The sequence below is a fragment of the Amborella trichopoda genome, chromosome 11 (assembly GCF_054954075.1).
Source record: "Amborella trichopoda isolate Santa Cruz 75 chromosome 11, AtrichopodaSantaCruz75HAP2 v2.0, whole genome shotgun sequence".
Lineage (NCBI taxonomy): Eukaryota > Viridiplantae > Streptophyta > Magnoliopsida > Amborellales > Amborellaceae > Amborella > Amborella trichopoda.
This window is the reverse complement of record NC_142346.1, coordinates 40,899,045-41,030,768: the sequence shown is the minus strand read 5'-3', so window position 1 is coordinate 41,030,768 and position 131,724 is coordinate 40,899,045. Positions and strand designations below refer to the sequence as shown.

General features: G+C 34.9%; 6 protein-coding genes across 17 annotated transcripts; 5 read left to right on the top strand and 1 right to left on the bottom strand.

The window, feature by feature from the left end:
• The first annotated feature begins 32,246 nt into the window (after positions 1-32,246).
• LOC18432227 (carboxyvinyl-carboxyphosphonate phosphorylmutase, chloroplastic) lies at positions 32,247-45,387 on the top strand. Of its 3 annotated transcripts, none has more exons than XM_088852330.1 (7): positions 32,247-32,595; positions 33,416-33,489; positions 38,255-38,337; positions 38,521-38,545; positions 38,745-38,764; positions 39,260-39,415; positions 44,728-45,387. In XM_088852330.1, the coding sequence occupies exons 1-7, from the start codon at positions 32,342-32,344 to the stop codon at positions 44,782-44,784; spliced, it is 669 nt and encodes a 222-aa protein (XP_088708456.1). In that variant the 5' UTR covers positions 32,247-32,341; the 3' UTR covers positions 44,785-45,387. The 3 variants fall into 3 exon arrangements, with proteins under 3 accessions (XP_088708456.1, XP_020521660.1, XP_006842388.1); XM_006842325.4 differs by having other exon boundaries at positions 32,250-32,595; positions 44,724-45,387; XM_020666001.2 differs by lacking the exons at positions 38,255-38,337; positions 38,521-38,545; positions 38,745-38,764; positions 39,260-39,415; positions 44,728-45,387 and adding an exon at positions 36,482-37,593.
• A 5,115-nt stretch (positions 45,388-50,502) lies between these two features.
• LOC18432224 (putative methionine--tRNA ligase) lies at positions 50,503-67,898 on the top strand. 8 transcript variants are annotated; one of them, XM_088852327.1, is made up of 15 exons: positions 50,505-51,164; positions 51,388-51,532; positions 54,450-54,603; positions 54,736-54,891; positions 55,056-55,286; positions 55,454-55,597; positions 56,870-56,960; positions 57,207-57,313; positions 57,464-57,578; positions 61,126-61,244; positions 61,783-61,848; positions 62,136-62,264; positions 62,352-62,492; positions 62,607-62,727; positions 67,420-67,898. In XM_088852327.1, exons 1-15 carry the CDS (start codon positions 51,059-51,061, stop codon positions 67,434-67,436), a joined length of 1,842 nt encoding a protein of 613 aa, XP_088708453.1. In that variant the 5' UTR covers positions 50,505-51,058; the 3' UTR covers positions 67,437-67,898. The 8 variants fall into 8 exon arrangements, 5 of the variants coding, with proteins under 5 accessions (XP_088708453.1, XP_088708452.1, XP_088708451.1 ...); XM_088852326.1 differs by having other exon boundaries at positions 66,111-67,898; XM_088852325.1 differs by having other exon boundaries at positions 66,075-67,898.
• A 6,987-nt stretch (positions 67,899-74,885) lies between these two features.
• Positions 74,886-93,840, top strand: LOC18432220 (methionine-tRNA ligase, putative / methionyl-tRNA synthetase, putative / MetRS). The gene is made up of 17 exons (XM_006842328.4): positions 74,886-75,227; positions 75,463-75,607; positions 78,010-78,163; positions 78,284-78,439; positions 78,626-78,856; positions 79,016-79,159; positions 81,255-81,345; positions 81,567-81,673; positions 81,838-81,952; positions 88,135-88,253; positions 88,379-88,444; positions 88,660-88,788; positions 89,214-89,354; positions 89,509-89,629; positions 92,573-92,805; positions 92,895-92,996; positions 93,250-93,840. The coding sequence occupies exons 1-17, from the start codon at positions 75,107-75,109 to the stop codon at positions 93,478-93,480; spliced, it is 2,406 nt and encodes an 801-aa protein (XP_006842391.1). The 5' UTR covers positions 74,886-75,106; the 3' UTR covers positions 93,481-93,840.
• A 3,319-nt stretch (positions 93,841-97,159) lies between these two features.
• On the top strand, positions 97,160-100,552 carry PSAN (photosystem I reaction center subunit PSI-N, chloroplast, putative / PSI-N, putative (PSAN)). The gene is made up of 3 exons (XM_006842329.4): positions 97,160-97,530; positions 98,417-98,542; positions 100,276-100,552. The coding sequence occupies exons 1-3, from the start codon at positions 97,213-97,215 to the stop codon at positions 100,363-100,365; spliced, it is 534 nt and encodes a 177-aa protein (XP_006842392.2). The 5' UTR covers positions 97,160-97,212; the 3' UTR covers positions 100,366-100,552.
• LOC18432218 (Pectin lyase-like superfamily protein) lies at positions 100,365-105,676 on the bottom strand. Of its 3 annotated transcripts, XM_006842330.4 has the most exons (5): positions 104,793-105,676; positions 104,483-104,603; positions 102,753-102,927; positions 102,355-102,425; positions 100,365-101,844 (listed from the first exon to the last, which is right to left on the bottom strand). In XM_006842330.4, exons 1-5 carry the CDS (start codon positions 105,252-105,254, stop codon positions 101,195-101,197), a joined length of 1,479 nt encoding a protein of 492 aa, XP_006842393.1. In that variant the 5' UTR covers positions 105,255-105,676; the 3' UTR covers positions 100,365-101,194. The 3 variants fall into 3 exon arrangements, with proteins under 3 accessions (XP_006842393.1, XP_088708450.1, XP_088708449.1); XM_088852324.1 differs by lacking the exon at positions 104,483-104,603 and having other exon boundaries at positions 104,793-105,480; XM_088852323.1 differs by lacking the exons at positions 102,355-102,425; positions 102,753-102,927.
• A 20,359-nt stretch (positions 105,677-126,035) lies between these two features.
• Positions 126,036-127,728, top strand: LOC18432222 (uncharacterized). The gene has a single exon (XM_006842331.4). The coding sequence runs from the start codon at positions 126,192-126,194 to the stop codon at positions 127,182-127,184; it is 993 nt and encodes a 330-aa protein (XP_006842394.1). The 5' UTR covers positions 126,036-126,191; the 3' UTR covers positions 127,185-127,728.
• The last annotated feature ends 3,996 nt before the right edge of the window (positions 127,729-131,724 follow it).

Here is a 131,724-nt window from a genome sequence, read left to right as displayed (position 1 = left end):
GAGATCTAAGATTAAATTATCTTCTTGGGTAAACATATGAAGATTATGTGAGGCTATAGGACAAGTGCAAGTGGATTCTTCCATTTGATGAGATGATTCTGTATCAGTAGAAGAATCAGATGACTCTGTCCATATTAGATCGTCATCTTGGATATTTCCTATAAGTGATTCAGTAGAATCTGAGGAGGTTGTATCATAACTGATTATATTATATAATTTTGATTTGATTGATTCATCTAGGTGTAATGATTCTATTTTCTTTTTTAATTTGCATTGGTGTTTGTAATGGCCAACTTTTCCACATTTGTAACATACTAGAAGTTTCTTTTTATGTTTAGTATTGGGAGAAAACTTTTTTATAAATTTTTGTGTAGATTTTTTATATTTGTTATGTAGTTTATTTGATCTATATTTTTCTTTCTTGTATTTTTTCTTTTTCTTATATAACTTTTCAGGTTTAGTATTTTTTCTATCTAAATGATAACCAAATTGTTCACAAAAATCACCAAGTTCTTTTCGCTTGGTAATTTGTTGTTTATCAAGTTGTCTTTTGAGTTTAAGATCAGTACATAAAGCTAATCCTTCAGCACATATTTCTGCTGATAATTCCCCAAGTGTATATGCAGAATATATGATTACACCATTATGTTTCTTTCTTAGTCTATCTTTGACTTTTTCTGCAAATAGGTATGGTAGACCAGCAATAATTTTTTCTTTCCAGTGGTCTAACTGACAATCTTTTCTTATAAGTAATCTTGAGAAAAAGATATCCTTATACCATTTATATTGAGATAAAGTAGGACAGCGAAGATTGGACAGCATATCTTCTGATCTTGCTGCTAATAGGGCTGTACTTCCTACGAAATGTAGCGTAATAGTATATATTAAGGTGTTTACTGCATCACTTTCAGTATAAATTATTTCTTGATTTTGTTCATTTCTGGCGGTCCATTGTCTTGTATTGGTCAGGATTCTGTTTTTGGTTTCATCATCAACATAGAAATCCCACCAGCCTCTTAACCAGCCAGTGAATCCATTTACTATTGCTTTGGCAACTTTATGGTCTGGATTGCCTGCCATTTTGTTTGCTGAAGCAAATATTGTCTTATGTCTCATGACATCTAATATTTTTAGTTCTGATAAACCATCTATTGTCCAGTTAACTATTGATCTTCCTAAATATGAAACAGCCTATTGTATGGCATCCTCTTCGAGTTGTACATCAACAGGTGTAGGTCTCTTATAGTATGGTAAAGTTGTGATTGCTATCCATGTTTTACCATATGGTTTAAATCAGTGGGTGAAGTATCCATAAAAGCAGATTCTTGGTTTTGAATGGTATCTTCTATAACTGGTTCCTCTTCTTGGAGCATCATAGTCTCGTGCTCTGGAATCTTTATTTTTCCTCTATCTAAAGATTCTGGGATAATAGGTAAAGGTACAGAAATACTGGGTATTGGTAAAGGAATACTAAGTTTGGGAGAGGGGATTCCTTTTATGTCTAATTGGGCTAATTTAGATATTAACTGGTCCATTAATGTTTTATTATCTTCTCCTATATGAAATTTAGTTTTATTAAGTTCTGGAGGAGGTTTAAACAAAATTGCTTTATGAATAGAAGGAGTAGTTTGGGGAGTAATTAATCTTTCTATACGTTCTGCTTGTTTTGCTAAAGGTTGCATATATAAATTGATATAATTGTTTTGTTATACTATGTGAGGTATTAGTTCTTGCTTTTTACCTATTTCTTTCGGTTGAACTTTATATGGTATTGCAATAATATCATATAAGGATTGTGGTGGTTCTCCTTTGCTTAAAGGAGTTATTGCACCCTTTAGTATTATACTTTTCTCAGGAGGGTGTGTACTAGCAGTAGTAGTACCATCCGTACTGATGTATGTTTTTTCTTCTATTGTTTGAATAATATTGAATTGAGGAATGTTAATCTTATATTGAGTACATATTTCTTGTAACCATATAAAAAATCCTTTTGTTTTTCTTTCCTTTTTTAAGAATTTATTATATTTTTTATGGAATAATTCTACTAACCTAGGTTGGAATGTTTTAAGATACCATTCCCTAATACTTTGATTTTCTGGGGCAAGATAGCCTTTTTGTATATAGGCAATATCTATTTTTCTCTTTTTTCTTGCTAATTTAGCAGCTAAATATTCTTCCATATATTCATCAATATTTATATCATCTTCTACTTGTAATGTAAGTATTTGGAATTCTGCTATATCAGGTTCAGACGTAGATGTATACGTGGGAATGACTACGTGATCAGCTGTTTATTTGACTCTTTGTAATTGGAAGTCGGAAGATGTTGTAGGTATTGATGGAGAAGGGAGTATGATAACATCAGGAGTGGTATGACAAGATTTTCTAGCAGGTACTAATGGTTTTTTATTTCTTTTTCGATTAATATCTATATCATCCTGTACCATAGGCTGTTGAAATTTTATTTCAATATTTCCATCCTGGTGTTCTATTATTTGATTGGGAATATTATGCATAGGGACATCTCTTGGCTAATTTGCATTTTGTAATGCCCATGATTGAGGTAGAATAATGTCGGACCAAATAATGGTTTTAGGTATAATCGTATTTGATTTTTCTATATTAGTTTGGAATAATATGGTTTGATCCTTCTTATCGGTTTGCATAATATTAGGACAAAGAGTATTCATTATAGTAAATTCTATATACTATTGCTAAATTTTGAGAACCTTGCGCCATATTAAATCCATGAGTTTTCAAATTTATAGTTAGTATATCTAATATATTTGGATATGTTAATGAAACAGAAAAATTTGGAAAACAGTTAAAATATATGGGTCCACTATATAGACTGGATTCAACCATGCCTAGGAGTGAGTCTGAAAACTTATTGTGTCTTGTATCTCTTAAGCATACAAGCACTAAGGTGTTTAACCCTAAACGGGTTAATGGTTTAATGGCTATTTCTTAGGCATACAAGCACTAAGGTGTTTAACCCTAAACGGGTTAATGGTTTAATGGCTATTTGTATTAATCCAATGTGTAAATATTTATAATTATTTTCTTTATGTTTTTCAATAATTTTTCTTGATAATAGTTGAAAGTCTTCTTGGTTTTGAGTGACTGATAGACTTCCCTCTACTGTTTTTATAGCATAACCTAATTTGAATTTGAATGTTCCTTTTTTGTAAATATCTTTTATAGGTACCTTAGGAATATTCTAATTTTGTATATGATGTTCAATATCATTTATGATGATCTCTTCCTTATTTTTAACTCTTAAGGTTTGAGATTGAGTTGTTGTATTACCTTTAAAATTTCTAATTAAATTTGACATCTGTAGGTTGCGGATAATGACAATCTGGACGATCAAGGGTCCAGCGTGTTCCCTTAAGCGGCTCTTCCTGGCCTTGGCGGGTACTTTGCCTAGACTTTTCCTTTCGTCTCTTGCCTTAACTCTCGGACCAACTTTTTTAGATGTAAATTTAGTTAGGTTTCTACAGTAATACTGTAACTTTTAACTCTTAACTGTTCACTGTTTTTACTGTTTGGCTCTAATATCAAAACGACCGGGATCTACAGTGAATTTTCAGTGAAACTTTTGATATTGTTTGAAGTAAGTATGTGAATAGTAAGCTATTATACTTTACTATTTCTTGTAAGATTTTATAATAATTGAGACAGAATAGGATTATGCAAATAAAAGGTATGACTGATATATCGATTACTAACCATTGTGTGTGGTTGTGATTGCCTATTTTGATACTAAATACTATTTTGAATTACATTGGATAACATCACACGTTTATAAAAATTCTTGTATAAACTTCAATTTGTACAGATACATTGGATAGAAAACTGTAAGAGAACTTATACAAACTGTATAACTATAAGAGAACTTATACAAACTGTAAAAGTAACAAACTGTAAAAACAAACTAAATGTAAAACAATTTTACTGTGTACATATGCAATAACTGGAAAAGAGTTTCCAGTGTTGAGGGCAATATGAAGGGAGAGAGTAAAGATTACGAGCACACATGCTAGGAATATTTAGAAGGAGGAAAAGATAGAACCTGAAATTCAAGGTAAATTTTGTGACCTGCTATTCATGAGCTATGAGGTCAGGATAGCTGTTGTATTGGATGGAGCAGGTGAAAGACAGAAGAAAAACTTTTGAGAGAAGAGCTGTGAAGAATTTAGATGATAAGAGAAGTTCAGAAGAGAACGTCTGAGAAGGAGCTCCTGAGCGAACTGCCTTCTTTGAAGAAGGGGAAGGCCTTATATAGGCAAGAGGAGATTTCTTCCTAACGAAGGAAGCAAGAGAGGATAAGGTCAGGACAAAAGGTGAAAAGAAGACGAGACTTAAAGTAAGATGTTATCGGAGGAAGAAAACAAAAACCAAAAAGAAAAGCAAAAAGTTGTTTGTCTTTGTCGGCGGAAGTGGACAAAAGAGCATCGGGTAATAATAAGTCTTTTGGCATCACATGTTGCTACAGTGTCGGCAACTTTGTCGTTTCATGTCGGTGGGCACAGTAATAGCAACTTTGAATAGTATTGGTTTGTCGTTTATGTCGGTGAATAGCATCTTGGAACAGTAGTCATTTGTCGTATATTGGTGAGTCTTGTCGGTCATAATTTTGGCAGCAACTGGTCATGGTCTTTGGTTGCATTCATCTGGATCATCTTCTTCTTCTTCGGGGTCCGTTTCTTCTAGAGAAAAGTATTTATTGTTATGAGCTGGTGATGACTGTACGGTCTCATCTGATGAGACCGGCTTTCTTCTTGCTTCTGCAAAGATTTCCTTCATTTGTTGTTCAAGAGTTTCTTTGGAGGCGTTAAGGTTGCTTTGTAGCATATTTCTCAAATATGTAGGGAAGTCAAAGGAAGTATTGGCAGTATTATGTCCACTCGGATTGGGATTATATATAGGTTTTTGTGGAGGTATACGTTTGGGAACTATGGTTGTGGGGTCCATATTAAAGATATCCCACCCTTTTACTGTGATGGTTTTTTCAAGACGTGGGATATAGGTATGGTCGGCTGTATTATTGACAGAGATTGAGTATTCCCATTTCATAATCCATGGGAGTTGGTATAGTGCAACAAAGTACAGGTGATTGTCTGTATTATTATCACTATTATTGAATATAACAAATTGTTCCTGCACTTTTTGGAAAGCAGGAGGTAAAACTGCAGTAGTTGATCCTCAAACTAAAAACCAATTTTTAAACCAATTGGGGAACCGTTCGAAAATGGGTAATCGAAATTGAATATACCAGCTATGAGTGTTATTTGGATTTTGGTAATAAAACATTTTATGCCAGGCTTCTATGTACTCGGCATACTTGTACTATTTGTACGAAAAATCAAGATTATGTAATTTTTTGCCCTGGGCAGGATTGCAACCCCACTCCTCATAAGAAAGCAATTTCTTGATCTGTATTTTTTAATATGCAATTATTCTGGTATTTTGCTGGTAGTAATGGACAACAGAGATGGACCCTGTTTCCATAAGAATGGCTTCATAATACTCACGAGTTTTGACTCCATTGATTGGATTCAAATGGTTTATAAGTTATAATGGAGCAAGTTCGATAGGATCCATACTAGTATGGTGGTCATCTATTGTAATATCCAAGAGATATGCTCTTTCAATAAAGGAAGAACGAGGAACATTAGGTCTTTGGGTTGACCTTGATTGAGCTGGACTATAGGCTGGAGTAGATGTATTAGTGTCTGGATATGTGATTTGGTGAATCGGTGAAATAGAAGGTGAAAGGGTTGCCAAATGCGGGTTATCACCTTCAAATGGTATTATTGTCAAAGGGCGTTTCTCATTGCGAGAGGAATTGCTACGGGAGCCCATGAGATTAGGTGGATTGGACAAAGTATTATTTTGATTAGCTGCAAAGAGCTGTAGTGCAAGTGATAATGGTGTGTTTTCGTTGGCGTCAGTGTTGCCCCCCTGTAAAAATTCACGGGTAAAAAAATCAGGAAGAGAATTAGAAGACCAGGGAAGGTGTTCAATAGTAAAATCAAAGGCAGAAAGGATAGCCTGCCAGCGAGCAAATATTTGTTTGGCAACAAGGTTTTCAACATCTTTTTACAGAATGTCTTTGGCGGCTTTACAATCAGTTCGAATAAGAAACTGTTGATTGAGAATATCACTTTGAAATTTGGTAACGCAATGAACAATTGCAAGTAATTCCTTTTTTACCATAGAATAGTTTTGTTGGGGGTGATTCCAAGCTTTAGAGGTATACCTGAGTAGTTGTTCTTGACCATCTATTCGTTGTTTGAGGATGCCCCCTAATTCCAACTCGTAGGCGTCACATTCAATTATTTTGAAAACAGTAGGATGAGGAAGAGAAAGGCAAACAAGAGTTTTGACTTTCTGTTTGATTATTTTGACTGCATTGGTATGTATATTCGTCCAAAGTGGAAGATTCTTTTTTAATCTATCATGTAAAGGTTTAGCATCTATAGCAAGATTGAGATAAAAATCACTAACATAATTTAGGCATCCTAAGAACCTTTGAAGTTCTTTTTTATCGAGGATTTGATCAGGAAATTTATCAGCAAATTGTATGGATCTATTTATGGGAATAATAGTGCCATGGTGAATATTATGTCCTAAGAATCTAATAGTTGTTTTGAATAAAGTAATCTTTCTTGCAGATACAACTAAGCCAGCATTCTGGACTGCATGAATAAAAATGTTATTATGTTTAATATGTTCATCTATGGATTCGAAAAAGATCAAGACATCATCAATATACACTATCATGAATTGATAAAAAGCATTGAAAACATCATTCATTATTTTCTAAAATTCTGATGGAGCATTTTTTAAGACAAATGGCATTACATTCCATTCATATTGCCCTCAACACTGGAAACACTTTTCCAGTTATTGCATATGTACACCGTAAGTTTGTTTTACAGTTAGTTTGTTTTTACAGTTTGTATAAGTTCTCTTACAGTTTTCTTTCCAATGTATCTGTACAAATTGAAGTTTACATAAGAGTTTTTATAAACAGGTGATGTTATCCAATGATATTCAAAATAGTATTTAGTATCAAAATAGGCAATCACAACCATACACAGTGGTTAGTAATAGATATATCAGTCATACCTTTCATTTGCATAATCCTATTCTGTCTCAGTTATTATAACATCTTACAAGAAATAGTACTTTGGGGATCAACTACTGCAATTTTACCTCCTGCTTTCCAAAAAGTGCAAGAACAATTTATTATATTCAATAATAGTGATAATAATACAGACAATCACCTGTATTTTGTTGCACTATACCAACTCCCATGGATTATGAAATGGGAATACTTAATCTCTGTCATTAATACAGCCGACCATACCTATATCCCATGTCTTGAAAAAACCATCTCAGTAAAATGGTGGGATATCTTCAATATGGACCCCACAACCATAGTTCCCAAACATATACCTCCACAAAAACCTATATATAATCCCGATCCGAGTGGACATAATACTGCCAATACTTCCTTTGACTTCTCTACATATTAGAGAAATATGCTACAAACCAACCCTAATGCCTCCAAAGAAACTTTTGAACAACAAATGAAGGAAATCTTTGCAGAAGCAGGAAGAAAGCCGATCTCATCAGATAAGACCGTACAGTCATCACCAACTCATAACAATAAATACTTTGCCCTGGAAGAAACAGACACCGAAAAAGAAGAAGATGATCCAGATGAATGCAGCCAAAGACCATGACCAATTGCTGGCAAAATTATGGCCGACAAGACTCACCAATATACGACAAATGACTACTGTTTCAAGATGCCATCCACCGACATAAACGACAAACCAATACTATTCAAAGATGCTATTACTGTGCCCACCGACATGAAACGACAAAGTTGCTGACACCGTAGCAACATGTGATGCCAAAAAACTTACTATTACCCGATGCTCTTTTGTCCACTTCCGCCGACAAAGACAAACAACTTTTTGCTTTTCTTTTTGGTTTTTGTTTTCTTCCTCCGACAGCATCTTACTTTACGTCTCGTCTTCTTTTCACCTTTTGTCCTGACCATATCCTCTCTTGCTTCCTTCGTCAGGAAGAAATCTCCTCTCGCCTATATAAGGCCTTCCCCTTCTTCAAAGAAGGCAGGTCGCTCAGGAGCTCCTTCTCAGAAGTTCTCTTCTCTTTTGATCTCTCTCTCTGAACTTCTCTTCTCATCTAAATTCTTCACAGCTCTTCTCTCAGAAGTTACTCTTTCTCTCAGAAGTAACTCTTCTGTCTTTCACCTGCTCCATCCAATGCAACAGCTATCATGACCTCATAGCTCATGAATACCAAGTCACAAAATTTACCTTGAGTTCCAGGTTCTATATTTTCCTCCTTCTAAATATTTCTAGCATGTGTGATTGTAATCTTCACTCTCTCCCTTCATATTACCCTCAACACTGGAAACTCTTTTCCAGTTATTGCATATGTACACAGTAAGTTTCTTTTACAGTTAGTTTGTTTTTACAGTTTGTTTTTACAGTTTGTTACTTTTACAGTTTGTATAAGTTCTCTTACAGTTATACAGTTTGTGTAAGTTCTCTTACAGTTTTCTTTCCAATGTATCTGTACAAATTGAAGTTTATATAAGAGTTTTTATAAACGTGTGATGTTATTCAATGTAATTCAAAATAGTATTTAGTATCAAAATAGGCAATCACAACCACACACAATGGTTAGTAATCGATATATCAGTCATACCTTTTATTTGCATAATCCTATTCTATCTCAATTATTATAAAATCTTATAAGAAATAGTAAAGTATAATAGCTTACTATTCACATACTTACTTTAAACAATATCAAAAGTTTCACTGAAAATTCACTATAGATCCCGGTCGTTTTGGTATCAGAGCCAAACAGTAAAAGCAGTGAACAGTTAAGAGTTAAAAGTTACAGTATTACTGTAGAAACCTAACTAAATTTACATCTAAGAATGTTGGTCCGAGAGTTAAGGCAAGAGACGAAAGGAAAAGTCTAAGCAAAGTACCCACCAAGGCCAGGAAGAGCCGCTTAGGGGAACATGCTGGACCCTTGATCGTCCAGATTAACATTATCCGCAACCTACAGATGGCAAATTTAATTAGGAATCTTAAAGGTAATACAGCAACTCAATCTCAAACCTTAAGAGTTGAAAATAAGGAAGAGATCATCATAAATGATATTGAACATCATATACAAACTTGGAATATTCCTAAGATATCGATAAAAGATATTTACCAAAAAGGAACATTGAAATTCAAATTAGGTTATGCTATAAAAACAGTAGAGGAAAGTCTATCAGTCACTCAAAACCAAGAAGACTTTCAACTATTATCAGGAAAAATTATTGAAAAACATAAAGAAAATAATTATAAATATTTACACATACTATATGTTGTGACTAGATGATTGAAATCAATTTCATCTGTATTTGAATTTTGATGAGATAAATTTTGTAATTCTAATATTTTAATTCTATTTTTTAATTGATGAACCTCTCTTTTAACTTCATTGATTTCATGTTTCAGTTCTGAAATAGACGGATCTTCTTGTTTAGTGAGAGAAAAGGTGGTACAATTCTATTACTAACCACTGTGTATGATTGTGATTGCCTATTTTGATACTAAATACTATTTTGAATTGCATTGAATAACATCACACGTTTATAAAAACTCTTATATAAACTCCAATTTGTACAGATACATTGGAAAGAAAACTGTAAGAGAACTTACACAAACTGTATACAAACTATAAAAGTAACAAACTGTAAAAACAAACAAACTGTAAAACAAACTTACTGTGTACATATGCAATAACTGGAAAAGAGTTTCCAGTGTTGAGGGCAATATGAAGGGAGAGAGTGAAGATTACAATCACACATGCTAGGAATATTTAGAAGGAGGAAAAGATAGAACCTGGAATTCAAGGTAAATTTTGTGACCTACTATTCATGAGCTATGAGGTCAGGATAGCTGTTGTATTGGATGGATCAGGTGAAAGACAGAAGAGGAACTTCTGAGAGAAGAGCTGTGAAGAATTTAGATGAGAAGAGAAGTTCAGAGAGAGAGAGAGAGAGATCAGAAGAGAACGTTTGAGAAGGAGCTCTTGAGCGACCTGTCTTCTTTGAAGAAGGGGAAGGCCTTATATAGGCGAGAGGAGATTTCTTCCTGACGAAGGAAGCAAGAGAGGATAAGGCCAGGACAAAAGGTGAAAAGAAGATGAGACTTAAAGTAAGATGCTGTCGGAGGAAGAAAACAAAAACCAAAAAGAAAAGCAAAAAGTTGTTTGTCTTTGTCGGCGGAAGTGGACAAAAGTGCAACAGGTAATAGTAAGTCTTTTGGCATCACATGTTGCTACAGTGTCGGCAACTTTGTCGTTTCATGTCGGTGAGCACAGTAATAACATCTTTGAATAGTATTGGTTTGTCGTTTATGTCAGTGGATGGCATCTTGAAACAGTAGTCATTTGTCGTATATTGGTGAGTCTTGTCGGTCATAATTTTGGCAGCAACTGGTCATGGTCTTTAGCTGCATTCATCTGGATCATCTTCTTCTTCTTCGGGGTCCGTTTCTTCCAGGGGAAAGTATTTATTGTTATGAGCTGGTGATGACTGTACTGTCTCATCTGATGAGACCAGCTTTCTTCCTGCTTCTGCAAAGATTTCCTTCATTTGGTTTTCAAGAGTTTCTTTGGAGGCATTAGGGTTGGTTTGTAGCATATTTCTCAAATAAGTATGGAAGTCAAAGGAAGTATTGACAGTATTATGTCCACTCGGATTAGGATTATATATAGGTTTTTGTGAAGGTATACGTTTGGGAACTATGGTTGTGGGGTCTATATTGAAGATATCCCACCATTTTACTGAGATGGGTTTTTTCAAGACGTGGGATATAGATATGGTCGGCTGTATTATTGACAGAGATTGAGTTTTCCCATTTCATAATCCATGGGAGTTGGTATAATGCAACAAAGTACAGGTGATTGTCTGTATTATTATCACTATTATTGAATATAACAAATTGTTCCTGCACTTTTTGAAAAGCAGGAGGTAAAATTGCAGTAGTTGATCCCCAAACTAAAAACCAATTTTTAAACCAATTGGGGAACCGTTCGAAAAGGGGTAATCGAAATTGAATATATCAGCTATGAGTGTTATTTGAACTTTGGTAATAAAACATTTTATGCCAGGCTTCTATGTACTCTGCATACTTGTAATATTTGTACGAAAAATCAGGATTATGTAATTTTTTGCCCTTGGTAGAATTGCAACCCCACTCCTCATAAGAAAGCAATTTCTTGATCTGTATTTTTTAATATGCAATTATTCTGGTATTTTGCAGGTAGTAATGGACAATAGAGATGGACCTTGTTTCCATAAGAATGGCATCATAATACTCATGAGTTTTGACTCCAATCTTAGATCTCATAGAAAAAATTACAGATCTAGAAGAAAAAAGATCTGTGATTACCAAATTTATTAATTTAGCTAAAACAAAAGGAAAAGCACCTCCTATTAGTAAAACACCTGATGAATATGATTTTGCCTCTATTATGAAAAGAGTTAGTGAACAATATCTCACTAAACAAAAAGAACCGTCTATTTCAGAACCGAAACATGAAACCAATGAAGTTAAAAGAGAGGTTCATCAACTAAAAAATAGAATTAAAATATTAGAACTACAAAATTTATCTCATCGTAGCAATTCCTCTCGCAATGAGAAACGCCCTTTGACAATAATACCATTTGAAGGTGACAACCCGCCTTTGGCGACCCTTTCACCTTCCATTTTACTTATTCACCAAATCACATATCCAAACACTATTACATCCACTCCAGCCTACACTCCAGCTCAAGCAAGGTCAACCCAAAGACCTAATGTTCCTCGTTCTTCCTTTATTGAAAGAGCATATCTCATAGATATTACAATAGATGACCACCATACTAGTATGATTCCTATCAAACTTGCTCCATTATATCTTATAAACCATTTGAATCCAACCAATGGAGTCAAAACTCATGAGTATTATAAAGCCATTCTTATGGAAACAGGGTCCATCTCTGTTGTCCATTACTACTAGCAAAATACCAGAATAATTACATATTCAAAAATACAGATCAAGAAATTGCTTTTTTATGAGGAGTGGGGTTGCAATCCTGCACAGGGCAAAAAATTACATAATCCTGATTTTTCGTCCAAATATTACAAGTATGCCGAGTACATAGAAGCCTGGCATAAAATGTTTTATTACCAAAATACAAATAACACTCATAGCTGGTATATTCAATTTCGATTACCCATTTTCGAACGGTTCCCCAATTGGTTTAAAAATTGCTTCTTAGTTTGGGGATCAACTACTGCAATTTTACCTTCTGCTTTCCAAAAAGTGTAGGAACAATTTGTTATATTCAACAATAGTGATAATAAGACAGACAATCACCTGTACTTTGTTGCTCTATACCAACTCCCATGGCTTATGAAATGGGAATACTCAATCTCTGTCAATAATGCAGCCGATCATACCTATATCCCACGTCTTGGAAAAACCATCTCAGTAAAATGGTGGGATATCTTCAATATGGACCCCACAACCATAGTTCCCAAATGTATACCTCCACAAAAACCTATATATAATCCCAATCCGAGTGGACATAATACTGCTAATACTTCCTTTGACTTCCCTGCATATTTGAGAAATATGCTACAAACCAACCCTAATGCCTTCAAAGAAACTCTTGAACAACAAATGAAGGGAATCTTTGCAGAAGCAAGAAGAAAGTCGGTCTCATCAGATGAGACCGTACAGTCCTCACCAGCTCATAACAATAAATACTTTCCCCTGGAAGAAACGGACCCCGAAGAAGAAGAAGATGATCCAGATGAATGCAGCCAAAGACCATGACCAGTTGCTGCCAAAATTATGACCGACAAGACTCACCAATATACGACAAATGACTACTGTTTCAAGATGCCATCCACCGACATAATCGACAAACCAATGCTATTCAAAGATGCTATTACTGTGCCCACCAACTTGAAACCACAAAGTTGCCGACACGGTAAAACATGTGATGCCAAAAGACTTACTATTACCCGATGCTCTTTTGTTCAATTCCGCCGACAAAGACAAACAACTTTTTGCTTTTCTTTTTGGTTTTTGTTTTCTTCCTCCGTCAGCATCTTCTTTAAGTCTCGTCTTCTTTTCACCTTTTGTCCCGACCTTATCCTCTCTTGCTTCCTTCGTCAGGAAGAAATCTCCTCTCGCCTATATAAGGCCTTCCCCTTCTTCAAAGAACGCAGGTCGCTCAGGAGCTCCTTCTCAGACGTTCTATTCTGATCTCTCTCTTTCTCTCTCTGAACTTCTCTTCTCATCTAAATTCTTCACAGCTCTTCTCTTAGAAGTTACTCTTCTGTCTTTCACCTGCTCCATCCAATACAATAGCTATCCTGACCTCATAGCTCATGAATACCAGGTCACAAAATTTGCCTTGAATTCTAGGTTCTATCTTTTCCTCCTTCTAAATATTCTTAGCATGTGTGATTGTAATCTTCACTCTCTCCCTTCATATTATCCTCAACACTAGAAACTCTTTTCCAGTTATTGCATATGTACACAGTAAGTTTGTTTTACAGTTAGTTTGTTTTTACAGTTTGTTACTTTTACAGTTTGTCTACAGTTTGTATAAGGTTTCTTACAATTTTCTTTCCAATGTATCTGTACAAATTGAAGTTTATATAAGAGTTTTTATAAACGTGTGATGTTATCCAATACAATTCAAAAAAGTATTTAGTATCAAAATAGGCAATCACAACCATACACAGTGGTTAGTAATAGATATATCAGTCATACCTTTCATTTGCATAATCCTATTCTGTCTCAATTATTATAAAATCTTACAAGAAATAGTAAAGTATAATAGCTTACTATTCACATACTTACTTTAAACAATATCAAAAGATTCACTGAAAATTCACTGTAGATCCCGACCGTTTTGGTATCAGAGCCAAACAGTAAAAACAGTGAACAGTTAAGAGTTAAAAGTTACAGTATTACTGTAAAAACCTAACTAAATTTACATCTAAGAAAGTTGGTCCGAGGGTTAAGGCAAGAGACGAAAGGAAAAGTCTAGGTAAAGTACCCGCCAAGGCTAGGAAGAGCCGCTTAGGAGAACACGTTGGACCCTTGATCATCCAGATTGCCATTATCCGCAACCTACAGATGGCAAATTTAATTAGGAATCTTAAAGGTAATACAGCAACTCAAAATCAAACCTTAAGAGTTAAAAATAATGAAGAGATAATCATAAATAATATTGAACATCATATACAAAATTCGAATATTCCTAAGGTACCGATAAAAGATATGTACCAAAAAAGAACATTCAAATTCAAATTAGGTTATGCTATAAAAACAGTAGAGGAAAGTCTATCAGTCACTCAAAACCCAGAAGACTTTCAACTATTATCAAGAAAAATTATTGAAAAACATAAAGAAAATAATTATAATTATTTACACATTGGATTAATACAAATAGCCATTAAACCATTAACCCGTTTAGGGTTGAAACACTTGGAAAATTATCAGCAGAAATATGTGCTGAAGGATTAGCTTGATGTACTGATCTTAAACTCAAAAGACAACTTGATAAATAACAAATTACCAAGCGAAAAGAACTTGGTGATTTTTGTGAACAATTTGGTTATCATTTAGATAGAAAAAATGCTAAACCTGAAAAGTTATATAAGAAAAAGAAAAAATATAAGAAAGAAAAATATATATCAGATAAACTACTTAACAAATTTAAAAAATCTAAACAAAAATTTATAAAAAAGTTTTCTCCCAATACTAAACATAAAATGAAACTTCCAGTATGTTACAAATGTAGAAAAGTTGGCCATTACAAACTCCAATGCAAATTAAAAAAGAAAATAGAATCATTACACCTAGATGAATCAATCAAATCAAAATTATATAATATAATCAATTATGATACAACCTCCTCAGATTCTACTGAATCACTTATAGGAAATATCCAAGATGACGATCTAATATGGACAGAGCCATCTGATTCTTCTACTGATACAGAATCATCTCATCAAATGGAAGAATCCACTTGCACTTGTCCTATACCCTCACATAACACCAATACAAGACAATGGACAGCCAGAAATGAACAAAATCAAGAAATAATTTATACTGAAAGTGATGCAGTAAATACTTTAATATATACTATTACGCTACATTTCGTAGGAAGTACAGCCCTATTAGCAGCAAGATCAGAAGATTTGTTGTCTAATCTTCGCTGTCCTACTTTATCCCATTAAACAACAAATTACCAAGCGAAAAGAATTTGGTGATTTTTGTGAGCAATTTGGTTATCATTTAGATAGAAAAAGTATTAAACCTGAAAAGTTATATAAGAAAATGAAAAAATACAAGAAAGAAAAATATAGATCAGATAAACTACATAACAAATATAAAAAATCTAAACAAAAATTTATAAAAAAGTTTTCTCCCAATACTAAACATAAAAAGAAACTTCCAGTATGTTACAAATGTGGAAAAGTTGGCTATTACAAACACCAATGCAAATTAAAAAAGAAAATAGAATCATTACACCTAGATGAATCAATCAAATCAAAATTATATAATATAATCCATTATGATACAACCTCCTCAGATTCTACTGAATCACTTATAGAAAATATCCAAGATGACGATCTAATATGGACAGAGTCATCTGATTCTTCTACTGATACAGAATCATTTCATCAAATGGAAGAATCCAATTGCACTTGTCCTATACCCTCACATAATTTTCATATGCTTACCCAATAACATAATTTAATCTTAGATCTCATAGAAAAAATTAAAGATCCAGAAGAAAAAAGATCTGTGATTACCAAATTTATTAATTTAGCTAAAACAAAAGCAAAAACACCTCCTATTAGTAAAACACCTGATGAATATAATTTTGCCTCTATTATGAAAAGAGTTAGTGAACAACATCTCACTAAACAAAAAGAACCGTTTATTTCAGAACTGAAACATGAAATCAATGAAGTTAAAAGATAGGTTCATCAATTAAAAAATAGAATTAAAATATTAAAATTACAAAATTTATCTCATCAAAATTCAGATACAGATGAAATTGATTTCAATCATCTAGTCACAACATATAGTCATAATCTACCAGAAGATAAACCAAAAACCTCAGAAACTAAACCATTTCTAGTCACAGAACAAACTTTTCTGTGACTCTGATAGACAAAATTATGATTAAAAAATGGTTTGTTCAAGTCACTATTATTGTCGCTGAAGATTATCGATTTCAAACATCAGCTTTAATAGATTCAGGTGCTGATCATAATTGCATCAATGAAGGATTAGTACCAGCAAAATATTTTGACAAAACAACTCAAATCCTAAATATTGCAGATGGCAGTAGACTCTTTATAAATTATAAACTATTTAATGCTTCTGTTTGTAATAATCGTCAATGTATCAACACACCATTCATCATGTTCAAAAGACTAAGCCAATCTGTTATTCTTGGAGTCCCATTTCTTACATTACTATATCCTCATATGAACATATGAGCCCAACGGCCCAGATTGAATATGGGCCGATCTGACGATCACATATGTCCGATAATATTTGAATTTTTTTTTTTTTACAAATTCAAATCACTTAAAATTTTAGGTGTGTATTCTTCTCATTAAAGCGCACCTAATAAAAATATAAAACAAGTTATTCGTAAAAATGAAATGATCAAAATACCCCCTAAAGCTTTTCAGGGGTATTTTGGTCAATTTATTTCATGTAAAATAATATTTTGATATTTTTTAAAGATCATCTATTTTTTATGAATACAAATCTAAAATTTCAAGTGATTTGGATTTGTATAAAAAAAAACTAAAATTTAAACACGGCCGAACATCTGTGATCGTCAGATCGGCTCAGATTCAATCTGAGATGTTGGGCTCATATATTCAATATGAACTAATGGGCTAATCCCATCTTTTCTATATATATATATATATAGGAAAAGTCTTCCCAACACTTATAAGTGAATAATGAACAGTGATTTCGCCTACCATCATCACCGTCCAAAGTTCATCGCACGGTTACGATTGTTTGGTAGTATGTCATTTTTCATTTTATTTTTATAAATCAGAATGATCTAAAATTTGGGGCGTGTGTACTTCTTAGTGAGGCACATCTAATAAAAATATAAAAAAATAATTCGTAAAAATAAATTGATCAAAATACCCCTGAAACATTTTGGAGGTATTTTGGTCAATTTATTTCATGTAAAATATGTTTTTGATATTTTTCATAGATTATCCTATTTTTTATGAACATACACTATAAATTTCAGATTATTTCGATTTGTAAAAAAAAATGAAAAAACACTACCAGACAATCGTGACCGTGCGATGAACTTTGGACGGTGATAATAGTAGGTGAAATCACTGTTCATTTTCGCCTATAGGCGTTTTGTTGTATCTTTCATACACACACACACACATACACATGCGCACGCACACACATACACACACACACATACACACGCGTGCGCGCACACACACACACACACATATATATATATATTGGTTTTGCCCAGTCTGGGTATGTAGGTATGGTCAGTTGTATTATTTACAGAGATGGTATATTCCCATTTCATAATCCATGGCAGTTGATATAAGGTCACAAAGTAAAGGTGATTGTCAATATCATTATTGCTATTATTGAATTTCACACATTGTTCCTGCACTTTTTGGAAAGCAGGAGGTAAAATTGAAGTGGTTGATCCCCAAACTAAAAACCAATTTTTAAACCAGTTGGGGAATCGTTCGAAAACAGGTAATCGAAACTGGATATACCAGCTATGAGTATTGTTTGGATTTTGGTAATAAAATATTTTATGCCAAGCCTCTATGTATTCGGCATATTTGTAATATTTGTATGAAAAATTGGGGTTGTGTAATTTCTTTCCTTGAGCGGGATTGCATCCCCACTCATCATAAGAAAATAGTTTCTTAATTTGGACTTTGGAGTAAGCAATGACTCGGGTATTCTGTTGGTAGTAATGGACAACAGATATAGATCCTGTTTCCATGAGAATTGCTTCATAATATTCTCTGGTTTTGACTCCATTGGTTGGGTTTAAATGATTTATCAAATATAATGGAGCAAGCTTGATGGGGTCTGTATTTATGTGATGGTCATCAATGGTGATGTCCATAAGGTAGGCTCGTTCAATGTATATATATATGTGTGTGTGTGTGTGTGTGTGTGTGTGTGTGTGTGTGTATATATATATATATATATATATATATATATATATATATATATATATATATATATATATAGAATTACGAATGCACCTCAAAAATCCATCGGAAAAAGGTAGTTTTAATGTTGAAAAACCCTTTGATCGATCATCGAGATGTATGACCATGAAAAATAAAAAGATTTTAAATCTCAAAAATAGTGCATTTTACAACATATTATCTACACCATCCATTTTCAAGATTTTCATATACTTATGGATCTACTTGATTTTAACCATTTTTTAAATTTAAAATTTTATAATTAGATATAAAAATAGATTTTGAGATAATCTTAAAAGCATTTTATCGTGATAAAAACATTATACCGTGATAAAATTTGAAGGTGCACCGTACCTCTACAGCTACGGATGCATCCGTATGCTAACTACACCATATATATATATATATATATATATATATATATATATAGAGAGAGAGAGCGAGCAATGACTTCTTGCAATAGTTGTATAGTAATATAATGCAACAACATTAAAAAACCATGTTAGGCCCATTTGTTTGATTTAAATGTTAAATTATACACTCTTTTCATTCTAATGAACAGAGCGAGAGAGGGAGAGCAGTGATTTCATGCAACAGTTGTATAGTAATATAATGCAACAACTTTAAAAAACCATGTTAGGCCCATTTGTTTGATTCAAATGTTAAATTATACACTCTTTTCATTTTAATGAAGAGAGAGAGAGAGAGGGAGAGAGGGAGAGCAGTGATTTCATGCAACAGTTGTATAGTAATATAATGCAACAACCTTAAAAAAGCATGTTAGTCCCATTGGTTTGATTCAAATGTTAAATTATACACTCTTTTCATTCTAATGAACAATAACAAAAAAGAAAAATTTTAAAACGCAACCTAGAAAATATGTTTTTAACCCAACTGATATTGGCCATCCATTTTGGAAAATATGCTTAGATCTGGGCCTTAGAATGACTTTTTTCTTTCCAAACTTTTTAGATTATTTTATTATCATTAGATTAGCAATATTAAAAATAAATAAATGATTTTGAATTCATAGAGACTTAGATCTTGAAATTCATCAAATTGACGGTCTAGATTCATTGTTGGATGGGACTCATTTGACCATGTATAGGGTATATTAGTTTTTTTCTTTGTTTTAGATTGATTATTGAGATATAGAGAGTATGTGTGCAAAATTTTGGGTCATACAAATACCACAAACCTCGTTTTCTAGAAGTGTGGCTGCGTTATACCATGATACAATTTTGCATGAAATCATTGCTCATATATATATATATATATATGGAAAACACTACAAAACCCCTATAGGTAAAGTTCCACAGTACTTCATCTACGACTTTATCATCATTCAAAGTTTATCACACGGTCACAGATGTCTGATAGTATTTGAATTTAATATTTTTTTTACAAATCATAATAATCTGAATGTTTGTAGGTGTGTGCGCTTGATGCACATGAATAAAATATAAAACAAATAATTTGAATGATAAAAATTATGAAAATACCACTATAAAGTTTCAAGGGTAATTTTGTCACTTTATTTTATGTCTATTATTTTTTTAATATTTTATTTTGGTGAGAGTTGGTCATATGTGCGTAAGCTCTAAAATTTAGATAAATCTGATTGTAAAATAATTATAAAAATTCAAATACTACTGGACAACTGTGACCATGTGATGAACTTTAGACGGTGATGAGGTGTAAGTGAAGTACTGTAGAACTTCACCTGGCCTTTTGTAGATGCTTCTTATCTATATATATATATATATATATATATATATATATATATATATATATATATATATATATATATATATATATATATATATATATATATATATATATATATATATATATATATATATATATATATGTCATATTCAAAACTGGAACATACCAAAGGTCCCAATAACAGACGTATGTAAAAGAGGAAATTTTAATCTAAAAATTGGATATGCCATCAAAACGATAGAACAAAGTCTGCCTGTTCATAATGAACAAGAAAATCTTCAGCTCTGATACCAAAAGTGCATCCAAGATCTAATATTGTTTGAAATTCTTAAATTCTAATTTTTATCTTAATATCATAGAGAACATGGTGCTACAATCTAATATTGATCTAAGAAGAGAAGTGTAATATAAAAAGGTAAATAGAATAATAATGAATGAAACAACAGAGATATCTAATAATATCCAAGTGGTATAATTATTATTTAATACTTTAACACTAACTATTATTTTAAACTGCATAATATAAACAATCTTTATTGATACAAATTCTCGTAAAGTACAGAGACAGATACAAGTTACAAACTAAATATAGACGGTGTATAACTTACAAATTACAAAGGCAGAAACTTGAAAAAGTGTTGCCATTCGTCCGGACAGAACGATGGTAACTTATTTATATTACAGTCACACATTGCAAATAGAAAATAAAGACTAAGGGAAAGATCTTACTTGAGAACGGCTTGCCTGGAAAGTTTGCAGAGATCGGGTAGATAGGATATAGAGCACTGAAGCTTTAAAGAGAGAGAGCAGGCAAAGCTTGAGATCGGGTAGATAGGGCAAAGGCTCTGAAGTTTCTCAGAAGAGAGAAAGAGAGAGAGAGAAGGAGCAAGCAGAGCTTTGCAGAGTGGAGCAAGAGAGAGAGGTGAAAATTCCTGATGCCTCAAATGAAGGAGAAGAGAGGTATTTATAGGCAGGAGTGAGCAATTAAAGAAGTCAAGCTGTAAAGTGAGGAGAAGACATAAAGTTTAAAAGGAATCTTATCGGTGGTCGTGATGAGCTGCCATCGCACTGGCAGAGGTGAGCTGGCAAGGTGGATGGGACTTAAAAGGGATAGAAAGGAATCTTTAAAGTCAGATGTGACCTAAAGATAAAGGATGACACTACTAAAGAAAAAGCAAAAAGTAACTTTGGTACATGACATGACTTAAATAAAAAGTAAAAATATCTTTTGTACATGACATGACTAAAAGTAAAATATCTTGTGTCGGCCATATTGTACAAAGAGCATCTTGCTTTAGTGACTTATGTTGCTTCTGTTGTACTGCAGATGCTAGCTGTCGACCACTTTATTTCTTTTGTCTTTTTGTAGAGTTTTCTGGATACCTGTACAGGTGGCTTCTTCTAGATGGATAAACAGCTAGCTGATGCTGTACAGGTTGCTGGGCTGAGCCGGGCTATTCTGGTCTTTGGCTGAATTCATCATCAGGCTCAGATGGAGAAGAGGTAGCTTCAAAAGTTTCTTCCTGTATGATCTTTAACAGTTAATTTTCCAGTTCATCTTTAGTTGCTCTAGGGTTTTGTTTTCGCATTTGTCTTATATATTCGGCGAAAGTATTTGGGTCAAATTTAGGACTATTCTGGTAATCATGAGTAGCAGAAGGTATTCGTTTGGGTTTTATCATATTTGGGTCCATGCTAAAAACATCCCACCATCGAATCGATATTCTTTTTCCCAAACGGGGTATATATTCAAAATTATTATGAGTATTCTCATTTATCCCATATTCCCATATCCAGGGTATCTGGTATATAGCCATAAAATAAAGATGATAGTCAATGTCATCATCAACTCCATTGTATTCAGCAAATGCTGTTTGAGCCGTTTTTAATGGATCTGACAATATCTGAGTTCTTGATCCCGAGATTAGAAACCAGTAACGGAACCAACTAGCGAATCTCTCAAAAACAGGCATTTTTATCTGGATAAACCATGTATGAGAATTATTTAGGTTTTGATATGCAAACACTTTATGCCATGCATCTATATATTCAGTATATATGATTTATATTGAAATTCAGGGGCTTGAAGTTTCCGGCCTTAAGATGGGCTGCATCCCCAATCGTCATAGGATAATAATTTTCTTATCTGTATTTTCGAATATCCAATTATTTTTGTATTGGGATTGAAGAAATGAACTATTGAAATAGATTATGTTTCTAAAAGGACAGCTTCGTACCATTCTCTGGTCTTATTGCCGTTTGAAGGATTGAGGTGGTTTTGTAAATATAGAGGGGCTAATTTATTTGAGTCTACTGGCTTAGAATCAACAATTGAAGGAATAAAAGTAAAATTTGAGTTTATTGACAAACCCAAAATAAAAGAAATAAATAATATAAAGCAAAATATACAAAATAAAGATAAGTTTTTATATCAGCTCAAAATTAGATATTAAGATAAAAATTAGAATTTAAGAATTTCAAACGATTTTAGATCTTGGATGCACTTTTGGTATCAAAGCCATAAGAAATTCTTAAAAAATTTTACTGCTAGACTATTTTTAGCTGATTATAGTATTTATGAGATAAGATTATAATAAAATTAGCTATTTATACGGTAGTCCGAGAGTTAAGACTCAATGTCGCCCAGTCATTAAAGACCATTTAAGCCAAAGAAGAGCCGTTCAGGTCGTTCAAGACGTAAGAGATTGACTAGAGTCATTATCGGTACCGATAAATGGAGAATTTTATTAAAACCTTATTTAATTAAACACTATCATCCTCTAAAAATACTCTAAGGGTAAAAAATAAAGAAGAAGTAGTTATTGAAAATGTTGAACAACATATTCAAAACTGGAACATACCAAAGGTCCCAATAACAGACGTATATAAAAGAGGAAATTTTAATCTAAAAATTGGATATGCCATCAAAACGGTAGAACAAAGTCTGCTTGTTCAAAATGAACAAGAAAATCTTCAGCTCTTAACAAATAAAATTATACAATCTCATAAAAACAAAGAATATCAGTATCTTCACATAGGATTAATTCAAGTAGCTGTCAAGCCTTTGACTAGACTAGGATTAAATACTTCAATTCTACTATGTCTACGAGACGAAAGACATAATAATTTCTCAGATTTACTCTTAGGAATAATTGAATCTAGTTTATGTAATAGACCAATTTATTTTAATTACTTTCCAAATTATGCTACATCATTAAATGATACTAATTTACTTAACATATGAACATATGAGCCCAACGGCCCATATTGAATCTGGGCCGATCTGACGATCACATATGTCTGTTAATGTTTGAATTTTATTTATTTTTTTATAAATCCAAATCATTTGAAATTTTAGGTATGTTTTCTTATCATTAATGCACACCTTATTAAAATATAAAAACATTTATTTGTAAAAACAATGACCAAAATACCCCCAAAGCTTTTCAAGGGTATTTTGGTCAATTTATTTCATGTAAAATATTTTTTTGATATTTTTTAAAGAGTCAATTACTTTTATGAACACACATTTAAAATTTCAAATAATTTGAATTTGTAAAACAAAAAATTAAAATTCAAACACTAGCAGACATCCGCGATTGTCAGATCGGCTTATAATCAATATGGGACGTTAGACTCATATGTTTATATGAGCAAGTGGGCTAATCCTATCTTTTCCTATATATATATATATATATATATATATATATATATATATATATATATATATAACATAAAAAAACAATTTCCACAAAGATTCTAAACACCACTGAGTTTTCCCTCTAGTGCAACATCCTATTAAAGCTCAAATAATGAAAGGATCCAAGTATATGGCATTGCCTCATATTAACAACATGAAATTTCACATATACTACAATATGACTTTTACACTATTATTAGGAAAAAAATCGAAAAGAGCCCGATAAGCCACATTTCCAATGATAACTATATCATCATTGTCTAAGATTTGGAACCCCCCGCAAGACCATTGTATAACACAATTTTTAGATTGATTGTTTGGAGAGATCTGTACAAAAGACACAATTTATGGATGGCCTCATTCCTACCCGTGCAAATTAAATATAGTTAATGGAAAGTTACGAATTAGCGTTAGAAAAGGAATCGCTCCAAACCCATCACTAGTCAGCATGGGTCAAATTTTGTTCCTAGATTATCATCACCATCCAAATCTTATCATAATATTTGGGGTAGGCTATATGCATCATGTTCCTCTATTCTTCTCTATCAATTATTTTGTTTCTCTGATACTACTTAAATGTACCATTCCAAAACTACCCTCAAAGTTTTCAAGAATAAAGAAAATGAGGCTACTTAGGGGCTTCTTGACAAGAATAAATTTATTTTTTGAAAATTTTAGGGCACGTTTGTTTCATGTGAAAATAATTTTCAGTTTTCACATGAAAGAATTCCCTCATATAGTTAGGTGTGGATATGAAAATTCTATTTGGTGTGATAGAATTCCCAGTCCCAGTGCATCTTTTCACACTAATTAACAATTAATTGGTGTAAAAAGATTCTCACACCTAACCACATGAGAGAATTTTTCACATGAAAATATTTTTATGTGAACCAAACATGCACTCATTTATTAGCTAATAGCTTACTTTCAAAAATCAATATTCATTTATAAGATTTCTTCTAATAGCTAATAAATAGTTTATGGATATATAATTTAATTCCCCATGAATCCTCAATTAGGAGTGTTAAATGGGATGGCTTGACCTGGTGCTCGGTTAAGTCAACTCAAACCAAGTATGGGTCTAAATGAGCCCCAATGGGTCAAGACTGAGTCTAAGGGTTCATAATCTAATTTACTCAAGGCCCATCCTTGGAACCTTTGGCATTGGGTCCAGGTTAGGTTCAAATAACCAGTAAGTTCCTGGGTCCATCAACCGAACCTGGTAGGTCTGGTCCAAGTCCGACGAATCTCCTCATCCCTATCCAAACCAAAACATACTTGGATTGCATAAAATGAGCATCAAACCCAACTCTGTTTAATTGATCATTCCATACTGATAAAGTGAATTCTTGGTTGATATATATTGCATTTCATATGTACTAATCAACCCCAAGGTTGTGGTTTATATAAGGCGTCAATCTTAACCAATCAAAGTATGGTCTACCTATGAGCCTTGTCAAAAGATATAGTTCTGGTGTTGAAAACCCCTATGATAGCCCTAAAATCTATTTTCAATCCTAATTATAAAAATAAAGCTCCAAAAATAGTGTTGGTCGAGTAAATTTATATGCATTTGAAAATTTTGAAAATAAATTGTCTAAATAATGTCTTACAAGATGCACACTCTTTAGGACTTAAAAACCTACATATTTTAATATTCATATATCTTGAGGTCGAGATGATTACTTTGAGGGTTATCTAATGTCACATCAACCTTCTACGATGAAATTTTGAGTTGTGTTTTTTTTGTAGTACAACGTCGACATCTTATATAAACCTTTTTCCTTATACAACATATTTGCATATTTGTATTGTCGCGATATTTATAGTCTATATCAACTAAATAAACAAGGTTCCTTAATAACTTTATAAGCCCTGTTTACTACTCAAGGTGGCGCCATACATTGATACATTAATCGACCATTATTACAGGTCCCTTATTACTAGAAATCATAATTGAAGAAAAGCTACAAAAAAAAAAAACTTGGGAAAAATTCTCTAAAATCATAATCCCAAATAACCCTTGTGGTCCATGAGAAGCCTAGATACTCCGTCCAAGTAAAAAAGAAAAAAAATGTTTAAACCCCCTACATTTTTTTTATTGCTCAAATTATAAAATTTATCTTTTTTTATTTTTCTAGCGGTCCCTTCATCGAAACATGGGAAAAACTCACTATTTCTTTCACTCCCTTTTTTGCTTTGAACCTCTTCCTATATTCCTAGATTTTAGAGAGAGATATCAACTTTGTAGTTTGAGGAAATATCCCCATATGTCTTATTTTTAGGTTTCATTTCTTGATAAACTCAAAGTTTTAAAATATATATTCTAACCCCCTGACCACTTTAAATCTATTTTTTAACCTAAACAAATGTGAGAAGACATGCTATTTCTAAACCCAATCATTTCTTTTTCTTCACCTATATACTCCAAACTTCTCTCTTTCATGTGTCTCTCCTCCCGTGTTTCTCCAAACACTTCTATCTCTCTTCCTGGTAACGTCTCACCTCCATAAAGCCCGTCTCTCTTTCTAAAAATTTGGGAGGATGGCTTTTAGAGAAGGTATGTCTTTTTAGATTTGTTTGGCTTAAAAAAATAACTTTAAATTAGGTCAAGGGGTTAGAAGAAATAAAATGTACAAATTTTACGTCACAAGATATCTATTAAAACTTTAGGTCTTTTGTGAAATGAAACCTAAAAATAAGATGTAAGGAGATATTTTCCCCTTTTTTTCTTTGATTTAAAAACATAATTAGGCATTAGATCTCCTAACCAGTTATTTTTGTAAGTGGGTTGGTTATTGGATCTTTCACTCAAACTGGTCTTTTCAAATGCGAGTTGGGTACAAACCTTGAATGTCCGAACCCAACCCGCAGTTAAAAATGTATGGCAAGTAGATTCCAACATCTCTTGTCTGAATCAATCTTTCACTAGAAAAATAACCTCGGTTTAGACATTAGATGTCTGAACTGGGGGCAATTTATAAATTAGAAAAACATGAAAAAGTGACACTAGAGCTTCAAATAAAAAATATACTGGAGTTTTTCTAAATATTAAAATTATACTAGGATTCTTCCGCAAATTTTCCCCTAATCAATTCTTCCCATCTAATCAAATAATACAATTAGTTCGAGAGGAACATCTTTTCCTAGTAAAATGTCGATAGTTAATGAGAAACTTAGTAAGAATAAAAAAACAAACCCAATAAGATAAAAATATTAGCAAAATCTTCAATCATTTAGTTATTTTTTTCCCGGAAGATTGGGAAAGTCCATAAGTCAACAATCCAGTTTTACCGAGAACTTGCATGCTTTCAAATAGCAGTGGCATGGGGCAGATGGTCATGCCAGGAAGAGCCTGGGTCTAGGCAATTAATTTGGCCCGAGGGTCAGCCCAGGCTTGGCCACCTCGTCTTGAGGGCTGCGCTAGGCCTGGACCAAGGGTTGGCTTGGCTCAGCTCAACTAAATTTTTTTTATTATTTTTTTTATTTTTTAAGTTGTATTAAACGTAACCCGACATAGATTTTTCTTAATTATTTCTTCATTTCCAAAGAAATCCAATCATCTTTGAAAATACTTTCTTTATATTTTTTCAAATCACTTAAGAACCAAAAATCGAATCATCTTTGAAAATACTCATTTGATAATTTTAAAGTGGATCCCAAAATGAAGCTAACAAAACATCTTGAGTAGCTCTTTTGCTCGAAGCACTTGCGCTCAAATCTCACACAATCCAAACTAGGGGTGGCAATGGACCAGGTCAGATCTGGGACCTTACAGGTAGACCCGACCTCGGGTCTGGGTACCGATGGTTTGAATCTAGGTCTAAAATTTGGACCCGTACACTATTCGGGTTTGGATCCGGGTTCAGCTGAAACCGACCGGTACCCGACCTTTAGAGATAAAATACTTTACTTTAAGCCCTATTTGTTTGGGTGTATTAAGTATCATATACAATAAGAACTTATAGTCATCTTTAGCTATTAAATACAAATAAGACGGTTGGGAATCTAATGGCGGGTGATTGTGACCGTGCTGCCAATAATATGGATATATGATAGTAAAACATAGAGTTAAAAATAATCTCATAGTCATAGAGTGGCAATGGACCCAACTAGACTTGGGACCCAATGGGTAGGGTATGGGTCCAATTTTGGGACCCGACAGGTCTAATATATGTCCAAAACCTTGACTATTTAGGTTCGGGTCTAGCCTCACCCGACCCGTTGCCACCCCTACTCCAAACTAGTGTTTGCAAAATTAGTTGAGTAGTTTCTACTCAACTGAGTTACTCGGGCTTGGGCCCTTGTTTAGCCTGAGTTGTCTCGAGTTTGGTGTCCAACTCAAGGATATTAAAGACATTAAAAAAAAATTATAAAAAAAGGGAATGTATTTGGGATATATTATTTTATGTTTTCTATCACGTTGCCAAAGATTGGAAAGTATTTTGGATGCAGATACTTATTTTTACAGTTTTCCCATCCTTTATGGATTATTTCAAAAAAATACCCCAAGTCAAAAGTTGATTTTTTAGAATCTATTTTTTATGAAATTTTTAATATCATTTTGAAATGTTTTGCTTAATTTTACTTTCAATATATATTTTTTATTTTTTGGATTTTTTATTTTTGTTGACCTTTTTTTGCTGCTACAGTACTTGACACTAATTAAGCCGAGTTACTCACAATCAGCCCGATTAATCAGCTCCGGTCGAGACCGATTACTCGATCAGAGTCGCACTTTCTAACACTGCTCCAAACCCATTCTAGTGCAGTGAAGCGCCTTACCAAACCATCTCCAAATAATATGGTATATATTAGATGATTAGCTTATAATTTATGCCAAAAGATATAATGCCCTCGCATTTAAAACCTTTTTTTATATTTCTTTTAACCTCTTTTTTTTTCTTTCTATACCATTCAACACTAATTATGTTGAGTTACTCGGACTCAGCCCGCGTAAACGGCTCAGGCCAAACGGATTACTCGATCCGAGTCGCACTTTCTAGCACTGCTCCAAACCCATCCTAGTACAGTGTAGTGCCTTCTCAAACCCATCTCTAAATAATATGGTATATATTTATACTGCCTTCGCATTTACTCCCTCTCGTAAAACGTAACTTAGGTTTATCTTTTGGACCCCAAGTTTTGTGGATATAATCCTTTGAACCGAGGGACCAACCCAAAAAGAAACATTCAAATCCCATCTTTGGAGGGCATGATATCATCTATGAACCGAGGGACCAACCCAAAAAGATATGAGCTTGAAAAAAATATCATCTTAAAATTGAACAGGGCCTCTAATCTTTGGAGGGCATGATCCTTTTTTTTTTTTTTTGTGTAGTTCAGTGATAAGAATTGACTTTGAGATGTAGTATTGGGCATGAAGAACTCAAACTTTATTTTTCCTTTTTTGAAAATATCTTGTGATTCTTAGATAGATCTCAAAATTTCATGTCAAAAAAATCATCCCAAATAGCTCTTTTGCCTCCTAAGGGAGCATACCATACACCCTCTTCATTTATTAGGGAAAATAAAGGGAATAGTTTATATAAGGTGTCAATCTTATTATACACAAGTAAAGCACACCTCTAAAACTCAATAAAAAAGGTTATTCACATGCCGAAAAACCTTCCAATTGATCAGTTCGGCCTCAAGATATATGGATGTTGAAAAAAAGGATTTTGAGTCCTATAAATATGGCATCGTGCAATGTATTATTTGAACCGTTTATTTTCAAGTTTTATGAGATTTATAGATCTGCTCAATCTACACTATTTTTTTAAGCCTTAAATTTCAATAATTAAATATGAAGACATATTTTTAGGCTATCACAAGAATTTTTTACATTAAAATAACATCTTTGGACACCATTTAGAAGTGCGCTTTAATTTTGATTGTTTAAGGCCACAAACCGCATCCGAAAATAAATTTGACCCTATGGCACTATCCCATCTTTAATAACACCCATCTTTCATAGTAGCGAAAAGTTTATATAAGGTTGCAACTTTAAAATGTAGAATTAAAGATGCACCTCAAAAATCCAGCGGAAATGGTTGTTTTAATGTTGAAAACCCCTCCAATTGATCATCTTGATGTATGAAATTTCATATGTTTATTGATCTACTTGATTTTAACCAATTTTAAAATTTAAAATTTTATAATTAAATATAAAAATAGATTTTAAAATAGTCATAATAATTTCTTACATCAAAATTATACGCTATAATAAAATTTGGAGGTGCACCTTAATTGGATTGTTTAAGGTTGCAACCTGACAGAAACCACACCCATAATAGTATGATATATATTAAATTTTGATTAGATATCTAGCTTGAGGATGGAACCTTTATATAAAGTTGTAGGCAGACAGGAGATTCTTCCATTTGGCTTCTAATTGGATAATAAAAATGCGGAACTTCACTTTGAGAAAACTAAGAAATGCAGCACTTTCACGAGTCTTGAGATTTCGTATCAAACAAATTATAATCAATTTATCTGTCTAACTTTAATATTGCTACGAGAGCATTTATCTTTATTACAAAAGAGGCCACAATAACTACTTGCCGTTGGATGTGAAATTGGATGAATTAGGCTCTGTCACAAAGTTTGCGAATAGTTTCTGGAATTTTGAGTCTAATAAATGACACATTCACAAGTACTTGATTTGAAATCTAATGTACATGAGTGATTATGACATCTTTGTATAAAAGTAAAAAAATGATATTTCTATAAGGCCTAGGTTTTATAAAAATAAAATAAAACCTTACCTCAAATCCTTGTCCGGAAAGTACTTTCGGCAACGAAAATCTTCATGATGACTCTAAAATCAATTTTCAATACGAAATTCAAAAGTAAAAAAATGGTACAGATCTTGTGGATCTATGAACATTTATTTTTATGGCAAAATAGACGGTCTAGATAATTTTTTACAATATACACTATTTTTAAAGCTTGAATCCTTTTTTTTTTTTTTTTTCACAACCATAACGTTCAAACCAAGATAATCGATGTAAAAATTTTCTAATGCTTGAATTGTAATTTTCAATGAGTTATGAGGAAAGGCTTTAGTTATTTTAAAAGGGTTGCAGCCTTATCAAACTGTTTTCCAAAAGTAAATAATCTATTTATATATTTTTTTTAAGGAAAATTGTTTTATGTAGGCTGGACCACATTTCTACTTATGAGGTCTATAAGTATAAAGCATCAATCTTAATGATAGATGCAAATATGTGGTCCATCTAAAAACAATTGAAACTAACAGTCCAAATGTTTTTTTAATATAATTATTATTTCTAGTTCTTAAAATTTATTTATTTTTTCATATTCTTGATCTTCATATTAGAGATTACATATTTTTAAAATTAAATCCAAAAATTCATCTCAAAAATAGATTTATTAAGGGGCTCACATTTCTACTTGTGTGGGCTTGGGCCGCATGCTAATTGTCTCATTTTTCTAATGGAAAATTGTTTTATGAGTTAATAGGTGCAATAACCTGCTGACTCTTCAACGTCCGTCTTTTAAGATGAACGTTGTGTAAAACGCATGGGGTTAAATCAAATATAAACAGCGTCAAAAATATCCCCAAGCACATTTTAAAATTCATTGATCTAAGATGAATTTTAGAGGGCAGCCGCACGGGTATATATGAATGGGTTGAAACCCTATTTTTTTATAAATAAAATTAGGAAAAATTGCTTAAAACCCCTAAATATAAGCTTTTTTTTCACTTTACACGGCCTAATTTTTTTTAACATATTTTTTTCAAAATCAACTTTTTTTGGCTAATACATCCAATAAAAAAAGTTTATTTTATTTATAACGAAAATACCTTTTTCGGACATAAATCATTTTCGAATCCCAATAAAAAGAAAACGCCGGATCACACTTGTAAAATGCTGGACTGTTTACTTCAAAACGTAAGACTGCCCCTTCAAAATGTCATACGACCACTTTAAAACGCCAGAGCCTTCAAAATGCCGGATCGTTGTATCAAAACGCCGCATTGCCTATTTCTTCGATTCCCGGACCCTCACAATGAAACATGGGACCGCTGTTTCAAAACGTTGCACTACCTATATCTCCAATCCACGGACCCTCACAATGAAACGTCGGACCACCCATTGCAGTAAAATAATCGTCGGATCGCCTCTTCTAAACACCAAACCGCTTCCTTTAAACACGGATCGTCCTCTCCAATAAAAATAATTTATTAGATAAGAAAAAGATATTTTCGTAATTGCCACTTTTAAACACGGGACCGCCCTCTCCAATAAAAATAATTTGTTAGATATGAAAAGGATATTTTTGTTAAAAAAAAAATATTTGTATTGAGGTATTATTTAGAAAAACATGTTAAAAATTGGGTTGGGGTAAAGTGTCTAAAAAGTACATATTCGGGTTTATAAGCAATTTTCCATTAAAAATTCTACTTAAAAGTCCACGTCACAAATGGAAGAGAACGGCATTAAATTTCTTATTTTCTCACTCCTCTAACACCTGGTGGTTTGAGGGTGGATCACAGAGCTTCAGAGTTGCAGCAATGGCGGCGATGATGTCTATGAGCACCGGAATCCATTACCCAACAAAACCTGACCTCAAGAAGAGGAGCTTCAAGGCTTCTGCTTCTACGAGAATTCATAGGTTGATAGAGGAGCAGGGCGCTGTTCTAATGCCTGGTTGTTATGACGCTCTCTCGGCCGCCATTGTTGAGAAGTCTGGTTTCTCTGCTGGTTTCATCTCTGGTTATGCTCTCTCTGCTTCTCTCCTTGGAAAGCCGGACTTCGGGTTGCTAACGTAAAGAACCCACTTGCTCATTGCCCTTTTCTTGTTTTTTTTTTTTATGCATTTTTGTGGAGATTTGTTCGGTTTCTCAGTTGGATAATTGAATATAGTCATTGTTTTTGTTTATTTGGATAATTGAATATAGTCATTGTTTTTGTTTATTTATTATTGGGTTTTTAAGTGTTGCATGATTTCATTGTTTTTCACTTCTTTTCTGATTTTATTCGAGGCTTTCAGTTTTTTTTCCGATGGAGTAATTGCATTGTCCATGGTTTTATTTATTTATAAATGTAGGCCTCTAAAGATGGCATGCTGATGCAATTTTACCAGTATGCTAATATCCTTTCTTTGTTTTCTATTGCGCTATCTTCTTTGTTTAATGTATTTGGCCAAACTTGGACTTCCTTTTTTTTATATACATTGTTTTAGTCATTTGCTAATTTTTATTTATTTATCGTGTTCTTAGCCTCCAAAGGTGCTGCATATTTCTAGTAATTTTTCCTTTTCTTTTTCAGATTCATTTTGTCGAGAACTGGTTTGTTGTTTTTTTGTTGATTGAAATATTCATGGTTTATGTGTATATTGATTTAATCGATCATTATGTTTTCCATGCATTTATTTTTTCATTTTTGTACATAGTCCATATCAGATTTTTTTTCCTTGTATTCGTTTTGGGTAGTTCAACTATTCATTGTTTCAGGACTCTAGAGATGGCTATGTTTTATTATTGACCTGTATTCCTTTCTTGTGCATTGTCAAAATCTATGATTTTTTCTTTGCGTGATTGAATTGCTCCTTGTTTTATTTGTTTCATTACGTGTTGGGTTCTTAGGCCTCCAGAGATGGCTGAAACTGCTCGCTTTGTGTGTGCTGCGGCTCCTGGAATTCCCATCATTGCTGATGCAGGTAAGCTCATGCATTTTGGTTTTTGATTTCATGTTATTCCGTCTCTATTATATTCCTTCTTCTTCTCTTTTCTCTTGGGATTGCTTTTTTGTTTAAAAAGAATGCTCCTATAAGAAAATTGGTGTGTGGATTAGAGTTTCTATTCTATGTTTCTTTTGGAGCATATCTTTTTCTAAGAAATCAGAAAACTTGGCATGGATGGATTTTTCTCTTTCATTTTATTATGTTACATAGAGGGCATTTGTGTGGTTAACTTCTGCAATTGTTTCGTGATGTGAGTGAATTTGTGCAATATCAGGATTATGATCTTGAAATGTTAATGTTTTAACATGTAGGCTTTGGCATTGTACTAAAAAAACCAGTCATAGATTTTATGAGGAATGTACTTTTAATAGAAGTTTTTTTTTGGCATTTTTCTCTAATTATACTTCAGTTTAGAGGTAGAATATCTTGACAACCTGTTCCAATGTGTTTGGCACAGTTTTCTATTCCTGTTCAATTCTCTCTTTAGATGGTATATGATTTGATTTTCATCAGAGTACCTGCAGACACACCATGTTTTATCTCTCCTTATCAAGGTCGTTTTCTTCAGAAGGCACTGATGTTTGGAGCTTATCTGTGATGGGATAGAACTCATGGATTCTATTAGCTTACTTACCCCAAAAAAAAAAAAAAATCCTATTAGCTTACAGGCTTGTCAACTCTACGATTAGGTGTCAAACTCACCATTGGCTTACCTTGTCACTTGGAGGTAATATGACCATGTCAACTAGAATGTTGGTAGACTTGATGAGGATCATAGGGTTTGGCTATATGTGAATCAGATTGAAATGGACTTGTGTTTTACTGGTTTCATCCTTCATTCTTGGCATAGAGAGACTTCTTTGGGCCCAAGTGTTTGGGTTTTGGGTTCAGGGTGTCTTTATGTTCCCTCCTCTCTATCTCCTTGGCTGAAGGTTCCATAGTAGTTAATGAGAAGTGATCTGGCACAATTTTGCCAAAGGATTATTGGATATTCCTGAGGACATTTTATCTATTCACAGCACTCTACTGATCAAAATCCTAAAATTGAGATTGTTGTATGTCTCATTTCACTATGCAGCCCGTAAACTACAAATGTAAAGCACAATTGGACCATGAAAGCTTATGGAAAAAAATAAAGAAAAAAGTGCCACTTGTTGTGCAACTATGGTTTGATTAGCAGCTGTTATGGGAAGTTCACTCGCCATATGATTTAGGTCCAACTTGGCCAAAGGTCAGGTGAATCAATGTCACTCTTGACATGTCAGTCTGATTTGCTTGAGTCTAGGTGACTCAAGTTTATTGAACCCTGAATCTTCATTGAATATTACACATGATCTTATAGGATTGATGTTATTTTTCTTCGGACAACAATGTTTTTGCATGAACTCCTTATGCCTAAATTTTGAATTTTCTGTCCTGTACAAATAAAGCCTTGCTTATACGCTTGCCAGTTTTATTTATTAAATAATATTAGTTTTAGTTATAGCATTTATGTTATCACGTAATATGTCTCTGTAAATCAGTTAAGTTCGTAGCCTATCAACAGGTTGTTATTGCTAAGAGTTAAAATAATGCTCTTCCGACACCTATTGGCAGTAATTTTATCTTAAGTTATTGTGAATAGCATTCTGGAAGTGATCTCAGTTACGTCCTAATTCCTTATTCCATATCATTTACATTTGACTCATCTCATTGGTTATAACAATATTTTAGATTCTAAGGTGAATTGTTCTCATTTGACTCTGAGAAATCTTATGGTAGCTATATATCTTTTTTGTCTGTCTATGAAACTGTTTTATGGCTTTATTCCCCCTGAAAAACATTTTCAATTTCTAGTTGATCCATGAGAGGTTTACTAGGTTTCTGTTGAGTTAAGTTTGACTACATTCCCCTTTTAACGCCTTAAGTGAAAAATCAAGACCTGCTTTTGGACTCCTAAGAAAGGTAAGCAATGAAAGGCTTCAGATTCCTGTGCTGGATATGAATAATATGAATAATGTGCAATTGAAAGCTTGGAGGCTGGAATGAGGACAATTGCAACATTTCATTAGTTGTCCATTTGCGTCTTTCTTTTTTCTTTTTTTTTTGATATTTCTTGTTGTGAAAGTGAATTGCCATGTTTCTCTTATCTTGGTGGGCTTTTTATTTTAGTGGCATAAGGGTATTCTTGTCATTGTTTAGAATTCAAATGGCTTTAATTTGCTTTTTCATTCACAGTTCTACATGTTTTTTGAATGAAAGGGATATGTCGGACCTCTAAAAATCATGTACATTTGCAAAACTTTAAGTAGATTGTAATATCATCTTTCTTGTAATATGCATCTCTAGCAAATATAATAAGTTACCACAGATTTATCCTTTGCTCACTATTGTTCTTCCATACTCTGTATTCATTACTTTGATTCTTGAATTGTTTTAGATTATTTTGTCCTATTTAACCAATCTCATATGACTTCTAGAAATTTTACAATGTATATCACTTAGGTAATCATCTTACCTTTTCTTTATCTTTGAATAATTCACTAGTAGCATGAAAAGATTCCCAAAAACATCAAATAACGAAACTTGATCTTCCGCTTGATGTGGAGAATTATTAGTAATAAAATTAGATATTCAAATATATCTGCAAGTTTATTTGCACTTGAAATGGATAAAGGAATCTCCAATATCTACTTTGAAGAGATGCTGAGATGTTACTTGTGCTCCTGCAGTTATACACCTCAAGATCTGTGAGAAAATCTTTTAATTACTGACTTCAGGAACAATGTCTGTGTTTGACTTGTGAAGGAAATCAATCCTGACAATGATTAGACCTCATTGTAGAAAATCTTGCAACAACATTAATCATTGAATTGACGCTAGAGTAGGACATCGTGTTCTTTTCTGGTCTGACCCCTGGGTGGGCCATACCCTCCTTGGAGAACTTTTGCCTGCTCCTTGGTCACTAACAATCTCTTCTCTGTCGCAGAGGAGGTGCTTCTCTCAGGTTCACCCAGAGTCTGGAGTCCTTCTTTCAGGCGGCCCCTCTCTGACCTCGAAACCTCTAATTTTCTTACCTTGTCATCCTTGTTGCAATCCACATTTTTGGCTTCCTCGGGCTCTGACCAAATCATTTGGACCCCTTCGCCCTCGGGAAGGTTCTCTGTTGCCTCATTTTACAAGAAACTGATGATGCCGCCTACCTTCTCCCTCTCCCCTAGATCCATCGTTGCTCAGGCTTGGTCATCCATCACCCCTCCCAAAGTTCAAGCCCTGATCTGGATCGTTATCTCGCAAAAGGCCCTTACAGTGGATCATCTCCAGCATAGAGGGGTCCCTATCCCCAAACGCTGTGCGATGTGCCTTACTGATGAAGAAAGCAACTCCCATCTTTTCATCCACTCTCAACTTGCTTTTGTGGGGTTCACTGCTCCAACTCTTCGGCCTCAACTGGGTTACCCCTCCTTCCATCCCGGCCCTTTACTGTCCCTGGCGCGGCAGGTATGGGTGGAGCACTTCGAGACCAACTCGGGAACATCCTCTCTTCCTTCTCCAGAAACATTGGTCACGCAGACTCACAGCTAGCTGAGTCGGCACTCCTATTCGGACAAGACTTTTCGATCCCTCTTGGGGTCAACCCCTGATTATCGAAGGAGATGCTCAAAACATCATCACATGGGCCTTCGGCTCATCACCTTGCCCCTGGTACCTTGCAACGATTTTTGACGAGATTACTCACATTTGTAGGGATATAGCCATCTCATGGAGGCATACCTGGAGTGAGTCCAACACCCTGGTAGATCAGCTGGCTATAGATGGTGCACTCTCACCCGTCTCGTGACCCAGTGTGACTGGGCTTTTTTGTATATGGCTTTTCTTGTATTATGTAAGGGTTTTGTACTTGTACTAATCCACTTTTTGTATAGGACTACCATCACGGTAAGTCTTTTTTTGGGAAGAGGCCCGGTCTGTGGGTTCCCTCTTCGCAGTCTTTTTTTGGCAAGAGGCCCGGTCTGTGGGTTCCCTCTTCGCATGATGTACTTTCTCTTCATCTATACAGTTAACATTATCGAGAAAAAAACATTAATCATTGAATTGATCTAGGCCCTTTCAATGGATAGATTGTATGCTGGTGAATATTAATAACTTCTATATAGATAATAATGCTGCAACTGTATGATTACGTACAATTAGCCAAGTTGAGATGTAGCTTGTCAACAATTAAGAGCCCTAAGAATTGCAATATCGTAGGCCATGCTGCCATGCTCTCAACCAAACTGCTATGCCAATAATTAAGTATTGATGTAGCTTGATCCTGGATACAGATAAATGAACATCTCCCATTCCTCCTTGATGTGTTTCATTCTTTATTTACACTTTGTTGTGCTTTCTGTGCATACAGGAACTGATGTTTAATGTGTTGGTTCTGGTGACCTCCTTTTTTTTCTGTTTTTTTTCTTTGTAACCTCACTCTTGGCAATTCCAGTGTGAGTTATTAAGTGCCTGGTCATTTTCATAGTAAACCAGATTAGTGCTGGTAAGAAATGTAGACATCCTGTTTTCCTCTTATATATGAGTTTGTGATCATTTTTATCCTGCGACAGTCTGAGCCTAAATCATTTGCATTGAACAAAAGATTATCTTGAGTGGGGATCTGTTTCTTATTTACTTTCCAAGAAACACTGGTGTATCTTATATCAATACTTTCTAGTGCTCTGCCATGACACCTAAATGGAATTTTTTAAACTCATGTTCATCTCAGATACCGGCGGTGGTAATGCTCTCAATGTCCAGAGGACAGTAAAAGACTTAATTGCAGCAGGTGCTGCTGGTTGCTTTCTTGAGGTAAGTTACAACAACTGCCCAAAACGTTTATTGCAGAAAGCGTTATTTGCACAATCAGATTGATTATGTGGTCATTTTCTTATTTAGAAATGTTAATTCGGTTGCGTCAGATTGTATGTACCCTTGTTTAATGGAACATTGATCCTTTTGCACTTGTATTCACTCTTTATTGTCTCATTCCAGGATCAAGCATGGCCTAAGAAATGCGGTACGAGAGTTATGACCCTTTCCTCATATTATCTTATTTGAACTATTCTGGCCCCACACACTCGTCAACACACCGACACACGCATGCACACACATGCACAGCCATGCATGTGAAACAAGCAATGCTCTTTGTCTGTACTCAAATTTTCTGCACCAGACTTATGCGTGGTTTGTTGTCTTTTCATGTTAAAATACCAAAGGGCACATGCGCGGCAAACAGGTAAGCAAAGCTGGGTGCTTGGGTTTTAATTTCAAACATTCATGTCTTGTTGTTTTGGCTCGAACATCTCCATATTTACACAATAACAAAATAACATACGGTTGCATATTTCTTATCTCCATTACATCTACATATGTATGTGGGTTACTTTGGAAAAATTAAGGGTGGTAAGCTATTCTAGGACTTTTGGGTTGAATGTCAAGGGTTCAAACCCTTGGCCTTCCTCTCCCAGACTGATACATCAACCATTAAGCAATTCCTAAGAGACAAATCTGGGTTTTTTCAAGATACAAAGTTATGAAAATGTAATCATGTTTTTTTGGGTGAATCAGTGAGGATGAAAATGTAATCATGCCTAGAATTTCACTGATCATGATCTTTTACTTGATTTTGTGATCATATTCAAAGTTTATTTTGGAGCATGGTGATTTAGTTGATGGGAGTCATCAAAAGTTTGCAGCATCTTTTTTCATAGTCGTTTGGTATGTTATTAAGGTTATACCGGCAGAGGAGCATGCAGCCAAAATAGCTTCTGCAAGGGATGCCATTGGAGATTCAGACTTCTTTCTTGTAGCACGGACTGATGCTCGTGCAACATCAGCGAGAAGTGGGCTTTCAGAGGCTATTTCACGGGCCAATCTGTATATGGAGGTAATCATCACTACTTCGTTTTTGGGTAAATATCAAAAGTTCATGGGAAATACTCTTGTCCAAATTTAGGATAATTTGTATTATTGCTTGGTATCAATGTTTTAGTTACATGGGGCATTAGAAACATGCTTTATCACTTTTAGAAAGTTATGGTGATTCATATAGTTATATAGCTTAGTTCACATATTCTACGATCTAGCTTTTCTGCTTATCGTGGTTTTGGTATTTGATATTAGCAGTATAGAGTTTTGTGATATTAGGAAAAAATTATCTACGATAGGAAGAAATATGTATGCTGTCTCCTTTAACATGCATTTGGCAGATTCAAACTTTGATATGCCATTTCGTTATCACCTAATATTTTTTAATTGGGCATCTATTAAATCAACTCACCCTACTTGACTTCAAAGGGCACATATTAGAAAAACCATTTGCAGTGTTTGAGAAAAATAGTAATTTAAAACTTAGATATGGTCCAATCATAGTTGTTGGGATTGAGAGCAGGATCAAGAGCTGGGGCCTTGAAAGGCTCGAAGATCCCTATAGTTTGGAACGCCGTCCTTGCAATGCATATGTTAAAGTTGAGATCCCCAAATGTTAGGGATCTCGATCCCAACGTTTTAGGGATCTTGCTCCACATGTGAAGAGCATATATAGTTTATGTCTGTCTATATATACTCTTTAAATAAGGAATTCTTTATTTTATAGCCAGCAAGCTACACATCCATATTAAAGGTATACTCGCATTGCTAAGTGACTAAAAATAAAGAAACTCATAACTGGAATTGAGATCTCTAACAGTGAGGATTAAGATCGCTTAAAAATCCCTTTCCTAGAGCTCCAGAGTGAGATTCCAAAGCAGGATCTCCACCTAGGAGGAGATATCTAGTTACTATGGATCCATTCATCTATATTTGGGTTTTTGAATAATTAAGAATGAATATTGGCAGTGGAAAGCCCATAGATGGATCTTCAAACGTTTAGGTATGGAACCATATAGAACAATTGATATGGGGAAAAGCCATTGCATATTTATCCAAAATTGGCATATTGTTAAGTTCTCTCAAATTGGAGCTGAAACATTCTGTTAGGTTCCTCTTGCATTAACTCAGGCATTATGGTTTGACCTGAAAAACTGTAATTAAGAAAAAATGCTGAGGTATTTTCAGAACCGTCAGAAGCTTAAGTTATAGATCCTGCTAAACCATGTGCCTTCAGATTTCCAATGGGGAGTCTAGTAACTCCGAAGGAAATCTATGCATGTTTTTCTAAAATTCTCATACTAATGTGTATCGAATCATTTTTGGGCTTTGAGTTTTCTCAGAAAGGGGCCTTAAACAAGTGTTGCCTCGTTCTCTGTTCAATGAACTCAGACAAAGTGATTTGACTAAGCAATACTTTTTGAATAACTCAGCCTTATGATAAATGAATAGACACAATTCATGGCACTCTATTTATTTATTTATTTTTTATAAGTAACTTTTTATTACTGGGGGATTAGGTATACATCAACTCAAGAGATATACAAATGGATATGTATACATGGTAAAGAAAACAACAAGGAATGGGGATGGGGTGGCATATCTAGGGTATGATATGGAAGTCTATGGTAGAGGGGTTATATGTACTTGTAAGAAAATCAATCTCGCTCCCTTCTTGGCATGGCCATCGCCCACCTCATTGGCTTCACTGTAGATCTGCGTCAACCTGCAACAAATGCAAATGGCGCTTCACTCGGAGAAAGAATCTCCTCCATCATATCTGCCAAATTTCATGGAAAGTGGGGACTCTCTCTATGCCCAATGTATAACATTGAAAGTTGTACTCCACAATAAGAGGCGACTTGAAAGAGTCCTTGTACAGCCTCAATCTCATCAGGAGCGTTGAACTCTTCGCGTGCTTAGAGTTTAGTCCCGAAGGGTCTAGAGAAGGACATCAAGGCGTTCCTTGTTCTATCTCTGAATTCTTCCCTACACCTCCAAGGCCTGGATTACCTTGCAGCTACCATCAAAGTTGAGTTTGAAGTTATCAGTCGAAGTAGGGACCCATCTAAGTTGTGGTTTGGGTCTAGGCTTCAGTCTAAGAGTGGCCCCCCATCCAATTAACGGCGAAGTTTTGAACCCTCACCTCACAAAGTTGGCCCTTGCAAGTGCCCAGGATATTTGATCACATCTATTATCCTCTTGCAAAGGGTGACGTGGTGGGCCATGCCTCCACTGATCCTACCATTATGCTCCTTCCATATATACCAGAGGATCATTGAGAGGCACAAGTTCTACTATTCTAGAGCAAGGATCCCCTTCCAAGATGCTGCAAAGGCCTCCACCAAGGAATGCATCACCTAGCTCATTGGAAATAATCCAAAGAGAAAGCACCACACCTGTCTGGTAAATGGGCAAGGCAGTCGGAGGTGGTCCACCATTTCTTCCTCAGTTTCCAACATAAGTAACAAATGCTGGGAAACTGGAAGCTTCAATGATTTAGATGATCACAGGTAAGAACTTTGTCCAACATGGCCAACCACCCAAAAGTAACCAGTCTTGGTGGAGCTGGTATGGACCACATGACTCATGCAGGATGGACATGCTATTAGGGCATAAGTTCTTTATATTCATTCCTAAATAGAAGCCACAATCTAGTAATGATAATTGCACGACTGAGTTGGGTCCCACATACTAGTTAAACAAAATAAAAAAATTTAAAATTTTTGCTAGTGCTAGCTTTAAAATGGAGAACATAACTTTGGCATGGAATGAGTAGCTATTTAAGTAGTATTGTTGGGTTTATGTGGCCATTGAAGACCTTATAAGAGCTTGTATAAAATATTTTATAATGAAACGTAAACTCAGTGGGAATGTGGTCCTCTTTGGGACCATGCTAGGCAAATGCTATTTGATGATACTCTGACTTGGCTCGACGTGTTAGGCCAATCGAGTTGGAAAACCCAAGGTACCTGGGTATAGAGTTAAAGTGTTAAACCGATGAGGGTTCAGTGGGTCATCCCTTGATGAGGTCGGAGTTGCTCGGATAAGTGAGCCGAGGGATTATGTGAACCTTGTGTGTAATGGTTGGCCTTTAGAGACTGGGCCAAAGCCTCGTCACTATACCATTACACGGCATGTACGTAGATAGGCCTATCAAGAAAGCAATCCACCATTGAGGGTGAAATGTGTACATGTGCGAGAGATTATCCCTATGCACCTTGGAGGCGTGGTTGCATCATGGTATGGGGGACCATGGATATGTCTCTAGGGGAGAACCTGTAGTCCATAGATTGGGATTACGTCCCCTAGCCTATTGGTTGATTTTGGTGGCCCAATCATGAACCCCTACAGTGGACTGTGGGTCATGGGAACGGCTGGGTTAGTTTGGGAAAGCTAGTGTTGATCATGATCCACAGTTGCAGGTGGAGTGCTCTAGTATATTCATAATTTCTAGACCTATACAGATTCAATTCCTATCAAAATTAATGAGTTTTTATTAATTTTATGATATATGATTTTCATAATGATTATTTGAATTTTTGTGATTCTCTTGATATTTTATTTTTATCATTTGGATTTATAATATAAGAGAAAATTAATTGTCAATGTTTTAAATAATTTAAGAGAAATAAGTTCTATTTTTAAATTCTAAAAATCAATTTAAATAATCACTAATATATGTAAGGCCCATTGTGAGCCATGGGCTCACTTTAAATTAAATCGCATGTTGCAATTGGGTGGGGCCCATGAGGGCACATAGGGTGGCATGCCCCACCCATAGGAGGTTGGCTTGCTATTTTGTGGAGTGAAACCTCCTTGCAAGTTGGCTTTCCATTTTAATGCAAAGCCTATTTGTATAAAGAATCAAGATAATGAATTATTAGTTTTGTGAATCAAGATATTTTGATTGAATGAATGAGGAATGAATATCCATAAAAGAGAAAATATGAGTATAGTTTCCTTATTTAAAAATTTGATGGGAATAGGTTTAGGAAATAGAGGATAAGATTCTAGCACCTTCTTATGAATCTTGATGGTGGATCTAATGAATTAATGACTCACATCTCTCACCCCACAAGTCTTTTTAGATTAATAGTCTAGATTTGATCTCACTAAAGATGGCAAACCCTAAGGCTTAGAAAAACTATAAATAGGGATCTCCTCTCCCATAATACTCTATACCTCTTCTCTTCTCTCTTCTCCCTCTCCAAGCTATCTCTTTCTCTCTCTTTGGAAGGTTGAAAGGGGAGGCATGCCCCATTATAGAAATTCTCTCTTTCTTGCTAAGTCTCTTTCTCGTTCTTAAGATAGAAGGTGGCATGCCCCACCTAGGAAGTTTTCTCTCTCATCTCTCTAAGGTTGAGCCAAGGGGGCTTAAGATAGACTAAGGCATTGAGGCTTGGCAGTTAGGTTCAAGAGAAGTTCTATATGCTTTTGGATGGTTTTGCCATGCTTAGTGGATTGAGATTGATCATTAATCCGCGACCACTATTGGAAGAAGGAGACTCGGTATGAGGTGTATTAAGTCCGGTTGAGGTAATCTCTAGCAACTTTACTTGCTTTATTTTATTTCTTTTGTTGTGCTCTTCTATTTCCATAAAGAAATGTGTCAAATTTTTATTTATTGGATAAAGTAGTTGTATTTAAGTGGTAGCAAGTGAGAACCATATTTATTTATTTATTTCAAGAGTGATTCTATTTGTAATTGGATATTGTAAGTGGTCTTGTTGGTGAAAGAAAATAAAAATTTAAATTTATATACACCGTGCTTTATCACATAGCCTAACTTTCAAGTGCTATTTGTTTTTCTTGACTTAAAAGGATCTTCAAGATGCCTCAAATATCAGCTGGTTTAAGGCAGAATCTCCTTTCAATGGAGCATTACCTTGGCTTATTACCCACTGCTATATTACTTCAATTAACTAGAATAATACAATTTAATAATATCATAAATTGGTTTACTATGATATTAAACTATCGTTTTTTTAATACCATAATTCTAGTATAGCACAATGTGATATACACCACAGTTAAATATATGTTAAAGAAATAAATCTATAATACCAAGGAGAGGACCACTAGTTCAATTAATAGTATAGCTTGTCTCTTTGGAGGATTCTACAAGCATGTAGACCGAGATCCCATTATATGGGGAGCGGGATCCCTATTTCTCTAAATTCCAGCTCCCTTTAAGATCCCCTAGAAGAATCATGGGATCGAGTTCTTAAGGTGGGACCTTGGATTCCTACAACTACGTTCCAAATAAAATATACAAGTGTAAATCTTGCTCTTGGTTAGTTATGACATATCTCTCTCTCTCTAAGGTAGGAGCTGATGCTTGTTTCGTGGAGGCCCCAAGGGATGATGAGGAACTCAAAGAGATAGGGCGGCAGACTCGTGGTTACAGAGTGTGCAACATGCTCGAAGGGGGTGTGACTCCCTTACACACAACTGATGAGCTCCGAGCCATGGGATTTCACATTGCACTGCACCCTCTCACCACTCTCTATGCATCAGCTCGAGCCATGATCAACATCCTCAAGGCCCTCAAGGAGAAGGGGACCACAAGAGACCACCTCCAAAACCTCGCAACGTTTGAGGAATTCAACCAGTTGATTGGTTTGGAGTCGTGGTTTGAGCTCGAAGCACGCTATTCTCAGTTAAAAGCTAGTGTTGGGGCAAAATCTTGAGGTTAGTTAGAGTACGATGCTATCAAATTCTTTCATCGTTTTGAATTGATCATTGTTTTTGTTAGGGAGAGGAAACTTGGGAGAGAGAGTTTTGAGAAACCCAACCTTCAACGCTGAGAATTGTTGTTATTTGATGGCTTTAAATTCGTTTGGCAAATTAATTGTGAGTTGATCCATACCTATGCAGAATTTTGGGTACAGAGTTCCTTGATTGTATGGAGTTTGCCGGACTATACGTCTTCTAAATAGTTGATGTCTTATTTGAACTTCAATAATACAGAGGATAAGCTTACAAACATATGATGTGGTCCTATCTCTCTTTCTTTCTCTCTCTATGATTGCCCTTGATGAAAATGGAAAATGAAGAAAGATTTGTAGACCATGCGGCATATTTTGTTTGTGATTACTTATGCAGATCTCTCATGGTTGGTGTCAATTATTTCTAGGCTTTTAGACCCCTTTATAGGATTTTTGGCATATTTTATTAGTGATTTCTTATCAGGATTGTATACTTTTTTATACAAGGAGGTCACGATTACTTACAACTATCCAATGTGAAATATGATAACTTGGGTATGTCACAAAGTTCAAAAGAATTTATTTTGAAGTTTGAGCTCGGTCAATGGAATAAATGCATCCAACTAATTTCACATTCAATAGTCAAGATCAATTGTGACCGCTTTGTACCAAATATAAATGGTCTGATTGTTCTAAAGCGCTCATATTTGATCCCGTTACTTTTAGGGCACATTTGATAACTATAAGTTTCAGCTCTAGAAGGTGGAAGTTCCAGTTTATTGTAGTACTTTATTGTTTAATATCTGGAAGTGTTGTAGGAAACTAGCTTTAGGAAGTTCTAGGTTACCAAAAAATGCAAACTTGCAGTTTTCATTTCCTCATGGAAGTTTATGGAAGTTTGCTTCTTTTGTTTTTTAGGGAGTTTGCGTTCTATCGTCATTTTCAGTTCATGTGTCCTTTTTACTCTAAATATACACTCTCTCTCTAAATTCTCTCTCTAACCATGTATTTCCTATCTCTTTCTCCTCTCTATGTTTGCCCTTTCTCTCTCTAACTACTTTCTTCCTTACAATGTGTCATTGTCTATCTCTTACTCTTCTCTCTCTAATTATGCCCTTTCTCTCTTCAACTCTCACTAACCCTTTCCTTTTTCTTTTTAGCCATTGCCTTTCTCTTCCAAAATCTTTTTAACTCCTTTATTTATCTAATCATGCCCTCTCTCTCTAACTCCTCTTTAATAGTGCCATTTCTCTCTCTATTTGTCCTTTTTATCTGTCTCCTTTCTCTATTTAACCATATACTTGATCTCTCTTTAGCCCTCTCTTTTTAACTTAGGTGGGGTTTGTATAGAGCTGAGGATCTAAACAATCAAAGTAAAGCGCTTTTTCAAATAGTGGCGAGAAATGTAGTTTCAATACTTAAAATCTTTGTAACAATTTTAAATGCATTTTCATCTTTCATTATAAAATTTGAATTTTTAAAAATAGTCAAGATTGAGCAAATCTATGAAAACTTGAAAATCTTGAAAATTGACGGTCCAAAAATAAGTTACAAGATGCATTATTTCTAAAATTTGAAGTCCATTTTTTCTCATGTCCATACATCTTAATATTGAGATGATCAAAAGAACCTCTTCTAGTGAAATTTTTGAGAAGGGCTTTAATTTGTTTGTTTAGAGCCCGAGCACTTTATAAACTTTTTCCTTTTAACGTTGCGCTTTTTCTCGAACTCATATTTTCCTTATAAAAGTCTTCTCTCTCTCTCAAAGTCCACTCTTTTCTAACTCTGCCCGTTTTCTCTCTCTTTTGTCTCGACTCTTTGAAGTCGAGAAAGTTATCTCTATGAACCTATGTTAAATCATTATAGAGCATGATCTATGTATTTAGGAACTTCTAGACAAGTTATCAAACAAGTATTTTAGAACTTTTAGATATTAACAATTAATTTGCAGGGACCTAGAACCTACAAGTTCTAAAGAATCCCCAGCTTCCAGTTATCAAATGCTCTCTTAGGGTTTTTGCACCCTCTTGGAGCTTTGTGCCTTCGTTTAACACGTAGCAAATAACCTCTTCAAATTTTACCTAATAAATTTACATATATATGTGGATTAGGTATTTATATATGGGTGTGGTTTGCATTTGTAACTTTAAACAATCAAATTAAGACGGACCTCCAAATTTTATCATATATGTAATTTTCGTGTCTAAAATTTTTTGAATGGTTTGAGAATCTATTTCGATATCTAATTATAAAACTTTAAAGTCCAAAAATGTTCCAAATTAAGTAGATCTATAAACACATGAAAATATTGAAAATGGACTGTCCAGATAATATGATAATATGTTACAAGATACACTATTTTTGGGACTCGAAATATTTTTTTCTTTTCATATTCATACATCTTGATGTTGATATCATTGTTAGAAAAACCGGGCGATCTAAACGCTAACCGTCCGGTTAGATCAGAACCGTCCAGTGGCAGGTTCCGGTTTTCAACGGTTTTGGTGATCAACCGGTATTTTAAAAAAAATTTAAAATTAAAGAATTTGGTTTGTAATGCATTTGTTAATATTCTTACATCATGGTAAATATTAAAAATTGTTTTTATCATTAATACTCACTTTAATTCAAATTTGATTCATTAATTTTTTTTTATATTAGTTTTCAACTTGATTTGAATGTGTTTTGTTTTAATCATTATTTATATGCTTTTCATATTTTAGTAGATTTTTTTTGGTATTCTTTTTATTTTTTCAACACTTTTTTGATCGTCTGGGACTTGCCTGATTAGAACGGTTGGATCAGTCGGTTAACTAGTTAGGCCGATTAATTCGCTTCTAGGCCCATATCCGATTAACCATTTTGATTCGATTTTACAAACACCGGTTGAGATGATCAATTGGAGGGTTTTCCAACATTAAAACAACCTCTTATGATGGATTTTCGAGGTGAACCTTAATTCTACATTTTAAGGTTGCTAAATTTCAATCCTCGATTTGCTTCAAACTATGAATCATTAGGATATACAAATCTTAAACTTTGGATAAATGCTATTTCAGGCCCATCTAGTTGGAATTCAGATTTTGCAAATCTATTATCTAGCTCACATGCTAGTAAAACTTCGATTTGTCAATTCCATTATATTTTTCAATTATAAAAGGTCATTATTTTTTTTGGAATTTTTTAATAATTGTAAAAAATAACTCACGGGAATGTCAATCAAGACACTATTTATTTTTTGTACATGGAGGCCATAATCATTTTCGCTTATTAGATGTTAAATTGGATGGCTTGGGGTGAGTTACAAATTTCGAGAATTTTTTTTTAGAACTTTGTTTCTATTCAATTACGCTCTTACAACCACCCATTTGAAATCTATGGGACGAGAATGATTATGATCTCCATTGTAGACAATCTCATAATTTATACATTTAATGAAATGAAATCACTATAATATAGCTTCATTTTTTCATTTTGAAGATCAGTTTATTTTTTCTTAAAACTGTACTCTTTCGGTTGACGGTCATGTTTTATTTTTTTAACCAGTAGAAATAGGCATGTGATTTTGGTAATTGAAAGTTAAACTAGGCGAGCATTTAATGGGTTATTTTGCCATTGGTAGGTGAAATCCAAATTGGGAGTTTCCATTTCTAAAATTTGGAAGTTGGGACTTTTGAGTACCAAGTAATAGAAAGTACTGTATACGGTTAAACTTTATGAAATTGTGGGGTTTATGGAAACGAAAATTGTTTCATGCTAGCTGGTCCCCATGATTGCATGTGCAGTAAAGATGGATGTCAGTAGGTGTTCTATTTAAAAACAATAGAAACTAATAATCCAAATGTTTTTTTATTAGAATTATTATTTTTAATTTTTTAAACTTTTTTGGTTTTTTTCATATTCATGATCTCCATGTTAGATATTATATATCTTTAAAATTAAATAAAAAAATCCATATCAAAAATAAATTTATTAATAGGCCCGCATTTTTACATATGCGAGCTTAGCCACATAAAAACTGGGTCCTTATGGAAAAGTGCATTTCATTTAACTTGGGATTTTGTAGACTTGGAGATTTAGAAATTATCCAAATTCAATTGATCATTGGAATGAAAGGGTATTGTTTGCTAAAAAGATGAGATTTTGAAATCATAGCTCATCTTATGGTAGGTCTAACAAAATGGATGTACTCAACTCCCCAATTTGGTTGGATAATTGAGAAGTTTTTATATATATTGAATTGAGCTAAAATTTTGGGCTTTCATACTTCTCACTTCAATGCACGCATACATAATCTAAAAAAAGTATTTAAAAAAAAAATATAATGATCATAATACCGTGAATATCTTATGAGTATTTTGATCATTTAATTTTATTCAATTTAGTAAATTTTATACACGTACGCTTGATGAGCATACATCCTCCAAATTTTATCTTTACTTGATTTCCAAAAAAATATAATAAAAAGTTACCTGATTTTAGAAAAAATATAATAAAAAGGTAGAAGATATGCCCAAATTTTTTAAAATGATCAAATGGTCCAAACTATAGTAGAACACTATTGATCTTAACCATCCTATATTAATGTTCTTTCATGTAAGCCAAATTTTGAGCATTTACATTTCTCACTCATGCGCCTGTAAGAAATGTACAAGAAACATTTCTAAATAAACAAAATGCTGGGGCTAATTTTATTATTTTATTTTTATTTGAATTATTTTAAATACTTTTTTACTTGTACAAGAGGTGCAGTCACATTCCAAATTTGATCTCATTCCAAATTTGAAAAAGAAAAGTGGAGCAAGATAGGTCCAACATTTTTAAAATGACCAAATGGTCCAAAAGAAGAGAATGCTGCTCTTCTGAAAATTATTTTTACGGGTAAAGGAGGATATTTTTGGAAGGATATTTTTGGGTAATTCAGAGGAGATGACATGCCCCTACCCGATTTTGATTTATCGCAATTTGCGGTTAAATTTTAAAGGGTTTTGTTATGCTATAACACTTTAAAATCCTCAACATTTTTTTACATTTAGATATCCATATCTTATAAAATAGTAATTTTTTGTTTAGGGTTATTTTAAGTAATTAGTCAAAGATAAAATAAAAAATTTTAATAGAAAAAAAAAATATTAACTATTAACTATTAATAGACAATACGTATATGTGTAATATCACCTGTATTAAACATTAATTGTTTTTCAACTAATATCATTATTTTTTTAATAAAAATATTTTTCCTTCCTCTCATAATAAATTAAAATGCTTTTTTTTAATAAAGTTTTTATGTTTGAGGGTTTTAATGGTCTATACCACACGTGGTGGAACTCACAAAAACCTATTAAATAGCGTTATAGAAGGTGGACATTAACGTAATTTTCTCTAGATTTTGTACGTGCACGAATTATTGCTAAATGTCCGACTCAAATTTTCGATTCTAACGAGCAAGATGTTCGATTACTCCATCGTTCACTCGATTCGATTCCGGCAAATTTTAATTATTATTTTTCCTTAATGTCGATTCCCGCAATTTATAGTTAGTGGAATTCGAATTGATTCCATATTCCAAGAGCCCCGAAGTTTCGATTCCAACGACCATGAGGGTGGATTACTCATTCGTTCACTCGATTCGATTCCCGCATTTTTTTTTATTTATTTTTAATGTTGATTCCCGCAATTTATAGTTAGTGGAATTTAACTTTAATTCCATATTCGAAGAGCACCAATGCTTGGAGACTGCACTCGCACCTCTTTCTCTCTCATCTCCCTCTCTCTCTCTCTCTCTCTCTCCCTACAAACAGAAAGCATCCCTCTGGAATCTGCAGAGCGAGGAAGAGAGGACTCTGAAGATTGTGGAAGCTTTTCCGCAACTCAGAGCTTCGCTTCAATTTCATCTACCATTTTTGTTGTTGTTGGCTTTGTAGAAAGGTTTAGAGAGAGAAAAAACAGCCATGGATGGCGGACCTAAGCTTCCTATTCCTGGTGTGAGAAATGTGATGATAACAAGTGCTCTGCCATATGTCAACAATGTCCCCCATCTCGGCAACATAATCGGCAGTGAGTTCCACTTCCCCCGCATTTTTCTTCTCTCGCTTCTTCCCAATCCTTGGTCTCTCTCTCTAACTTTGATGCATCTATTTTTGGGGGGTTTCTTCTCTCTCCTTCTCTCACTAGGAGTTTTGAGGCATGTGGGCTTCTGTCTCTCCCTCTCTCAAATTGACTCCTCTGTGAATCTAAAATTGAGGCATGTGGAGATGATGGAAATTCATTGTTGTTTCAGGTGTATTGAGTGCTGATGTGTTTGCTAGGTATTGCCGGCTTCGTGGGTATAACACCATATACATTTGTGGAACTGATGAGTATGGAACAGCTACTGAGACCAAGGCCCTTGAAGATAATTGCAGTCCTCAAGAGATTTGTGATAAGTGGGTTCTTCCTAATCTACCTTGTTGTTTACTCTACTTTGTTTCTACGATCTCTCTCTCTCTCTCTCTCTCTCTCTCTCTCTCTTTGAAGTTTATGATTTTGGGTTTCTAATAAGCTCTCTTAGGCTTTTTTCTCTTTGGATTATATTTGAGGTTTATATCAATTCAGTTTAGATTAATTCTTTCTTAATACACTTTTTTTTTTCCGATAGGCTTCATGAAATTCTTGCTGTTTTACTTCATTGTGTCCTCGCAGCATGTTCTCTCATGCACAATTCTCTGCATCTGCATGCCTTCATCTTTTATTGTAAAGAAACAAGAAATATAAGAAATGCTGAAATACATGTCATGATTGTTGTTTTGCTTTTAGTATAAAACCTGCAGTTTTTTTTCCTTATCAAATACTATCGAGTGATAGTTGCAAGACATTGGGATTCACCTTGTTGCTATTAAAACAAAAAACAAAAAGATTGTAATTTACCTTGAAATGCTGGAATTCAGGAAACGACCAGTTGCTAATGGAGTTCAGTTTAGAGCCTTAACTGTGACATATGTTTTAACTAGTTACGATTTTCACTATTTAAGTTTCAAATTTTGAAGATTTAAAGGCATTCCTTCCTATCTTATTCTCATGCCTTGATGAAACTTATTTTTTCTATTCATATGGGAAGTTAATTCGTGAAGCATTTCCTAGCACTTCCTGAATTTGGGTTTGTCTCGCAGGAATAGACACTGGTAGTTAATTAATGGTTGCAAAGAATGAAAATATAGCTTTTCCAAAGGGAGTGGAAAGGAAAAGTTAGAGAAAATCAGGCTCTTGGGTGGCTTTTCGAAGTGTTAGACACTTGGACGTCGTGTCCAAGACATGTCGACATGTGCCTAGAACTATGGAAACACATGTCCAGGGTCCATAGTTTGCACTCTTTTGCGCATGGAGATGTACTTGATCTTCGTCTATCTTTTTGTTTTAAATCCTTATTTTTTCGGTGTTCATCCGCTTGTTACCAACTTAATCATTAATCTTTGTGAAGTATCATCATCATCATCATCATTTTAGCTTTTTCCCAAATAATCGGGGTCGGCTACATGAATCTTGATTCTCCATTCTGCTATAGATTTATTGATCTCGTGTTTATGAACAAGGTTGACGCACATGAGTTTCAAGGGTAAAAATCCGAGTAAGCATTGGTAGCTGACAAAAGAACTTGATTTTCATATCACTAATGATAGCCTTTTGAGTTAACCTTTTTGAAATTATGTGTTTGAATTGGTGACCTGGGCTTATGCTTCCTTTTTTGTTTGTGACGTCGAATTGAGAGCAAATTGGGGCTCGGCAACAAGGATGTTTGTAGATACATGAACATCAAATGGATTAAGATAAGAGATACATGAATCATACCTACAAGAAAAATATTCACGGACTTCTTGCTGAATCTCTAGTAGTGCAGTGCTAAATGTATTAATGTACCATTTGATATTCAGTGAACTACATATAGGCTCACATATTGACTGTATGAAGAAAAAATTGCTAAGCTCATAGTGAGAAAAGGAGTGGTGAGCTGATTGGGAGTGAGGGGCGACAAACCTTGAATAGGATTACCATCCTTTGGCAGTTTGGACCATCATTTGTGGAGAATTTGATTTTTCTTAGGGATCTTTTTTAGCATTGTGGTTTTGGGAAACAGTTAAGTTGAGATACTTAGGCAGCAAGGCTGTTGCTTGAATAATAAAATAAGCAAAATAATCTTATGGTGATAGAGTTCCTATCTGTCTTTTCCATCCCCTCATTCAACACCACAATATGCACAACTTTTAAACCTTGATCCTCTCTTTTCTTGATATCAAACGCGTCGTATACAATTATACATTACCCCTAGGCTCTGGTTTTTAGGACTTGTATGGATTCCTTTCCATTCATAACTGTCAAGTCTTTAATTTCATTCACAATTTTCAAGTCTTTATCTGCAGTCCTCATGTTGGACTCTTTATCTTTAGCTTTGAATAGTCATCCAAGCTTCACAGTAGATAGCATCTCCAACCTCCTTTTTTCTATTTATCGAACTAGGATACTTGCACTATCTATTTAGGTCTCCTGGTTGTATACATGAATATATTTAGCCTCTGACATTCCCTTGTATTCCATTGATAATTGATTTGTGACAATCTGCTGCTAGAATTGGGCTTTAAAACTATAGAAATCTCTAATATCTAAAGATTATCTTTAGTACCAATATTGAATAATGAAGGCAGCATGAAATTAACAATTACAAGGTATTTCATGAAGGTTCTCTCGACAAACATTTCTTTTTGAGCATTCATAAATATTCAAGGATACACTTTCATAGTCGTTCTGTGGTTTCCAATAATTTTCTTTGGTTACTATTCTCCCTGGCCCCTGCTTTCATTCATGTCCTTGGTGTTTCTGGTGATTAAGATATGAACATGCTACATGTCATCATTATCCTTGGAGCTCAATTGGAAATTTGAATTGAATCAGGAGTCAACATCTAAACTTACAAGAACTCGTACATAGGGAAGTATGTGAGATCCTCTATAATTAGTGACGGATTCAATGTTAGCCCCTAAGGTACATACACAAGAGTGGATATTCTTTTATTTGGTTAACTTAATTGCATATAATAACTCACTATTCTTAGCATAAACATGATTGTGATAAATAACATTGATACATGGTGTTGCTATAGTTGTCTCTTGGCATACACTCACCTGTATGAATTTATCCAAATTGGAAGACATCATTCACTTGATGAGGATTTCTTTTACAGTTTCCATTCATATCATTAATAAGCTTAGAGATAACCTCATTATCCATAGCTAGAAGATACAATATTGAATGAGTGTGGAGATAAATGCTGTCTGTCGGTGTCATATTGATTCTGAGCTGAAATTTATGTAGATATCACACAATCCACAAGGAGATTTATGACTGGTTTGATATAAGCTTTGATAAGTTTGGACGTACATCTTGTCCGGATAACACTGAAATCTGCCATGGAATTTTCAACAAGCTATTGATAAACAATTGGCTTTCTGAAAACGAACTGCAACAGGTGTGTTACTTGGGTTAGTTTGTAGTGTTCCAGGTCGCTGTTCATTTGTTTATGTAAATTTTGTTATTTTGATCCTATTTTTCACACAATAATAGTGTTTCTCTTTGCTCTGGACTGTTGATGGCAATACAGCTTTATTGTGATAAATGTCAGCGCTTCCTAGCTGACAGGCTTGTGGAAGGAACATGCCCCATGCCTGGGTGTGGTTATGGGGATGCTCGGGGTGATCAGTGTGAAAAATGTGCAACATTGTTAAATCCCAGTGAACTGATAGATCCAAGATGCAAGGTGCAACATGGTCATTTTAGCCACATTTGTGATTTTTGCTTCTTTTCTCCTTTCTTATGAGATTATATTTGCAACTGCAGTGCTTTATAAAATTTACACTTGTTGGTGTTGAGGAAGAAGCTAATTCTCCTGCTTTTCTTGTTTTGACATGTTTCCATTGGTAGGTCTGTCGCAGCTCTCCTTACATTCTTGACACCAACCATTTATTTTTAGAACTTCCACTGCTAAAGGATAAGTTGGAAGAGTATATTAACAAGATGTCGGTAGCTGGATCCTGGAGCCAAAACTCAATTCAGGCTACTTATTCTTGGCTAAATGAAGGATTGAAACCCCGATGCATCACAAGAGATCTGAAATGGGGCATTCCCGTCCCTCATGAAAAGTTCAAGGACAAGGTTTGCCATCTTTTGTAGTCATACTTATTAGCTCCATTCCATGTTACTTCAATAGATAATGCACACTCTTTTACTTAAACATGCTGAAGTAGGCACTTTGGATTTCTATTGATTGTACATATGTTACTCATGAATAATGGTTCTCACTCCTGCCAAACTATGTTCAGGTTTTCTATGTGTGGTTTGATGCCCCCATCGGATATATTGCAATAACTTCTTGCTATACATCCGAGTGGGAGAAATGGTGGAAGGCTCCTGAAAATGTCGAGCTGTTTCAGTTTATGGGCAAGGATAATGTGCCATTCCACACGGTGAGTATTTCATATGACTTGTGGTTTACTTTGGAGATTTCCATGTAGCCCATCCTTTTCATTTTACTGATTCTAACATTGATGTTCAGATTATGGAATACTTGTTTGATCTGGTATCTGTTTACTTTGTATATTGATCAGGGAGTTGATTTTCACTTGCAATGTATTGCTTATCCTAATAATGCCTGTGTGGGTAGTCTTATAGCTTCTATTTCATGGAAATAATGCAATCTAAACTTTTCCAACTATTACCCTATAAAGTATTATACAGTGTCCTACCTTTTTACTGTTGCTCCACTTACCTCTTTCATTTCATCTTTAATTGCTGGTCTGTGAGATACTGGAGGTAGTTGACTGACACCAATCTGTCTATGGAGTTGAAAACTGCTAAGTATTTTGAATGCCTCTTTATGAATTGGGATCTTCCAGTGGGTGTTGGACAACGACATGCTGGTGGTAGCGGCATTGTTACATGGATACTTTGTATTTTCATTCGTGTCATGTATAGACACGTGTTGCCATGTTCTAGACACGTACAAATTATGCATCAGCATTGATATGTAAAAGGTGTGGTTTCAGAAGATTATTTGGAGGTGTTCATTAGGATGGCATGGGGTTTTGTTCCTGCCCGTTATGTGACTTTCGAAGGTGGTCTCTTCCTGTGGGTTACTTTTAGGTCATGGACCTGCAAAGGTTCCTTGGTTACCTGGATTTTTCATTCTTCCGAATAGTTTGTGTGCACTCTTTTTACCTTCTAGCTTTACATCCATGTCATTTTCTTCTTCTACAACCTCCTCATCAATTTTCATGCTGACAAACTGATCTAGGTAAGCATCAAGGAAAATTTTACTGCCAACTTGGTAAGTTACAGCAAATGCTGAATTTAGTATGCTTCTTTATTTGAGACAGCAAAGATGGCTTAGGTCAACCTAGTTAATTGAAGTAAGAAACAAATTCACCCCTTAAAACATTGTTAGCTGCTTTCTAACAATCCAAAATCCCGAAATGTGATGTGATAATCTAGTTAGGATTGCAAAAAGGACAACAAATTTGTGTCAGCAGAAAATTTGACTAATTTCCATGGAAAAATTTAATGTTGGGATGCTCTATGGTTATTTGAATAAAGGTATCAGCAGTTGTTGTTTGTTGATTCATGCATATCGTACTCTTCCATAACACTTATTTCTTGTGCTCCTTATGTCTTTGGAATATCTCTTCAGATTTATAAGTTGGTTCTTAAATGTTTCAACTGGAATTTCCTTAATCCTGTAGGTAATGTTCCCTTCGATGCTTCTTGGAACCGATGAGAACTGGACTATGATGAAGACAATTAGTGTTACAGAATATTTAAACTACGAATCAGGTGAGCCAACTACTTTTTTCCGCCGATTGCATTCATTGAATCGTACTTGTAGCAATTTGTCCAGCATGTTCAAAATGAAATCATTTCTTGTAGAGGATGATATTTTGTTAGAGGGCTCGCATTAAATATAGAAAAATTTGATAATTAGATCATTGAAGTACTCTAGTGAAAATAAATAGAGGTTATTGTCTTCTGAATTTCCAAATAGCGTTACGTAGAAACTCTAATGGAAATCCTTTATTCTAGGGAAATTCTCTAAAAGTAAGGGTGTTGGAGTGTTTGGTAGTGATGCAAAAGATACAGAGATACCTGTTGAAGTCTGGAGATATTATCTACTCACTAATAGACCAGAGGTGGGTCATGCTGGACCATTTATTTATCATAAAACACTTCCATGCCTTTTTTTTAAAACATATCTAGTCTACTCTTTTCAAATTGTAGTTTAATGTGATTGATGATTGCTTTATTGGAATTCACCTGATTGCTTTATTGGAATTCACCAGGTTTCAGACACTTTGTTTACATGGACAGACCTTCAAGCCAAACTCAATAACGAATTGCTGAAAAACCTTGGAAATTTTATTCATCGTGTTCTCAGCTTTGTTGCTAAACCTTCAGGTGTGCATAAAACATGACAACACTTTTATTTCTTTATTTCCTTCCATCATGAATTTAGAAGTTTGAGCATGAAATATTGTCACAAATTTTGATTCAGATGGTGTACCTTTTTTTAACTGAGGGTTATACTAAATATTGTACGTGAATTTTCTCGTGGATTAAGCTATTTACAACTGCAAAAACAACTTTCTATTGTGTGCACCTGCGCTTGCATGCGTGGGAATGTATATGATGCGCTTGAATGGTCGTTTGTCTAAATGTGTGCACGTGCATGTGCAGATGAGATGGATGAATGGTACGAAGTTCACACAAAACAAAAATGGAATAAAGTTAAACTAATTAATTAATAAATCAAAATGCAGAAAGAAGGATCTTTAGATCCTAATCTGTATTGAGTTGAAGTCAAATTATATGTATAAATTGGACTCCATGTAGATGTGCATATAAAATAGACTGCACATATTGTGCTATGTTCTTGTCATGGTGCAATATCAGGGTGTTACAAACAATACAAACTGGGAGAGCATATGGTCATTTGAACAAATGGTTTGTCAGAAGTTGTTTACGTGCTGTTTCAAACACACTTTACTATTGCATACCTTACCTTGCTTTTGACTTATTCATTAACATAAAATAATAATTTAGAAGTTGACTCTTCGAATATTTTTTATTGGACTTTGGATAAACACAGGAATTGTGCTAAAGCCAATACAAATTAATTCCTTTGACATGCTTTCTTCTAGTGCTGCATATTTTTTGTGGAACGCCTCTTGTCCTTTTCAGATATTATTTCTAAAACCAAATCCGTTTGTCTTGTACAAGTGTTTTCTGTTTGAAACATGTTTATGCTAGTAAGTCGAGTATTCTTTGCTACATAATTCTTTTATCTTGAGTATTTCTCCAAGCACAGCAGGTGCGGTACTGCAAAACAGGATATTTGTCCTCAGGATTTGGTAATTCCTTCTTGAAGTACTATTCACTGTAGTTCTCTTGATCTGCAAGGAAAGAACCGAAAGAAAATGGTTCTTATTTGTATTTCTTTCCTACATTATATTTGTAAACATATGTATTTCTTTCCTACATTCCATTTATCTCATGCACTTAAGTTCTTCTTGAAAGAAAGACTAATGCAATCTTGCCGGGGGATATATATTTCTTATTTTTCTTCTTTTCACCCTTTTTTTTTTTTTTTTTTTTTTTTCTTTTCTTTTGGCAAAGATCACTTACAAGTAATCTTATTACAATAACTATTGCTTCAAAGAAAATAAAACTAACAAATCCAATATCTTAAAAACCTTGATGCCATTAAACCAATTTTCTTTAAACAAAGAAAATATCCACAATTCTTATGCTTGAGAATATAAAGACAATATAATTAAATATGACAAGAAACAAAAAGAGAGTGCTGGAGATTACCTCAACCGGGCTTATTACACCCCACACCGAGTCACCATCATCCGATGGTGCGGGCTCAACGATCAACTTTCAATCTCAACCGGGAAAGCAAGTTTAGGCCAAGCCTTCTAATGGAACTATGAACTCGTATATCAAATCTCAAACCCTTAGGTGAATCTCCTTAGCAACCTAGTTTGAGAGAAATACTTTTCTTTTCTACCACAACCCTATAGTCTAAAACCCCAATGAGAGATGAGAGATGAGAGATGAGAGATCATGAGAGGGTTGAGAGAACCATCATGAGAGAGATATCAAAGATGAGAGTAGGGTGTGCCCTTTTGGGTCTCTTGAAGGAGAGAGAGAAACTTTCTTAAGAGAGAGTAATATTCTAGGTGTGGCGTGCCCCTTTTGTGGGATATAAGAGAGAGATGGTAATTAAGTGTAAGAGATAAGGTATCGAGATTTTGGGTAGAGACAATCCCTTTTTATAAGCTTTAAACAAGATTCGGGTTTTTTAGGGTTTTTCTTGGCTTGCCTCTTCTTGTGAGATTGAATATGAACCATTGATCTTCGGTGACTTGTGAGGTAAGAGATTTGAGCCATCGATTCCATAATGGGTCATCAACATTATGAAATGTGCTAGAACCTTTATCCTCCATTCCTAAACCATTTTCCCATCAATAGAAATTAAATAAAATAATTCCATTCATAATAAAATGCTTACCAAAATTATGCACAAGCCTTCTCATGCTTCCCAAATATCTTTTGAAAGCTTCCTCAAGGCAAAATCTTTCCAAAACACTTCAAAGCTTTCTCTTCAAACCAAAGCTTGAACTAACACAAGGAAAGTTTCATTAGGGTGGGGTGTGCCACCCTAGGTGGTACTTCATGTGCCCCACCCACATGCAATGGTAGGCCCATTAACATATTGGGCCTCCCATGCAATATTAAAATTAATTATATGATTTTTAAAAATCCATAAAATGAAATTTGAATATTTAAATCAATCTAAAATCAATATCTCTGTATTTATAAATCCAAATTTGATAAATAAAATATCCAGAGATCTAAAAAAATTCAAATAATAATTCTAAAAATCAGATATCATTAAAACAAACATAATTAAATTTATTAGATGGGAAAAAGATCCATATAGTCTAGGAATTAAATAAATAAATGTTGGGGCACTCTACCTTCAACTGTGTACTACGATCCACACTTGCTTTATCAAAACGACCCAGTGTTTCCTATGACCCATTGTCCATGTAGAGGCTCATTAGTGGGTCACCAAAGTCTGACCAATGAGTCAAGGGGTTGTAATATCAATTTATGGATTTCAAGTTTTCCCCTAGAGACGTACGAAGGGCACCTAGACCCGATGTAACCACAGCTCCTATGACGCATAAGGGTATCTCTCGCACATGCATAAGCTTCGTCCTAAAAGGTGGTTCGCTTTCCTGAAACGACTATCATTATGCATGCCGTGTGATGGCTCGCTGATGAGCCTTTGACCCCCATCTTTGAAGGCCACCATCACACACAAGGGTCACATAGTCCGTAGGCTCATTCATCCGGGCATACTCCGACCTCATCAAGGGATGATCAATTAGAACTCTTATCGGATAGTTTTCTATGCCCAGGTAACATAAGTTTTTCCCAACCGACTGGCCTAGCTCGTCAAGCTCAGTCCGGTATCAGCAAGCATCGTTTGCTTAGTATGGTCCACGAGGGACCACACTCTCACTGAGTTCATGTTCCATTCTATCATTTCATTTTACAAGCACTCATAAGGCCTTTAATAGCCACACTCACCCAACACTTCTTCCAAGAACTATACAAATAAAAGAGAAAAGCCATCTTTTAAGTGTTTTTCAGCAGCATTCAATGGAGAGGGTATTCATGATGCTCTCTCGTAAGTATCAGTTGCTTATGTGTGGGGTTTTTAACTTTCTGCTATTCTCAACTTTTGGAATGAATAATATCCACTACTATCACTGCTAGTCTTTTGATGTATTTGATAAAGATCATCACCATTCTTGTTCTCAAGATTGACATCATTCAACAATAAATTCATTTTAGTTTTCTTCATTATTTGGGAGTAATTTTTTATTTTACAAGTCTTAAATTCTTTGTCTGGAACTCGTTATCATAGGTGAAGGATATTGCTCTATCATTCCTGATGCACCTGAAGCAGAATCCCATCCTCCTACTAAAATTTTAGCTGAGACAATTGCTGACTATGTTGAGCAGTATCTGGAAGCAATGGAGAAGGTTATTGTCTTAAATCATGGGCTAATAATAATAATATAATACTAATAATATACTAGTAATAATAATATAATAATAATAATAGTGAAAGTAATATTAACAGTAACAGTAACAACAACAACAACAACATGAATAGTAATAGAAGTAGTAGGAGTAATAGTAAAAGTAGTAGTAGTACTAGTAGCAGCAAGAGTAGCAGCAACAGCAGTAGTAGATAATAATAATAATAATAATGATGATGATGATGATGATGTAATAATAATAATAATAATAATAGTAAAAGTAATATTAACAGTTATAGTAACAACAACAGCAACAAGAATAGTAATAGTAGTAGTACGAGTAGTAGTAAAAGTAGTAGTAGTACTAGTAGCAATAGGAGTAGCAGTAGCAGCAACAACAGCAGTAGTAGATAATAATAATAATAATAATAATAATAGTATGTTGCTATTACGAGCTTGAGTTGTACATTAGATTATGGGGCAATTTGGGTTACTGAGGCTTCTCTTCGTTCACATATAATTTGTGTTTCTATGATCAGGTTAAGCTTAAACAAGGATTGAAAATTGCAATGAGCATTTCTAGTAAGGGAAATGCATATCTACAAGTACGTATATATTTACCTTTATTGTACTGAACATTTCAATTTGTTCCCTTGACTAGTTCACACCCGCAATAAATGGGTGTGTTTGTGCGCAAGCATGTTTGTGTTAGAGAGAGAGAGAGAGAGAGAGAGAGAGAGAGAGAGACACCTAGAACTAGGAACCCGGTGTCTAGTAGATGTCCTGGAATACAAGTTCTATTTGGAACTTGGCTCGAGTAGTCAAACACTGCTGCAGAACGCAAATACCATACTTTATGAATTGTGTCAATCCACTCTTTCATGTTATGCAGAAGTGCAGATTCTGGGATTTATACAAAGAAGATCCTACTTCTTGTGCCATTGTTTTGAAGACTTCAGTTGGTCTTGTGTATCTTCTTGCATCTCTCCTAGAGCCTTTCATACCTTCCTTCTCACTCAAGGTCTGTTGCTGTATTTTGATTGGCTCTAGTCTCAGATTAGGATTTCCCATTGATATTTATAATTTTTTATAATTATCATATCGATAGGTAATGAGGCAGCTCAATTTGCCTTATGAAACACTTTGTATTTACAAAGAGATGGGAGATCTTGTTAGGGAAAGAAGACCTTGGGCGATTGTACCTGCAGGTCACAAAATAGGAAAGCCAGAGCCATTATTTTCTGAAATGGTGAGCCATAATGATGTTTTATTTACTCCAGCTATATTCGATATGAAGCTTTATAGGCCTTATGCTGCCATTTTTGCATTTTTGCATTTTTAACCGTTAATGTTTCTTTTATAGAAAGACAAAGAAGTGAACTATTACAGGGAGCAGTTTGCAGGAAGCCAATCTGATAGGGTTTTAAAGGCAGAAGCTGAAGCACATAAGATTGCCAAACAGCTTAAGGAAACAACAGTGTCGGGTTAGTTTTTTCATTATTTAATTTAATAGGCGAACATATTGACTGAGACGAAACATTTTTTTGGTTCTGGCCATGTTGATATAAGAAAATTCTTTTCATTTTCTGTGTGCTAGCCATTATTTATTGTGATAAAACAAATTATCTTTTTATGCTTAGTTCTATGCTTCTCATATTAATGGGTGGAATTAGTGTGGGGCATGTATCTTTGACTGATTGGGATTTCTGAAGATTTAGGGTATGTTTGATAGCACTCAAATATCCTGATATTTTAGAATGTTATGAGACCTCATATCAAATATTTTCAAATTCAAAAAACTGCCTTATAATTGAATCCCCAAAAATTCAACTCTGAGTTGAATTTTTGAAGATGCAAAAAACTTGTCACGAGGCATTCTATTTCTACCGCCAAAATATTTGATGGGATATGGTTTTTGCCCTCCCCCACTTTTTCTCTTCAGCACCCAGCCTCCTCCCCTACTACCTCTTTCTCTCTCCTATCCTTTCCTTGTGGTCTCCATGTAACCTTGATGCCCCTTAACATTTCTTCATTCACCAGCATCCCATCTTTCCCTCCCTCCCCCTTTCTCTCTCTCCTCTCTCTTTCTCACTCTCTCTCTCTCTCTCTCTCTCTCTCTCTCTCTCTCTCCCCCAACTCTTGGTGTGTCTTAGTAAACCTCTAAGTTGAGAGCTCCCATGGCTTCTTCTTAAACTCCCCACTTTATCTCTCTAGTCATCTTCTTCCTCATTACATCTTCATCATCATGAAGAAGAAGTAACCACCATTATCTCTAGGTTTACAATATTTCAGATAGATATAGTACACCCAAATCCCAATTGCTCTCTGTCTCTCTACAACTTGTATTCTCTCTCTAACAATCCATCTGTCCTTTATGCTCCTAAATTCTCACACGAATGTTGTTCCATCAAAGAATCACAAAACGGTTTACCCTCCATTATCAACTCACATTGATTTTAATAGACTTATCTATGTGAGGGGCTCTTAGGACGTGAAATTTGTGGGATTAGTCTTTGGAATCCATTAAAAGGCCAAAGACAAATGGGTTTGAACCAGTTTGAACTGTGTCTATCTTTTGAACCAGATTAAAAGATTGGGGGAGATGGAGCTGGAGCTCTTGCAAATTAGGAGAATTTTGAGAAAATGGATGTTGGGTTTATTTGGATGGGGACTTGGTTTTACCCAACAAGGATCACACGGTTCTTTCTGGGGAGAGAAACCCATTGTAGCTGGTTATTAATGCGGTAGGAAGGCATGCTCATGGATTCAAAAATTTACAAGAGCTTTACAAGAAATTCTTGAATGGATGCTTATTAAGTGTTTACTAAAATGGCTATTACAAATCAATTTCTAAATTTATTGGACAACCATGGTTGTTGGGTGCTTGTACTTGGTAACTTGGCCATGGCTCGACAGATTGATGAAATGCCCGATGTAAATTCAGTTTCATACAAATTCTATTTCTGGCGACCAAACAATAAAAAATATTAGTTCAATAAAATTCTAAAATATGGTTTGACGGTCAAGTAATTCAAAATTTATGGAAAGCCATACTGCCTCTTTATCCAAATTTTTAAAAGTCTAAAAATAAAAATTCTGTTACTGTTTGACAAAACAGTTCTGAAAATCATGCTTAGTAACTATGCTCCTTTAAATCATGCTTCTCAAGCATCTTAGACATTCACTTACATATCTTGTGCTTCTTATTTATGATTGACATAGAGGGCATTACAAATTTCTTCCCCAGATCTGAAAGTAGTAAACCTGGATGACCTTGGTTGTATTGTATATAAAATGATAAGGTAATCATAATATCCTTAAAAACATTAAGGGAGTGTTTGTTTGGGGAAAGGTTCTTTTCCAGAAGAAGAACCTTCCCTAACACTGTAGCACTTCTGCATTTGATGCACGTGGAGTGCTACAGTCAGAGGAAGACAAATGTTCAATGTTCATTTTCCACACAAAAATGGGGAACCTTTATCTTCCATGGTTTACATTCAGAACATTATCGCAATAAAAAGGGGAAAAGAACCCCGACGAAAAGAGGCCTTTTCCAGAGCTCTCTTCTGCTTGCCCAACCCTCTCCCTGCTCGCGTCTTTCATCCCCCAATACCAGGTACATCTCTCATCACACTCTCTATCCTGCTCTCACTGCGCTGTGCTCTCTCTCTCTCTCTCTCTCTCTCTCTCTCTCTCTCTCTCTCTCTCTCTCTCTCTCTCTCTCTCTCGCCTTTTTCATTTCATGTTTTGGTTAAGCCTTTGACCGTTTGATTGAATGCAAGAAAATGACAATCTGCGTTTGTCTACATGCCTAAACATTTTAACTGTAGATCTGTAATGTAGCGGTTTGGAAGCTTATTTCATGCAAGTAGGTTTCTTTAGATGAGTATCCAAGATCATTCTCTTACATATGGATGCTTATTAATTGAGCTTAGGTACCCTGTAGATGGTTATCCATGTTTCATTCTAGAATGTTTGGAAGCTTATTTCATGTGGCTTGCTGTTTTTCTGATGCACTTGAGTCATGGGCCGGCCAAAGGACTTGAAGCTTTAATTTTTAGTATCCCATGAAACTCATCTGATTTGGGTGAGTCGACCATTTTCTTTACAGTGTTTGTAGAAATTGGGTTTGGTAGTCCATGGCTTCTCCACTTATTCCTCCTCAAAAGTGGCTCTCTTGATTCATGAAGACCTGGGCCCCTCGTCCCTAACCAAATCATGCTGTGGTCTCCTTGAATGTCTACAAGGTCTTCAAACTTCAAGTGGTTGTTATTAAGCACAATTTCCCTTTGATGAAAGCACCTAGACATGTAATTATATATTAAAGGATCATATCACATTCTGCTCCTATGCCACTTTCTTTGTGGCCTTTTATGCTATTGAGCTGAATAAATTTGTCGATGTAACCCTCAATTTTCCTGTGTCACGTCTCTCATTGTGACTATCAAGGCTTTATTCCTCTTAGGGATTTTCTACCTGAAAATTATTGTTCATGTCCTCAAATTCATGTACGCTTGCTCCTTATTCCATTTAGCTCTTCTTGTGGCATTCTGAAATTCAGTATTTCTGTAGCCCTATGTTGCAATGTGCTGCCAGCTAGAATCCAATCAATCACTTTGCTAAACTAGAGCCCTGTTTGAGACAACGCAAAACCCAAAGCTGTAATTCGGGGTTGACTAAGAATGACTTCAGTAATTCAATCAATCAGTCGTAAAACTTATACAATGAATAAATTATTTTCAGTTATTGAGCGCTTCGGTGTGTGGTCATGGAGGGCTATTACTCTCAGTTGCATGATTAGATAACCTTTTCGCACAACTCTCTCTCCCAGGATCGCCCAAGAACTCTAATTTGGAATACCAGACAGGCGATGGGTCAGTGGCCAGAGGTAAACTACTCTCCGGGCCAGGTGCAGCAGAGCAACGACCCGGGAGTAGATTCCCCAGAGGCATGGGGACAAGAGATGGCCATCTCAAGGCACATCACGACCTACAGGCAGCGAGACCCGGGAAGGCAACAAGCCAATTGGGAGTAAGAGGATCCATAGTACCTGCTGCCTTTTGGACTTCGTATTCATCATTTTGGAAAGCAGTGAAGGCAGTGTAGGCAGCGAGCAACATCTGCCATAGTCGCGAGTGCTTTGATGTGTAGCCAACGAGCATCGAGCGAGAAGATGCGTAGCTTGCTACTCTTCATAGATTGAACTCTTCACTCGATTTTTGGCAACAGCAAACAGCCCTAATGCATTATGCGGCCTTGGGCACATTGCCTTCACCCTCATATGCGGGAATTTGCAATGCACCCACATATGCAGCTGCATTGCATCAGAGGCCCTTTGTGTTACCATTCCCTATCTCCCCTCCTCTCTATCTCCCTTCTATGATCCATTTGCGCTTTTTATTTGTTTTTGCTTTACTTCATAAAAAAATAGTTTACTTTATAAAAAAATAGTTTACTTTTACTTATTTTTAGAGTGGGTTACCAGAATGGATCTGTAGTTTCACCTGATGGTAAATCTATTCTTTGCAGCGTATCCGATAGTAAATGCTATTTTTTGGTTTTTGTATTTGGTTGCTACTGGTGGTGACTTAAATATTTCAGTTCAATGTCATGTTGATCTGAGTTGATTGCATTTTCTAGTTTGTTATTTTTTCTTTCAAAGAATGATGAAACTTCTATGCAGCTTGGTCCTGGAGCTTCATGGGGTTAACGATTTTTAATTCTTTTGTTTCACAAACATTGGGAGTAGGAGTCTAGTCAGTGATGCTGATGTTAATTACTTGTCTCTTTCTCAGTGATGGTGATGTTAATTGCATCTCTTTCTTCTTCTTTCGAGTTTCTTATTAATAGTGCAATATAGAATGGCTTTTGGTATGATTTATATGGCTCTATTCCTCATTGATTTGATTGTGTTTTATGAATAGATGGAGAATGTCCATGCAATAGTAGTACTTTTGTGATTGATTTATCTTGGAAAAAATCCGGAGGAGACCTCTATCTCTTCTTTCGGAGAATTTTTTATGGAACAATTACTAATGTTAAACACCCAATAGCGTGCAAACGCTGATGTGGGCATATGCTTCTTTGATTTTCTTTTGAAAATTAAGGTGTATCTTTTTCATTCAAAAGTGTCATGTGTAACCGCTTTTATTCTAATGAGTAAATTCTCTTTGTAGGATTTGTAAACAAATGACATAGGCATCATTTCAAACGTCCATTGTCAATACCCGATGGCGGAGCCGAACAGTTCTTCCATGCACAGTGGAGCCGCATCCGAGCAGGCAGCAGTTAGTGGGAAGAGGCAAAACTCAGGGGGTGCATGGGGCTGGCTAGGATATAATCTTTTGGCTCAACTTTTTTAGCCACCTCACTAATTTCTAGCTTTTTAAGAAACAAATCTGAAACAAAAAAAAAGGTAAAAAGGAACGCTACACCGATGTAATTGTTACTGGCACATGTGTACATGGGTGTAGCATTCTAGCTTCCTGATATTATGTTTCCCACTCACTTTTTTAGGTAGTCATGGAAGAAACATGGGGGCATATAGCTCTTCCTGAATTAGCTAGTGGGAAAGCAGTGGCGAACTACTATGACCTTGTATGAAACAAAGCTAACTATTAATTGCCATTGGTATTGATGTTTTTTTTCGTGGCCATCTCATTTTCTTGATATTTTTGGCCGCTACATATGTTTTTATGGGAAATTTATCAAAATACACCTAGAACTTAGGCTATTTAATATTTGAACAATTATCAAAATAACCAAAAGAGATGAAGTATTCAACAAGTACCCTTTAGGAACTGTTTCAATTCAAGACAATATATTATTTTATGGGTATTTTGAAGTTAAATTAAAAGATATGGTTAAAGTGTTAAATTGTTAATCTATTTGGGGTAATTTGATAATTTCCCTTTGATATTTTAGCCTAAGTGGAATTTGAACAATTTCAAAATACGTCATTTGATGGGCTATTTCAAATTTGAATAAAAGAAGGATGAAATAGATGAGATTACATCAAAGTAAAATATTGAATAGCATTTAAAATTGGAAAAAGTTTATGTAAGGTTGCGGCCCTATATAATCAAATTGAGGTGCATCTCAAAAATTCATGAGAAGAGGTTGTTTTGATGTCGAAAAACCCTCAAATAGACTATCTTGACATCGAGATGTATAGATGCAAAAAAAAATGAATTTTAAGTTTGAAATATAGTTCATCTTGTAATGCATTATTTGGGTGTATATTTTCAATATTTTCAAGTGTTTATAGGTTTGTTTTATCGTCACTATTTTTTAAGCTTTAAGTTTTATAATTAGAGATGAAAATAAATTTACAGGCCATTACAAAAAAATGTACAATTGAAAAATCATCTTTTGACACTATTTATAGGCACACCTTATTTTCATTGTTTAGAGCCTATACTTTATACAAACCACACTCTTTTATTTATTTATTATTATTATTATTATTTATCATTATTATTATTTGGTAATTATTAGTGAACCCGTTTTTTCAATAGAATGGAGGAGCTACATTTTGAAAGTGTTATAATTGAGGGTGTCACTAGTAGGAATAGATACCACGATGTAGTAATTGAGTGTGGGATGCTACCACCACAAATCCAGCCTTTTTCTTAACCACACCCTTTAAAATTATATCAAATTAAATATAAAAAATAATAAATAGTTTTTGTCAAAAAAAAGAAGAAAAAGAATAAATAATTGAAATTGTTCGAAAGCCTTCGTATCACCCATGTTTCTTTGTCCGAATTTTCGGTTGCCAAAGGTGGGTCCCACTAGAAAAATACTTTAATAAGGGCAATGCTCATTGGCTACTTACCAACACTCTCTTTTGAAGTGTAAGTCCACGTGGCGCAATTTACATTAACTCGGAGAAGTGGGAACCATCTCAAAAGGCCGCTCACGCCACGTCAGCCCTAAATTCCACACTATTTATGTTTTACCTTAAGCAACCATTAGTGGTCGGTAATTTACATATTTGCCCCCAAGTTGAAAAGTGATAGAGATTGGTGCTTAGGGCCGTTCTCTAATGCTAATTCTAGCAAAATAGAGAAAGAACAATTTTGTGACCCAATTCTTTAAGGAAAATGACGAGCAATCCACATTACAATATTTTCTAATTTAAATTTAATCCTTAGCTAAAAAATCACAGACTCTTTCCCAAATTAGTTCTCCTGCTCTTCTTTGCTATTTCCTCCATTTTGCTCATCCCAATTCAAGTGCATTTATATATATATATATATATTGTTTGAGGGTTTGTTTGGATGTACTCGTTATTACGGATAATTCATTGTTTAAAAAAAAACAATTATGATGATGATTATTGTTGTTTGGTATTCTTCCTCATAAAATTATTTGACAAAAACTTATAAATTATTTTACATTTAAGTTTGAAAATAACTAAAAATAATTGAAAAAGTTAAATAATTAAATATTAGTATGTATAGTATAAGGTATGTACCAGCAACTAAAAAATAAATATTGTGTGGAGTATACTAATTTCAGATAAGATACCTTACTTAATTACCCAAAAAAGATAAGATAGCTTGCTCCCAGTAATATTAATTTTCATCCAACATGCCTTGATGTAATGTTTCCTCGTACTTATTCCAAGCATACACAAAATGAGTACACAGTTTATGGTTTTTTTTATCATGTTGACACATCAAGAGAGCACTTGTCTAATACATCAGAAACTAAATCGCTTTTGTAAAAAAATCTCACTGTAGAAATACTTAATGTCATATCAAATTTCACTTCTCTTTTTCCTCAAAAATACTCAACATTACCCAAATCTCACTACATAAGTATTTGGTCACCTAAAACTCCACTTCTACTTTGTTGCATATGTCAAAGCGCCAAGGAAGCAAAACTTCTCACTACTATTTCTTTTTGAAGGTTATTGTAGAAAAACTTAATGTCATGTAAAATCTTACCATTATTTTTTTTTAGAATTTCTTAATATCACCTAAATTACTCGCTATAGAAGTAATTGATGCCACCTAAAACCCAGCTTCTCCCTTTTTGCTGGTCTTAACAAATCAAGGAAATATTATTTTTGTGTGACACTTTAGAAGCATTTCTTTTTAATATTGATTTTTTTAAAATCTCACTATAAAAATACTCAATGTCACTTGTCTCTTTTATTTAAATAGTTAATTGATATAGAGTCCAAATATCAACTTTAAAATTAGCATTTTTAGCACTTGTATCATTTAGGTGTCCCTGTAAGCCAAGAATTATGTTCGATAAGTCATGTGTGGCTTATTTGAGAGCAATGCTTGATAAGTTTTATCCTTAGGGTGGCAATGGGCCACGTGGCTTGGCCCAATCAACCCACCCCTAAAAAGGATGTGGCCCGAGGTCTGGTCTAGGGCAAGACCACCACGATCTTAGGGCAACAAAAGGCAAGGTCGTACCTAGGCCAGCGCCACAACAGAGCTGGCCTTGTTGGGCCCTTTTTCTTATTCCTTTTCTCTTCATTTTTCTTGGATTATATTGGCTCATCCTGGTCCTAACAAGGTTGGGGCCAGGGCTTCTTCGACCCGATCAGGGTTAGGCCAGGCCAGGCTCCATCCTGTAGAGACTAGGGCCGGGCTAGGGCCAGGCTGGCCTGTGCTGCTGCAAGTCCTATAAAATCCTTGATAATGAGCAGTGGTAGCATTAAAGCAAGCTTATACTAGCTTAAGCATATCTCATTGCAAGCTATATGACTGTTCAAGAATGTTTTGCTCTGTTGCTAACAGGCACCCATGAAGCATGCAAACAGGCCGAACATGAAATGTACTAGCTTTTGCATTTGGAGTTTTAAAAATAGGTCTTAAAAAATGTTGCATGGATCATTGTTCATAATGAACAAAAAATGCAAAGTTAAATAAAAATGCAGTTTTAAGAACACTGTTTCACGATTTGTTATTTTCGGAATAATGTCTACGAAAGTCGTATAACGAATGACGTAGGTTTTAATGAACATTTTTGTTAGATATATTTTGATTAAATATTTTATTGATATATATTTTAATTAATTAGCTGACCCCAATTAGTTGGAAAAAAGCTACAAAGATGATGATGAATTGATGATATTTTAATTAAATATTCAATAGAAATTTCAAATTAGAGGCTAGAAGCATTATAACAAGGAAAAAATTTATATAACGATGCTACTTTATAATGTAGAACTACGGATGCCCCTCAAAAATCCATCAGAAAAGGTAGTTTTAATGTTGAAAAACCCTTTGATTGATCATCTCGATGTCGAGATGTATGACATGAAAAATAAAAAGATTTTAAGTCTCAGAAATAGTGCATTTTATAACATATTATCTAGACAGTCCATTTTCAATATTTTCATATGCTTATATATCTACTTGATTTTAACCATTTTTTAAATTTAAAATTTCATAATTGGATATAAAAATAGATTTTGAGATAAGAGGAATGATCCTATAGGACCCTCCCCCACCCATATGTGTAGGACCCCAAATGATCACCATTAAAGTGGACATGGATATCTAGAAAAGTTAACACATGCGTGTGGGACGTGACTTTTTTATAGATCCGTGTCAAATTTAATAATGATCCTTTGGGTCCTATACACATGAGTGGGAAAGGGTCCTATAGGATCATTTCTCTTGAGATAATCCTAAGAACATTTTATATCAAAATTATATACCGTGACAAAATTTGAAGGTGCAACTTATCTCTACACCTACGGATGCATCCGTATGCAAACTACACCCTTATAACAAATATAATGGGCACTAACCCTAGAAATAAAAAGAAACAAGGAAATTTTATCAAAGTACCAATTAGATATGAAGTAATTCCATAATTGCCCATCCCAAGCTAGTCACACAGGTCCCAACTCGGGACAAAGGAGGAGGGTTATGCTAAGTAGAGCAACCAACGTAAAACTTCCTCACATCTTTTCTTGAATCCTGAACCTATATAGTGGAACATGATTCATATAACCAACCCTAAATAGTTGAAATAAGTCGTAGATGATGATGAAGATGATGATGACCCATTGAAGATAAAGTATTTAATATTTTGCCTAATAGAAACTATCCTGACTCAAGACCAAGCCCTTTTCTATGGGTACTTTGAACAATTCCCATTGGTAAATTAATATATTTTCAAAGAAACAAATATAGTGAGGCATCACATAATTTTTAAAAGTGAGCATTATAATGGTTTTAGATATGTTCAGTTTTATTGGGGCGAAAGCTACATCATGTTTCTGCATCATCCACTAGGCTGGGTGGTCTGATCCTAACTAGTCGACTAAGTACTGAAAAATAAGGTCCTTGGCCACATAGTGCTAGACCACCACAACTAGAGGCCCGAGCTAGGCTGGGTATGGGCCAAGCCATACAGGGCACCCAACCCTTTTTTCCCCTTATTTTTCTTTTCATATTTATCTGAGTTTGTTAAGCCTTGCTTGGCTTGGATCAGGTCAAGGCTAACTTAGGGTAGGGACTCTTAGGCCCAATGTGATCCATGCTGGGCTGGCGCTGGCCTTATGGGGACCAACGCCCATCTCAGGCTAGGGTTGGCCTGATCCCATCTTGCTCATTGCCAACCAACCCTAACCAATAGTTGAAAATTTAATGCTGCATCACGTTACGACTTCAAACCCTTGATGGCTTTCCGGCCATTTATTGTAAATAAAATGTTTTAGTTATGCTTTCTTGAGCAATATATCTAGGATATGGTTTCTATACGGCCAAGCCCGCATATGTAGAAATGTAGGCCTCTTAATAAATTTATTTTTGAGATGGATTTTAAGACTTGATTTTTAAAGACACGTAATCTTTAACATGAATATGAAAAAATAAATACATTTTTAAAACTAAAAATAATAATTCTAATAAAAAAACATTTGGACCGTTAGTTTCCATTGTTTTTAAATAGAACACCTACTTGCATCCATCTTTAAGATGGATGCTTTACATTTTCTAGACCGCATATGTAGAAATGCAGTCCAGCCCTCATGAAACAATTTTCCATATATATGAGCGTTATAAACATTAGGACCATTCACTTTGATACAAGAAAGTCATCGTCATTCATAGCTCATTGTCATCATCATCAAAGTCTTTTCCTAATTAATTGTGTTGGATGAACAACCAATATAAAACTTTGTTAAAACTTTTCATCACGCATAGTTGTGTGATGCAAAATCAAGAGACTTATGTTACATCCCCAAAATCGTCCGATTTTAAATCTAATTGCTAGAGGGGATTGTGATATTTATGTACCGAAGGTAAATGGTGCAAGTGTATCTTGTTCCATTTATCTAACCTTCGAAGGATGTAAGTTGTGATCAATACAACCACTACCCAATGTATGTCACGGTTCAATGAACCGATCGACGGCAACTAAAAGAGAGTGAATTATACGAACTTGAAATTACACATTCCTCATGTTCGCACTTTCTTAATCACCATCCATCTATTGATTTAACGGTCCATTATATTTTATCACCGTCCATGTGCATGGTCATATGATACTATGCTTCCTCATCCATGAGAGCTTAGAGATAGACTATTTTACTACGGGTGTGGTTTGTATAAGGCCGAGGCCCTAAACCATCAAAATAAGGTACGTTTTTAAATAGTGTCGAAAGATATTATTTTAATAATAAAAATTTTTATGATGGCCTGAAAATTTATTTTTACCTCTAATTATAAAATTTAAGGATGCGGTTTATATAGAACTGAGGCTCTAAACAATCAAAGTAAAGCACCTTTAAATAGTGTCGAGAAATGTGGTTGCACTAATAGCCTTAAAATATATTTTCATATTTAATTTTAAAGTTTAAAGCTTAAAAAATAGTGTAAATCGAGCATATATATGAAAACTTGCAATTCTTGAAAATTAATGGCTCAAAAATGTGTCACAAGTTGCATTGTTTGCAAAACTTGAAATCCTTTTTTTTTTCTCATGTTCATGCATTTGGATGTCTAGATGATCAATTTGAGGATATTTGTTCATCAAAACAACTTTTTCTAGTGAAATTTTTTATGTGCACTATAATTTAATTGTTTAGAGCCTTATATAATTTTTCTCCTTTTGTTAATGAAATTTAGTAACGTTGTAAAAGGAAAAATTTTATATAAGGTTGCAACTTTAAAACGTAGAATTAAAGATGCATCTCAAAAATCCATCATAAATGTTGTTTGGATGTTGGAAAACCCTCTACTTGATCATCTTGACATTGAGATGTACAAGTATGAAAAGAAAAAAACATTTCGAGTCCGTAAAATAGTGTATCTTGCAACACATTATATGAACAGTACATTTTCAAGATTTTCATGTGTTTATCAATATGCTTGATTTGAACCATTTTTAAAGCTTAAAATTTATAATTAAATATAGAAATAGATTTTCAAGCCATTATCAAAAAAATTTTAATATCGAGATTACATTTATTATAAAATTTAGAGGCGCGCCTTAATTGGATTGTTCAAGGTTGCCACCTCATGCAAACCACATCCATTGTTAAAAATAAATAAATTAAAAAAAAAAAAATAATAGAAGGAGACGAAGAACAGTCCAAGGTAGACGGAGGGTATTTTTGTAGTTTCACTTAAAAGTGGATCCCTCCATTCGTTAGGCTTTCTAGCATAACTCTCTCTAAATTCTCGGTGGTGGTGGCGGAGATTGTTACAGAGAGAGAGAGAGAGAGAGCTCTGAATTTTCGTGGACGTTAGAGAGAGAAAGAGGAGTGAGAAACTGTTTAAAAGCTTGTCCTCCTGGCAAAAGCTTCTGCATCTTTTTTTGGTAGTATCGTTGTTGTTTTTTGGCTGAAAAAAAAGTTTAGAGATAGAAGGAGCAGAAGCCATGGGTGATGCTACTGGTAATGGTGGACCTAAGCTTCCGATTCCTGGCATGAGAAATATTATGATTACAAGCGCCCTTCCATATGTTAACAACGTTCCCCATCTCGGCAACATAATTGGCTGTGAGTTCTATCACTCTTCTCTCTTTTGTTCTCAATCCTCTCTCTCTCTCTCTCTCTCTCTCTCTCTCTCTCTGATTTTGAGGCATCTGGGTTTGGTGGGTTTTCTTCTCTCTCTCCGTGCTTAAAGCACACGGGATTTACCGGGTTTTTTCCTTTTTGCTCTCTCTCTCGCTATAATTGATCTTTCTGTGAAATTGAGGCATGTGGGAATGGTGTAAATTCATTGTTGTTTCAGGTGTATTGAGCGCTGATGTTTTTGCTCGGTATTCCCGTCTTCGTGGGTACAACACGATATACATGTGTGGAACTGATGAGTACGGAACAGCTACTGAGACCAAGGCCCTTGAAGAGAATTGCACTCCTCAGGAGATTTGTGACAAGTGGGTTCTTTCTAATCTACCTTATTACTAATTTATTATTAATATTGATTTGATTGTTACCTTAATATTCACTCTCCTTACCATTGTTTCAGTTTCTCTATATAGTCCTGTCACTTTCTTTTTCACTTGTTTTCTGGGTTCCTAAGGGAATTTAGGGTTTTTAACGGTGGGGTTTGTATGAACTTGGAGTCGATTGCGACTTTTTTCTCTATGTTGGCCCGCCATAATTGTTGCTTTTTTTTTTTATATATAAAAATTATTGGTTGCATGTATTAGTCATTATTTGCAGATATGTATGCCTATATTTTTAAAATTCTTGGAATTCGTAAATGAATGAGAAAATTGGCAGTGCCAATCGATTAGAAGTTTGGAGAGAAAAAACTAGAAAGGTCTTTTATCCTTTGGAATGAAAGCTTTAACAAAACTGAGGCCGAATCTTTGTTGAATAGGAGCTTCTGGTGCATTTATGGAAGACAAGAATGAAAGGTGGGTTTTGAGAAGAAAGGGAGAGAAAAAACATACAAAAAAGGGGGAAAAAAAAAATGAAATGGAAAAAATCGAGCTATTGTGTGTCTCATGTCATGTAAGTTCAGTGGAAGTGTTTATTTATGAGGGAAAATGGAGGATGAACTAAATTTATGTGAAATTTGTTGGTTATGGATAAAGAAAGTGTTTTGGGACACATATTTAACTCTGCGATTCATGCCTCATGGACTAATTAGTCTACTATTTGGTCTACCATTATGCTTTCCCCATTAATATCTATCCGTCTCATGGGTTTTGATATTTAGCATATGGAGAACAGTTAGGGCTTCTTCATCCAAGCTTGGTTTTGAATCCTACTGCAGCGTCGTTTTGCATTGCATCCGTGACCATTAATATTTGATATCTTGTTCTAACACAATAGGGAGCATATTCTTCATGCTCACAAAGAATGCTAAGCTCCATGAGCTTCATATTCAGTTGTTAAATTTGGAAAAATTATTAAACCGTTGCATACTTGCTTATGTTTAGTCTCACTAGTGATTGTCTAATTAGTGAGATTCATGCTGCCCATGTTTGAAGCTACAATATGGCCATTATCAATTGGTAGAACCTAATATTTTATTTGGCGTTTATATTCTCAATCATATTGGAAAGCAGACTAAGGTTCTTGTGCACCTGTAGTTCTGGCATATCTTGATTTTGGACTCTTCTCATAGTTTTTTTAGATGCATTGACATCATCTTTGAGTCTTCATGTATGAGAGTTCCTAAAATAGTCCAAAGAAATTAGTCATTTGATTTTTCTATTTCAATTAATAATATGGCTTCTATAATTTGATTGGTGACATGTGCATGCCATTCACGAAAGAACTATCCATGTATGAATAATCTTATGATAGTATCTCGTCATAGGAAAGGGTGTGCTTGAGATCCTTAGGTTGAGGCTGTATTTAGTAAAAGAACAAATAATTTCACAATGTTACGGTGAAGGGTTTGCTATGATCTGCATACAGTGCCATTGTTATGGTTTTTCTCTCCACTTATTGCATCTTTATAGCATGAATTCCTTAGCAGGTTTCAAGCACTAACAGGTTGAGGAGTATGCTAGGGTGGCCTTTAGATGCAAAGCTGTCAATCCTAATTCATGAATGCATGATGTCATAGTGATGCCTCTCTTGATTTCCGGAACCTCTTTTACTTGCCTAGTGCTTCCTTCAACAAAACTCTCTCTTGTGACTCCTGCATGATTCCTTAACAATACTCTCTTTTGATTGCTTTTATTCCCTCTCCCACAAGCATTTCCTACACATTTTTGGCACCAAGATCCTTGAATATGTCATATCTCACCACACGAAACAACTATGGGCCATGTGTAATAATTTGGGCTTTTAAAGTAATTTAGGCATCATTATTGCAAATATCACAAATAATGCTTTCAAAAAAAAATTTGCATAATGATCCTGATAGTTTACTGGAGTCATGGGTCGGCTTTTGGGTATGTCAGCTATAATTTCTACTTGATTGATGAGGATTTGGTGTAGTCTCATTCATTATATTAAATATCTCAATTTCCAAGGAAAAAAAAGAAAAAGAATAAAATTGGGGCGCCTATTAAACATTGTATCCTCTTCTTTATGTGAACAAAATTTACTTACATTTTAAGGTTGTCTAAAATGTCCAAAGAAACGGAAAAAATATTGACAAATAGCAATTTCTATTCTTTCGTTCATGTGGATTCGTGAGAAAATTGCCCGTAATTCTTACCATCCTTCACAGACATAGGAATTAATCCATTATTATGCCATAGCATTATAAAACTATGAAGATTGCTGCATATAGATCCTATTTGGTTTCATGAGCTTGAAGACAAGTACTCCCCTTAGAGTCTTATTAATTCTATTTAAAAAATTTTTGTAGGTATTATGCAATCCACAATGAGATCTATGAATGGTTTGATATAAGCTTTGACAAGTTTGGACGTACATCTTGTCCTGATAACACTGAAATTAGCCATGCGATATTCCACAAACTGTTGGAGAATAATTGGCTTTCCGAAAACACAATGCAACAGGTGTGTTACCAATTTTGCGACTACCATTAGAGTTTGTGTTTAAAACTTTGTATATAGATTGATTATTGCAAACAATTTAGTGTTTCTCTTTAATTTTGATTCTCAATTACTCGAATGCAGCTCTATTGTGATACATGCCAGCGATTTCTGGCTGACAGACTTGTGGAAGGAGCATGCCCTACTCCTGGATGTGGTTATGAAGATGCTCGTGGTGATCAGTGTGAAAAATGTGGGAAGTTGTTAAATCCGAACGAACTGATAGATCCCAGATGCAAGGTTCAATATTGCACATTTGACCCACATTTTCGTCAAAACTCTCTCTCTCCCTCTCTCTTTCTTGTCCCTCCTGATCTAATTTGTTTGCTTCTTGAGTGCTTTTTCCTTTTTTTTTTATCTTAAATCAGTGTGCAGAAAATGTTTTGAGTTGCCATCTTCCATCTTTGGTCTTTTTTGCCCTTGTAGGTCTGCCGCAGCTCCCCTCGCAGTCGCGATACTAACCATTTATTTCTAGAACTTCCATTACTGAAAGATAAGTTAGAAGAGTATGTCAAGACTACATCAGTGGCTGGATCTTGGAGCCAAAACGCAATCCAGACTACGAATTCTTGGCTAAAGGAAGGATTGAAGCCCCGTTGCATCACGAGAGATCTGAAATGGGGTGTTCCTGTCCCTCATGAAAAATTCAAAGACAAGGTATGGCGTTGTTTTTGTGTATTTCTTAGTTCCATTTCTAGTTGGTTCAATATGGCATGCTTGTGTGCTTAAAGTGGCTTGAAATAGACATTTTGGATTTTTTTATTCTATATGTATTACTCTGAAATGTGGACTTTCACTCCAATAAGCTATGTTCAGGTTTTCTATGTGTGGTTTGATGCACCAATCGGATATGTGGCAATAACTTCAAGCTATACATCAGAGTGGGCTAAATGGTGGAAGGATCCTGAAAATGTTGAGTTGTTTCAGTTTATGGGCAAGGATAATGTTCCATTTCATACGGTGAGTACATTATATACCTTCGCTTTTCTTTTAGGAATTGATTTTTAGATTCTGCTATCTGCTTTGTGTTTTATAAATTCAAACCTTAATGTTTCATGTGGATTAGTGCGTATATTATGCTTTAAACTTTGGGACTTTCTATGTTTGATGTTTATGTTGGAGTTCTAGTTGGTTGAAGTGATGTTCGCATCTGTTTATCTTGGGTGTAGTTCTAGGGGGTTGTCTTCATTTTGAACTGCAAACTGAATTGAGGAAAGCTTTTTTCTGATCAAAATTTTAATTACTAAAAAGAAAAGGAAAATATGCGATTTGAAATATGAGTGTCTTTGTAGGTAGTTTATATCTTCTATTTCATGGTAGTATTGGATTCAAATTTTTTGATCAAGTAACTTACCGAAAAGAATAGAGACTGGCTCCTATTTAAAAAAGAGAGCAAATTTTCAGCATGTTCCTTTTTAACCTATAAGCATTGATTTACAAGATACCTGAGAAAACTATATTGGTCAAGTTTATTAATCACGTTCACATATGGTTTATGTATTTGTGAAAAATATATTAAAAGAACATCTTGGGAAGGAGATTCGGCCCCAGAACGTTACACTGCACTATTTAGAATTGCTTCCTGTGACTTGATGATTAGTTGTTTGTGATCCAACCTCTTGAACTGCATTTAGAAATAATTTCTTTCCAGTAGTATTTGACATATTAATTATCATATAATTGTACATATTTTCAAAACGGCTACCCACATATTAGTAGTACTATACATATGGGAAAACGAGAGAGAGAGAGAGAGAGGGTTCCTGTGTGGAAGTATAAAAATGGCAGCCCACAAGGAGGCTCCTGTACAAGAAGTGACGGGATAAACAGGATGGAAGAGGAGAAGGTTGGGGGGTAAGGGGAGCAGAAGATTATATTAAGGAAGGGGGAGCGAAACAGAGGAGGAGCATAGCTGGCGAATGGGAAAAGAGAACACACACACACACATATATATATATATATATATATATATATATATATATATATATATATATAATAATGAAACCACATTTTTAGAGAACCATGTTTGTGACATTTGTATGACCCTAAAAATTGTACACACCTCTCTTAAGCCTAATAAGCAATCCCCAAAAAAATAAAATTCAATTTGCACCTTATATATGGTAAAAATGAATACCCCACCAACAATGAATCTAGACCATCCATTTGGTGAATTTCAAGATCTAGGTTTTTGCAAAAAAAAAAAACCTAGGCTTTTGCAAACTCAAAATCATTTTTTTCCTTCTTAATATTGTTTATCTAATGATATAAAGCTATCTAAAAAATTTGGAAAGGGAAAAAATCCTTCTAAGACCTAGATCTAATTGTCTTACCAAAATGGACGGCGTATGTTAATTGGGTTTGTTTATAATTTTATCTTAGTAATAAATTATTGTTAAAGATTAAAAAAAAATAGTTCCTGTAAGATACCTATTGAGAAATTGGAGAAGGGGGCATCTCTAGGTTTTTGGGCTCAATACCGTCTTTGTTAAGTGAAGTTGATGCTCTAGTAGTTTACCCATTTTGATATCAAGTAGGTAACTGTTGGAACTGAAAGTTTTCTGAGTTTTCAAGTGGTGGGAATGCCTTTTGTTGAAAAAGAAACATCATTGAGGAGGATTTTGGAACCATGGAAAACATATTGTGAAAATCCTTTGAAAGTTTCCTAATCCCAATATCTCAAAGTTCCAAAACTGTAGTATGGTTATCTAGTCTTATTGATTAATTTGAATTTCTGCATCAGCCAGCAGCAGAGTCTGGGCTAGTTTCTGTTTCAAGTATACAGTTAATAACAAATCATGCAGGCAAAATATGGTTTTTCTTGTTTGAACATATTGGACTATATAGCAGTTGTGTTCATGTTTTTTATAACACTACATTGGACCTCTTTTTTTTTCGTTTTTGATGGTTTGCCCTTTTGTGCTGAATTGCTAACAGAAATTTGTTCCATATCTTGTGCATAACACCTCAACAATTTTTTTTATGATTCTTGAGGCCTTTGGGATCTATTGAGATTTTATGAGTTTCTGTTATGACTGTTTCAATTTGAACACAGGTTATGTTTCCTTCAATGCTTTTTGGAACTGGCGAGAACTGGACACTGATGAAGACAATTAGTGTTACAGAATATTTAAACTATGAAGCGGGTTAGTTAAACTGTTTACTTATTTCGACCTTTGTGTTCTCTTGACCCTGATATTCAGAACTCTTTACGACTTGATGACATTGGACTCTCGCTTGCGAGTTTAATGTTGGCAACTTGACATTGGGCCCTTAAATATGCTCTCCTCGATTAAATTGGAGGTTACTGTTTCTTAATTGCCAATTGATGTTTTGCTGGCATCCCAATGGGGACCCTCATTTACAGGAAAATTCTCCAAAAGCAAGGGTGTGGGAGTTTTTGGTAATGATGCCAAAGATACAAAAATACCTGTTGAAGTTTGGAGATATTATCTGCTCACAAACAGGCCTGAGGTTTGTTGTGCTGGAGTTTTTCTTTGTGATGCACTAGAATGCCAATTTCTTAATATATTTGTAATTCATTTACTCCTTTTGGTTGAATGCTTCTTGTTTCCTTAGAATTGATCTCTTATCAATTGAAAAAGTATCAGTTGAGGTGCTTATTTGTATTGCATCAGGTGTCAGACACTTTATTTACGTGGACAGACTTGCAAGCCAAACTGAACAACGAATTGTTGAAAAACCTTGGAAATTTTATTCATCGCGTCCTCAGCTTTATTGCCAAACCTGAAGGTAAGTTCTGGTATGCTTAAAAGAGGAAAGTGCTTAATGTTGGTTGTTTTCTTCCTCCTGGAATTAGTATTCTTTAGCACCAAAATTTTTTTGATGCCCAATGACTCAAATAATGTACCATTTATTTATTTTGGGATTTTTTATGTTTTTGGTGTTGATTTTCTCTTGTTACTGCAGCATTTGACCATGCATGTTCCAATGGCATGCAAAACTATGTATTGTATGCACATGTAAATTTATGTGTGCATGCATGCTTCTATATTTATCCTAGTGTGTATGTGCATCTGAGTTCCATGATCATCAGATCATATGCATGATGCTAACGGAAACCCTTAAACATTTTAAAAGTAATGAATGACTGTTATCTTTTGGTGGGGGGAGGGGGGGTAAAAAACTAATGAACAGGCACACAAATAAAGGACTTTCAAGTTTGTATCTATTGCACATTTATGGGTGACCATGGCCAGGCGGTCCGATCAGCCCGGCCATAAACAGCACTTGTCTAGGTCACCAAATTTGGCCTTGGGGATGGGCCCGGCCTGGACCAGGTATCATGGCCTGGCCCTGCCCAGCCTAGTATTGTTTTTTGTTTTTAATTTTTATGAAATTCCAATATCCACTGGCCTGGTCCAATGCAACCCTATTAATAGGGCTGGTCCGAGTCATCTAGACAAAGAGTAGGGAGGGGCCTTGGCCAGGGCCCCAAATTCCCCGTCTCGACTGGGCCTCTAGGGTCTTGGGCCAGCTCCGGCCTAGATCTTTATGCACATTGAGATGCATGAATTTTTTGAAAGGAAAACAACATTAATATGCATGTGAATTTCCCCACAAGAATTATGGATCTTTAAGAGAAAGAATAGACTTGTTAAAAAGAATAAATGAATAGATATTTGATTTTGTGAAGAGATGAGAAGTAATATACTAATACCATATGCTGGAAACTATCAAGACTGGAGCATGTGCTAGATTTACAAACACCATGAGCCCTCGCTCCTCCTCCTCCTCTCTCCCCCATGTTCCTCCCTTTCCTACCCTTTACCAAAACTATGTCCACCTTTTCTATCCCCAATCTTCCCAAGCATCTCCCTCGGTTCCTCAGCCTCTTCCTCCCCCTAAACCCTCATGCCCCATCCTGCCCCATCCTGCCCTCTCTCTCGTCGTCGCTTTGCAGCTCCTCCACTATCCGTCTCTAGGCCTGTCACCCTGCAGTTTCCGAAGCATTGAACAACTCCCTTGTGGGCCATTTCCACCCACCTTGAACTGATCTTAGGGCCATTGAAAAATGGGCTCAAAACATTTGGGCTGAACCTAACCTTGGCTGTCGGTCTTTATTGAGTTCCTCCCCCTTGGCGCCCATCCAATTGCTCGTGGAATCAATCTCCCCGGAACTCATTCCCGAAGCTACCTAGCTCATTTCTGGTGGCCTGTTCCACAGGTTGGATCTAGCATGGGTCCCAACCTCCCCCCCCCTCAAGCTGCCACTTTCTGGTGAATTCATCCCGTTAGCCCAGCAAGTTGAATAAAATTAGCCCAGCAAGTTGAATAAAAATGCCCCCCCCTCCCCAAATCTCCAGACTGTTGGACTCAAATTCGCCGGAAAAAAAGTCGCCAGAAAAACACAGTACAGTAGCGATCTGCTTGTTCCTCACAACTCATTTCAACCCCTACCCGAGAAGACTTCTAGCGGTCCATCGACCCTTGCTGTAGAAGTGTCCCATCACTGTCTCTCGTCCCAGATGCGAGATGGGTTGAGGATGAAGACTCATCATCTCGCCTCCCCTCCATTGGAAGAGATGGTTATCCCACCCTCTTCGTGCTCCCTCCCCCCACACGTGGCGTGTTCTCTTTAGCACACGTTGGCGGCAACTCCTACCCGTCCTTGCCGTGTGTCTTTCCCTGTTGACCCTTTTTGCCACGTGGTGGCATTACTCTATTGATATTCAAACCCTTCACCCAGCGATGAGGTCTCCTCCCCATATGCTATCCCACTCAGCATTTATTGCTCCCCTCTTACCAATAAAGCACTCTAGATAGGTGTCAACCTCTCCTTGCTCGCACCACGTGTCACTCGTCCTCCGTCCCCTCCCCATGTCTCACCTGCCAGCATGATCCACACGCTTCCCTCTGCATGCCCGACATCTATCCCTCCGCCGCCTGGTGGGGATGCGACTTTTGATTCTCTCTCCTCCCCTACCTCCTGCTCTCCCTCTCTCTCCTCTTCACTTGCCCCTTCTTCCTCTCGGTTACCCTTTTCTGCAGATTCCTTCGAAGCCTGTACAAGTCTTTCGGCTGCGGCCACTCAATTTCCGGTCTCCTCCACGTTTTCAAACCCTCCGCCCCTTAGAGGAACGTTGATAGTTGAGCACGCCGTTCCCTTAACCCAGGGTGTAGACCCCCCACCGGGGGTCCTTCCTCACCAATCTCCTCCCTCATCTCTTGGACCATTAGTGGTGTGTCGGCCCCACCTCCCCCTTAGTCGATGCCCTTTTCTCTCGGCTCCGCTCCCCTTGTGAGCGACCTTATGCTCACCCACCTCTTCTGTCCCACTTGGCCATGCCCTGCTCCCACCTTCGCCCTATCCCCCCTTATCCTCTTCTCGCTTACCCACAGTCACCTCCCCCACTTCCAGTCTCTTGCTTCCTCAATATGCTTACTCCACAGCCACCCTCCTCCGCTGGTTCGAATTTCTCACTAGCCTCTGTTCCCATCCTTCTCCCTCTATCTTCATTGGCCCTTGGTACCTATCTCGCATCCCACTGCCCTCTTTCCCCCTTCCCTTTCTTTCCCCCGGGCTTTCTGCCCTACCCCCCCAACAGCCTCTTCCTTCTTGCCCCCCTTCAGCTCTGCCCCACTTATCCATTCTCATCTTTTGGTCCCCTCCCCCTCGATCCCTGAGCACAACTTCAGGGACGATTGACAGCCTACCCCCACTCCCAGATCACCAGTAACCCCAATTTCCTACATTCTCCCCTTTGGCGCCTGTCCCCTCCGCCTCAGTTCCCTCTTCCAGCCACGCTCCGAGTCCTCCCTCCTTGGAGATGCTCTCCAACAACCCCCCCCCCCCTTCTCCTACCCTTGCCTTCCTCGTCTCCTATGCAGAATTGCTACCTATCCCCCAGCCCTTCTTCCTTCCCCCCCCCCCCCCCCCCCCCCTTCTGCTTCGAGGAGTTGTCCCCCTTCTTTCTCTCATGCTAGCTCCTCCTCAAGGTGCTCTGGGTCCCCAATACAGGATTCGGTTGGCTCTAACTTTGTGGAAGCCCTCGACGAGGCCCAAGGAGATGTCCTCCAAGTCCTTAAGGTCATGGGTATGGACTTCCCTGGCGCCCAGAAGACTTTCATAGATTTTATCAAGGAAGATCCACAGTTCAAGTCCATGCTTAGGACCAAAGGCTCAAGGGAGCTGTCCAACCTAAGTTGCAGCATCAACTATGACAAAGAAACCCAGGCTCCTTTGATGAGCCCCCTTCGAGTGTTCGACAGACAGTTCGGCGCTCAAGAGGCGCTCCGGTCGCTCTCAGTCGCTCCCATGAAGATTTTAATATAGAATATCAGGGGGCTTGGGCAACCCCCAAAAGCGTCGCCACCTTATGGTCTGTGTATACTGCTTGTATAGCTTTTGCTCTCGTATGGGTTTTTGCTGTCGCACCCAACTTGTGGGTGGCCGACTTTTTGTACACTCCTTATACTTAATACATCAGTTAGCATTCTTAAAACATTGGAGAGAAATAGGAAAAGAAAGTAGTTTGCAGTAATTTGGATTTACTCACCGTAAGTCAAATCAGGGGAGTTGTGATATTATTTTTCACTTGGAAGAAGAAAGTAGGGGGGGAGGAGTGGGGAACTTGGGGGCTAACTAGAGATTCTGCAAGCTCAAGCTCCATTCATGTGGTTCAGAAGAATTAGATTCATGCCTAGCGGATCAGTTTGGTAGCACTCATAATGAGGGGCTTTTCTTATTATTGTCATTTAGGGTTAGTTATGTTATTTGGGAGTTTGTGGCACAGTGTAGAAGTTGAATAGTTGTGCAACTGTGTTGTATTATGTATATTCTTGTGGCTTAGTGTGGTTATAATTTGTAATGGATCTATTTATGCTTGTTGTGAACTTGGAAAATATGACCTTACCTAGTGGATGGCCTAAATGCAAGTGCTGAATCTAATTCATGGGCACTCACCTGGCACTACTTTGACTAGTTATGTGGTTTTACTGGCCCATGCATTTTGTCTTATGTACCACTGTCCCGTGTCATAGGTGTTGTATATACTAGTTCATCCACATGGCTTTCAATACATCATTGTTCTGGTGGTCACTATTTTTTATATCATAAATCCTGAGGGGTTCATTTGGTTGTTTGGATTTGTTTGTTCTTTTGGTCACCTCCTTTACTCACTTTTTTTTTTTTTTTTTTCTTTTTCGGTAATTCAGTGAGGATGACGAGCCCCTACCTGTTTTTGAAATCATTAGTGGTTTTTGAATGCGTTAGGTGAGCATGGAAGCTTAGACCTTACCTGGGGCACAAGCGGTGCTACCATCAAAACCCCAACCCCATTCTCAAAAAGGGGTAAGTCAGTGAGGATTTGGGCCCCTACCTTTTGGTGAGAATGGAGTAAGAGACTTCATCATAGGGCTTGTTGGTATACCGCCAAGGCCCCTACCGTTTCTTTACTCATGACTTCATACATAACACAAAATGTGTCATATTTTTTGAATGGTGTTGAAAAAGATTGCTGCATTGTGTTCCTCTGATACATTAGAGTTATTTCATTGGATCCTCACTAACTATGATTCATATTTCATCCACCCAATTTGGTTTTGTATTTGTATAGCATCATAAGGAATCTTAGCTTGCAATGGTTCTTTCAATTATCTTACATATGTACAGTTTGCTGCATCTTTCCAAATATTCTTTCTTTTATTTTATTCTTTCCAATTGTTTCCCTAAATTCTATCTTTTTTTTTTGGAAACTGTTAACTGTTGTATAGCGTAGAAGGAAAGAGATACATTGGTCTGTCGAGAGGGCCCACAGCCGGGGCCTCTCGGTAAAAAATAGGCTTTCCCAAGACGGGTAGCCCTATACAAAAAATGAGAGGGGATTATAACAGTTGCCCCTTACATAGATATACAAAAGAAGTCCTTGAGGGGGAGGACCAAGATACAAAGATGTACAAAAAGTAACCCCGTGCTCTTAAGGGTCCGCGACCAGTGCGAGTGCTCCATCCTTAGCTAGTTGGTCCTCCAGGGCATTTGATTTCCCTAAATTCTATCTTATCTTGCACTTTTATGCCTACTTTTCTGCCTGATGCATCTTTTGCGAAAACATTTGCTGTCTGAGATGGAACTTTCACAATCTTCATTGTTACGCTTTTTGCACCTCATCCCCCATGCATTTTGTGCTATTTCAAATTTTATGAAAAGGGGGTCCCTCTCTCCCTCTCCCTTCCTGTCTGGAATTATTTTTTCTCCTCCCTTCTGTGACTTTGTGTAAATTCATGGGAATCTATGCTACAGCCTGCTTGCCTTGCATGTCTTCTACTATCCATTCCTTTTTTTGTTGTTTCCCTGCAACCTGGATCATCTGTCATTCCTTTTTCACGGCAATCTGGAATCATGTCTCATTTCTCTCTCTTTTTTTTTTCCAACTATTGCTTTCTTTCTTTCAGTTCTGCATATTTTTTGTGGATGTCTTCTTTTCTTTTAAGTGACCGCCAAAGCTGTACAAGTCCAACTCTTCTCGATGGGAACATGGTTCTTATTTCTTAGGCCAATGATTTAACGGTTTTGCTGGTGTTTCAAGTTCCATGACTTAACATCCTTTGATTTTGTCTCTTTTAAAAGCTAAGCTGAAAGGTTGCTAATCATAGGCTTGCTTTTGCCACTTGGCTGCTTCTACAGTCGTTTATTGGCCTTCCTCAGTTCCCTTGCATTTTTTTAGGACAATTGGGATGCTGGTTCTTTCTTTTATGAGTTATGGTAGTACATGCATTATCTCGTCTAACATGTGAAGATAGTTTACTTTTGCCTTTGTTGATTTTTTATTTTTTTGGGGTTCACTTTAAGCATTAGTGTTTTGGACATCATTCCTATGGTTTTGGCTGTTATTTTACGTGACTGATTGGCCAAACATTTTACTTTTTGCTCTTTACTGCTATTGAGTTCACTCTGTGCTTTCATGTACTCACAGGAGAAGGCTATGGTTCTGTCATTCCTGATGCACCAAATGCAGATTCACATCTACTTACTAAAAAGTTAGCTGAGACTGTGGGTAACCTTGTTGAGCAGTTTGTCGAAGCAATGGAGAAGGTGATGATGACTTAGTATCTTGGCTGATAATAAATGTTTGTCTTCTGTAGAGTTTCAGTTGCAAGATGGAGTGTCAGTAAATTAGGCTATGAGTTATTAATTTTACCTTGTGCTCTTGGGATCAGGTCAAGCTCAAACAAGGTTTGAAAATTGCAATGAGCGTCTCTAGTGAGGGGAATGCATATCTACAAGTATGTGCATAACAATTCATTTTCCATATTTTCTTTCTTCTTTTTGGATGTTTAAGCAGGCTGGCTTCGAGCCCACAACCACAAGGTTGCAACAAGAAGCACCTTCCAGTCGAGCTGTGGGATCGAACCATAATTTCTGGTTCACATGGAAACAGGAAGCTGTGAAGTGTGAACAAATTGTGCTTTTGTGTTCTTCTATTCTGTGTATTATGCAGGACAACCAATTCTGGAAGCTCCACAAAACAGACCCTACTTCTTGTGCCACTGTAATGAAGACTTCTGTTGGGCTTGTGCATCTTCTTGCTTCTCTTCTTGAACCTTTCATGCCTTCTTTCTCTCGTAAGGTACACGACTTCTTTAAAGTTGCATGTTCATGCAATCACAAAAAAATGAAAACAATAAAAGAAAAAAGTTACATGGTCATGCTTCCACTTTGCTATTGTACATAAATTTTAACAGGTGCTAGCGTCAGTTAGGCCCAATTTGGACGGATTACTTAACGAGATTTGCCCTATTGTCTTCATCTGCTGGCCTGGAAACAGTACTGCAACTCATTTGTGTCCATCAATCTCAAAAGCTTGTTTGCATAGAAAATGCCTTGTAGTGGCTATTTATAATAGCAAGAGGAAAAAGAAACCTATTTTTCCTTTATTATATAATGGTAGTAGGATAGCCCTGGGGGGGGGGGAGGGTCCCAAACTTGTCTTAGATATTTCAGTGAGGTTTATTATGGGTTTTGATCCTTTTTCATATTTGGATGGCCTTATAGGTTGTTGCACAGCTTAATTTGCCTTGTGAAAGCCTTTCCATTTGCAAACAAAAAGGAGATGCTGCAAGGGAAAGGAGACCTTGGGATATAGTACCTGCAGGGCATAAAATAGGGAAGCCAGAGCCTCTATTCTTTGAGATGGTACTTCACTTACACTGATATTGTGAATCATGCTGATATTTGTCTTATTTTATTCCGTTAACTTCCACCGTGATCTGTCTGAACCCCTCTTATGATGCCATTTTTTCTTTTATCTTATTCATGTCACTTTTTAACTTTGATAATTTCCCTATAGAAAGATGATGAAGTAAACGACTACAGAGAGAGGTTTGCTGGAAGCCAGTCTGATAGGGCTGTAAAGGCAGAAGCTGAAGCACAGAAGATCGCTGAGCATCTTAAGAAAACTACAGTTTCAGGTAAAATTATTTTCCCTTGTAACATAATGGTGAACCATTTTTATTTAAGTAAAATTCTGTTCTGACTTCTGTAAACTGTTCTATGCAGACTGGTAGATCTTTATGGTATTAAATTATGCTTCCCAAGAACGTATCATCTAAAAAACATCTCGCAATATGTTGCGACTGTTGTAAAATGTTGCATCTGTGATTACTTTTAGCAGTTCATGTAGAAGCATATCCGTCTGCTTGCATATTCACAAATTTGGTTTTGCTGAATTTAGTTTATAGTATCCTAATCAAAAGAACTTATTTGAAGATTTTTGTAGTGCCATGCTCATCATGGGGAACAGGTCTTGAAGCTGACAGTATGCCTCTCATTAGTCCTTTGCTGCTCCTCCTACAGAAGATGTTAAATATTTTAAGTTTAATATCTTATTGCATAATGTTAAAAAAAAATAAGTTTAATATCTTATTGCCATCTTAGACAGTTGACTAATTTTCCTGTACTTGAGCTTTGATGGTTGAATTCCATGGGTTTAAAGAGTTCAAGTAACATGTGGTGAAGGTTCTGGTTCGGAGGAAATGCTTAGGTTAGTGCAACTTGATTGAGGTAGAAGTGTGACCATTCTATCAACTCTAGAGGAAACTTCGTCTGTTTGAGAGGAGGTTCAAGATATGTGATGAGGTGATGATAGGGAATATTTGTGCATGCAATATTTAAAAGGAATTTGTGGTAACCTTGTCATGATTCATGAGTATAGAATTGTGGAAGGAGGAAATTCTTTCACTGGAACGTAGTAGTAACATGAATCGAATAGATGTGACACTTGCGGTTAAAGTGGCTAGCTGGGGGCCATTTGAGTGCTACTCTTTGCTTGTTGAAGAGAATAGTTTATCCTTTATCAGTTGGATACAGTGTTGACAAAGTTGGCTGCCCGGCTGCCTAGGCGGTCTGGCTGACAATCTGCCTAACCGAAGCCTAGGCGGCGGGTTTAGGCGGGCATGCCTAAGGCGCTTGCCTAGGCAGGCTCAAGGCAGGTGCCTAGCCAGGTCTAGGCGCCTGCCTAGTGCCAACCCCTTGATAAAAAAGAAAACTACATTTAAAAAAGAGAAAAAAGCTCAAGGCCTGTTTAAGGTCCCCCTCTCTCTCTCTCATTGGCCCATGTGCATTCGATGTGAGGTCTTTCTCTCTCTCTCTCACATAGACTCTCTCTCTCTTTCAACATATTAGAAGAAGAAAAAGAAGAATGTTATCCAAGTGTCGAAGACCTCTCTCTCACAAATATGGATCCATATGCTCTCTCTTACTCTACATATATGATAAGAGAAAAAAATATCTTTTGAGTATTTCATGCGAGGCCTCTCTCTCTCTCTCTCTCTCTCTCTCTCTCTCTCTCTCTCTCACACACACACACACACACACACAAGCACACATATGCCCCCACCCCAACTCCTCCCCTTAGGGCTACCTAGGTATCTGGTGCCTGCTGACCGCGTAGGCAGTCAGGGTCCCTGTCCACCTAGGCCGCCACCTCCACCTTTTTGAACATTGGTTAGATAATTTTACCGATTATCTGTTAGGTGTTTTAGGCTGGAAGAAATTGCTAGTTTAGGCTTTTTTTCGAGCCTTTATTGGCAGTATTTCTTCTAGCTTTCAATAGATGGTCTTGACCTTGCTGGACCTCTTGACGGTGTGGCTTTTCCGTTTGAGGAGATGAGCACGTTTTTGGCTTTCTAGGGGAACATACCTTTGGCCGCAATTGTTATTCATCAGGATTTAATGAAACAGAGCTCTTATAATCTATTTGGTGTCGGTATTTTTTATTTTTTTTTTGGTTTTTTTTTTTGGGGGGGAAGGGGGGGGGAGATGTACTTTTGAGTTAAGCACTTGAATGTGCATGAGTATTATCTGTGAGGTGACCAAGCAGCATGATGCCTAGAAAGTGCTTAAGGAGATCCATGGCTTTCTGGGAAGACCCAACTTCTAGCTTAAGGTGATCAGTAGCAGTTGTATATTGTCAAACTACATAAACTGCGTGAAGGTAGTCCCCGATCATTACATTAATCTGTCAAACGTAGTGGGAATGACAATATCACGAAATTTCTTAACCATAAAGAGAGTATCATGAAGTTTCTGGAGAGAATTTTAGTTGTTTCGGACAAATTACAACATTTGTAAGTTTCTTGAATCTTGAATGGGTGCATATGAAGGAACACATGTTTAGAATGAGTTAAGACATTAGTTGATGTCGTGTTTCAATGTGCCGCCTATTGCAGTATTTCTGCCGTACAGGGACTTTCTTATGGTGGTAAATGCACAGCAAGAAACCGTTCTTTGGTTAATGCTGATAGGATATGTAGGCATTAACCCGCGGATTTCATGAGTGAGCAGAAAACAACGTAGGATCCACTTTCATCCATTGCAACAAGGTGAAGAACATATTATGAGAAACACTCTCAGGTGGACTCCATAATAGTTGGGCAAGTCATAGCCCTCTTTATGAGCCAAATTAAATATAAAATATGAACATGTATGTTACACAGTTGCCCATCAAAATTTGGACCAGACATGCATTGTTTATGGCAAATGGTTGCATACTGTTAATATTAGTAAAGATGAACATTCAACTGATACAAATAATTAAAACTAAAAAGAAAAAATTAGCTTCTGCCTAGAAATCTAATTTTAATTGTTATATAATTTCTTAATAGCATCCAAACTTCATTAGAAAATGATCGTTTTGATGTTTCTAAGTTCCTAGAGCTCTTCCGTAAGTTGGTATATATTATGTATAGCACAGACATAGTACCATAGCATTACAACTTTAGAGGGCCCAGATCCTTTTCACAGTTTCTTAATACTGTTCTTAACCCTAACATGGGATTTTATGGATTGTTGGATGTTTAGTATAACCAAAGTCATTTAGGGATTTTTGAATGTCTTATTTTGATTATCCTCAGATGGAACCACTAAGAAAAAGGGCCAATCCAAGTTGCCTGCAGCAGAAAAAGAGAAACTGAAGGAGGTAGAGATTTCAGTTGCAAGACTTGATATCCGTGTGGGTCTCGTAACCAAAGTCCAGAAGCATCCAGATGCTGATTCCTTATATGTGGAAGAGATCGATGTGGGTGAAGAATCTCCTCGAACTGTTGTCAGTGGCCTTGTCAAGTACATTCCTCTTGAGAAGATGCAGGTTAGATCTGTGTGTCCATCTGCGTATTGTTGTTCAATGTACTCATGTTTCGTGATTAAATGGCTTCTGATTTGACATTAATTTCACAGAATCGGAAAGTTTGTGTCCTTTGTAACCTGAAACCAGCAACCATGCGGGGGATAAAATCACAAGCAATGGTTCTTGCTGCCTCCACTGAAGATCACACTATTGTAAGTATTGCCTATTAAAATCTTCCCTGGAAAACTGAGAGACCCATTTATAGGGGAAACCGACAAATGGCACCAAAGTTCTTAGAATCAACAAATAACCTGCCCGAACCTTTAAAGGTGCCAAAATCACCCAAGTGACAGCTTTAGGTGTCAGAAGTTTCTTCCTAATTTTGTGGACTTCCAAGAATGGAAGTTTGGTACCCTTAGCTCAGTCAAAAGTTAAAACAACATTTGTTTTGACCCAAATATACAGGTCGAGTTGGTTGATCCACCAGAGAACGCACGAGTTGGAGAGAGGGTTACATTCCCAGGGTTTTCAGGTGAGCCTGATGAAGTGCTGAATCCAAAGAAGAAGGTCTGGGAAACCGTTCAAGTTGACTTACGGACAACTGAAGATCTTGTGGCTTCGTACAAAGGTGTTCCTTTCACAACATCAGGTGGTGTATGCAAAGTTTCTTCAATTGCTTGTGGATCAATTAGGTAGGTGAATTACTTGATATATGAATGATTTGAGATGTTGATGCTACTGCTAGTGCTGCTTTAAAGCACAAGCTTGCATTAGCCACATTTTGCTAGTTATATGATTGGTAGTTTGAGTCACAATATCCACACTGTTTATTGGAAAGAAATGGAAAGAGGAAATAATTTATTCCATGTACACGGGTTTCGGGCAAATTTTGGGTATTGTTCGTTTGGTAGAGAAAATAGTTTTCTCTGTTATATTATGGTTGTTAGCTTACAGAAGCTGGATTCTTCATCGAGCTTGAGTTGATGTGGAACACTTGATATTTCTTTTTAGTCTGTGATGTGATTTAATACAAGGACTTGTGTCCTGCTTCATATATGTTCACAGCGAAATTTGTGCTTCTTCATTCATACCTGAATGTCCGTATGCGGCAACGCTTTATCTATATATGTTCACAACTCCAGCACCCCTACACGCTCCTGCTCTTGCTCCTGCTCCAACAACTTTGGTTCAAATGTCTTTGGATAATTACGTTCAAACATGTGGATTTATACCACTTGATCTTTAGCTTTAAGCAGGCTCTAGGCTTTTAGAACATGGACAAGTTTAGAATCATTTTGTGGGTGTCGCAATTGGAATCAAAATTATGCTTGTCCATATGCATAACTGACACGCATGTCTTTCAGTGGCGGTTATCTTTGCGGTACGCGTTAGAGATTATGCACCACTTGACAATGTAGTTACAAAATACTTGATTTTTTATTTTTTTCTGAATTGTCAAAACGATCATTTACCTTTTGTACAAGAAGGTCACAATCAATTTTGTCTCTTAAATTTTAAAATTGGCGGTTGTAAGAGTGTCATTGAATAGACATAAAGTTACAAAAAACATCTAGGACTTCATGACTCACTTGAAGCTATCAAATTTGACATCTAATGAGTGAGAATAGTTGTGGATTATATATACAAAAGATAAATGGTTTTTTTGTGGATAATCTTTTTTATCTTTTGAATGGTATCTTGAGACCTTGATAAATTTCGTCCGCACATTTTGTTCTTCAACTTTGACATTTTTTTGATCAAAATAACCTTTATGGTAGTCATATTACCATAATGATTATCGTATTACGATACTATGAGCATTACGGTCTTTAGAGTATTGTAATGTTTAGCTTGATCATTATGGTACTTAAAGCATCATAATATGGTAATGTGACTACTGTAAAGGTTATTTTGGTAAAAACAAATGTCAAAATAAAAAAAGGATGTGGACGAGGTTTGTGAAAGTTGTGGGTTTTTTTTTAATTAGGCAAAATCAAGTTATATTTTTGATAATTTCTCTTTTTTATATCTTTATTGATTATTAGATAATATTTTAAAAGGAAAAGTTTATATAAAGCTTAGGCTCTAAACAATCAAATTAGAGTTTACCTCAAAACTTTCACTAGAAGCGGTTGTTTTCTTACCCAAATATCATCAAATTGATCATATCGACATCAAGATGCATTGACATGAGAAAAAAGAGGATTTCAAGTTTTGGAAAGAGTTTATTTTGTAAGACATTTTTTGGACCGTCAATTTTTAAGATTTTCAAGTTTTTATTGATATGCTTGATTTACACTATTTTTTAAACTTTAAATTTTATAACTAAAGATGAAATACAATTTAAGGCAAAACTTTCCAGTATTGAAATCATTTTTCTCTATACTATTTGGATTGGAAATCGTCACAACTGTCTCGGATCCGGTAAAAACTCGGGATTCAGTCGATTCAGAATAGTAGATTCACCGATTTTTCACGGAACTGCTGATTCCAACGATTCTTCATTGATTCTTCATCGATTCCGGCCGATTCTTCACTGAGTCAAGAAAAAAAAAAGATGAACAATTTTTTCTTGAATTATTTTTAAAACAATTTTAGGACAAAAATTACCGATTCTTGTGATCCGATCCACTGATTTTCTCGATCCAACACAGCTTTGGGTGTGATTGATTCGAGTCACCGATCCGTCTTTTTAAACACTGGGTGTATCATCAACTATGTTGAGTCCAAATAGAACTTTCTAGAAGTTCATGCCAAGATCGAGATCTTCTTGCACAAAATAGCCGGTTTGATTGTATGCAATCCAACAAATATTTTTTCATAATTTATTGATGGTTTTAATGTCAATATTTGGATGGGCCGTGACTTGTTCTATATGGGATACTGTATAAGATGTGTAGGACCCCAATCTCCATTGTAGGTGAGCTACCCTATACATTGGAGGTAAACTATCGTTATAGCCTTAAGAGGCAATAATGAACTTTTGACAAAGTTACATATAATCCACACGAGATTTTTTTTTATTGATTTTTATTTTTTATTGATTTTATTTAAGTTCATATATTTATGTACTTAATAGAAGTATCTTATTTTTGTTGTTTTTCGACTTTGTTTTCAATCTATTTATTCATTATTCAATTTCTATTTTAAATATCAGATTTCTAATTTCAATTGAATAGTTAATAGAATTTGAGAATTTGATACTTCTACATCTTTTTAAGAATTTGATAATTTTCAATAGATTTTGAAATAGATTGGAGATTATTTTGATCCACCGACTGTAATAAACCACAAGTAAAGGAGATCGAGGTCTTATGGGTTTCGTGTAGGACATGATTTTTCCTTTATTTAAGGGGGAATTTCTCAAAAAATGATTAAGGATTAAATTATTTAACATATCACTACATTTTTTTATTAAATTTAAATAATTTATCATCAAACTTTGAAGGATAATGGTTTGATAGCGCTGCAGCCCTATTAAAATAAGTTAAGCGTCACCTCATACCTCATCGAAAATTACAATTTAAGTATTAGAAAATTATCTTGACTTGAACATTATGGTTATTTATAAAAAAAAAAAAAAAAAAAAAATTAAATGAGACTATTTACCTTTAACACAAGGTGGCCACAATTAATCTTAATCATTGGATGTGAAATTGGGCTACTACATATACGTATATATATTCTACAAGCTAAAAATTCCCACAAATACAAAAAAGCAAAAATTACAAAAGCTGTGGGCACATAAAAAAAAGCAAAATTTAAATTATGTGCTGAAAAATTTGACTTAAGACTAAATAGAGGTTGTCTAATTTTTAGTAGTCAAATCCAAGTTGTTGAGAATTCAAAGACCTCATTAAGGCTATGACCCCTGACAACCCAGAATTCATGTAGCCGATTTCAATTAGTTAAAAAAAAGCTTTAACTATGATGATGATCCAAATAGTTAAGAACTCAAAATGCCAGAATTTTTTATAAAAATATAATAATATGTGGATTATTAAGTGGATCTCATAATTTCACGAATATATTTACACAAAGATCCTCTCAAGTCTCAATTAGCTCTTTTTAGAGAGGGAGTAAATGCACAGTTTGATCCTGCTGGGGGGCATGCCCCCTCTTTGTCATTAGTGAAGGTGAATGAGCGGTAGAGATGAAAGGACAAGTACCCAACAGGAATATCAAGACCGTCCATCAAACTGACCATCTCAACACCACAAAATAGCATGGGAGTGGGGCCACAAAAGAAGCAACCCCTTCTCATCTGATTGGGTGAGCCAATGCGGCATGAGGCAATCTCACCTTATCCACACTCTAACCACATTCCCTCTCCCACCCGCCACCCTTTATCATCAAATTCTCACAATTTTACATCACCCCAAAACACACACATTCAGACCACTCTCTCTCTTTCTAGAGCGATCACTCATGGCAGCCATGAACTCAAGCGTATTGGCTTGCAATTATGGGGTTTCGGGGGCCGTATCGGCCACCGAGGCCAATTGGAAGCCCCTCATCCCATCTGCTGCCTCTCCCGTTTCGGGTTCGCCATCGGGATCAAAGGTTATGAGTGTTAGAGCCCAAGCCTCGGCTGTGAGCTTAGACAAGGAAGAGAAGTGTGCAGGTGGGAGGAGAGCCGCGATGTTGTGCTTGGCAGCTGCACTTTTCGCCACCACCACCGTCGCCGCGACTGATGCTAACGCAGGGGTCATAGATGAGTATTTGGAGAAAAGCAAGCTTAACAAGGTGAATCTACCTCTCCTTGTTTCTTGTGCTTCTTTTGAAGCTTTCAAAAATTTTGTGAAGCTTTAAAATTTTCTTAATTAGATACAAAAATAGATTTGCATGCTATTATAGGGATTTCCGGCGCTTGAATTGCATTGTTCAGCATCATTTTGGGATACTCCTTACTTCGATTGTTTAAAGTGCTCACGCTTTTGTACGTTAAAAAAAAAAAAGGGAAAAATTTATATAAGGTGTCAACCTTATACTGCAGAAGTAACGTGCACTTCAAAAACTCCAATTGTTATCTTGACTTTGATATATATATATATATATGGATATAAAAGAAAAAATGAATTTCAAGTACTAATAATATGGATCTCGTGAAACATTATCTAGACCATCCACTTTCAAAAATTTTGAGTGCTCGTAGATCTACTGGATTTGCATTATTTTCGAAGCTTTCAATTTCATTATAAGGTTGAAGAAAGACTTTCAGACCATTGATAGGAATTTTGATCCCAAAATACAGCTTTTAACGTGATTTTTGAGGTGCACCTTACCTGATTGTTCAAGGCTGACACCTTATACGAACCTCGCCCAGAAAATAATGTCCAAAAATTGAATAGAAACCGTCTAATGCCGTGACACGCTCTAAGCTAAAGGGTAAAATGATCCATAGAACTATGAAAAATCAATGGTCATTAGTGCCATCGCTGTCCATTCAAGGGATGTGTGGCGATTAAGAGAGAGTGGAACCCCTCATAATCTAAGTTGTGGGTCCCGCCTCTCTCCATCACTCCATCTATTCATAGGATGGTGAGATATATGGGCCATAAATTTCCTATGATCATATGGACTACGGCCATTTTTCTTATCTTTTATTTGGGAAATCTCATCACGTGTGCAGGAACTTAACGACAAGAAGAGGTTGGCCACAAGCGGTGCAAACTTCGCACGTGCCTATACTGTTGAGTTTGGCACGTGCAAGTTCCCAGAGAATTTCACCGGCTGCCATGACCTCGCCAAGCAAAAGGTATTGCTTTTCTATTGTGTTTGGATATTGAAAAAAAAAAAAGATAAGAAGTAGTTACTGGTCATTGAAGTAATAATGGGTATGGTCTAGTTAAAATTAATTCGATTTTTGGTTAAACCGGTTCGACTAAATTTAAAAAGTTAGAAAATCAATTTAAAATAGAAAATGTATTAGAAAAAAATTATCTAATTGGCTGGTCTAATATGGCAAAAAACTAACATATTAGACTGGTTGAAATTGATCCAGCATTGGATTTAGATCAGTTTTACTAATCTTTATTTTTAATTTGAATAAGGCTGGTCAAGACAATTGATAGGTAGTCGGACTGATTGGACTCGCCAATCTAGTCTTGATAATATGGTTACTGTGCTATCATTTTACTTTTAGAGAATATGCTACCATAGATTTTGTGCTATAATAATTTAGAAATCCTTTGGTTTTTTCCACATTATGTTGTCTTTTATTTCATTGTAATTAGGGAAATTTCATAGTGCCCCAAAAACAAAATGGATGATGGGTGCTCCATAGTAACAAACTGGATGGTTTGGTCTTTCAAATAGATGGTTTTTCAAAGGGTATCTCAACTGTCATATTTCTTTTACTTGTAGCCATATTTTTTGTTGTAATTCCAATAAAGGAAAATATAAGATGTCTACATTATACTATAAAAATAAGTTGCATCTAAAAAAATCCACCAATTAATTTTGTTCAAATGTTGAAAAACCCTATAATTGATCATATTGACTTCAAGATATATAAATATGAAAAAAAAAAGGTTTGAAGTCTTAAAAATGGTGTATCCTGTAACATATTATCTAGACCACCCCTTTTCAAAAATTTTGAGAGTTTTTAGATATGCACGATTTTTCAGAGCTTTAAAATTCATAATTAAGAGCGAAAATAGATTTTTGGGCCCTCGTAAGTATTTCCAGCACCCAAACAATAAATTTTAGCATGATTTAGAGGTGCGCCCTATTTTGATAATTTTTAACAAGATTTAGAGGCGCGCCGTATTTTGATCACTTAAGGTTGATACTTTATTCAAACCGAACCCTTCCAAAATTAATTGGCCTGCTAAGATTTCCATTAATATTTGGGTTGGCAAAGGTTGGTGGAAATAGCAATTTCCCTTTTGAAAAGCGAGTGGTAGTAGTATAGAATGGCTCAGCAAAGGGCCATCCATCATCGGTTCCTAAAAACGGATGGTGGAGATTAACCAAATCCAGACTAATCTATGTAGTTGGAGGCAATGGTCAATCTTCATGGCCTATGTGTCACTTGTAATGGATGATGGGTGCTTCCATATTTCTCCTTTCAAGTATTGAAGTAAAATACTTTTTTGAAATCATCGTTATCATTATCATATTATAATAATCTTTAGAGCTCTATCCCAATTATTTGAGGTCGGCTACACGAATTTAATTCTTCCCCCATTACGAATCCTATTCCTCCATTAGGTTCAAGATTCATGAAAAGATTTAGTAAAGTTTTATGCTAACCGACTTACCTAACACAACCTCTTCATTTATCCAAGCTTGGGACCGCCATGATCGACTTGGGACCGGCCATCACAGAGTTCAAGGATTTTATTTGAAATACTTGTTTAATGGTTTTCTACCAATTACAAAAAAAATAGAATCCCTTTCCTGGAAGGGGAAAGTTGATATGTCAATTGAAAATAAAGGAAACTTTTGGTAATCTGATACTAATGGCTGATATGGCAATTTTTGCAGAAAGTGCCTTTCTTGACAGATGACTTGCAACTTGAGTGCGAAGGAAAGGATAAGTTCAAGTGCGGTTCCAATGTCTTCTGGAAATGGTAGAAAAAGAAAAGAATAATTAAATATTCATTGAACATGTAATCTGCATCGTTTCTTTTACTTTCTTCTCTGTAATGTATCTCTTTTCTCTCTTTTCCCTTCCTTGTATCAAATCTTGCGTCATCAAATGCTACTGTAGTGGTTTGCCATACTGAAATAAAAAGAAAATGAAAATGCGAAGCTTTTAACATCCTGTTGTCCGGTCCCCTTCATATTTGAGTAGTTAGGCACCCCAAACCGAACAACATTTTGGAGTAAGCATAATCAACAGTCCAAATTAGAACACCTTCCAAAACAGCCACCTTATAGTGTCTGTCCTCTTGGCTTAATGGTTGCATGCTTGCAGCACATTCTTAGACTAATAAGCTTTAGCCTCTTGACTTAGCAGTTAGGACATAAGGGCTCGACAATATTGGCTTAGTGCTGGTAGACGTATCGGTTGGGATGAGGCAGCTCAAGGGTTCTAAGGAACCTAAACTTTTGAAATTTGTTCCAAGAAGCCCAAACAAGCTTAACCTAGTTTTGTTTCTTAAAAGGCTCAATGGCATGATCATGGATTTGAATCTTGGCTCACCTAACTTATAAATAAAACAGGAAACAAAGTCACCAGCCGAGACCAATGGCCGCTACACTTGCCCAAAAAAATGCGAGCTCGCTCGGCCAACTCCTATGTTAAGGACCCCTGAAGTTTGTCCTGGAAACAAACCAACTTCCCTTCCTCTTTTTAAGTAGCCTCTCTCCATTGAAAGAAGCCTCAATCTTCTTGAGAGTAATAGGTGGCTGAGTTAACTGGAACCGGCCTATGACCGGTTGGCCGGCTCGGTTAGATCTTTCATACACTGGGTAGCTCATGTGTCTCACCTGTGCATGTTCCATTACCTTGTAATGATGGGCAAGGACTGGGAAAGACACCAAAAGAGCCACCAGTGACTAAGTTGCAGTCCCATTTCCTATGAGCTTCTTCTATCCCTTCAAGCTTCACATTAAACATACATATGTCTTGAAAAGGTGCATTCTCTATGCCCTCTAGCACAGGGCCCTTCTTTATGTTAACACCCACCACATTTCTTATAACTATTCCCTTCACTATGGGGAGGGCCTTAGGGTCCCAACCCTCATCAGGGTGGTCATTTGCACCCCTGCTAAACCTAATGGGGACCTTGACATTGTCCATGGTGATGTTAGACAGAGAGATATTGGCTATGTAACCTCCCCTTCCTATGTCTGTCTTTAGACGGATGCCGGAGGAGGCATTGTATACATGAAAGCCATCTACAGTGATGTTTGAGATGCCACCTGACATTTCACTACCGATGCCGATGCCCGAGCATGTTGGAGTTGTTCCTGATACCCTTCTTACTATGATGTTGGAGGAGGGGCGGGCGGTGGTGATACCGTATTGGTCCCACCCGCTCTTCACGGCTACCAGGTCATCCCCACTCTCGATGTAGCAATCCTCTATGCACACATTTGTACTCGAGTCTGCACAACGGTTTTAGCCCTGTCAGTACGAGCTTCTCTCTCACACACGCACACTAGGTCAGTAACAGCTTCTCTCTCACACACGCACACTAGGCAAACAAGGTTGTCAATGGGCAATGGCCGAAAGCTTTATGCGATCAGCCCGAATTGAGCCAATCAAATTTGTGAAGTCCCGACTCAAGTGAGATGATTTTGAAAAATTGGGATCTCATTAGGGTTGGGAATGGGTCTTGAACCTGGGTTAGGTCCAAAATTGGACCTGGACCGACCCACTGGGTCAGGTAGGGTCCGTGTCTATAAATGAAAATACAAGCAAGTGGAAAGTGCACATAAACAACTGTTTATAATTAAATATTAGGGAAATCACCATCGTGTTCATCGATCCAATCCGCGCAGATGGCCCATTTACATATACATTATTATTGGTTAGGACTTCTTTTCATTATAATGGATAAGATTTGATGATTTTATGAATAAGGAAAAAGAGCATCTTAAGCAAAGGGTGCGCACCTGGGTCAATGCCATCAGTGTTTGGCGCATTGAGAGGAGCTAAAATCGTCAACCCCTTTATCACCACGTCACTGATTAAATCATACCAACGAATTTCTTCAACAAGAGAGAGAGAGAGAGAGAGATTTTTACACTAAAAAAAGAAGAGAGAGAAAAAAAAACACAAGAGTGCCTAAAAAGAGATGGAAAAGTTATTCAGAAAACCCTAGGCCTGTATCAAGGCCGGGCATAATAAAATAAAAAATAAAAAGTAATAAAAAATAAAAAAATAAGAGCAGAACCGGGCCCGAGCCAAACTGTTTTTTAGATCCAAGCCAAGCGTCTGGGCCCATTGCCACCCCTAATGCAAAGGAGAATAGGTGATAAAAGGCATTCCTCTAGAGAGAGAGAAGAAGAACCTGCAATAGACTGGGTGTATGGTCCAAAAGGGAGAGTTGAGGAAAGTGAGGTTGGAGATGAGGATGTTTTTGGAATTCATAATTTCCAAGAGATGGCCCCTAGTCTGCTCCAAAGACCTGTTCCACCACATCTCCCACCACATTTTCCCTTGCCCATCTATTGTCCCATTTTCTCCTGCAAAAAAAAAAACATTCAAAATTGTTTGTACCTTAAAGCACAAATATAATTTATTTTTAGAATCAAGTGAGAGAATAGGAAAAATTAAAAAATAATTTCTCCTCATACTGCAAAGAATGAGGCATGCCAATTTCAAAACCCAATGGTCCAGATCGTGAATTGCAGGGTCTAGACTAGGATTCCGCTATCTACGAAGGGTATTCTTACCCACTTTTTTTTTACTATTTTTTTTATTTTTTTAAGTTTGTCAAATATTTTCAAGATCCTATCTTATTAAAATTAATTTTAATTTTTATATTTTTATTATTTAATATTATGAAAACCCTATTTTAATTTTTAATATTTTTATAATCCGATCCAAACATACAGTTTTGAAAGTCCCGGACAGAGAAGTTTCCAAATTTAAAAAATCTACTCTGTTTCTCAGAGCAGGGAGGGAAACCTTATTGCAAGCATTAACATATGTCCTGATTTGTTTTTGTTTCTCTCACTAGAAATAATAATTTTTGTTTCTCTCACTAGAAATAGTACCCGTTGACAACATCGTTCATTGTTTTTTATCCACCATGACTCAAATGCTTCTCCTGTCCAAACGTGTCTGTCTCTACCGCATGCCAAACTTATTCTTTTCAGATAAGAACCTTCCTCGCCTTTTTAAAAATACGGCCCGGTGATTCAGATTCTGGCCTGGATTTTGATAGGATCCCGTTGGAACAACCGTTAAAAAAATTTAAAAATTAAAATTAAACAATAATAAAGGAGAAAATTTTGCGAATTTAAAATGTAAAAATAAAGATGCGCCTCAAAAATCTATAGAAAAGGTTGTTTTAATGTTGAAAAACTCTTAGATGCATGAATGTTAAAAAAAAAAAAAAAAAAATGTTTTTGGGTCAAAAAATTATAGTGCATCTTTCACCACATTATCTAAGCCATCTATTTTTCCAATACATCTATTTTTATAGATCTCTTTGATTTTAACTATTTTTAAAATTTAAAATTTTCTAATTAGATATAAAAATAGATTTTTTAGGACAAAATTACATAAAATTTGGAGGTACGCCTTAATTATAAAAACCGCACCGATAGATATAAAAATTTCTAATTAAATTTAAAAATTTCTAATTAAATATAAAAATTTGATATAAAATTTTCTAACTAAAAATAAAAATTTTCTAATTAAATATAAAAATTTTGAGATAATCCTAATAATTTTTTAGGACAAAATTACATCAGCGAGTTCTCAAATATCTAGTAGGAGTCAGGACCGCCTCATCGATTCTTGAATCAGATGGAGTGATTCAGCCCGGACCCGACGATTTTTAAGATATCATGAAAAGCATAGTAAACCTAGGTCTGGTTTTAGAGAGATAGAGCTAGGATGTCAAGGCCTGAGAAAGGTCTGCAGAAGAGAGAAGGCGTGAGACTTCACGAGGCATAAATAAACCAACCTGGTTTTTTCCAAAAACATGCAAAGTAGTCCAAATTTTTAAGTTTTGACCCTTTACCAATGATTCTAGAGAGAGAGAGAGAGAGAGAGAGAAGAGAGAGAGACCTGTGATGACAACGTCTGTAAGGGCATCCCCATGAATGAGGCTTATATGCCTGCCTCCCAGTCTCTCTCTTCCACGGCCATAGGATGGTAGGGGTGCTATTACAGGCCACTCCTTCACGTCCTAAAACCAATCCATGTACAGAGAGAGAGAGAGAGAGAGCAGAAAACCCATTAGAGAGAGAGAATCCATTGTAGTGAGAGAAACGGATAAAACCCATTATAGAGAGAGAACCAATAAATCATAAACACTTGATAGAGAGAGGATTGATGCCAATAAAATCCGATTTAATGAGTAAAGGACGTGTTTTACCTGTGACCCCAATATAACAGCATCTCTCTCTAAATAAAGAGTAAAATTACTGGTGAGATTGAAGCTCCCTGTTAGCCATTGCCCGGCCGGTATATTAAGCCGAGAACCACCCTTCTCTCCAAAACCTCTGCAAAAATTTAAGGCTTTCTTGAAAGCATCTGTGTTCGAAGTTTTCCCATCTCCAATACCACCAAACTCTGTTATAGAAACTACTTTTGTCCTTTTTGAGGTCGGCCTGAAGAACCCAATACAACTGTTGGGGTCCTGGCTTTCCGTTGCAAAACCACTTTCTTCTTGGGCGGTTGAAGAGGAAAAAGAGAGGGGGAATACCGCTTTTGTGTTGATTTGAAGCCATGAAACTGCCATGAAGGTCAATACCAGAGACAAAACAGCCCAAGAGCATCTGTGGTTTCCCTTAAAACCATCCCATATGGGTGGGAAGAGCGGTTTTGCAGGCACCATGTTATTCTCGTTTATTCATGGTAAGACAAGAAGATGCTCTTTTTAGAGAGAGAGAGAGAGAGATTGGATTACAGATTCTAGAGAGAGAAAAAAGAATGGAGATTGGAATACAGATTTTAGAAGGAGAAAGAAGAAGAGAGAGAGAGGAAGCCTGTTGGACAATTCAATGGATTATGGATTCTAGAGAGAGAGAGAAGAAACAGATTGATTAATCGGGGTATATACTTCAATGTTTCCTTAAAAAAACCTTTTTGTTTTAAATGACGGAAGTACGCCAGTTTGCACCACTAACCATACGGTCCCTCACATACTCCTTTTTTCCCTGTTGCTCTTTTGTCATATTTTTCCAGTACGGGTTTAAAATTTTTTGCGTTGGGTAGAGTCCAGTCCTGGTATGGGTTCAAAAAATAGACCGGGTGCCTTGTAATATTTTTTGGATCCCTATATATGAAATACATTAAATATAATTAAATACATAGATATTTTAAAATTTTTGGGTTTGGTCCTGGTCCAGGCGGACCCGACCGGTTGCCACAGTCACAATGTTTACAACACCTAACCTAGATCGTCACTTTAGATAGGAATTAGTGGCGATCAAGTCAAATCGGTCCTAAAATAGCATGGGTCTTGAATCTTGATCCCCCTATAACCCATCTTTATATATATATATATATATTTTTAAAACTTATCAAATATTTTATCAGGTTTTTTTAAAACCTCTAACCTTTAATTTTTATTTTATATAATTTATTTTTTAATATTTTTTTAATCATGATTTTGTCCGATGCAAAATTAATTTTATAGGTAAGAGATTCGCCCCACCAATCCTGTCCGGGTTTGGTAACGGAGAGGCTGGAGAATTTTGGGTGCAACATAGTTCTGGTCATTACGATAAAAGCCTAGGGTTAGTTTAGTAAATTTATGTAGCGGTGACAGATCCGTTACGTTCGGTGGAGAGATGGTGGTGGGGCTGGCAAGTTTCGAGGTTCTCGCCGCCATGTAAGCCAGTTTTCGTTCATTTCTCCATGACTTTTTATTTGACCAAACTGCCCTTGGAACGCGTCTCCCTTTGTGCTGCACCTTGTTCCCTAGACTACGTTATCCAAAGTACCCTTACACTATGGATATACTTGGGGCTTTTTAAGAATGAAAAAGTTACGAAAAAATTACGTAAATATCCGTTTTAGTATTTTTTTATTATCAAAATTCCGAATATTTTTTTGTTATTATTGATATGTTCATTTTTTGACTTCATAACTATTTAAAAAAAAAAAACTATCAATTTTCAGTTTTTCAGAAACAAAAATCAAGCCAATTTCAATTTTTAAAAACCCGAAAATTTTAAATTTTTGTCAAGAATAACAAAATTTAAATTTTCGGTTTTTTAAGAACCAAAAATTTTAAATTTTCGAGGCCAATTTCAGTTTTTGGAAAAATCGAAAATTTTAAATTTTTGGTTTTTTAAGAACTAAAAATTTTAAGTTTTTCAATAACAATAAATTTTAAAATTTCAGTTTTTTAATAATATTACCGCGCGATGAACTTGTTATGAAGTCCAAAACATTTCGCCTATACCAAATTTAACTTGTTATGAAGTCCAAAAAATAGACATATCAATAATAACTTAAAGTATTCAGTATTTTAGTAATAATAAAAACTAAAACAGATATTTACGTAATTTTTTCAAAAGTTTATATAGAGCCGAGGCTCTAAACAATCAAATTAGATCTTACCTAAAAATTTAACTAGAAAAGGTTATTTTGCTGCCCAATATCTTCAAGTTGATCATCTCGACATCAAGATGCAATGACATGAGAAAAAAGATTGATTTCAAGTTGTAGAAATAGTGCATCTTGTAATGCATTTTTGGATTGTCAAATTTCAAGAATTTCAACTCGATGTAACCTGTTTTTAAAGCTTTAAATCTATAATTAGAGATAAAAATATATTTTAAGGCTATCACAAAGATTTCCAATATTTAGACCATATTTCTGGAACCATTTGAAGGTGCCCTCTACTTTGATTGTTTAGAGCCTCGGTCCTATACAAACCACATCCATTTAAAAATATAAAAATCCTCTAAGATATTTTCTTTAGGGGTGGCAAAGGGTCGGGTCCTGAACTTGGACCCAGACCTGAAAGCGGACGTGGACCCAGACCCAGACCCGATTCAGTTTTGAAATTCTTAAAATTTCTCCTTTTCTACCCCTTTATATCTTTTATGTTTCCTTACAAACCCTCAGCAAACCCAGACCCGAATAGTATTCGGGTCCAAATTTTGGATCCAAAATTTGAGCTCATATTCGATCTTTTAGATCCAAAATTTAAGCTCATATTCGAACCGAGGGTCGGGTCTACCCATAAGATCCAAGGTCTGGTCTAGTCCATTGCGACCTGCAATTTTCTTTAAAAAATTTGGCCTCTTAATTTTAGTTTTTTACTTTGGCCCTCATCTCCACGTGGTCTTACTTAAGAAGACTTATGGACCAATTTACCCATTCCTAAAATACAAAATCTCAATGCTTATTTTTCCCATCTTTGGCTCTAAAAATTAGGAGTTGTTGTCTGAATTGCCTTGAAGAAATTTCAGCGTACGGGAACATAATTTGCGAGTTATATAGTTTTGAATTTTTCAGTGATTCTATGTTCCTATGAAAAGCCCTAAAATTGATTATGAGAGAAGCATCCCTACGCCCTCCAATCCTAGAGTTGAAGGTGGTTAAAGCTTTAGGTTATTGAGGGCTCATCTTACTGTATTCACGTTCTCCTCTACCTCTTTTTTTTTCCTTTTTTTTTGACAAGAGTAATGACTTTTATTTCATAAACCAAGATTACAATGAGGGAAGTTAAAATTTAAATGGGAAAAGTTTATATAGAGTTAAGGCTCTAAACAATCAAATTAGAGCCTACCTCAAAAATTTCACTAAAATACGTTATTTTGATGCCCAAATATCGTCAAATTGATCATCTCGCCATCAAGATGCATGGACATAAGAAAAAAATGGATTTCAAATTTTGGAAATAGTATATTTTGTAACGCATGTTTTTACCGTCAATTTTCAAGTTTTTGTGGGTCAATCAATCTACGCTATTTTTTAAAGTTTAAACTTTATAAATATAAATGAAAATATATTTTAAGACTATCACAATGGTTTCCAGTATTGAAAACACATTTGAAGGTAATCTTTAATTTGATTGTTTAGAGCCTAGGCTCTACACAAATTGCACCCTAAATAAATCTTAACAGCAATAGCTGCCACTACCAACCTATGCTTTCTTTAATAGCTTCTATCAAGGAAAGAATCGATGATAAAAAAAAAATGGGATTGTGTATAATGAGATTATTTACCTTTGATACATGGTGGTCATAATTATTTATAACCATCTGATAGAAGCTTGATAGTTTGGATGTGTTACAAAGTTCGAAAAAATTTCTTTTGTAGTTTGAGCTTAATCAATAGAATAATTACAATCACCTAACTTCACATCCAATAATCAAGATTAATGTTTCACCTTATACCAAAGTAAATGATCTCATTCTACACTTTTCCCCAAAAAAAAAAAATCTCTAAAATCTGAATGACTAACTTCTCTCCACAAAGGAATCAATCTCTGAAAAGTTTTCTTCTAAGGAATTAACATTGAGCTCTCTCTCTAAATTATAGGACCCTCTCTCTTTCTCAATAGAATACATTTATGAGGTCTGGGCTACTCTTCCCCTCTATTTTTTTATTAGCCACCAAGCCGAGGGGTCTGTGATTTTTGTTTATTTTCTCTCTTTCATAATGGTGTGTTATGTTAGTTTTTTTTTTTTTTTTTTTTTTATTTCTATTTTTTTGAGTTGAGGGGTCTGCAGTTTCTTTTTCATTTTATTTATCTTTCATACTGGTGTGTTAGGTTAGTTTTTCTTTTTATGTTTTTGAGAATTGTGGAATGACCCAATTTGTGTTTAATTGATTATGTGATATGCTTAGCAAGAGTTACTTTTTGCTAATACTAGATTATCTATTGAGTCTTTTTTTTTTTTTTTTATGGGATGGGGTATAATGAGGTTATTTACTTTTGATACAAAGTGGTCACAATTACTTACAACCATCTGATGCGAAGTTTGATAATTTCGATGAGTCACAAAGTTTGAGAAATATTTTTTTAAAGTTTAAGCTTGGTCAATAGAATAATTGTAGCCACTCAATTTCACATCCAATGGCAAGATTAATATCTCACTTTATATCAAAAGTAAATGGTCTCATTCTATATATATATATATATATATATATATTAATGTTTCTCTATTGAATGAGAGATGAGAGAGACAATTCGGTGTTAGTTCTTAGAGAAAAAAATGTGGGAAGAGGAAAGCTTATATATATATATATATATATATATATATATATATATATATATATATATATATTAATGTTTCTCTATTGAATGAGAGATGAGAGAGACAATTCGGTGTTAGTTCTTAGAGAAAAAAATGTGGGAAGAGGAAAGCACTCGGGTTTCAAAGAGAGAGAGAGATTTTCATGCAAAGAAATGGGGTTTAGAGAGAGAGAGAGAGTCGTGAAGAGATTTACCCCAAAAATAAGGCATGAATATGAAGAAAAGGGTTTTTATTTATTTTCCAATGGAAGTAATGGGTAAAACTGCCCATTGACCCCTCTTATTTTGCACACGTGATCAGTGAGCCAATTTTAAAAATTAAAATCTAGCAGGGCCAGAATCCTAAAAATGAGATCTTCGAGGTTTTTTTTTTTTTTTTTTGTTAAAAAGCCCTTCTACTTATATCTATGGGGTAAGGCGTGTATAGGGTGCTCAACTTTACACTATACAAGTACCACGCACTTTTTTATTTTGGGTTTGGGTGCTATAATTATTATGATAGCTTGAAAATCCATATTCAATCTTAATTAAATTTAAAATTTTAAAAACTTTGATGATTGAACAAATGTATAAACATTTTAAAATCTCAAAAATAAAGCGTTCATATAACTTGTTGCAAGATACCCTATTTTTAGAACTAGAAATTATGTTTGTTTTTTTTTTTTCTTAAGATAGAGATCATCAATTTGAAAAGTATTTCAATTTTGTAGCACTCTTTTCTATTGGATTTTGACATACACGTTACTCTATATTATAGGTTGCAACCTTAAATAGACTTTTTTCATATCTATATTTATGAGTAATGATCTTATGAGACCCTCCCACATCTATATATGTAGGACCCCAAATAATCACCATTAAATTTGGTACGGATCTCTAAAAAAGTTATTAGATGGGTGTGAGACTTGACTTTTCTAGAGATCTGTACCAAATTTAATGGTGATCCTTTGGGGTCCTACACACATAGGTGTGGGAGAGTCTCACATGGTCATTTTCCCTATATATATATATATATATATATATATATATATATATATATATATACAACGCCTATAGGTGAAAATGAACAACGATTTCGCTTATGCTCATCACCTTCCAAAGTTCATCGCACTATCACAGTTGTCTGGTAGTGTTTCATTTTTCATTTTTCATTTTTTTTCTACAAATGGGAATTACCTAAAATTTGGAGCATGTATTCATCAAAATTAGAAAACTATAATAAAAATATAAAACAGATAATTCGTAAAATATAAATTAACCAAAATAACCCTAAAACTTTATGGGGGTATTTTGGTTAATTTATATTTTACAAAATATGTTTTTTATATTTTTATTAGGTGTGTTTCACTAAGATGTATACACACTCCAGATTTCAGATCATTTCGATTTATAGAAAAAAAAATGAAAATTGAAACACTATTGGACAATCATAACCGTACGATGAACTTTGGACGGTGATGAGTATAGGTAAAATCACTATTCATTTTTGCCTCTAGGCATTGGGAAGAATATATATATATATATATATATATATATATATATATATATATATATATATATATATATATATATATATATATATATATATATATATATATATATATATATATATATATATATATATATATAGTAATGATCTTGTGAGACCCTCCCACATACATGTGTGTAGGACCCTAAAGGATCACCATTAAATTTGGTTAAAAAAGTCAAATCCCACACCTATTTGCTAACTTTTCTGGAGATCTGTGACAAATATAATAGTGATCATTTGGGGTCTTACACACATGGGTGTGAGAGGGTCTCATATATATATATATATATATATATATATATATATATATATATATATATAAGTGGTATAAAGATGTATTTTTCTCAAGATTATTAATAAGAGAAGACTGTCAGCTAGACCACTGGAAAGAGAAGTTCATAGCTGGTCTATCATATTTATTTGCTGAGAAAGTCAAGGAAAGATTCAGGAAAAAACATAATGGAATTATTGTCTATTCATCATATACACTCGGAGAACTCTCCGCAGAAATATGTGCTAAAGGTTTAGCCTTATGCACAGACATGAAATTAAAAAGACAATTAGATAAACAAAAAATCACTAAGCGAAAAGAACTTGGTGACTTTTGTGAACAATTTGGATACTACCTTGATAAGAAAAATATGCCTGACAATCTATACAAGAAAAAGAAGAAATACAAAAAAGAAAAATATAAATCTAAAAATAAGGATAAAGATAGAAAATATTATAAAAAATCTAAAAGGAAACTAATCAATAAATTTTCTCCCAATACAAAGAAAAAGAGAAAATTACCAGTTTGTTATAAGTGTGGTAAAGTAGGGCATTATAAACACCAATGTAAATTAAAAAAGAAAATAGAAGCCTTACAGTTAGATGAAACAATAAAATCAAAATTATACAATATAATAAATTATGATTCTTCATCTTCCACTTCTTCTGATTCTATAGATCAAATCCAAGATGATGATTTGATGTGGACAGAATCTTCTGATTCCACCAATTCTTCAGATACAGAATCTGTAAGTTCAGAAGATAATGATAATTGTAGTTGTCCAATATCAACACATAATGTTCATACACTTACCTAAGAAGATAATTTTATTTTTTACAAATCTTCTTTTGTCAGTATAGTGATGATCTTTCATGGTCGTTGGCTGAACTCATCCGGGTCGTCTTCATCTTCGTCTGGATCAGTTTCTTCCGGATCTTCTATTGGGAGATTGAGATATTAGTTGACATTTAAGGGAGAGGATTGTACTGTTTCGTCGGAGGAGACTGGCTTCTCCCTGCTTCAGCGAATATTTCTTTCATCTGGTTTTCTAACGTCTCTTTCGAGGCATTAGGATTTTGCAACATATTTCTTAGGTATGTGGGAAAATCAAAGGAAGTATTGGCTGTATTCTGGCTTTAGGTTTTTTCCAGGGGTTTTAGAGGAATTCTTTTTGGAGTGAGTGAGGATGGGTCTGTATTAAAGATGTCCCACCATTTTAAGGAGATAGTTTTTCCAAGTCTTGGTATATAGGTATAATCAGAGGTAGTATCAGGGGAGATGGTGTACTCCCATTTCATTATCCAAGGTATTTGGTACAAGGCCATAAAATAGAGGTGATTGTCTATGGTGTTATCATTCTGGTTATATGCTTGGAATTTGTCCTGCACTATTTTGAAAGCAGGTGGTAAAATTTGAACAGTTGAACCCCACACAAAAAACCAGTTTTTGAACCAGGTGGGGAAGCGTTCTAAAATATGTAGTTTAAACTGGATATACCAGCTATGAGTATAATTAGGATTTTGATAATAGAAAAATTTGTGCCATACCTCTATATATTCGGCATACTTAAAATACTTGTATGAAAAGTCTGGATTTTGAAGTTTTTTTCCATGCGCAGGATTACAACCCCACTCTTCATAGGAAAGTATATTTTTGACCTGGACTTTAGAATATGCAATAGTTCGAGTATTTTGTTGAAAATAATGGACCACAGAAATGGATCCTGTTTCCATTAATATTGCTTCAAAGTATTCTCTTGTTTTAACCCCATTGGAAGGGTTAAGATGGTTGAGCAAATAAAGAAGAGCAAGTTTTATGGGCTCAGTATTGATATATTTCTCATCGATAGTAATATCCATGAGATAGGCTCTTTCAAGGTAGGCAGATCAGGGTATATTGGATGGAGTAGCAGATTTGCTTTGTGCTGGAGAATATGTAGGTTTTGAAGCTGTTGCTTCAGGATAGGTAATTTGGTGAACAGGAGATTGAGAAGGCGAACGAATTGCCAAAGGCGGTTGTTCCCCTTCATATGGTATTATTTTACTGGTTATGGGTTGTTTGTCTCTACGAGGAGTACCTCGAGAACCCATATTAATAGGTGAAAGTAAAGGTGAAATATTAATATATATATATATATATATATATATATATATATATATGGGAAAAGATGGGATTAGCCCACTAGCTCATATGAGATCACGGATATCCTGTAGTGCTCGAAATTTTTTTTTTCTACAAACCAAAATCACTTAAAATTTTATGTGTGTATTTTTCTCATCAAGGTACACCTAATAAAAATGTAAAAAAGTTTTATTCGTGAAAAATAAAATGACCAAAACACCTCTCGAAACTTTTCAGGGGTGTTTTGGTTAATTTATTTCATGTAAAATAGTTTTTTGATATTTTTCAAAGATTCAACTATTTTTTTCGAACACACGCCTAAAATTTCAAGTAATTTAGATTTGTAGAAAAAAAACCTAAAATTCAAACACTACCAAACATCCGTGATCGTCAGATCGGCTCAGATTCAATCTGGAACGTTGGACTCATATGTTTATATGAGTTAGTGGGCTAATCTCATCTTTTCCCTATATATATATATATATATATAACCGCAGTTAATGGGTAGACACATGTAGCAAGACTAAAATGGGACCTTATCTCAAGTGAGGATGTAGGTCATGTGAGCTTAAAATGGAGAAGTTTAGAGCATGATATAAAATTAGGATTCCATCTCAGAGCCTCGGCTCCAGATGGTACTGGGTGCTATACAAATGGTAGGTTGATAACCGATATTATAAAGCATATTCTTTCAAGCTTTTACTTAAAAACATTTCTAAATTGAGCTACATTGGAGGTAATTTTTTTTGTAGTTCTTTTTTTGTTTGTCCACACTCTGTAGAAGCCAAAAGTTAATTTAAATTCTCTTGAAAAAAAGTACTCTTCCCCCCCCCCCCCCCCCCCCCCCCCCCCCGCCTCTGTGAGTGTGTATTAAAATAATTGTAGGCTGACAAGTTCAATATAGTCTAAAATAGTTTATAGTACAGTAACCTAGTGCAAAAGTTGAACACTTTATATCTTCTAGTTTATATATATATATATATATATGATGACAGTAAATCATGAGTTTCATGGCAACATGAATAGTAGTAGCCAGTGTTTAAAAACATGGATCCATAAGGTTGATCATCTACCCTAAATTATGTTAGGGATTTCTAATTTTGACAATTTTTTTTACTCTTTGCATCTACATTTTTTATTTTACCAAAATATGATGCAAATAACAATTCTATTAACATATAATTAAATTTAGAAACATATGAGGCAAATGAATTTGTCAAAACTTTTGCATGCCTTTGATTCTTGATTTGGAATCACTTACTTTTTAATATGACAAGACTTTGGAATAACATGCTTCTATTGTGGTAGGTTTTTATTTTGCCTTTTTTTTCTTTGGGTAATAAAAGCTTTTCAAATCTCTCTTCATAATTTCCAACTAATTTGTGAGACTAAATAATTCAAATACCAAAGTTGGTGAAGAGTTTGTTTAGCAAAATAGAAATATTGATGGTTACATTATAGAATAACATACAGTGGAGCATTGGAAGAGACCAAAGAGGTATATTAATTTTAAGTAATTTTTTATTAGTAACATATTGTATTTATTTTGAGTATTTATTTTGTCTTTATCTTCTGTTTCTTTTATTTCGATTATATATTTATCAAGAATATCATTCTATATTTCTTTCCCTCAATGTGCAAACGAAATTTAGAGTTAGCTAACATATATATTTACTGACTTATTTTTTTAGAAAGTAATTTATGTAGTCATATTTTAAAAATTTACAATTTTTATAACTTTAGTGAGGTGGAAATTTTTTCAAAAGCTTAATTTGTGATCTCATCTATTTCATTGATCATTGTGCTCTATCTATATGTAGGGTAGGTGCCCTATAAATAGAGTGACTTCAGAGTAGGTATTTTTTTTATTTTTAAAACAAAAAATATACGCGATAAAGATTGAGCCATACTATGAGATATGGTAATCTATGAGATTATGAGATAAGGAACTTTCTTGCTAAAGGTAGCATTGGGTAGCATACCCTACTAAAGAAAAATATCTAATTGTATATCTATTAAAGAGATACATGGATTTTACGAGATAAATATTAAATTAAAGATAAAGCTAAATAGAAGGCATGAATATTTATATGAGTAATGATCCTATAAGACCCTCTCCATATGTATAGGATCACCATTAAAGTTGGCACGGATCTCTAGAAAAATTATCATGGATGTGAAACTTGACTTTTCTATAAATCCGTGCCAAATTTAATAGTGATTCTTTAGGATTCTACACACATGGGTGGGGGAAGGTCTTATAGGATCATTTCTCCATTTATATTGCCGGAGATAATTTTCCATCGAGACGAAATATGATAGACCCCGTTTCTATGCGGCCAGACCCGCATATGTAGAAATGCGGGCCTCTTAATAAATCTATTTTGGAGATGGATTTTAAGAATTAATTGTTAAAGACATGTAATCTCTAACATGGAAATCATGAATATGAAAAAATAAATAAATTTTAAAAACTAAAAATACTAATTCTAGTAATAAAACATTTAGACAGTTAGTTTTCATTGTTTTTAGATGGAACACCTACTTGCATCTATCTTTAAGATGGATACTTTACACTTTCTGTACTGTATATATAGAAATGCGGTCCTGCACGCATGAAACAATTTTCCAGATTGGGTAAAAGAAATATCCCTCAAATACATATGTGAGATTAAGAGGAGAGGCCTTATCAAAGAGAAAAATGAAATACTATTGGTCAAAAAAAGAAGAAGAGAAAAATGAATTACTAGAAAAAAGAAGAAGCAAATATCCCAAATACTTAACACATAATAACAACATTAAATCAAAATAAGCTAATGCTATTTTATTATTTTATAGGCACTCATGTGTAAGTTTATATTTTATGTAATTTGAAAATTATTGGAAACAACATCGTGTGTTTTTCATAAACGAAGGACAAAATGTAAATTTTAACTAGGAGTCGTGGTGGTAGCATCCCCACACCTAGTTACCACATCATGGAATCCATTCCTACCGCTCCTCAATTAACACCTTCAAAATGTAACTTCCCAATACCTTCAAAATGTAACTCCCCAATCTATTGAAAAAATAATTAAAAATAAAACAGTTATAGGCAAGACAATGTGATTGGGCCCATCTCAGATGGCTGGAAGATAGGGGAAGTATATAGGAAGGAAGTATAGAAAGTTTTCCCTTATTTTATAATGATATATGGAATGTGCATTTAAAATGTATTAATATTTTGAGTTATAAAAGTCTACGTCTTTTTTGGTGATTAATTTTGTTTTAGTTTTTGGTTGTTTTTATGTATTATTGATAAATATTTTTAAAATAGTTCAAGGCATAAAACTATCGAAAAACATTAAATATCTTATTCGAGTTCAATGGAGGACCTACCATAAAGTATACATGCATCATTTTTTATTGTCTTCATATGCATGTATTTAATATTTTGGATTCTTAGTTTATTTATTTTGAATTATTTTTATGCGTAGGGCTATTTAATTTTTTTGATTGAGTTCGTTTATGATTTATCTATTTGTTTTTAGGGATGATTTTTTACATTTATTTTGTTTTATATTATTATATTTTAAAAAGCGAAAGATACATATGCACATCTTATGATACTATTATGCTAATGAATTCATATATTAAATTCTTTCAACAAAATATTTTATTTTGGAATTTTAAATAACTAGCTTTCTTTTCTTTTCTTTTATTGGAATTCAAACTATTATAATTTTTGTAGGAGATTTTTGTGGTTCTTAAAAATATTCATTCAAGTTTTTACATTTTTCTAACTAATTAAAATATTTCTAAAACTTACGTACTAATATTTTAGACTTTTAAATTTGGTTATTTGAATTATTATGCTTGCATAATTTTTATTACTAACTTAGATTTTTAATAAAATTTTGGAATGTGAGGAAATAATTTTGTTGCTTTTTTCATGGGGATAAAATCCAGCTTTGTTTCTTTAGTAATTTTCTAAAATCATTATATTTTCAGGTGCAGTTTTTAGTTTTTTTTAGGAAATTTTAAATTATTAAAAAATTCTTTGGCCGATTCATGTTTTATCTTTTAATTATTTTTAAATAATTAAAATTTCTTATGCTTTTGAAATTTATTTACAATTACTTCTTAAATAGAAATCATCTCATTGTTCATGTTTTCCTTTAGAGTTTCTAGAGTACAAACATATGTTTTTTATAATTCTTGAATCTATTCTCGATTATATGTCTGTTGTTTTTCCATTTTTTCCTACCTTCTCTATTAAATTATTATTTTTTCTTTTTATGGAGTTTTTTGGTTTCTTTGCCAAGTTTGTGTAGACATTTCTTTGATTTTTCTTTTTGTTTTCTGACCTTTTAAGAGCTTTTTTTGTTTTATTTACCAATTTTTAGAATTATTAATTATAGAATTTAAATTTTCTTTAAAAAATATACTTATTTATGTATTTTCGTTATGGTGATACACTTTTTTTGTTTTCTTGGGTTCTTCATGTAAATAACAGTAATTATGAGATCTTGACCTAATTTACTAGGATATAGAAATGGCGATGAATATTTAAAGTCATAAATGTGTATGATGAGGAATTCTTTTGCTTATTGTATGTTTCATTATTTTCTATAAGGAAAAGTTTCTATGCTTCCTCTACAGTGTAGAAGTTCTATCCTCCTTCTACCATCCATCCGTCCAATTTTGATCAAGAGAGCCACTCACCGTTTGATCTTAGATCCGACGTCTAAAAGTATTTTATTTTTAGTTTTTTTATACAAATTGTATGAATATAAAATTTCGTACGTGTCATCTTTTCATTGAGGCGCACCTATTAAAATTATTAAAAATATTTTTTCGAAAAAATATAATGACCAAAATACCCCTTGAATCTTTCAGGGGTATTTTGGTCATTTTATTTTATTGAAAAAAAAATTTTATATGTTTTTTTCTAGTGCAAGTTTAATAGAGAAATGGACATCCAAAATTGTGTGTCAAAATAGTTTATAGACAAAAAATTAAAAATAAAATAGGGTAGAGACTTGACATTGTGATTGGGACAATCTTAACCCTCCATTCAAAATAGACGGTTGGATAAGGAGGAGAATAGAACTTCCATGCTGGAGGAAAGCATAGAAAGCTTACCTTTTCTATCTCCTCTTCTATTATCAGATACAAGGGCTACACTATTATTATATGTTTTACTATTTCTCTATCTCCTCTTTCCTTACTGTATCTATTGATTGGTTGCATGAACACACGTATATTCTACTCGTTATTAATTAATTATGAATACTTATTCGTCTTCTAATATATGGTATCTATTATCTCTTTGTTGGGGTTCGATTTAACATAAAATTGATGAGTGATGTGTAATTTATTTCAAGCAATCACATTAATCGCAAACAGCAATCTGATCTTTTTGTTTCAGTTCGATTTGCCTTAAGGAATTTCATCAAAATGAATAAGTGAACGAAATGGATAATCTTTTTCTAAGATGATGCTATTGATTAATTTGAATGGAAAAATAATGAAGCATATACAATCTGATTTAAGTAACAGTAAAAAAAGAACATCAGCTGCTGTTCACTTGGATAGCAAAACAATGAAACATGTATAATTTGCTTTAAGTAACAGTAGAAGGTTGGCAAAATACTAAGCTATGAAAATGGATAAGCTCCGGCTAAGATGCTAATTGTACTTTCGCCACTCTGGTGTCGTTCATTTGGATTGTAAGATGAGTTTCATAGTTCACTTGGATTGTACAATGAGTTTCATGGTTCACAATGAGTTTCATAGTTCACGTGGATTGTACAATGAGTTTCATAGTTCATTTGGATTGTACAATGAGTTTCATAGTTCACAATAATATTGATCATGAAATTAGGTGGTACCATTATTCCATTGACCAAGCTTAAACTTCAAAAGAAAGGCGGTATTTTGGGTGGGGAGACTAAATTGGTAGATACATTTCCAGAACTAATTTAATTCCAATCAATTTCCGATCTAAATTAAAGATCTGGATTGAAGTCACCGGTTTTAAAACGGATCAGTATGTAACTAATAAAACTTGAACTTGATGACAAATAAATGAAACAAATAAATGATGATATCAAGATGTTAGGTATAGTAGAGAACAAATATTAAATTACTCAAACAATTATTAGATCTATACAAAACATATCAAAAAGTGATATTAACAAGGTAAATCAACCAGTTGTGGCATCCAAACACATTAGTTTATTTGTATTTATAAAAGTAACCTATTTATTTTGGATTTAACCAAGCACATACTACAAATTTAACAAACTAAAAGGCATGAAGACGTTCCCGGTTTTAAAACAGATTGTAACTAATCAAACTTGAACTTGATGACAAATAAATGATGCTATCAGGACGTCAGGTATAGTAGAGAACAAATATTAAATTACTCAAACAATTATTAGATCTATACAAAACATATCAAAAAGTGATATTAACCAGTTATGGCATCCAAACACATTAGTTTATTTGTATTTATAAAAGTAACCTATTTATTTTGGATTTAACCAAGCACATAGTACAAATTTAACAAACTAAAAGACATGAAGCCGTCCCCAAATTTTTGAATAAAAAGGTGAAAGCAATGTTAAGAAAATTGGTATTAATGTTCGGACCGGATGGGCCTAACCGAAGTTGGCCAGTCTTGTGAGGTGAATATATCGTTAATCAAAAAGTCGGTATTAATTCGATTTTGGTCCAGGGAGGAAGAAAATCTAAAAAACCAGAGTGCTTGAATATATCGTTAATCAAAAAGTCAGTATTAATTCGATTTTGGTCCAGGGAGGAAGAAAATCTAGAAAACCAGAGTGCTTAAATATATCGTTAATCAAAAAGTCAGTATTAATTCGATTTTGGTCCAGGGAGGAAGAAAATCTAGAAAACCAGAGTGCTAGCTAATCGTTGTGGAAAAGCCCTAGATTGTTTCAAAAATGAAGTTAAAAAGCATGGTATACAAGTGTATTCGGATAAACGTCTACATATATAAGGAAAGGTGCGTTAGATGCGTTAATTTTCTATAAAAATAAAATATTATAGTTCACAAGGTAAATACACATGTAATAAACCAATATTAATACCACGTTGAAAGAATATCTCAATGCTAGTCGGCAAAAGTACCAAAGAACAAAAAAAAAAAAAAAAACAATGTTTTAGTTTTCAAAAAATTGTACTTTTTAAATTTTAATTTAGAATTCATATCTTCTAAAAATTTATCCCAATAAAATTAGAAATAATTTGAAATAATAGCATTTTAAATTGTGTTGCTAACTATGGTTGACATATAGGCATATGCCTGTATATCAAGAGCACACATATTATGCTGCCACATGAGGGGGAGGAGCTTTTCAACATTAAATTTTGAGAACCACCTAGAAATTACTAGATGATTATTTTCAAAAGAGAAGATTTAAATTTTAAGTCTTTTTAATGCTTGGATCTCACCCTCATAGACCGGTCTATGTTAATGTTAAGTTTTTTTTTTTCTTTTGACAAGCAACTTGTAAATATTTTTCCTTATTTTCCAAGGTTATCCTATAATCAAAGATGTTACATCCCAAAATTTGGGTCCTAAAATTACTCCCAGATTGAGTTTTACCAAAGGCAGGAAAGGGACAATATGCTCACGTAAGAGCACGAAATCGTTTGGCATATATCAAAATCAAAGAAAATAATTATCTTTAAATATATGACAGGTTGATTGGCGATACTTACAAAGACTTAACAAAAATGTGACATCTTATATTTATTGATACTTTTGAGAAACAACAACCTTATAGTGGATATAATGGGGGATTTAAAAAGGAACTTGATATACTAAGGTCAGCTTTTCCTATCTTGTTTCAAAAATGGAGAAAGTGATATTTATTTCCCTTTTATTTCAAGCCATATACAGCATCATAATGATTTACAATTGCCGATGTAAACCTCAAAATCGCAATATTTATCCTTAAAATATTATATATCAGTGTAGGCAGGGACCATACTATTAGTGTCTACCGAAATAAACCAACATGTTAACGTTCTTCTGAACCATGGGAGGAAGTGTTAGAAAACGGGGAATGTGGAGACGATGTTTTTAAGTGCCATGGGCACCAAACTTAAGTTTTGGGATAAATGAAGTAAGAGTGTGGTTTGTATGATGTTCCAATTTTAAACAATCAAAGTAAGGAGCACCTCTAAATCTTGCTAAAAGATGCAGTTTCGTGATTTTTTAAAATAAAATAAAATAAAATAAAAGAACAAGAAGATGTAGTTTGAGTGTTGAAAATCCTTATGACAACTAAAAAAATGTATTTTCACCTGAATTTCTAAATTCAAAAACTAGTGTAGATCAAGTAGATCTATAAGTACCTACAAATTTTGAAAATAGATGTTCCAGACAATATGTTATAATACATACTAAGTTTATAACTTGAAATCCTCCTTTTTTTTTCCGATATCCATGTGTCTGAAGGTCGAGATGATTAAATGTTGGGTTATTTGATAAGTACTTTTGGATAGATTTCTGAAGTGCAGCTTACTTTATAACATAAGGTGGACACCTTATATAAAATTTTTCCTTTAATTAAATTTATTATTATTTATTTATCATAATAAGTTTATATAAGGTGACAATCTTACTTGTAAAAATATGGTTGTTGTAATCTACACTCTATTTTAGTTTGAAAGTGCAAATTAATAGACGGTATGGACCACTAGAATTTTACTTTTATAAATATCATTAACACTTTATATAAACCATACCCTTGGCCTTATTGATTTGTATATTTCAACTTTGTACTTTTTAGTGTAATATTGATGGGATTTAACCTATAGGGTTTTACATGATGTTATCCATGTGCATCATTATCATTATCATTCGAGCTTTATCCCAACTATATTCCTCATAATTATAAGAATTTCAATCTTGTGAAAGACATAATTAGTGTTTTTAATCTTGTAATGCGGTGATTGTGCCCTCCAATATGCTGATTTGAACCGGTTTTGATATAAAACGGTTGATTATTATGGGACAAAAATAATACAATATTTGGGAGAAAAAACTTCAGAATTAAGTTAACAGTGAGATTTGTGTAAGGTTCCATCTTTACACGATAAGTAAGGTGCACCTCTTGATTTTGAGTGGAGATATAGTTTATGTGTCGGAAACTTAATGAACTCTTGAAAATATAGTTTTGTCTCTAATTATGATATTTAAAACACCAAAAATGATGTAGATTGAACACTTGAAAATAAACGATCTAGATGATTTATTGCAAGATGCATTATTTTTAAAATTTGAAAATTATTATTTTTTAATCCATAATGTCAAGAAGATTAGATTGGATGATTTTCCAACATTGAAACATTCTTTTCTACATAATTTTAAGGTACTTCTTCCTTCAATAGTATAAAGTTGACACCTTATATAAACTCTTTCTTTAAGCTAAAATCGTCCTTGTTCTCTAACCCATATCACTAATTCTACTTAAAGAGTTGCATCTTTGACAAAACGGAGCAATTCCCGATAAAAAGCAACTGAGTCAGTACCGTACCAAATCTCAATCTAGAATCCAAATCCATTCTCGATCAGCATCAGATATTATCCCGTCCTCACCATTCAATGAATGGCTGAAAATCTCTATGGGTTTTAGCTATCTTCATGGCATTCAACCCACTCATTGGACGGTTGATATGTCTCAATGGGTAAAACATCATTCTTGAAAATAAAATCCTTAAGAAGTTTTCTTTGTTCTTGAAGAAAATATAGGGCATAAAAGGTGTGAAACCGATGCACTGTGACTTTTTGGAGACGTGTTGACTCAACCAAACGTGTGAGAAACGCCAAATCTCTTTAATATTTAAATCAATATATTTGCTAAAATATCAATAATACCTTTTATTGTAAGACTATTTTATCCTCAAAATGTCTAAGTAGCCATATTGATTAACTCACAAGACCGTAGTTGCTTTTATAATGGGCGCTCTAATAAGAATAAGGGCTTTAAACTTTCCCTTAACCCATCGCAAACACGGTAAATAACGTAGGTTGTGTTAGATAGGTTATCAATATAAAACTTTTGCCACATCATGTCATAAATTTTTAACCAATACCATATTGAGAGTACGACTCTTGATAGAGAAAAATGAAAGAATATAATTCATATAGTTGATTCCAAATAATTGAGATAAAGTTTGGATGATGATGATATGTTAATGGTGAGGATGGAGGGTTGGACATTATGTGAGACATCCACACTCTTAATTGCTGATGCCCCAGCTCCATTCCCTCAATCGCTTACCAATCGTTTCACATCATTCGCTATGGGGATTGAATATTAGTAAATGCTCATGTAACTTTGCCATGATATACTACCATTATTCATTATCAAGTCAGAGTTGAGGGGTGGTCACGTAGTATTTTCTTGATTTGTTTTTGTTTTTTTGTTCCTGATCATTTTTCTAGAAGAAGAATTCTCCTCATAAAAGAATTGTTTGATTTATTCAACAAAAAAAGAAAATTATGTTTGATTTATTCAAGAAAACAAAATATCGTACTTTTAACCGGTTTATTTTACTGATTATGAGCTCTTTTTATGTTAAGGTTTATTGATAATAGAGTTGAAAACAAAATCATACATAGCAAGTTTTAACATTGGAGTACTGGGTAAAAGGTCCTGGGCAATTGCATCCCATTATCATATAGGACCGTGCTTCTATCTTCATTATGTGTATAGAGAAGCAAATGATGTTGCAGATAGGCGAGCTAAAATGGGTGCTTTGTTTGAGTCACTGCATATTTCGAATTTTTTTTTATTTATTTTGTATTGTAATATCCTTTACATCTAATAAAAGTAAGTCTTCTTATTTTATATATATATATATATATATATATATATATATATATATATATAAAAAAATAAATAAATAAAAGTCTATGCTTATATGTTCCTTTTATTGTTTTGGAATTGTTTATGCGTTTAAGCTTACCATAGATCAAGTAGGCAGTTAAGTTTGCCATTGCCGCACCCAACTTGTGTTTCACTTCATTAGAATATTTTATACAAGGACACGCTTTAGCTGAGTCAGCCAACTCACCAAACCATGGGCGTCTTCATTCATCAGTCGTTCATCTCAGAGATGGACGTCAAAAAATGTGCTTCCATTATACCTCAAATGGGTGGTGGAAAAAAGTATTAAAAAGTATGATTTTTATGTTAAAAATTTATAATTATCATGACAGCTGAGATTAACAAATCCCAAAATTTTGGATCCAAAAAGTGTCGTAGAGATGAATTTTGATGGGACTCCACATATCTACGTGATTTGTCTGACTCACCAAACGCTTTTTCCATATACAAATATGTTAGATTTCTTTATTTACAATTAAATAAAAACAATATAAGGACATGCTAACTCCCAAAATAATTAGATTTCCTTATTTACGATTATTTTCTTTGTTGGGTTATGTGCTTCCTTAATGTTCACCCAAATCCTTCTACAAAATGAATAAAACCAAATGCAAAGAAAAATTATAGTCCATCAATTTTTTTTGTCCAATTTTCAAGAGGAAAAAAAGAAGAAAAAAGTATAACAGGTAAAAAGAAAACTAAAAAAATTCATTTGCAAGTCAAATGCAAAATGAGCAAGCATCATGGGTCGAATTAGCACAAAACCTAGGATAGAAAGTAAGGAAATGCAGACCTGAGACTATTTACTTTTGGGCATAATGAGGTCTTGATCGCTGGATATAAAATTGGATAGTTGAGAGTGTGAAATTGACTAACACAATATCCAAAACAAAATTTTTTGAATGTTGTGACACATTTCAATGTATTAAATATCACATTATTCAATGACTAAAAGTGATTGTAATATTTTTATATAAAAAAAAATAGTCTCATAGTATACTATCCCAGAAAATAAAGTAATATCCCAAGACTTTTTCGAAAATTTCAATTATAATTGAAAGTAGAGTTGTACTTCAAAATTCATTGAGAAAAAAAAAAAGAAGCAGAGTAATCTAAAAGCTACTAGTTTGAAAATCTAATTTTATCTCTAATTATAAAATTTGAAGCTCAATGGATCTCAATTTTATGACTTAAAATTCTTTTCTAGAATTGAGGAGGTCCAAATAATCAATTTGAGTATTTTCCTACACCAAAACTGCATTTTAACACTAAAAAAACAATTTGTTTAAGTGCCATTTCTTCTTTTCCCGTCCCCTTCTTCTTCTTCTTCTCTTTTTTTTTTGTTTTTTTTTTTTCTAGAAGAAAAATAAAGAAACTACTACCTAATTAATTCTATTCCCATCCCCTCAAAGTTATTATTATTATTGTTGTGTTGTTGACCGAAATTCAAGGGCAGTTTAGGTGTGTTTGTTTGAAAATCAGGGGTAAATATAAGCCTTTGTCTTTGTTCAACAAATCCTCTATTTTAATACAAATCCCAACTCCTCTTTCCAAGCAAATGCATCGAAATCTCATTCCGAAGCCGACACTCCTTCCTGCTGCTCAGAAAGAAGAGAGAGAAAGAAGCAAATATATTTCTAGAGAGAGAGAACACAGGGGAGTTCAGGAAACGAGGGTAGATAGAGAAGAGAGACAGTTAGAGAGAGAGAGCTGAGGTGAGGATGGATAGAGAACCAGAGGAGATGCAGTTCTTGGGGTGCTTCGGCATCTACAAGGAAGCCTTCAAGATCATTCTCTCATGGCGAAAGATCTTCACTCGCATAACCCTAGCCCTAATCCTCCCTCTCTCCTTCATTTTTCTCGCTCACAACTTCGTAACAGATCGAATCTTCAGTAGCATCCATCGAAACGAGCAAGCCCTAGATACCCACCCTCAATCTAAGCACAAAATTATTGATAAGATCACCTCGGAATGGATCTCTCTCTTCCTCTTCAAAGCTGTGTATCTCGTCTGCGTCCTCATATTCTCTCTCCTCTCCACATCGGCCATCGTTTACACGGTCGCCTGCATCTACACGGCCAAGGAAATCAACTTCCGAAAGGTTTTGAGCGTCGTTCCAAAGGTATGGAAGCGATTGATGGTCACTTTTCTCTGGAATTTCGTCATCCTTCTCTGCTATAACACCGTATGTATAGTGATAATTGTGTGCTTCGCCTTTTTGGTTCTGCAATCGGACGATAGTATATTGAGTGTGTTGTTTTGGATCGTTTTGATTGGGTTTTATCTTGTGGGTCTGGCGTATATAAGCGTGGTCTGGCATTTGGCGAGCGTGGTTTCGGTTCTTGAGGATAAATACGGCATCTCTGCTATGCAAAAGAGCAGGAATTTGATAAAGGGAAAGATTTGGGTTGCAGCTTTCATATTTGTGAAACTTTCTGCCATTTATATTGGAATTCAGGTCCTGTTTGGTGCGATTGTTTTGAAGGGGGGAGGTTGGGTTTGGAGATTAGGGTTTGGGGTTCTCATGGTTGGGGTTCTTTGCTTGTTGATACTCTTGGGGCTTGTTGTTCAAACTGTTGTTTACTTTGTTTGCAAATCTTATCACCATGAGAGCATAGATAAGTCTTGTTTGTCTGATCACTTGGAGGTTTATCTTGGAGAGTATGTTCCCCTCAAAGGCAGTGCAGTGCAGCTGGAGCAGCTCTATGTATGATGGATGCTGGATGTCCAACAACCCATCATTATCATCATCATGGGCGTTAACATACACAGATTCATCACATAAATGAATCAGGGAAGTACATCACATACATGAATCAGGGAAGTACATCACATACATGAATCAGGGAAGTATGTGGTTTGTATCATCTATTTTCACCATTAAACTTCTTTTTTCTTATCAGCATTAACAATAATAAATTATCATGGTCTGTCATCATGGATGTCAATGGATGGATGGATGGATGGGGGATGGATTCTATGAAGGCATAAGGCATATGTCAGGGAATGCATAGGGATAGATAGAGAGAATAATAGGGATGTGATTTAGTAGTTGATTTATTGTATGTGATAGGGCCCATTCAGTGCAGTATGAGATTCACACATTCTGTTCTGAATGGTTTTAGTTTGTATAATTTTAAGGAAAGATTGGAGAGTAAGGAACCATTTGTGTTTTTTTTTTTCTTAACTTTAGTTTGTTATTTTGTTTCTTGTGCAATTCAAGGAAAGACAGAAGAGCAATATACTTGTGTTTTTCACTTTCCTTTCCTTTTATGTTTTTGATTTTTCTTCTATGACTGCTGATGCTTTATGGTTTTATTTATTGAGCTGTGGTACAATTTACATAAAGAGTGAAAGAGAAACCTTGGCTTGCTGGGACTGAGCAATAAGCAACATTGAAGTGATGAGGTTTCATAAGTTTTTCATATAGTTTTCATTGAAGAGAATGGTAATTCGCATAAGTTATTACATACTCTGTAGGCAGGGAGGACAATTGAAATGTTTTCTTATATTTCTGGGTTGAGAGAGGTTTATGGCATCATCTTTGCTGCATTCAATTCTGATGAAAAATATGGTACAACAGAAAATTATCGGTGGTTTTCTTCCTACTTGAAGTCAATAATTTTTCTCTTTGTTTCTTAGGCATTTTGGGTGAATGATAGTTCTCTCTTTTTGTTCTTAGGATTTCTTTTCGGCTAAGTTTCTAAATTGATTATGTTGCTTAATGTGCTTCATTTATATTCAGTGTTCTTTTATAGGGTCTGTGGTAGTTCTTCTGTCGTTGTGCTTCTTTCTTTCCTTTTCGGCTAGGCCCCAATAACTTGACCGGAAATGCATGTATGTTGTTTTTATCTTATCGAAATATGAGCAGTTCCATTATCATGTTTTATTATCTGTACTGCCATACTTTTCTTTTTCCATATTTTATGATTTATTTTCTTTATAAACTTTATTTTGTTACTCATTGTTTGGGTGCAACAAAAACCAATAGATGGCCACCAATTCAGCATTGCGTCGATTTCTTTTCCTTGGGAGATTCCCTGGGATGTCATTAGTCTCTATACTAGCTAGACTTCTGATCATTGTTAGCAAACGCAAATTTGGGTCAGAACTCAGAGGTGTCCTGAGTCCTAGTTGTGTCTGATAGACTCAGCTGAGTCTATCGAAAAAAGTAACAACAGTCAATTCCCACGTTTTCTGGCAATGGCACCCAGTCAAGCTCGAGTGACTCAAGCGAGTGGACTCGCCCAAGTTTCCAAACAATGGTTCTGATAAATTATTACACACTCTGGATGCAGATAGTACTTTTGAAATGTTTCCTTATGTTTTTGGTTAGATAAAGAGTTCAAGACATCTTTTTTCTTCCTTGAATGTGATGGTTGTATTCTTTTTGTTTTTTAGGGATTTATTACTATTTAAAGTTTTTTTATAGGGTTGAAAGTTCTATAGCGTTTCTGGTAGTGCTTCTTTGTTTCCTTTTCCAGTAGGGCCCAGTAACTGAAATGGAAATGCGTGCATCCTATCCTCATGTGATTGTTTTATGGAAAAATGTTTCATGCGGGCTGGACTGCATTTCTACATATGCGGTCCAGAAAGTGTAAACCATCCATCTTAAAGATGGATGCAAGTAGGTGTTCTATCTAAAAACAATGAAACTAATGGTCCAACGGTTTTCTTACTAGAAATATTATTTCTAGTTTTTAAATTTTATTTATTTTTTCATATTCATGATCTCCATGTTAGAGATTACATATCCTTAAAAATCAAGTCTTAAAATCCATCTCAAAAGTAAATTTATTAAAAGGCCCGCATTTTTACATGTGTGGGCTTGGCTGCATAGAAACCGGGCCTATTGTTTTATTATATGTAATGCCATAGCTTTCTTTCTCTATGTTTTGTGTTTTTATAAAGGAGCGAGTTTATATAAGGTTGCAACCTTATGCTATTGAAATGAGGAAATAAGGTGCACCTCAAAAATCCTCTAGAAGAGAGAGTTTTGATATTGGAGAGCCCTCTGATTGATCATCTTATCCTCGAGGAATGTGGATATGAAAGGGGGAGGAATCAAGCCCTAGAAAAAAAGCATATGTAATAAGTTATTGAACCGTCTATTTTTATGATTTTCAAGTGTTATAAATCTATTAGATTTGTTCATTTTTAAATTTCAAATTTCATAACTAGGGATAGAAATAGATTTTTAAGCCATCATAAGGTTTCTGATACCAGAACTACATTTGGGAGCAAATTTTAGGCACAACCTCACCATTTTATAGGATTTATTCTGTTCCAACTTTTAGTGCAACACACAACCCATTAGCTATTAGCTAGCCACCGTTTCCGTTTCCGTTTCCGAGTTGCCTTAGTGGAATTGATGCCATTAGTACCCATAGCCTTAGTATCTTGCTACTGACTACTGGCAGTAGGAGAATCTCTGTTTCATCCTTCTCTTAGTGCCCCTCTTTAAGAAAATGCAGAGCTGATTACAAATATTGGTGTCCCTTTGTTCACATAATGATATTTGGCAAAGGGACAAGAGTAGTTGACTGGAGGAGCTAAAATGGTTCATGGGAATTGTAACTGAGCACTGCAGCTTTGTCCTGAGATCTCTCTTCATGAGAAGATAACCCCTTCTTTTTAATTTATGCGCAAATTTACATGTTATTCTTGAAAAGATTGCCTGGAGTTTCATAGTTTTGTAAATATCGTTACAAAGATTTAGAACAAGTCACTGCTTCTATCTCCATTTTTGTAGTCAATCAGGAAAACTTCTCTGTTTGTGGGTTTTCGTGTTCGTGTGCGTGTGCGTTTGTTGGAAGGTTAATGTGTATATGGGACCTTAAACAATCAAAGTAGAAGTAAGGTGCACTTTGCAACTTCAATGGAAGGTCCCGCCAAAAATTCATGTGATGACCTGAAAATCTATTTGTTACCTTTTAATTATGAAATTTAAAACTAAAAAAATGGTACATATCGATCAGATCTAAAAATACTTTGAGAACTTTTTAAAAATGTACTGTCTAGATAACGCATGGTCTTTATTTTTATGTTTTTCTAATTTTCAGATCCTGATACACCGAGATTTTAGGTCTAAAGGTTCATCTCTATTATGAATTTTCAGAGGGAAAATTGCGTTGTCCCTCTGTTGCAACTAAAATCTCACCCTTTCTGGTAAAGGTGTTGTTTATATGAGGCGCCAAGCCGCCGACCTTAAAGTAAGGTAGCACCAAAAACTCCTAGGATGGCTTGAAAATTTATTTATTTATATATTTAATTATGAAATTTAAAGCGTAAAATTGGGGCACATTGAGCATAATATAAAAGCACTAAACTTTTGAAAATGGACTGTCCAGATTCAGCAAATAAATGGTGTCCGTCGGTTTTTCCAAGGGAAAGTTATGTATGTGAGTAGGGTTTAAGACAATTTTCATGTCACTGGTTTTTTTGGTAATTCAATGGGAAGGGTTGGATTAGGGATTTAGTTTTTTTTATTTTTTGATTTTTTTTCTGAAGAAGTCAGTGGGATGCGGTAACTAGGTACGAGGGTGCTACCACTACGACCCAGCCCCTTTCCGGGGAACCACCCGACCCAAAGTCAGGCCGAATGGAACCCTGCATTAATTTTCATCACTCGTGCCACAAGAGTAAAATGCTTCTCATTTTTAGAGTTCCTGCATTAATTTTCATATCACTCGTGCCACAAGAGTAAAATACTTCTCATTTTTAGAGAAGATTATGTGAGGATGTATACTATGCTCCTTCGGGAGTATAATGTACTCCTACTCACTCGGCCAAAAGACCTATTTGGGAGGATTTTTTCAAACTGAACTTTTGGAAACCACTTAAGAATTACATGACCATTCTCAAAAAAAAAAAAAAATTGAAATTTGAGTTTTCTAATATTTAGATCTTACCATCAAAAAATTGGATGGTCTCTATTCAATCGTGAGCCATTATTTTTTGAATTGCATAAAGGGTACAGTTAGGATTTGTTTTTTATTAAGATTAAGCAGAATATTTTTTGGCTTATATAAGACATATATTTGACGAAGAGAAGTGAAGCCGCTCCTCAAAATCCAACTATAGAATGAAATGAAGCTTTGGCATCGGGGAAAATCTTAAATTGATTACCTTGAAAAAGATGAAATATAAGTCTAACATGTTATTTCTACTGGGTAGTGTTGGTACTTAGTAGACCTATCAAATTTATATTTGCTCAAATTTTTTAAATATAAATATAAAGGGAAAATATTTTT

What these genes read in the sequence shown, in the direction of transcription:
- LOC18432220 (XM_006842328.4), top strand. Translation starts at nt 75,107, where the DNA reads ATGGGTGATGCTACTGGTAATGGTGGACCTAAGCTTCCGATTCCTGGC. An exon ending in TGATAGATCCCAGATGCAAG is followed by an intron (nt 78,440 to 78,625) that starts GTTCAATATTGC and finishes TTGCCCTTGTAG; the next exon opens with GTCTGCCGCAGCTCCCCTCG. An exon ending in ATATTTAAACTATGAAGCGG is followed by an intron (nt 81,346 to 81,566) that starts GTTAGTTAAACT and finishes CCTCATTTACAG; the next exon opens with GAAAATTCTCCAAAAGCAAG.
- PSAN (XM_006842329.4), top strand. Translation starts at nt 97,213, where the DNA reads ATGGCAGCCATGAACTCAAGCGTATTGGCTTGCAATTATGGGGTTTCG. An exon ending in AGAAAAGCAAGCTTAACAAG is followed by an intron (nt 97,531 to 98,416) that starts GTGAATCTACCT and finishes TCACGTGTGCAG; the next exon opens with GAACTTAACGACAAGAAGAG. An exon ending in ATGACCTCGCCAAGCAAAAG is followed by an intron (nt 98,543 to 100,275) that starts GTATTGCTTTTC and finishes CAATTTTTGCAG; the next exon opens with AAAGTGCCTTTCTTGACAGA.
- LOC18432224 (XM_088852325.1), top strand. Translation starts at nt 51,059, where the DNA reads ATGGATGGCGGACCTAAGCTTCCTATTCCTGGTGTGAGAAATGTGATG. An exon ending in TGATAGATCCAAGATGCAAG is followed by an intron (nt 54,892 to 55,055) that starts GTGCAACATGGT and finishes TTCCATTGGTAG; the next exon opens with GTCTGTCGCAGCTCTCCTTA. An exon ending in TAAGGAAACAACAGTGTCGG is followed by an intron (nt 62,728 to 66,074) that starts GTTAGTTTTTTC and finishes TCTCTCTCCCAG; the next exon opens with GATCGCCCAAGAACTCTAAT.
- LOC18432222 (XM_006842331.4), top strand. Translation starts at nt 126,192, where the DNA reads ATGGATAGAGAACCAGAGGAGATGCAGTTCTTGGGGTGCTTCGGCATC.
- LOC18432218 (XM_006842330.4), bottom strand. Translation starts at nt 105,254, where the DNA reads ATGGTGCCTGCAAAACCGCTCTTCCCACCCATATGGGATGGTTTTAAG. An exon ending in TACAGACGTTGTCATCACAG is followed by an intron (nt 102,928 to 104,482) that starts GTCTCTCTCTCT and finishes TTTTTTTTGCAG; the next exon opens with GAGAAAATGGGACAATAGAT. An exon ending in CACTGATGGCATTGACCCAG is followed by an intron (nt 101,845 to 102,354) that starts GTGCGCACCCTT and finishes ACCGTTGTGCAG; the next exon opens with ACTCGAGTACAAATGTGTGC.
- LOC18432227 (XM_006842325.4), top strand. Translation starts at nt 32,342, where the DNA reads ATGGCGGCGATGATGTCTATGAGCACCGGAATCCATTACCCAACAAAA. An exon ending in CTGCTGGTTGCTTTCTTGAG is followed by an intron (nt 38,338 to 38,520) that starts GTAAGTTACAAC and finishes GTCTCATTCCAG; the next exon opens with GATCAAGCATGGCCTAAGAA. An exon ending in GGCACATGCGCGGCAAACAG is followed by an intron (nt 38,765 to 39,259) that starts GTAAGCAAAGCT and finishes TATGTTATTAAG; the next exon opens with GTTATACCGGCAGAGGAGCA.